General features: G+C 40.7%; 2 protein-coding genes and 1 long non-coding RNA gene across 9 annotated transcripts; 2 read left to right on the top strand and 1 right to left on the bottom strand.

The window, feature by feature from the left end:
• Positions 1-30,312: 30,312 nt before the first annotated feature.
• LOC134423817 (uncharacterized) lies at positions 30,313-55,166 on the top strand. The gene is made up of 3 exons (XR_010029199.1): positions 30,313-30,527; positions 53,014-53,082; positions 54,889-55,166. It is a non-coding gene; the product is annotated as an uncharacterized LOC134423817 (long non-coding RNA).
• A 3,060-nt stretch (positions 55,167-58,226) lies between these two features.
• ATP11B (ATPase phospholipid transporting 11B (putative)) lies at positions 58,227-124,266 on the top strand. Of its 7 annotated transcripts, XR_010029198.1 has the most exons (32): positions 58,227-58,320; positions 73,192-73,308; positions 74,124-74,213; positions 77,156-77,236; positions 81,392-81,499; positions 81,646-81,774; positions 81,899-82,002; positions 83,221-83,268; positions 85,957-86,021; positions 86,576-86,657; positions 87,546-87,696; positions 89,713-89,910; positions 90,181-90,339; positions 90,649-90,821; positions 91,188-91,256; positions 92,191-92,264; positions 92,350-92,453; positions 92,610-92,791; positions 93,511-93,714; positions 93,984-94,137; positions 96,777-96,879; positions 97,117-97,262; positions 98,055-98,114; positions 98,392-98,519; positions 99,358-99,496; positions 102,718-102,783; positions 103,063-103,166; positions 103,805-103,970; positions 107,799-107,884; positions 115,245-115,378; positions 121,673-121,746; positions 123,496-124,266. XR_010029198.1 is itself a non-coding variant. In XM_063167232.1 (31 exons), exons 1-30 carry the CDS (start codon positions 58,294-58,296, stop codon positions 121,704-121,706), a joined length of 3,399 nt encoding a protein of 1,132 aa, XP_063023302.1. In that variant the 5' UTR covers positions 58,227-58,293; the 3' UTR covers positions 121,707-121,746; positions 123,496-124,266. The 7 variants fall into 7 exon arrangements, 6 of the variants coding, with proteins under 6 accessions (XP_063023302.1, XP_063023300.1, XP_063023298.1 ...); XM_063167232.1 differs by lacking the exon at positions 107,799-107,884; XM_063167230.1 differs by lacking the exon at positions 123,496-124,266 and having other exon boundaries at positions 121,673-123,031.
• A 1,122-nt stretch (positions 124,267-125,388) lies between these two features.
• On the bottom strand, positions 125,389-143,445 carry DCUN1D1 (defective in cullin neddylation 1 domain containing 1). Its single transcript, XM_063167233.1, has 7 exons — positions 143,341-143,445; positions 135,542-135,758; positions 134,115-134,283; positions 133,490-133,620; positions 129,399-129,481; positions 129,066-129,162; positions 125,389-128,137 (listed from the first exon to the last, which is right to left on the bottom strand). Exons 1-7 carry the CDS (start codon positions 143,341-143,343, stop codon positions 128,058-128,060), a joined length of 780 nt encoding a protein of 259 aa, XP_063023303.1. The 5' UTR covers positions 143,344-143,445; the 3' UTR covers positions 125,389-128,057.
• Positions 143,446-144,179: the final 734 nt, after the last annotated feature.

Genomic DNA, 144,179 nt, shown 5'->3' with positions numbered 1-144,179 from the left:
TGGCTTGAGCAGACATGGTCAGTTGGATCTGAGAGGCTTCAACATGATTTTCAAATGCTCAGTATTTATGAAGGGAGGGAGCAGAAGGGAAATAGGGTTTGTCCCCTGGAGCAGGTGTCCTCCCAGAGGGCAGCTTCCTGCCAGGTGCTGGGCAGCACCACTGTCCTTGCTGGCACATCCCCAGTGGGCAGCCCCTGTCACAGGGCACCGATTAACCAGCAAGGAGAATGCCAGCCTAAAACTGCCCCAAGCTCCACCAGCTTCTTCCCGTGCCTGCATCCCAGGCTGTGTGGGACTGTGTTCTCCAGTCAGGCCCCACAGTGATCACAGCACACCCAAGAGTCTTTTGGCTTTGTCCAGAGCTCTGGGGGACACTGCCATCTGCATCTTGCAGGCGCCTCTTTCTGCCTGACCCAAAGTATAGCACAAGGCAGTAAAGTCCCTGCTGCAGACCACAGCATTTTATGGCAAGAACTGTCTCCTTTTGCCCAGTATCTCTGGCTGCTGTACTCCTCACTTTTCTTGGCATATCCAGAAATGGTCACTTTTACCTTTATTGGTAAATTGGAGATTATTGACCAACAACTGAGACTGAAAACAAGAGGACAGAAATGAAAATATTTATTAGTCAGATACTAGGGTAGTGTTGATGATCTTAAGAGGTGGATAATTTTCTGGATTTCTTGTTTTTTCACTCCTCTAATTTTTTCTGGAGTAAGAAGATGGCTTGTAAATGTGAATGTCCTGTTTAGTTCTTCTTCCCAAGGGGCAGTCTTGGGTTCTTAACGAGCATTTCCTTCTCTTGTTTTGTACTTAATTGGCTGGACATGGAGGAGAGGCAGTGCATAAACTCAGCAAATATTATTTATGTTCTTCCTGTAGCTGCTCTTTGGACACCTAGAGGTCATTAATTCCTTTGTTTCCAGTCAACCTGCCAGGAGCAGCTCTCCTGCCCAGTATGAGCTGCTCCCTCCCTGGGGGCTGAGCCATTCCCACTGAGCTGTGCTACCAGACATGTTCAGGAGGGATCAGGACTCCTGGGACATTGCTAGCCTTCTGCTGAGACTACAAGAGATACAGGGGATATGGCAGTAATAGATACCCAGAACTCCGTTTTTTCAACCTACCCCCCATATACTGACAGGGTTATCTAAAATAGTGATATTATTAATTTTGTAGGGACATCAGGCCCTGTTAGCCTTGGTGGATGCTGCTGCTGAACAGGGAGTAAGAGCTATGCTGGGAGTACAGATCTATCATGAAAAAGCCCAGAGCTGTTACTGCACCCTCCGAAACATCCTCTGGTGATGGAAAGAAAATCAGCATCATCCTATGACACTGCTGTTCCTGTAGGTTGTGAATTTAAAAGAAGGCAGGCTGCGGAAGGGAGTTTGGAAATCCCTGCTCATCAGGAGTGAGACTATTTTTCTCCTTTAAGAACATTTGCTCAGCTTTTAAATTTCCAGTGTTTCCAGTTGCCATATCAACCTGAGAAATTTGCCTGGCAATTGATGGAATATTTTTCAATGGATGATTAAAAAACTTAGTTGCATCAAGTTCAGCATTTGTTTGCTAGGATTTCACTTTATGCCATTTTACTCCATTCCCAGTATTTTCTTTCCAGGCCATGTTAGCAGATGACCAAGGATTCCCACCCTTCCCCTGCCCAGGCACATCTCAAGTTCAGGAGTCCATGTGCAGAAGTCTGGAGCCAGGTCAAAATACAGCCAACATCAGTAGCTGGGAGAAAGCCTGTGGAACACTTCCTACAGGCTGGGAAAGCATCAACAGAAACACTCTGGCTGAAGGCAAGAGGCAGTTTCAGCTTTTTTGTTGCTCTGGAGAGCAGTTGCAGGAGGCAGAGTGGAGGAAAGGGAGGCTGCCTCTGGCTTTGCAGTTGGACGGTGTATTGGTGTTCTGAGAAGCTGCTTCTGCTTCCAGCAGCACCAAGGTGGGGAAGGAGCCTGCACCCAGTCCCAATGGTACCCAAAAATCCCTGTGTCCCCCTGTCTGTTCACCCATGTCCTCTCTCCAGCCCATCCCAGGCCATGCATGGCTCACTGGTGCTAACGGGGACAAATCTGCCCCAGCACAGATGAATCTGCAGGGACTTTTCTGTGGTGAATATATTGTTTGGTTTGTTTTGGGGCTTGTGGTGGTTTTTTGTTTTTTTTTTATTTAAAGGGAATAAGAATGAAAAACAAGAAAGTCAAAAAGCCCTGAATTTTTACCTTTTTAAAGTGGAGACACTGCCACAGCAGGACATAATGGCTCGCTGGGGTGGTGGTGGTTTGCCTGAGAGCCTGGAGATTTATGTAATGAGAAACACAATTCCTGCAAAGAACATTGTTAAATCTTTTCAAAATTTCAGCTATAAGCCATTTTATTGCTAATAATATGGCTAGATTCTTCTTTTGAAGAATCTGGGAATGTTTGACAAGTGGGGAAAATGGAGAGGACTTGAGGCACCATAATCTGTATTTTCCATTTACCTTGCTTGAAGCTTGAACAACACATGTGCCACAAATGATTTGTTTATTCCTAAGCGCTCCCAAGGAGCCCAGTCTCCATTCTCAGGCATATAATGGCTATTCAAATGAAAGCTTTAATAGGTTGTTGCAGATCTGATACCAATGCAGTGAGAGAAAGAGATATGCAAATATTCAAAATTAAACAAACTAGCTCCTGCCCTTTGCCTTCGGAGGTTCAGCCTCAGATCTGGACAGTGTCACCAGTGCAATGAGCCTGCTAGACTCAGCTCTCTGGAGAATGAGTTCATTTTTTTCCTTTCCCATCCCCCCATTTTGCCTTACAAAGCTTTCACTTGAAAGTGAAAGTTATCTTGCTTTTTCTGTCTGTAGCATTCATGGGGAAGAAGAGCCCCAATGAGGGCTGAAATACACAATATGTTCAGATTTGAGCCTGAGGCAGAATTCTGGGAGAAGATCCTCTGTGCTGGTTTGTTCCACATCTTAAAACAAGGCCTTTAACCTCAATGCCTTCTCCTGAGCATTTCTTCATGCTGTAGAAACAATTTTGGAAGAGTGTTACAAACAAAAGTCCAATTAGGGGTTGCAGTCTAAATAAAATCTGTTTCTGCCCACACCATAAGACAAATCAGGGGCTTCACTGGTTCGTAACACCAGTTCTTCTGTTTCTTTTTTGCTCCATGTCTTGTGTGTATGAGTCAGGCCCCAAAGCCACTTCAAAAATTTAAAAATAACATGTCATCCACCTAACCATTGAAACTGTGCCAGCAGCTAGTGTGTGCACTGAACAGCAGTGAAAAATAATAATTTTACATTAAGAACACCATAAAGGTTTTTCAGTGCCTTCCAGGTTCTTGTAAAACTACTGTTATCTTGTCCAACCCTCAAGGCTTTTTGCACAATTATCAATTAGTTCTGTGGTTGGTTTTCAAAAAGGCAGTGCTGGAAACAGAGCAGCAAATCCCAGAGATGGAGGTGGAAGCACAGCTGTGCCTCCCCCACAGGATGTCCATGCACACCTCGATTCTGCTCCTGGGGCACAATCCCTGGAGCAGCCCTGCCTTGCCTCCCATCTTCTGTGCTCTGATCACAAAAGCTTTGAAGCAAAACTTGCCTCTTGTTCCATCATTATTGCTGGCGTACCAAACTTTGTCAGCAGTAAAATATCTCAGGAGATCTGCAAACATCTGGAAAACCCCTGAGCTACAGGGTTTCAGCTGAAACTACAGCTTCAGACATGAAGAGAGAGCTCAGCAGAAACATGAGGGGGATCTTGCTTTGGTGGGGTGTTTGGACAGTTCTGGCTGTAACAGGTACCAGAGTGTGTTGGAAGCAGTGTAGGACGTGGGCTTGCACCTCAGAGATTTGAAGCTCTGCCTCACTGAAGTTAACCAAGGTTGGACACCTCAGGGTTTCAGGGGGGAGGATCTGATGAGGGCAGATGAGGAAAAGGACTTCAGAAAATAAATGTCCAACGTTAATTTAGCTAGTCTTTTCCTTCAGAACCCAGAAGGGGTTCAATTTGGCCCAATAGCCAAAATGATAGGGGAAAGAAGATCTTCCTTTGCAAGTGTGAGCAATACCATACAGAAATGTTCCCCAAATCTGTGTTTTGTGAGACTGATTGGAGCTGTAGCCGAAACCTATATTTGAATGTGGCTAGACAGTGGAATTAAAGGTGATCTCTGGCCATGTTTAAACATGAACTGTGCCATAAGCTACTTAGAGGCTGTGGTTACAAAAGAATAGAAAGGGCTGACTCACAGTGGGAGAGAGAGCACGATTCTGGTGGGTTCCCATGCCATCCTCCCTGTGCTCTGCTCCTGGGGATCCTGAGCACCCCTGCTCCCCAGACACCTCCCTTAACACTGGCAGGTCGTTGGTATTTCTGAAAGCCTGACTTAAAGGCTGAAGATGAGAAGTGTTTCTTTTGGCTGTCAGCAGCACAAGTGAGAAGAAAGAATGGAATTCTCCAAAGTTTTTCCAGAATGTGTGCCCAATTCAAACAGACTCATCCGGCTTCCTTGCAAGTGTGATTCCCAGATCACAGCTAAGTCAAGCACAGACTTCCTTAACACCATCTCCAGTGGCGTTAGTGTGCTGAAGCAGATTTGTATTTTTCCAATTAAAAAATATTAATTAAAAGCTGATACATCTCATGGGAAGCTCCTGATTTTGGCCCACCTAATTTTCAGTTTTATACATTTTTACTTGGCCAGCATTTCATAATGAAATATATTCTGTTACAAAGAGGAGCACATGATTCTATAGGGGAAAATATATTAAGGATAAAATAATATTTAAGCATGAAACAAATCAGCATCTAACCAGTTTTTGTTTCTTTCAGACAGCCAGTTTTCAAAAATTGAGATTACCAATTTTGGTGCTGTTTAAGACTGGGGAGAAAATGCAAAATTCTAAAATGTCTGCAAGGTTGGAGAGCAGTTTTCCACTGAGCTCTCCTCAGATGAGATTGCAGAAATTCTTCTGTTTTCTCCTTCCTCCCTGGCTCTGCCACCAGGCAATTCTGTTCACACTGTTCTCCAAGACAAAATCTGAGCCAGGTTGAGATTTGTGCTGATGGTGAGTGCCTGCCTTTCTTTCTATTTTTCTTTCTTTAAATAAAACAATTTCCTAAGGCTTTGAAATGGGGCTGATAAAAAGCACCTTTTAAAATGCATTTTAGTAAATAGTTTGAAACCAGACCATAAAGTCTCATAACTGTAGGTTTGCCCTTAATTATACCTCACTGACAGCCCATTTTCCTTCTCCTCTGCAACCAGTCTCCTTTTTCTTTAAGAGCAAAATATATTGTATGCTACTTTTGAAAGATTTGTGGAGTTTCACACAAATTCGACAAGATCTGTAGGTAAACAGTGTCACCTAGTGGATAACCGGCATCGATTTTCCCAAACTGGGGAAGAAGTTCAGCTGTGTGGTTTTCCATTTTGTCCTAGAAAAAATATTACCTCAAATTGGAAAGACCCCTGTACTGGGAAATTGGATCACTGCCAAATGGCTGCAAATCCAAAGTGGCAAGATTTGATGGCCAGCACCGAGTGGGACATTTGTCATGGGCATGGGCACAGATCCTGTCCCATCACCTATATCAGGTGTAAAGAGGAAGAACCAAATCTCCAGCTCAGTGCCTGTAGAGCAAAAGGTTATAGCAGCACATCCTGAAATATTTATTTCCTGCATGTAAAGGTGTACTGGACTCCACATCATCTCCTGCACCATCAGCTGTCCCTCTCCAGGAATAGAAAACAAAAGGATATCAAGAAGAGTCTGCCATGTGATCAGCTGAGGCATCTGAGCAGTGAAAGTTAAAAAACCCCAAAAGGGCAAAGTCCTTGGGGTGGGAGATTTGGCAGAGTATTGGAAAGCAGGAGAAAGAGTACAAGCTCCATGGAGAAATCTCTCACCCTGAGAGAGTGGGATGATAACTTGGGGGTGTGGTGGCAGGTATCTTTGAGAAAAGCTTCCTAGAGAAAGCAAGAGATAAGATAAGCCTTGGAGAGCCTTCTGAGTTAGAAGTAACAGATTAGAAAATTGGGACACAAGAGCCTGAAACAAGAGTAAAGTTCTCTGGAAGGAAGGATATGCTACTGAAAATTACACTGAGGCCGGATGTCCTGAAGACCACTTGCAGCACTTAGGTTTCTGCTTTCTAACTAACTTTGCTGTCAGGATCCCTTGGAGTCAAGATGGATTGGAACCAGAGCACTGCAGGAAGAAATAAATACAAACAGAATTGAGACAAAAATGGGAAAGAGCGCTTCAGAATTAGGGAAACTCCTGAGGGAAAGGAAAAGATAAATTCAAGTAGCAAAGGTAAGAACTCAGGTAACTTGGTTTCTAAACAAATCAAAGACTGGCATTCAGCTGGCTTTGTGCAGGCTGGGTGGGAAGTGGAGGGTTTATGTTCCACTCTCACTACCCATCCCTGTTCTTCCTCCCCCTGTAAGGTCATCACTGCAGTTTGTTACAATTACATTTGGGTTTTTTTCTGAAAATCCCACTGATACCCTACTCTTTTCCTCACATTGGACAAGAATATGAAGGAGAGCAAAAGCATGGTCCTAGAGATGGCTCTTCCATGTCCAAGAGGCAGCAGGTGGGAAAACCCAGGTGAAAATTCAGGATATTATCAGCATCTTCTTAAAATAGACACAAGTCATGGAGAGGAGCAGGATTTCACTGGACTCCAGCAGGCTGCCTGTGAGTGTCCTCAGACTGAACATTTATAGCCAGGTCTTACATTGATGTGGCTTTGGTCAAAAGCAATAAGCCAGAGCATCCTGAAGAATGTGTGGATATATGTTGGAATTATATAGTATATATTATATAGATATATGTACTTAAAATTATAAATATCCTATTTTGATAAGTCAGGAAGCTCTAGCACTTTGTTATCTTCCAAAGAAGAGGAAAATAGTAATTGATTCTTAGGGCAGATTGTTCTGCTAAGTTTGTGTTTGGCCTCTGGTTCTTCATTTTTGTCGTGTGTCAAATGGATGGTCTGGCATTGTTCTCCAAAGGTGCACACTCTTGCACACCCGCTCACACTCTTGCACACTGGGTAGCAGGGTAGGAAATTAATGGGGCAGCCAGGAGGAGGTGGCGCCACTTCTGTATGTGTACAACTTCAGCCTACAATGGTTTCATTCCAACACCTTTCCCTCCAGGAAATGCAGCAAATATTCTGATTCCTGCTCTAAAAGCAGCACTAAATGGGATGGCTGAAGCTGAGAATATTTTCTCATCTCCTGGAAAGGGTTAGACACACAGCCCTGAGGTTGGTGAAGTGTGTGATTGCCATCAGACTGAGCAGCCGTGTTCATCTTGTCTTGGATTTCTTTATATGAGACAAGGGATGATTCATAAAAGCAAATGCTGAGGCCACACAGTTTGTCAAGGCTCTAGTCTAACTAGGTGTAATGATTGAGGTTTTGCAGAGGAGGTACAGTTAAGGCAAAAAAATAACAGATCATGGGTCAAATCCATCCCTGAGGCAACTCCACCATCATCAGTAGGAGTTACCCACGTGTGAATCTGGCCCCACGTTCCTCACTCATACAATAGAGCAAGATCCCTCCTGCAGCAGAATCAATTGGAAAAAGGAGACAGGAAAAATGCTTCCTTTTTGACCACTTTTTTTGTTGCACAATGGGGCAGAGAAAACCAGTCCTGGAAACCAGAGTACAATTTCCTCAGCATGTCATGGGGAAGGGAGAAAGGGGAGAAATTGGCATAACCAAGATGTTTCTTTCATCTCTGTTCAGTTCTAAATGATGCAGGGAACAGGGGAAAGCACCTAGATATCTGTATATCTGTATCTGTCTATATCTATGTAAATACCTAGATGATCTCTTCCCTTTATCTGTATCTATAATCTATACATAATATTTGGATATCTATAGATAACTAGTTCGTTTCCACAAACACAGAGTGATTTAGAAAAAAAAAAAAGGACTATATTCCTTCTGTTGATTCGACTGGATGTTTAAAAATAGTGAAATAAAAAAGATTAAATATGACGTTTGGTGTCTCAGCTTTTCCTTCCCATTTGGCAGGTTAGGTGTATTTGTGAGGTCTGTGGGAATGTAGAAAAGTCATCTGAGGGAGAAAATTGTTATTCACTAAAAATTACTAATCATTCTTTCACACTAAACAAACACCACTGAGAGATTTTTTGGCTATATAAAGGTGGATTTTTTGTTCTTTCCCCTTTTCCCTCTCTTCTCCAGCTAATGATACAGATGTGCAAAATACAGGGTATGACATCCTACTAAGCATTAGGTGCAGCATTTTGCAGGTGACAGGATCCAGGTCTGAATCCAAAATAAAAGCACAATAGCGTGAAAATCATCTACTGCACACTGCTAGCACTTCACAACCTAAATGGCAGGAAGAGCAATTTTTACAGTCATGGAATAATCTTTCCAGCAAAATTTGTATTCCAGCAGCAGTGAGGTCCCCTCTGAGACTGTGGTCCTGGTGCAACTGCCTACTAGAAGAGCACACAAATTAATCACATGAGACATAAAGGTGGAAGAAAAAGATACCATTCGATCTGGAATTCTTACACCTAGGAAACTCAGAGTGCTTGAGACAACTCTAGTGGAAGAAGAGACTAGACCCACTCCTGCACCCCAGAATCCCAGCCGGAGGAGTCTGACGCTTCCCATCTCCCCTCTCCCAGCACTACTCCTCTCAGAAGGCCTTTGCTGACACATCCAGGGAGTGCAGAGCTGTTCTTCTACCCATTGTACTTCAACAAACCCATTCACACCTAAACCTGCTCCTTTGTCCTTGGCACAGCAGCAGCAGCAGCAGAGCACAGCAGAGTGAGGGGCTCCAGGGGCTGGTGTTCAGCTCTTTCTGCAGGAGGACACCCCACTCCTGCAGCCCTCTGCTCCAGCCTCCTCCATGCCGTGTGTCCCACCAAGGGGAATAAACAGGAATTGTGGCAGCTGACAGCAGTGTTTTCTGGGGAGTTACCAGAGAAGTAGCCCTGCATTCCTCACTGGGTACTTGTCTGAAAAGGAGGACAAGGAATTCTTTGTAAAGAAAAATATTAATGGCAGTCCTGCTGCATTTATGCCATTAAGTGTATATTTTTTTTAAATAAAAATCAGGATGATTACCTCTGCTGACTCTATTTCACTTTGGGTCTTAAAGCACAGGTGACAACCATCTGCTGACAGGGGGTGGTATATTTGTCATTGCTTTAGCTGGAGATTTCCTATCCCATATGGGGTGGCTGGGCTTTCCTCAGGCTCAGCTGCTAAGCCACTGCCCTTCAGGAGTCAACTCCCAGTGCTGCAGCATTCCTGTTTTCTTCCTTTGAGAGGTAAGAAAATTAAGGTGACAAATTAACCTTATTTTGAGCCCATGGCCAACAATTTTCTTGTGACATGGCTATGGATCCTCCACATCTGAAGAGGGCCCGTTTAATTTATTTTAACACGTTGGGGTTTAATTCTCTGGACGGAATTTAGACCCTCTTTGCAACAAATCTTTTTTTCTGTCCTGTTGCCCTCTGTTTTTTTCTTGTGTCAGTGAGCAGACATCAGCTAAAGCAAACAGAAGCCAAATGTAGTTTTTATAATTGCTCTAGTAATAAAGTAACTAGTCTGAAATTAATCTTTTTGGGTCACCTGTGCTCATTCGCATTGCAAAACACAAGAGCGTCTCCAGAGCATTTTTACTACACTCATAAAGAAATAATGGAAAACCAAGAATGGTTCCTAGAGAAAAGACAGCACAAAGCGTGAGCAAAGTCTGTCTACAGTTCCACTCCTGATCTCTTCTCGTGACAGAACAAAGTAGGACAGTGCACTTAAAGTACATCTATTTTACAATGAGACTAATAGCTGCTTAGCTGCTGTGATATTAAAATTCTGTCCCTAAGCTTTAGGATTAACACCCTGTTGGAAGCACCTTGAGGAGCTCACACTGCCTGCCTCTACAGCTGCCACGGGAGCACTGCCCACACCAGGACTGCAAACTGCTGTGGCTGGTGGTTTCTACAGCACTGAGTGTTTTGCCTTGAAATATTTTGCCTCTAGAGAAGACACGCTAGAATTTTCTGAAGCAGAACATGGCATTACATAAATCTGATGTTTTGACATATGGATATTTTTAGGTTTGTGTAATTCACTGAATTCCACCCAAGTGTTTCATTTCAATACCTCAGAATTATCATTTGTCGGTCAGTTTTAGGCTTCTTCAGAAAGATTTTTTTTTCCCATTGCTTCATTCCCCAGGAGTCCCAATGGAGTTTCCATGGAAGATCCTTAGCATGAGGGGCTGGTGATGACATGGCTTTTGTCAAAAGTGATTATAAGGATCATGCTGTAAAGTTGCTGTTTTGTGGCCAAAACATGCCCTTGCAATTATCCACCAGCAACAGCTCCTGGCATCTGTGGGAGAGCACAGCCTTGCAATGAGGTGGGTTAGTACTAATTACAAGATGTTTATTCAGTGCAAGTAAAATACACTGTATTTTACTCATTAGCACCCAAAATGGCACATGCAATTGGAGCAACATACTAATCCAAATAGGGGATTACAGCTAAGCAGGGTGCTGAACTGTCTGCAGATAATTTATAGCTAACCAAGATGCTCATTTACCCTGGTAAGAGCATGCACCCACTCCGCAGTGCTGGGAGAGAGGGATCTCATCACACTTTAGAGAAGTATCTTTTCCTGCAGCAAACACATCAATGCCAATAAAGTCAGATGACATAGGAGAAGACCCAGCCTCTTTAAGGTCATTAATGTGTTTGCTATAGGAAGAGATACTTTGTTCACTTAAGGATACAAGGGCCTTTCATCAAGCTTTTCTTCAGCTGATCCCCTAATAACTAAAGCACAGTAAAAATATAGTCTGTTTTCTCATGTCTTGTGTTTGCTGAATCTTTCCCATGTCCATAATCAGGGCCGATGCTCAACTGGTTTATAAGAGATATATTATGAGATCATAGGCGGGTTCCATAAAATTCACACCCAAGTGAATGGATGTTTTTATGACTGATGAAGCTTTAAATGATTAGGAAACAGTCTCAGCTCAACCTGAAATGGTTATTATAATCCACGATTAAAATGTTTTCTCAGCAGTTTGTGCTATTGAAGTTCACGTGTACATTATTTGCCAACCCCTTACTGTGCATTTCACCAAGCTCCCTGCAAATCAGATGGAGAGCACTCTGAGTTCTCTGAGCCTTCTAATTGCTCTGTTGAAAATGACTGAGGAAGAAGCAGACCAATAGAAAAAGAGGGTGCTGGGCTTATTAACTCACAGGTGGGATCACTTTCTGTGTATCAAGATGGAGGAGAGGCTATAAAAGGAGGAATGGAAGGCATTTTTGTCAGAAATGATCATGAGTAATTTGGGACAAAAAAAAAAGAAATTGAGCATTGAAATTCTTAAAAAGGTAAGAGTTGCTGAATGGGATGCATTCATTCACTTGGTTTACAGTTTAAAAAAATAGTAGCTATTTGAATTTTAATCAGTTCTTCCTTTTTTTTTATGACAATAGTTTTACTTCTCTTGGTCTAAGACATATTTTTGGAGTAAATCTCATTTTCTAGGGAGCTCTGGAGATTTGTTTTGCATTTTAGTGTTTAGGGCCCCATGCTGTTTTGGTGGAATGACCTGAGCTTTCTGCTAGATGCCTACCAAGTTGCTCTCTTGCTCCTCTACTCAATGGAGCAGGGGAAGAAAAAATGTAAAAAAAGCTTATAGGTGAAGATAAAGATGAGGGGATTATTTGCCAATCAGCATCACCAACAAAACAGAAAGAATTCATCTTTGGGGAAAATAATTTAATCTATTTTCAATTTAAAAACAGAGAAAGAAAGTAGGAAATAAAAACACCCTCTCCACCTCACCTGTGCTCCCCAGACTCAACCTCACTCCTTCATTCCCAGTTCTTCCACCCCCTCCCCGTATTTGGCACAGGCAGATGGGAGGGGGGAAGTTGTGGTCAGTTCACAACACTTTGTCCTTGCCACTCTTGCACTGCCCCAGCAGGGCTCCCTCCCATGGCAGGCAGAAACTGCTCCCCTGTGGCACCAGCTCTTCAAGAGCAGCCCCAGCATGGGCTGTAGCTCCCCCCAGGGCACAGCCCCTGCTGCAGGGTGGCTGCCTGCTCCCATGTTGGCCTTTCTGGGCTGCAGGGAACAACCTACTTGGACACAGCCCTCTCCATGGGCCTCCATGCCTGCAGGGCTGTTTCTTCTGCACTTTTTTCTCACTCCTGTCTCTTGTAGCTGTTGGGCAGTGTTTGTTTCTCTCTAGATGTGCTTTCACAGAGGTGCCACCAGCATTACTGCTGGACTCAGTTTTGGCTGTGTCCTTTTTGGAGCTGGCTCTGTCTGGTATTGGGGCAGCTCCTGGCCTCTTGTCCCAGGGGTCACCCCTGCAGACCACACTGTGCCACATAAACCAAATGTCCTGATTCACTCACTATGGTTTTGTGATTGAGGAGGGGAGAGGAAATCCTGAAATCGTGCACATATCTGTTCTGTGTTTATGCTTCACTACATTTAGTCTCTTGACTAAACACATGTTCTTGTGCACGCTCTGCAAGCTCGTTTTATCAGCTGTTTCTTCCTATTAGGTGTTCATACTAGCAGGTATTGCTATGCAGTGAAATCTCATAGTGTTCTGGGCTTTTTATGTGGCTGGTCACTGTGCCCTAACCCTAGATGTATGCACTGAATAACCACATTGTTCATTTATAATGTCCTTGGCTTTTCTATAGCCTTGTCCCTATGATGTTACTTGTGGACACAGTGGGCTGGATTGAAGACAGTGAAGTTAAAAGTGGTGATGTATGCAGCTATGTAACTGTGAGAAGAAATGTATTGATTCTCCATACCTCCTTTTCTGACCTGCTGTAAGGTGTTTCATCATGTAGGACATCATGGAGATCTTATATTTGTTACTTAACATACATTGAAAGGTCTGACTTCTCTTCCTTGCTGGCTCTCTGAATGGGAAAAGCTGTTGTTAACATGTCTTGTGTGTCAGAGATCAGGCTGCTCATGACAGCTCATGAAGCTTTGAATGTATATAGTAATAGAGAGGAATGGCAAACTGTTATATTAATGTAGCTGAAGCACAAAAAGTGAAACTATTGACCTTGCCAGCTCTGCATTTGGGGCAAATGTTACTGCAGTGAACAGAGTAACTTTAGCTGATGTTAAACAGAAGTTGATTTGTATTTTGGCTTGTGTATTTATCTCTGGTATAGATAAATGTGAATGCCTTAGAAGGGCTGAGCAAATTGTAAAGATAGTTGCAATTTTGCATATGTCAATTTTTCTTTTTTTTTGTGAAGACTTTACTTGTAGACAAAGAGGCCAGTAATGAAATAGAAGAAAATTTTTTTTCCGTGTGTTCCTAAGTCACTGAAAAAGTGTTTGCTAATCAACTTCCTTTTCTGAAATAATGCTCTTTTAAATCAACAAAACAAAAAGGCCTTTGCTATTGCTCTTGCCTGGCATGGAATTGGTATTCCCCAAATGGAACCAGCAGGTATCCAGTGGGTCATTCAGCACAGCTCCTGACCTCCCTCTGAGAAAAGATCCTAAGACTTACAGTGGCTGCTACCTGGAGTATGTAAATGACACTGCAAAAATATGTCAAGAGATATTAATAAGGCTGTGTTGGGAGGTGTGTATGAGCTACAGGGAGAAGCAAAGTGTTAGCTGCTTTCCATTCCTTCCACCCAAATCCAGTATCAAAATCAGCCTTGTAGGGGAAGATATAGCTTATCAATAGGCTGCTTCCCAGAGGTGCCTGCCCAAGGCCTCTGCTTCATGGAAGCACCTCCTGCCCCATAGTTGATGTACATGGCCTCTCTCTATGTGCAGCATCACATTTCCTGAAGCAGCTGCTTCCCTAGCAGGGGATGAAGATATTGGGGGGCAGAGGTGCCCAGACCCCACACTTGGCCAGCCAGCTGTGGGTTTGTGTGGCTTGCACTGCTTGGGGCAGCCCAGAAACACTGTCCCTGCCTCTTCCACAAGGCAAAGCCTATGCAGCTGAGCCCTGTGCTGCTCCCCAGTCCCAGGCCAGGAGTCTCCAGCAGTCTCCAGCCAGCCCTGGCACACGGCTCCTCAGGCGCAGGGAGCGTTCTGGGGAAGCCCGAGCTGGGGCCATTAGTGCTGTGCTGGCAGCAGCTCTGTGGATAACGAGAAGCCCTTCTGCCTCACTGCTATTAAACTGCTGCCTTTTCACGAGAGGAATCCTGAATCTTTCCTCAAACCTAAACAAAAAAGTCAGTCTTTTATTCGTTTCATCATTATCTAGGGCTGCCACATTCAAATGATGCTCCAGCAGTCCCTTCATTTCCGAGTGCACACGTCGAGAAGGGATTGGAAGCCTTTTGATTAAGAATAAGAGGTGATGACACTACAACCAGTGCAGGGTTGTCATCATTACCATGTACCTGCACTTCCACAGAGCTCTCGCTCTGGGTTGCCTCTGATATAAAGCTGCTGTACTCTGTGCCCTAATTGAATGGAACTATTTTATAAACACGCATTCCCTGAATCCCAGAAAAGATCCTTTTAGAGGGGAAGATATGGGGAGGGTGGTGGGGAGGTGAGGAGCTAGATGGGCTCAGTTCCTGGCAGACCAATTTTGTCTGTGAGAGAGATTTCTTTGTTCTCTACAAAACTGCTTGTCGTCTACGAGCAGATATCGTGGGGTTTTATTCCCCTGCAAGTCAAATGAATGATCTGACCACCCACTTTTAATCCTGTGATTTTCTGCTTTTGGCCTGGATTACAAGTCACCTATGGCCACCTTTAGAGCATAACAGGCTCTAAGTTTACACAAGGCACCTAAGGGAAAAACATCCCTTCCTCCCTGGCCCTGTTTAACTGTTCACATCTGATAATTTAACTGAATGGCTTGGTCACAGTAATGACCTTTTGGTAGCAGCACAGGGAGGAAACCTGCTGTCTACCCACCAGGATGCTCTCATGTGTCTCGTGAGGTTGTATTCTTGTTGCATCCTAAACCCACACTGCTGACCATGGGAGTGACACTCTGCAGAGACTTGTTAGGCAGTGTCCCTCTTTTCAAGCACTCTGTGCTCACACTCTGGAATACCCACTGGTGATTTACTGTTTTCCAGGTTAACTTTCAAGTGCTGATTTTGACCCATATTCCTGTCCTGGCTATTTCTCTGTTCCTGTGTGACACAACTGCAGCTGTAGCAGGTACAAGTGCTGTACCTGAGCCTCGAAGGATGCTGGGCCAGTGCCTTGGTGCAAACTTGTCCCCCAGTTGCAGTTCAATAGTTAAACTAATTCTCTGATATCTGTGTGTTTAAAGGTGAAAGGCTTTTATTGTTAAACAAGCTTTCCCTGGAGCCTACGTTTTAGTAAGAATACTCTAAAACTGCTGTATGAAATTATATTAATAGACAACAAAATTACAGCCAATTTCTGGTACTATTTCAATAGCTGTGTATGAAATTTACTGCACAAGGGATGTTGAGTTAAAAGTGGTCAGAGGAGCTACTTTTATCTTGGCTTACATATAGCATTACATTTACACCTGAACACAGGGTGAATTATCATCCAGAGGAGTTGAGAAGGAATCTCTTTTCTCTGGGAATGGCAATTATATTTGATTAGGTACATGGGAGCTTTTTCCTCTCCTGGCCAAGGAGCTGAGGGCAGTGCTTTGAAGACACCCAGCCTCATGATCAAGGTGTAAAGCATAATGACAAATGTGAAGTTCCTGCAGGGTCAGAGTCAGCTACAATAGTTCAGGGGAGAGGGCATCGGACTGGGACTTAAGAGGCTTGACTCGACTGCCCTGTTCTTCCACTGGGCTGCAGGACAAATCACTTCCTTTCTGTGCCACAGTTTCCTTATCTGTGAAATGGTGGTAATGAGCCTTTCTTCTTCATTTCTCTTTGTAATCGCTCCAAGAGCTGCAGGTAAAACATGCTATACAAGCACTTGGTATTACCGTGTTTGATTTGTGGGATTTTTTCTGTGTGATATCCTAACGCAAGCAGTTGTTCCAGATTTGCACACATGAGCTCAAGGACTGTGGTGTTTGTCATCCTGCTGTTAACAGCTCTTCCCTGAAATCATTTGGATGTAAAGGTAGTACCCTGGGTTTGTTTTTGTTAGGATATCTGCAGCCTGCAATCTTAGTGCAACAGGATTTGTTAGTGAAGCATAACCCTTGAACAAAAGCACCCAGAGGATGTGCCTTGTCAGATGCTCTCCTTTGCACAAGGAATCCTCAGGTCCTTTTGCCTCTGGTATCTGCTAGTCCCCTGTTGAGAGCCCTCCATGCCTGTGGTCATCAACAGTTTGCCAACATGAGGAGGGGGAAGAAAAAAATTCCCTTGACATGTGTAGTAACCTAAGCCTCATTCCAAATGTGTTTGCTCAAGCATTGCTAAGGTTTCCCTTCTTCCCGTCCCCATCACTTCTCCCCTCAACCTGCCTTTGTTTCAAGATGGGAGGAGGCTGCTGGAGGGGTGGGGGATTTCTGTGGCAGTGCCTGCTGTGATCGGGGCACTCTTTGTTTGACAACGTGTGCAGAGTCCTGGCAGCCTCTTGCTAATGAAATGCCTCGAGAGACAGAGTCCTAATTGTGAGGTGATACCCCAGCGAGTGTCAGAGCAGGCAGGGTGTGCATGATGCTCTTTAGTTTGGGTCATTGGAAGTGAGAGATGCAGGAGGATGGTAGATTAGTTCCTGCTGAAACCTGAGACGCTGCCTGTGTTGGTGAATGTCACCCAGAGCTCTGCAAATGCATTCAGACAAAATCGCTGAAATCTTGGGTTTCAGGCCTAAGTGACCACAACAGGCACTCGTAGTTCCTGCCTGTGGAATAAACATTTGCTGGGCACATTTCAGCTTAACAATACTTTGTGCAGCAAGCAGTCTCTCAGCACCCTCTGTCTCTTCTCAGTGTTGTGACAATCCAAAAGCTACTCAGAACACAACTATGTCAATAGCTCCTAGAATTGTTTCATTCATAGATTGCTTAACTTCCCTTGACCAGATGTCAGGGTGCCATATTTCCTTATTGAATGTATTTTTATTTAAAATGCTGGATTTCCCCTGTCTGTCTTGTGGAGCTGGACAGTAGGGCAATAATGGGAGATGCAGGACATGCAGCCTTTCCACTGTTGTAATATACAGAGAGTGCTTGGTGCTATTGGTGACCTGAAATATAAAAAAAATTTTCCAAGGAGACATTTCCTCTCCTCCATGTGTTGAGCTCATCTGCTGAACACCATTTTGGAGCAGAAGCTCTACAACATTGACCAGTGCTGTGGGTAAAAGATCTCACTCTGATACAATGAGATTTTTTTTAGGGGTGAATAGATTCTCAGGATTTCCAACAGAAAACCCTGCTTGCAGGTTGAGGTCTGAGCCAAGTCTCTTAACTCCTAGTCCAATATGTCACCTGCAATGGGATCTTGTTCCAGGGTTGGAGCTCCAGGATGCTGCTATGCTTCTATGCCAGAGGACTGCTTGGAGCAAGGGATGTGTTTTGTGGAAATGAAACTGTGACTGTAAAACACTCATAACAAAGTGAGGACAATGGGCAATACTATGGCTCCAAGGTTATGAATACTATGAAGAAGTGCTTCTCTTGCATTTTTAAGGCCTTTCTGCAGAATTTAACCCTCGAATCAAATTTCTCCTCCTGTTTCCAAAATTTATAGAGCCAACCATGAAATTAGGGATGTGTCAACTGGAAATAAGGAAGCATTTGACTTTGACACTAAAATTAATTAAACTGTTATTACATTGATCTCTGCAGCATCTGTTCCACTTGTATGCAGAAATGCTGGTGTGCGCTACGGGGCCATTTCATACTGGTGGAATTGGATGCTGTGATCAGCCATATGCTGATAAAATTATTCTTTTGTCAGCATGTCTGCCTGGAATTGCTTCAGGAGCTGGAAACATTCAAAGCAACAATGCTCAGTGCTGAGTGCTTAAGATTGCTGATGTGAAAGGGACTTTTGGTGTAGTTCCACGCTCCACATACACTTCATACCTCACAGGTTGGCAAGCCTGTTCCTGTGTAAGCAGCTAAAAACTGACTTTTAAGGCACTTCAGTTTTGATATTAAACTTTGTTTACTGCATGGGTTATAACTTATGTTTACAAAGATGCATTCAACTCTAGTCCAGTTAAATCTGGTTCTGTTGCCACTTTAGGGGAGGTTGGGTCAGATCCCAGAGAAGTTGGGGTAGAAGAAAGCTGATGTAAAAACTCTGCTGACTGTGTCAGGTGGAAGGTATCAGTAATTAGGTTTATTTGTTGGATGATCCTTTGTGACCTCTGTTTTCTTTGTGTAGCTTATACAGAGATCAATCCCAGGCACCAAAATCCATCAGAATATAAAAGGTTTGTGAGGTAAACAGAGCCACATTCACACTTTCCTCTATGGTTTGCATCCAGAATTTGCAATGAGTCTCCATTTCTCAGTGCAGAAAGAATATGAGATTTATCAGAAGCAGGGAGGGGAACTGGAAAGAAGATAATTGAACCAGCCACTGCACTGGTTTGTAGAGTAATGATAGAGGAACTGGCTCAGTCCTGAGGTCATCTGCATTCCTCCCAGTGTAGCCAGCATGGCATGTGGAGCCTTGTTGTGATTTTTTAAAAAAAATTATGTGGGCTAATTCCATCCGTGGGTCAAGACACCCTGATGATGAGCAGAGCCTCATCTGATTATCTGGGTACTGTCCATGTCAGTAATTATTCCCTGAATATGCACCTGAAACACAGCTGTTGCTTGCTTTTTTTTTTAAGGAAAAGTGGCCATTTAAAAATGGGTATTGTGCTGGAGAATTTTCATAGTTTCTGTTTACAGTTGAAAGCAATTCTCTTCAAGCCTTGAAAAGGATGTAATTATTTGCTTTTACAATTAAAGCCATACAAGCAGTGAGCTATTGTTGCATGGTCCTTGAAAACATGCTCTTGCTTTCGATGACTGTCATATCTTTAATCAGTTAATTATCATCACTGGTTTAGGATAAAAATGCCCAAGTAAACAGAAATGCCTGCTCTTTAAGGAATTCATCTGAATAGTTTTTGCGCTGTTGGGGCTGTGCAGAAGCACCAGGTCTGGCTCAGCCTCAGCCCCAAGCCCTGAAAGGTTGGTGCTTTGTAGGGACTCCATCAGATGTCAGCACAAGGCATTTGTCTGTCGCCAGCTGAGTGATTAGCTGACACAGCTCCTCACTCTATGGGTCACTGGCAAAACAGACAGGCTCAAAAATGTAAGACATTTGTTCCAACTCCTCCTGCATGTCTTGCCTTCTTCATTCAGCTATCAGCTCACTTGGCTGGTGCAGGCAAAATAACACATGTTGACACTTAAAACAAGCTGCTCAAAAATAGCCACTTAGCTCGTTGTGGGCAGAAATACTGACTTTTTTTGGAGGGGATTTTTTTTTGGTCTTTTTTGCTGTGTCTGGTAGAAAGGAATGGAGAGGGAGCTCCATCTTGCATTGTGAGGGCTGTGTGTGCCCTCACTTGCACCTGGGTTACTCAATAACTACACTGAGTTCCTGGCCTCAATTTTGTGTCCTGGTTTCACAGTGGTAGGAAAACCCACATTAGCCCACAAAGCTGGTTTTAAGAGACAGGTATAGCTTTTTTTCTTCAGAAGTGCAGCTTTCTGATGCCACACTGAAATGAGAAATTTGATTTTATCAAATTGCATTTCAGGCTTGTCCCTCCCACCTCTTTTACTCAAGCAGAACCTGTGTGAACTATAACAAAGGGATAATTTGGTGGTTTAAAAAAATTATAATGGTAATGTTGTAGTCCTGTAGATAAGAGGTATAAATGAGTGTTATTATTATGACCTGTAACTAGCCATAAAATACTAATGCCCAAAGACAGTAATAGAAAATACCAAAGATCTGCAGTGGAGCTGATGGCTTAAGAAAGAGACAGTCCTTTCTTGTTACACACAAAGAAAAAAAATGATCTGCTTTGCTTAATTAAAGTTGCATTTGGCACTTAGGAGGGTTAAAAGTTGCTTTCCATTTAGCATTCAATTTCTTTGAGAATTGCCTCCATGATGCTACATGGCATTTCAGGGCCAGTTTTCTTGTATTGCCACCCCTCCACTCAGGGCATGTGACTCTCTCTTGAAGTGTTTATGGCTGGTGATGAAAGCTAAAGGTGGGCTCAAGGTTATCCTGCTAGCCAAAAACTTGCCTACATGGAGACAGGTAAAGAGCAGTTTTCATGAAATATAAAGGAGGCAAGCCTGATTGAAAGTTGGGGGATATATTTAGATAGAACAGGATCGTGTCCTGTGTCTAGTTTCCATGGTGTCAAAGTCTTAGCTAAATCCTCATATCATAAAAATAAAAGTAGACAGAAATGCACTGTTTTAATGTGTCAGAGGGGCAGTAGGATTTGAAGATCTTGTCAACAGAAAAAACAGACCAGTATTATTCTTTTGTAGGAATCAGCACACAAAAGCTACTACTCAGTTGACCACAAATACAAATGTTGAGAGACACAAGTCAAAGAATGTTTTGTGCCGTGTGTGTAAAGGATTTTATGTAACATACACTGGGCTTAAAGCACCCTGAGAAAGGCCCACATTCTCCTAATATTAAGGGTTTAACTTCAGGCTGAGAGGGAGCAAAGTTGTTCAGATCCTTAAAGCAAATGTTCTGCTGTATTGGTTGTGAGAAAAAGACATGCAGCATCCCAGGGAGAAGCAAGGCAAAGGAAAATACATCCCACTCCTCCATGCAGGCCCCCAGTCAATTTACCACTCTTTTTTTCATAAATCTTAGCAAATATCAGTGGCTGAATTTCAACATACCCCTCTGGTGTTTTTCTTCTTTCCCCAGAAGATGTGAATACTATGAAATGCACGAATACTTTATTCCTCCTCTTTTAAACCTGAAGAAGAGGAGAAAATTGATCAGAGGACACATTACTGCTTACTTGCATGTGTCTGTGAGCAGGGTTGAAAGTAAAGATGGCCTTATTTTGATGAAACCCTTGTGTGCACACTGCAGTATTTCAGCAGTCCTGTCCTCAAGACTACTGAAGTTACACAAGTCTGGGGCTGCCAGGGACTCTGCAGTAACAAGCTGTGGCTTTGCACTCGGGCTAATTACTGCTGAAGTCCAAGGGAGCTGGATTATTTCCTGCCAGAAAGTGCTTGCGCTGCAGCAGAATGAATTCTGTGTGCAAAACCATTTGTGTGGGTTTTACTGTTTTCCATCCTGAACCCTGAAACTGAGGCAGAGCAGAATTAGGCAATTTGCCAGAGGCTGAAGAGAGGCACAGACTACAAGGGGAGAGGGGTGGGGCTGGTGACTCCCAAGACACATTCATCCCTTGGCAGATTGTGCTGTCCTACCAGCATGCATTGCAAGGAAAATTAACTACCTAAATGAGATGATTTTGAAAGGACTTTTTTTAGCATCTCCCTCTGCTGTTTTTTTGGTAGATGAAAATATGGGAAGTTAGCCAAAACTGTGTTCCTGTAATGGCCAAATGCTATTCAAGCACCATGACTAATGAGAGCAGGATTTGGCCCTCTGTTTGCCCTGTGCTCTTCTCTCTGCTCTATAATACATGATGGTGGATCAGGTGTTACTCACCACTGCTCAGAAAACAGGAGAGGCATATTCACAAGAGAAGGTCTAAAATTCATTGAATTCACTGCTAATTAGGGAGAGGAGAGAGCCCTGTGCCTAACACTTTTGCTGAATTCTTGCAAGAAAAAGTCCAGCTTCAAGTGTATTTAAATTTTCACTGCCAAGTTAAACCCTTGCACCAAAAAAAAAAAAAAAATCTTACAATAGAAATGCTGACAGGTCCTTAACTATAGTAGCAGTAGCAGTCTCTGCTATAATAAAGATGTTGCATGTTATCAATAATCCTCTTTTTGCCTGAATCCCTGTCTTTCTAAAGAGAAAGGGCTTACTGACTGGGCAAATCTATTTATAAATTTTGTCTTGGCACAAGAGGAGCATATCGACAATGCAGTGGAGATCTGGGGAGGCAGCTGGCCTGACTGCACGCAAGCAGCAAGCTGAGTGTCAAAGCAGAGCACTTAAATTTTCTCTCATTCCTCTAAAAGAGGGAGTGGGAGGAATTAGGAAGGAAAAAAAAAGCTTTCCTTTGAACGAGGCAGGGTCAGAGGAGCTACAAAAGATTGAGTAAACTGTCACCCTTGGCTCAGTGAAGAGCTTTGAAGGGCTTTCACAAGCTGCTCACCAGTGGACGGAGTCATCTGAACTGGGAGCCAGGGTGTGCATGCATTGACAGCCCGTGCTGAGGCACGTGTGCCATGGCAGCCTGGCTGATAAGGACAGTTCTTCCTGCAGCTTGCTTTGCATAAAGCTATGGAGGGGTAAAGCTGGAAGGGAAAGAGATAAGATCTCAAGAACAACACTTTTTTTCCCCTCTCTGTGTCATTTTAAAAGGGTGTTTTAATTTGGATATTCTATGGTGGGTTTCACATCTCTTCACTCCCACACAAAGTCCTGCAGAGAAGATGATGGACATATTTAATCAATAGCACAAACTAGCAAAAAAATGTTGAAGTCCTTTATCCTTTTTCAGATTAGTAATAGTCTAATAAAACTGGACTTTTTCCCTTCAAACGGTAAGAAATAGAGATGGCAATACTCCTTAATGTTCCTGTATACCTGCAACACCAAATAATTGTCTAATTTTCCCAGGACTTAGGCCCATTCCTGTGTGATAGAGAATAAAGCCACCTAGATGTTTACTGAAGTGGCTGTATTCCTGTGAGAATCAAAGCTTTGTGAGTTTATTCTTTCTCCTTTCTGCAGTTATGAATGGTTTTGAAAATCCCACTCTGAATGTATATGGCTGTCCTCTATTACATGGATGTCAAATTTCCCTCTTCTTATACCCAAAGGCTAAAGTTTACTCAAAGCAAAGAACAGCAAGGATCACATTGCTCTCTCCAAAATAGCTTACAACATGCAACCAATAAGTAGGTCACTTATCTGAATGGGATACTGTATAAGTAGCATGTTTGCCACAAGAGACTTATGAGGCAGTCCCCTATGGTGCACATATAATAGTGTGTCAGTCTGATTCAATTCCCACTGATGTTTTAGCCAGACCTTGGTTTAAATGGGGCTGGATCAAGGGGTGTGCACACGTATGAACTGTGGATGGGCCTTTTTCCACAAGGGCTTACTGAAGTGGCTGGGGATGTCACAAAAGGCCAAAATTGATTGTATAACTTTTTTTCAATCTTCACAAACTACTTGAATGATCCAGACATATTCCTGCAGAAAATGCAGTGGAGGAGAATAATGCACATGGCAGTGTTAGCTTGGGGCATCGATGAACTGTTCAAATCTTGCAGATGACCTTACTCTGACCCTTTTAGCAACTAAAGAATTTCTTTTAGGTTTGTCTTCATTCTCTGCTGGCTTTGGAAGGATTGCTCAAAGTTGGGAGGAAAATGATAGAGACAAAATTCCCAACTAAAGCAAAGGAATTCTGAAAGTCTTGCAGTAGAAGCTGTCATTTGGGGAATTGTCTGCTGGTTGCTTTTGCAAATGGAGCACATTATATCCAACAGCAATAGTTTGGGAAAGGAGTTGTGATTCCAGGCTTGGAGGTGCTGAAATTCTCTTCCAGTGCTGTGTGTTTCAGCAGCACTGGAGGAAAATCTCTCTCCCTTTGCAGTGAAATTCCATGTAGGGAAGAGCATGACCCAATGTGTTTAAGTTTAAATTTTGACATGGCTTAGGTGGGAGATAACCTTTGACTGCAAGGGCTCAGGAAAGCTCTCGCTGCAGGAATCATCCAGCTGAAATCTCAGTGATGGGGTTGCTTCCCTCTGAGTTTTGAAGACTGTGACTATAATTAGGAGGTGCCTCTGATGGATTCCACCAACACCTCTTCTCCCAAAGGACAGAAGTCAGACTTGTGTGGCGAGTGGGAGATCAAATGTGAAAGCCAAGACTCGCAACTCTATTGCACTGGAAAACCACTAACAGGGGGTCAGCATCATTACTAATTTCAAACTATTTTATCTCCTGATAACAAGACATAAAGAATTGGCACTGGCAAAAGATTGTTCTTCAAAGACAAATTAGTTATTCTGAAGTTTTCATTTCAGGAATTGCCTTGCTTTAGGGAACTGTTCTTCAGTGGAGGAGTAAAACATTTTTGAGTGATTTAAAAAAACATGACATCAGAAAAAAACCCAGCTCTCTTGGCCCTTTGCATAACTGCATATGTTTAAAGTCTGGTGGGTCAGTCTAGAGTAGAAGAGTTGAGCACTGAACAGAAGAGAACAAGAGCAGATTGCTGGACTGGACACTCTATAACCACCTGTTGTTTGGTAAGGGAGAGGAGATGCCTCTGGATTTATTCCCTGGACATAATATCTGGAGTTATCTGATTTCAAGGAACTTAGAAAGGAAGAAAAAAGTTGTGGCTTATTAGATGCTCCATAAGCACCTTCCTCGTTCCACCCTCACCTTGGTGTTGCTTGCCCTACAGGCAGCACAGGTTTTACACCAGTCTACCTTTTGCCCTTGGTCTCTGAACAAAATTTCAGTGCTGAAAAATACATTTAAACCAAGTGTTGTGGTTAAGGTGTAAAATTAACTGCAATCATTGCTCAGGTCTGAACCAAGATTTCTCATGTCAAGGACCACACTTTAAATCTGTGTACAGCAACCCCAGGTGCCACAAATTTTGTGTATGTAGTGTGTCATATGTGGTATGACATGAGAAGGAGCATGTGTCCAGGACCTTCATTAGATGGCAGATTTCCACATTAAAATGAACATTACCAATTTCAGCCTCAAAACCACTTCTTCTGAAAACAGCTAAAAGGCACTGAGAGCAATAAAGTGTTAATCATTAGTAAGAAGGTAAAATTATTTCCTGAGGGGCATCTTGTGGTACTACAGCTTTGCACAGTTTCCTATCTCACACTTCCTTCCTCATTAGGTTGGCATTGGGATAAAAGAGCAGAATGGGTCAGGAGGTCCCGTTCCAAGTAATTAGAGAGTTGCTTCTTTTATCTAAGTGTACCTTGTTAAAGTATATCAGTGTCAGCCAGGTTAATTGGAACTTTAATACATAATTGATGCTAATTTATGGTCCTTTTTGTTCCAGGATGCTGATGCAGACCCCAAAGTCAGGATACAGTTTTCTCGTTATTAATTATATACTGAAAACCAATATCCCATTGGAAGGACACCTACAACTTATAATATTCTATAGATTTTCTGCCCCAAAACCCCTTGGTTCACTTGTTCCATGTTTGTTTTTAAAAGCTACTATTTAGCCTCAGGGAAAAAAAGTTTATTTCTGTTTTCAGCCATTTCCATACTCAATGGAAATGTTCAACTGTGCTGCTGTGAGGAGGGCAGGACTCCAACTCTGCAGCTGAGCTACCAATCCCAAAAAATGCTTTTCCTCCTCTAATTGACAAAATACCCATGAAGAAAGAAGTAAATGCTATTGCTGCATTTTAATCAGTTTTAAAAGTGAAGTCAGAGCTGTGCATTAGTGGGTCTATGAGAAGGAAACACCTAGAAAAGGCAAATGAGAGTCAAGTGCCCTCAGTCATTGCAGCACATGGATTTCTTTGTCTGAGGCTTGGACTGCCCATGGGATGGGGGTGGCAGCTTTCCCAGCACAGCATTATTTACTATGGCTGGGGAACTGAGATTTTCATGGGCATGTTTCATCTGAACCACCTGGGATCCTTTGTCCCTCATCACTGCAGTGACCAGGAGATACAACACAGGGGCTGTGGGTCAGTCTGCAGATCCCATGTAAGATAAGAAAATCACAGGAGGTGTAGGATGGCCAGATCATTCATTTCCTCATAGTCTGCACATCTCAGAATCAATGTTCACAGGTTTTCAGTATTTGTACAGGCAAAATATGAGGGATGCTCATCTCTCTTGTCAGTTTAGCTGAGATTAAAATTTAGTCAGATTTTCTCTAAAGAGGTTTCTCGTAGCACCTAAGTACAGCAGGGATTGCACAGATAATATGCTGTTATCAGATGTCCCTGCTTAGAAATATCCAAAACCAATTTTGTTTCTGGGGTTAACGATGGTCCTACAAGTACACTGGAAGTTCACCTGCTCCTGTAGGTTGCCAGATACTTGAACTGGTTAGATCTGATATGTGTGCAACTGGTTCCTCCTTTAATTTGCTCCTCAGCTGATTTTGTTCTCTGGAAACCAGATGTGGCATAACATGATAAAATACCTGTAGTGGGTTATGCTGGAACATGACACAACATGTGTCAAGTTTCTTTTGAACCTTTCTGAGATCAGGTATCAGTCAAAAGGAGGTCATTTTAATTACCAATGATTAATTAATTAGATGATTGTTGGACAGATGAATCCAAAGATTATATAGCACTCCTAATCAGTGTCTGTAACCTAGAAGAAAAATGAAGATTTTTTTTTAATGAAAGAATGGAGAGATTGCTGCTCAAAATGTCAGTTACTTGTGTGATGTTTGTGTAGCATTTTAAAAGTGACAAAGTGAAATAGCATCTCTCAGTACAACCTCATGAACAGTAGCAAATAATTAGGAATCACTCTGCATTTCAGAAACTACCTCTTGATTTAAATATATTCCTACCCCATTTTGGTTTTTAAATGTCCACACTCAACTATTTTTATTCATGCTGCTATTTAGGGATTTGAGTGCTGTGCAGAGCTGGGCTGTGCCAGCAGTCCTTGCCCAGTTATTCCATATGGATCCTGCTGCTGCTGGGATGGCTGGGGACCTGCAGGATAAAGTGATCCTGACCAAATCAAAGGAGCACTGATCACAGTGAGGTGAGGTGCAGACATTGGAATGGGGATGGTTTCACAGCAGAAAAATCCTTTTGGTGAGATCTGCTGTTTTCAAGGATGCCTTGTGTGTTCCACAGCTCTGTAAATGCTGGGCCCTGAGGGCACTGGTGCTCCTTGCAGGCCCTGAGCAGAACAGTGGCCAGCCCAGCCCAACCATGTGCACAGCTCAAGCACTCCTGTGCCCAGTGCTGTACGCACCCCAAGGTGTGGCCAGGCTTTGGAACCAGAGCAGTGCCCTGATGGAACAGGCTTTTGGAGACCAGTTTACTCAGGGAGAAGTCAAGGGGACTTTAGCGCTTTGTTTCTTTCTATATTTCACTGATGTAGCATTTGCTTTTGCCACATGTGAAATGTCCACATTAGATAAAGGTCCACCACTGCCCCAGTCGTGCTGCAATTCACAATGTGAGAGAGCAAGAGGAAAGTCTAGAGGCCAGTCCATGTTTCCCATCAGCTACAGGAAAATGCAGGGGCACCACTGAGCTCCAGCTGCTGTAAACCAATGAGTTTGGACCTTTCAGTAGCAAAACTACATTTGTGAGTGCCCAGTCACAGAAATTGTGGCAAAGACAGAAGAGGGTTTGGCAATTTGATCAGGCTCAGTGTTGCCTGGATGGCTCCATAGACCAGTGTTTAACATGCCAATTTCCATGTGTCTATAACCACTCAAATTTCTTTGTACTCAATGCTCTTTGTGTGCCAGGCTGTACAAGGTAAATCTGTCTCTTCACAAAGTTTTGGGATCTCAAGTGGTTCTGGTAACTCACATGCTCTTGCACTGTAATTTGCTGTTGGTACTTCAAATGTGGCACAGACTGGGTGGTCTTGGCAAATTAAAAGTGCAGTTCAGTATTTGGGGGTTTTTATTTAAGGAGTAATTTGAGTATCTAGCAGCATACTTTCCAAAGATGGTGAAACTGAGACAAACACCATTAAAAACCGAGCAATCTTGAGGCTATAAGGATTGCATGAAAATCTCCCTTGGCTTTTTATCTTCTTATTCTTTCCTGTCCGAGGATTTCACAAGAGAGGACTGAGTGGAATCGATTAACCTCACAGAAACTCCAGCAAGACTTTATATTCTCAAAGGGAGGTCACCAGGTTCCAGTTTGTGCCAGCACTCACTGTCCCGAGGTATTGAAGGCTGGGGAGCTGGAAGTGAACCCTGGGCTCCAGCAAAAGAACTGGAGAAATGTGCCAAGTGATTTGAATAGAAATTGATGTGGCAGTAATTTTTCTTCCTTTTTTTCTTTTCTTTTCTTTTTTAAAATTTTGGAAGTTGCTCCTGTTTTCAGGACTGTGCTCACCTCAGAAAGGAGGCTGGGGAATAAGGGAATAGTGCTTCACATGGCTGATTGTCATTGCTTTGGTGGCACAAAATAAACAGAATGGGGAAGGCAGCAAGTGCATGAGGGCAGGGGAAATAAGGAAGCATTTCTAACCTCTCACAGCAATAGGCAGCAGGGCACATAATGAGCTCTGCTGCACTTGTGTGAACTAAGGGAGGCTGTTCTTTCCCACCTCCCTCCTGATGGCACATCTACTCTGCCCTGTGGAGAGCAGTCAGCCAGGGTTAGCAGCAGATAACCCTTTCTTATTAAGTGCAGGGTCTGATTTTAGGTGTGTTTTTTTTTTTTTTTTTTTTATTGCGTCTGATTTGAGGATTTATTGTCCCTAATGGTTGGCTAAGTAATGTTCAGGACATCAACTTGGAGTAGGCTGGGATCTTCCCAGAGTTGGGATAGAATCTGTCCCTGATCCTCATTTTAGCTGCAGCTGGCTCAGGTGAGGAGCCAGAGCTGGAGTATATAGCCCTCAAGGAAAACAATCCCCCTTTTTTCCTGTAAATGCTGGCAGTAATTATAAACAAGTGAATCATGAGCTGTCTGAATACCCATGGCTTTGCATCTGTACAGGCACAGGCTTGGCATGGCAGATAGGCTAGTGGTGGGAATTTCCTTCCTCTCAGACATTTCTCAGCTCTTTCTACGACTGCCTGCCTGCCTCTGCTGCTTTCTGCACCATATGTACTGCTTTGGATTAACTGAATAATGATAATTAATATATTATTAGTAATATATTAATAGAATTGTGAGTCACTTTAAGATAAATAACATGCAGAAAGTACCTCAAGGTCAACTGTTTCCAGTTGTCCATGGATTTGTATTTTTATTTTTTTATAGGAAGAGACAGTAGAAAACAAAGTATTTCACTTCTTCATAAACAGTTAACTCCAGCAGTGACTGAACAAAACTGGCTAATCAGAGCTCCCTCAGGAGGGCCAGCAAAATTGGGAAAGGTACCACTGCTCATACCAGAAGAGTAGCTTTTATAGCTTCATCACCTGCTAGAAACACTTAAAGTGAAAAATATTCTCCTGCCTGGTCCCCAGCCCCACGAGCAGCCCTTGCCAACCATCCCTGCCTTCGGAGGTGCTTGCAGGTTTTGATTTCTTTGCCTCAGCGCCACTTGAATTGGAGGCTGTGCTTGCCACGCAGCAGATGATGTTCCCTGGGAGGTTTTGCTGCTTGGCGTTTAAATCCCACTGCCATTGCAACACAATTAGGTCTTTTTTTTTTTTTTTTTGGTGGTATTTTCCTGGTCTCAGGAGTCAAGGGGTGTTTCTGCTGAACTGCTCTGCTTACCTGTTGCAATGTTTTGGGCACTGATTGCACTGACGATGCTGCAGGAATCCAAAGCTGCCGTGTGTTTTTCTGTGAAAGGGTGATGTGTGCCTCCCTGCCTTTGTGACTGAAATATTCTGGTGTTATACAGCCCCCCTTCAAAGCCAGTCACATGAAATCAGTGGAGGCACTTTATTTCAGAAGTGTGTTTCTGTTGCAAGCTGTATGTGATGGGTAGCTACGTTTTTAAAATCTTAGCCTTCAAAAATTGATGGGGTCTTATTGAGCCTCTCTTTGCAAGCTTAGGCTGTGAGTACTTTTTACACCAATTACAGAATTCGGCTCAAAAATACAATATATCTTGAAGACATTCCCAGGAAATACCCAGTGAAATGGTGCATATCTCAGTTTACTCTCAGTGTGCCCAGCTCCCCAAAGAGTTTGTAGCTGCTGTGTTGCAAACCTGCAATGAAGGAGCAGATTTACATTTCGCTAACGAGCCTGTAAATGCCGCATTAATTCCATGTACCTGGTTCGTGGAGGAGGGAAGAGAGGGGGTTTGGTGACACTTGGAACGGGAGGCAGAGCCGAGCTCCGAGCCTGGAGCTCCCTTTAGCGACGGCGGCGGGCACTGCACGGCTCCCTCATCAGGTCCGGCTCCCTCATCGGGTCCGGCTCCCTCATCGAGCCCCGCTCCTTCGTGGGACCCGGCTCCCGCATCCATCCCGGCTCCCGCATCGAGCCCCGCTCCCGCATCGGGCCCGGCTCCCGCACCCATCCCGGCTCCCGTACCCGGCCCCGCTGTAGCCCAAGAGCCGAGCTGCCCTCAGAAACCCTGGCCCCAGTCTTCAAAGGGATCTCACTTGGAGACGGGGAGAGCTGCCCGCGTTCCCAGTTCCCACCTGGTAACAAAGAGCAGCCAGTCCTTCATTTAAAATGCTCTGGCGAGGCACAAGGCCGGACTCCTTCAGAGGATGCAAGTCTGGACTTGAGCCCCCCAGCTGAGCTGGTCCTGCTTGATTTGGAAGGTGAGTGCCTCTTTATTGCCACGCTCTTAGAGCTGGGACTGGTGGGACTTGAGTTAACTTTTTCCTTCTTTGGTCAAATGGGTTACAAAAACAAGTGTGCTGGTGTTAACTGTGGGCTCCAGCCAAGGGCAATGGAAAACCTCAGGACCCAAGAATTTATCTGTGGAGAGTAAAAGAGGGCAAATGACCTCTTTTGCCCATCAAAAGCAAAAGATGGGTGACAGGGAAGGAATAGACGCCTCTCTCCACAGAGTGTGGCCTGTCACTACAAGGACGCCCTGTGGGACTCTCACATCTCAAGTGCTCAGTGTGTCACTTGCTGGTTCCACCTTCCCTCTCCCCCCTGGCTGAGGTGGCTGCCCCTTGGCCATATGGAACACTGTGTCCTATGGTCTCTTTCCCTCTTTTGACCCCACAGGCAGACTGTGCTGGCTTCTCTGGAAAAGCAGCTTATGGTGGTTCTCCCTGGCCTGTGAGCTCTGCCCAGAGCCCCTGCTTTGGCAGTGGGTGCTGCAAGCCTCTCCTGTACCCACGCCTGTCAGTGTGGTGAGACAGGGCAGATACTGTACTGTATCTGTACACTGTACTCCAGCCTGTTCCCAAAATCCTGTGTACATTGTCCTCACATCCTTGATGATGTAAGGTCCTTTTGTTGTAGCGCTACAATCTATGGCATCATGGATTTTCAAGGAAGTAATCTATAGCTCTGATAATAAATATTCAGAGGGCACTGATAAGTTTCTTCCTTGGAAATACATATTTATAAGGAGACTCTAAGTCCAGTCTTTATATCCATTCAGTACAGATAAATGAAAACCAGAGCTCTGCATTGCTGATGGCCTGGAAGTAAAAGGATTGATTTCAGTATCAACTGGTTGTCTGGGCTGCAAAAGATTTTCTTTGCCATCCTTCACAGCGATGTGATGGAAAAATCCTGATAACATGCAGAGATATTAGAGTAAAATGCAAATTTTACCCCCTATCTCATAGGATTTGGTGTGTTTCAGAAGAAGATAAAGAATGAATGGCTTCCTCAGGAGCAGGAGGCAGTGTCCAGCTTTGGAGCAGAATCTGAATCTAAGTTAGATCTTGTGTTGCTCAGCTTCCAGCACCCTTCATGATAGACAAGTTGCTTGGGGAGCACATTCAACAGATGGGCAGAAATCAGCAGCAGGTGTAATTGGTGACTTTGAAAGATGGGGAGCTGGCAGGAGAGAGTGAGGGATAAGATCCTGATAACATTGCAACTTTCTGTAAACTTGTTTTGTTTAATTCCATTATTTTGAACATATGGTCCCTCAACTTCTCACAAGCCTTTAAATTTCATTTCCTAGTGTGACTGAGGGATCGTTATTAATGCAGGATGGAGGGAGGTGTGTTCAAAAATCCGTTTATCAGATAATGGGATTAACATGAATACCTCCCTAGTCCTGCTTTAGAAACTTACTTCTAAATCTACATATTCAGTGACTACAGCAGCCACATTACAGCACAACAAATGAAAATGCTGGACAAGCATTTTAAGCCCTTCTCTCACAGTTCTGATAATAAAGTTGGGGCCCAAGAGAGGGACAAACTCTCTTCTCACTAAGTGTTGGAGGATGGGAGCTCCTCTGCTACTGATAAAGTGAAACAAATGCAGAGGAGATGGCAGCTGCATTTGAAGCAGAAAAGAGCAGCACCCAAACACTGAAGAACACTGTCCTGGCTGTACCTGTATCTCCTTTGCTTTTTATTTCAGTAGGAGACATAATGGACACAGACAGAGAAGAGGAAAGATGCAAATGATTTAAGGATAAGACCAGACCTAAGCTGTCCTGTATGAGTCTGGCCATGCCACAGCTGTCTGTTTGCAGGCACTGGCATTCTAAGACTTTTTGTGGTTTCATATCTTATCCCACACAAATTCTAGGCTTTGGTTTTTTCCTACTTTCTCCCATATTCTTGACAGTTAACTGCATTTTTAATACATAAATTGGAGTTTGAGGTGTTTCTTCTCTGCAGAAAAGTCTCATCTCTAGAAACAGTTCTTTGAGTTTAGAACACGATCAACCACTGCATTTTTACTATTGCAAGCATTTTACTTTCATTTAAAATAAAAGGACGGGAAAAGGCATCAGAGGTTCTCTATGTGAATAAGCAGAACAATGTTCTTTTCTACAGGGAGAAGGATCTTACTTAGAGTGAATTTCTGTTTTGCACTTGGCCTGCCAACAAAGCTTCTAAAAATTATTTCCATGTGCATATAGAGTTTAATTCAAACATTACCATTTTCTCTCTTTTAAAAAATCCTTGAATGGAAAAATACTATGGTGGGGTTTGTCTCAGGAAAGGGATGACAAGTTTCTCTTTTTTATGTTTGAGCAAAACTAAAGCTGACACTGTGAACCTGTAAGTGTTGTCAACACAACCTGTAGCTTTGTAGCACTGGCCTTTACAGTTCTCTCTCTGCTTGTTTCACTTTCACAGAGCAGAGATGAAGGAGCAGTTTCAACAAGCAGAGAGCATTCACCATTTGCAGAATGAGGTGGTTTCTAAGAGATGCTGGTTTCTGCATATGTATCATCCTGGTTTTGGTAGGAAAGCCCTCCCCTGTGCACCCTGCTGCATTATCCTTGTGCCCCTGCTGCAATTCCTGCCCTGCCCTGAGGTGCTGATGGTGCTGGTGGGGTGGGCATGGGTGGAGGAGACTTTTCTTACCCTGACTTTGCAGCTGAAGGCAGCATATCCAGCATCCCCCAAGTGCAATGCTCCCACAGTGCTTGTGTTTGTGTCCACCTACTGAAGAACATGCACAAATTTAAAAGATTAGCAGTAACACAGAAAAGTACATTGTGAGATAGGATATGGAGTTTTATGGAGGAAAAGGATTAGTAGATAGTGCAAAAAGCTTCTGCAGTAAAAGAAGTGCTGAAATTTTAATAACCTAAGGTATTAAGTTTTTATCTCCATTTTTCTAAAGCTCTGCATCAAGGTTTTTTGGAGGCATAGGGAGGATTTACACACATGCATCATCTATTAATGGAACCCTGAAGTCAAGCAAAAACTGCAGACATCTTGAGACAAGCCAGGCTCAAACTTAGCAGTTCTTCCCATCATATGAGTCCAGCATGCAGGCACAGGGTCACTGTTCTGTTTTGGCTCCTTCAAATGACAAGGTCAGCTGGATCTGTGTGAGTCCAGGACAACCATTTCTCCCTTTGTAGAAGTAGAACATTGGAGCTGTTTACTCTTCTTACTCGTAGAAGTAACACTGGGTCACTGCATGTGAAGGGGGCTTTTCTGCCCTCTTCTACTGCAGGGCCATGGAGACAAATGAATAAAAACTTTTCCTTAACTCTCCCTGCTCACACTGGCATGGTCAGCCTGTGCCAGCCAGCACAGGGTCTCTGACAGGGGATGGCTGTAAACATCCCCCTTGATCTAAACATCCATATCCCTCTCTGACAGGGAGCTCAAGGTGGATACAGCAGGAGCAGGGGAGAGTAAAATATATGTGCAGGATGCCTAAATCCTCAAGTCTTAGTAGGTAGACAGAGGTTTTCTCATTTTTTCCTAGCCTTATTTTCTCACTATGATTACACCCTAACTTCCTTTGAAAGGGAAAAGAGACCATTCCCTCCCAGGGAATTGAGTCCATACCTCGATTTTTTTTTTTTTTTTTTTTTTTATTTCGTGCATATCACTGCCAACAACCATGTGTCCAAATCTGACCTTACAGAGATTTATTTTCCACTAGATGGAGCTTGAGTATTTCCTCACCACACATCCCTGCAGCTCCCTGCATCCATGCTCTGCTCAGGAGCAGCAGCATCCAGCAGTGCAGTTATGGCTCTTGGCCTGCTCTATTGGTATCATTCTTGCCAGACCATATCATTAATAATATATTTATTTTCCTCTGCTGAAAACCACAAATTATTTCTTAGTGGAAAGCCAGATACCCCACAAGCAAATTCCTTGTGGGAGGATTCCTGAAGTCACACACTTGTTTGCAGAGTAGTGAAGTCCTACAGATCATCTGAGTGCCTTTTTTTTTTTTTTTTTTTTTTTTTTGTAGTCTTCATTGTAGCTGTGTTTCATTATAAGCTTTGGGTTTTATGGTTTGGGAAAGTAACTTCCAAAATCTGGCTGGACTCTGTTCTAGTTCAGTGCCATTTGATGGCAGAATTGTCTGAATCCACAGAGCTGTGGTGATGATGGTGTGGGCTGGTCAGGCTGTGCTGTACATTGGCTCTGAAGGTCAGTCACATTAGGGTTCATGTCACTACTAAAATTTATTGCAAAGGGTTCTAGACAGATATGAAAGCTGTTCTGTGAGGGGCTCTGTGATGACCACATAATCATTGGTATTTTGTTGAAGCCTGATAGGAATGAGAAGTTTAATAGTGTTTCCTGAAAAAAAATCTTATTTCCTGGTCTACAAAGAAAAATAAAAACCCATTCCTTTCCTTGTATCTTCTGAAAATCAGCAGTGAGCCTACTGGGTAATTTTCTGAGGTTTTAATACTGTGTATGTGCCCTTGTCAACCCACGCATATGCTAATTTCCACTGCTTTTATACTGTGTATTCCACAAGCAAAGTCTTTGAGCTCTTTGAATAGGAAAGGAGTTTCTGTTATTGAGGGAGGAGGAAATTACCAGCTGCAGAAGGAATTCAGGGCTAAGGAAAGTAAAGCTTAAGGTGAAGTCTCAGACCTGAGACTCTACATCTCTGAGGGGATGATATAAATCAATCTTTTAAACCAGCTTACATAGGTGAAAAATGGTCCTCTCCTAAGTATTGCTTCCCCAGACAGTTAGGAAATACTTATTAATCTGTATCTGTATTAAATCTGTGACATAAAACTGAGGGCAAGAGATGCATCTGTAATTTTCAACAATACTGACTGAACCCCTGGAGCTGGACTGACATCACCCTGGTGGTTCATGTGAGGCTGTACAGAAATGCAGTATGAATAGACTGAAATGTCTTGGAAATCACAGCAATACCAATAGGAAGTGGCACAAACATGGGGTGCACTGAGCAAGCAGGATTCCTCAGGCAAACATCACATAGCAATATTATTTCCAGGCTATTTTGTTTAAATTGAGACTTTAGCTGCCAGACAATTTATCAACTGAAAAAATCAAGATGTTCTTTAAACTCAAATTTGCTGATCATCATTAAACTCTGGTGAAGAGCTGTTTTCCCTTCTGAACAGGAAAGTTGGACTTGCTCTTTACATAGCAGTTATTCTGCTACAAGTGAAGATTTTGGCCAAAATTACACCAGTCATCCTGGAAAGCCCAGGCAGGTCTGGGGCCTGACAAGGTGCTCAGCTCTGAGCCTTCCCTAGGCACTGGGACAGCTCAGGGTGGGTGTCAGTTTTCTGACTTCCCTTGCAAAGTGGTTATTCTGCTCCAGCCCCCAGTGATCAGTCAATTGTGCACTGTCTGCCTCAGCAAAGGGTGTCCCTGTGAATGGCTCCTGCTGCACTAGCTCCCCCAAAATACTGATTACAGGGATAAACAGTGTATGCTGGGAACTACCCAAAGTGATGGGTGAGCTTTTTGGAGCCTGCCTCTGTTGCATGATTCAGTAACAAAAGGCATTGCCTTTTTTTCTCCTCTTGTTCTCTGGCTATTTTGAAAGTGTGTTTGGTTTCCAGAGCTAATGGTGACATTGTTTGCTTGCCAGTCCTCTGATTGGCCATTGTACTTTTAAATCAGAGGGATTAAAACTACTGCTCTCTAACTGTTCTGGAAAAAATGTAACTTTACAACTGGATTCAGTGGCAGAGAGCAATGCTACTCACTACTGCAGGAGGGCTGCTTGCAAAATGGTCTGTGGCTGCAGTGGGGGAAGGTGTTGCCTGGCAGCTGGTAATGTAATGATCCAGCTGATATGTGGATGATGCTGTTATAGCTGGTTTGTCAAGGGCACCTGAAGAGTCAGCTATTGCACTGGGAAAGCAATGGAAAAGTTACCATGAGAGCTCTCAGAAATGAATATATCACCACTTCAGGGTCATCCCTGCAATGTTGTTTCACATTTCCAAGACTCATTTCTGAAGGGAAAAGCACTTGGATGATATTGCTGGACTTTGGAGTTCCCAAAGGCATCTCAGTGGGTTGGTGCCAGGTCAAGACGAGGCTGGCTGAATGATTTAAGCTTCTGTAAGTCCTGTCTGAAAGTTGGGGAGACAAGCACATTTAGGCTGAAATCAGAAACAGTCAGAGATGTGCTCAAAGGGAGGTAAGAAGTCTGTCACATACCCAGAACACATCCTCCCCACGGAGTGCAGGAGCTGTCAGACACACATCTCCCATCTGGCTATTTACAGCATTCTCACACTCCAGGCTTTTTGATTTGTATTCATGGAGAGGGACAGAGAAGGGTGCTTCTGCTTCCAAATGAGGTTAGAGCAGAAGAGTGTTCCTAGTGCTCCTTTTTATCTGCCATCTTTCCACCTGCCTGCCTGCAGTAATGATAATGCCCACGGGATTTGCACTTCAGCTGGAGCAGGAGAAGTTCTCAGAGCCCAGGGAAGAGGGGGAGGCTCGCTGTGTCAGAAAACACCAGAAATAAAACTGCCAGGCTCAGGGCAGCCCAGATCAGGGACACAGATTGGAAGAGTTAGGAGGGGAGTGATTTACCTGAGGGGATTAAGGATCCAGCTGCAGGGCAACAGCAGAGCCAGGGATGAATGTGGAAGTCAGAGAGAGTAGCCAAAGCCTCATAGCAGCTTCTTGGGTGCCAGGCTGTGTTCCTTCAAAGGCTGCATCTCCTCCGGAGGGAGCACTTCATCTCGCAGTCCGTGCGTTCGTTTGTCAGCTGCCTTCACACCCAGCCCTCCCACACTCTGCAGTGACTTTCTGAACCCTCTGATGCTCCTGTGCTCAAATGTATTTCCTTATTACTTTCCCCTGAGATTAATCTCTCTTGTCACCGCACTTCAGGCTATGCTCTAAGTTGTTTTTTTGTTCTGTTACTCTCCGTAAGTGCTGGTGTATAACTGAGCTGTCGCAAGAACAAATCAGCAAAATAATTGCCTCTGACGGGGTGTTCACATCATGTAACTGCCAGTGTCTGGCACAGATATTCAAACTAGCCAGAGAAACTTCTCTGAACCACAGAAAGGCTTTGGTCTGAATGTGCTGTAGGTCTGAGTGTTAACTGCCCATCTTGTCTCACCCTCAAGGTCCCACTCCTAGCCCGCCCCAACCCCCAGTTTGGAGGCATTGCCATCATGTCCAACCTGGAATATGAACTGATCTGTGAAAGATTGAGAAAAAAACCACAGCTGCCTCAAAACAAGCCTCCCCATGCTCACTACCCACAGCCCAACTTAGTGGCTCCAATTAACACTCAGGGATGGAGTTAAGGATCTGATTTAGGGGTGGGGCTGGTGGGGTTACTGCTGGTGCCTGTCCATCCTCTCATGCTCCCTGGAAGCTGGGCTCATTGTGCCTGAGCTCCAGCTCATCTTCAGTCTCCAGCTCAGCACTGCAAAGCCAGGCAGAACTTATAATACCAGGGAAGAGATGAGAAACTGCACTTCTCACATGGGCATCTTACTTAGGTGCACACAAACAGGCTGCTTACATGCTGGGTTGTAATTTATCCTGTTCTCCCTTCATTTTGATCTTAGAAGGAACAAAGACTAAATTTTATGAAGTGTGTTCAAGTGTTTAATGATGCAATTAGGAAATGCATTTCAAAGTCAGACTAATTGCCTGCCTACACCATCAGCCATTTAAATAGTTTTAAAAAATCTATCCCTTCAGTACTTGCCCCTTTTTCATAGAGAAATTCCTTCTACTTGGGCACCCAGCCCTGGTTGCAAAGGCAGGTGAGTGACACGGTGCAGGGGAATCTGCCTTCAAGGAAAGGAGTCTCTCCTGCAGCCTTGGGGTTTCTTCCTCCTCCCATTTCATGTGCATCCTCACTCCTCCCCTGGCGGACAGAGTGACACTAGCCATGAGCACAGGAAATACCTGGCAGTGAAACAGGGAGGCCAGCTGCACTGCAAGTGGTGGTGCAGAAATTCAGGAAATTGAAAGCCCTGAGGTTGCTTTGACTCCCACATAGCCAAGATCATTTTCAAAATCACTGAGCCACAGAATACTGACAACTACAATGTCCAAATATACTGCCTGAAACCAACACCAGAGTACAAGGAGGGCTCCCTGAATGTGTCCCTCATTCTTGTCTCTTTCTCTAATCTGCTACTGACTGTTTTGGAAGACTGATTCAGGCCAGCTGTTCATATGTATGTATTTATACACAGAAATATTTTCATCTGTTACTGCTTTATGGCTATCAACTTCAGAAAATATTTATTAAAGATTTTAAATTAGCAATCTGGTTTAAATTACATAAATTTTGTTAATAGTATATATTGATGAGGAGAGAATTGCACCCAAGAGCCATGTATGAAGACATGTAATTTCAGAGTAGCTCAAAATTTTCTTCTTAATACCATATACAGAGATATGTTAGGATTTTTTGTGTTTATTGCTAGACTAGTACTGGAAAACTGCAAGCTACTGGCTAATTATCACTGTTATTAAATGTCTATCTTAGTGCAGAATACAGCTTATGAGCTTTAAAGCTTACACTAATCAAGAAGCATGATCAACTGGTGATGTAGGTCACTTACAGCTCAGCTGATATGTAGCTGCCCTGCACTGATGTCATTGCTAAACTGATGAAATAAAAAGTTATAGTTCCATGACATTAAGTAAGGAAATAATTACATTTTGATTATTAGGGAGTCAGTCACCAGTCCCATTTGCACAAGCACTCGAGCTGATAAAAGAGCAGAAAACTAAATGGATTCAGTAATACAACATCTGAATTTTATCAGCTGTAAAAAGCATTGGATAAAATGTAAGTCTTCATTGCTGTAATATTGTTATTTTAACCACAATTATAGTTAAACATTGCAGAGGTACTGAGAGGCATGTGGTCATTGGGCTGTGGGCTATTGAGAGGGAATCTGTCTAAATCTCTCTTTTGTTTGTGTAATGCAGAGATGGCCCAACATGTTTTTTGAAAACAGATGTGAACACACATCTCAAGTGCATGTCCTGACCACAATGTGATGTAAACCAATAATTACTTTCTTCATTCCCTGCAAAACTGTTTCAGTTGACAGGCTGCATCCCACAGGACATTGTTGATAGTCAGAGCTTTCTCCTAGAAGAGAAGTGATGCAGATTTGCATCTGCATTTCACTCCTGGCTTGGGTTGCTCTCTTTACTTGGTTGCAAAGTGCCTTAACATGCTTAGAAGAAACTCCTTGTATTGATGCTTGGAAATGACTAAGAAAGAAATCAGTGTATGTCAGCAACTCTAGAATAACTCTGCATCCTGTCAACTACTGAGCTACTAATTCCTACTTCCACTGATTTCCGGGGAACATAACCTCAGTATTTTTACATACTCATCATACTATAAGAACTTTTGCCTTAGAAGTTTAGAAACCTCTGTGCACGTTAAGCTGTCATGCTGGTACTTATGGCTTGGTTTTCCTTTCATTGACACTGGTGTAACTGAGGAGTGGTTTGGTGAGAGGGGATGGAGATCAGCACAGCACTGCTGATTCATAGCTGTGGTTCATAGTTCATGGTAACTGCAGCCCTTGGCCGGCAGAGTTACACCAAGGTAAGGCACTGCAACTCAGTCCTTGAATTCAATGCCATAGCTGACATCTAAATGCTTACAATTGGAGGCAAGTAGTTCATGGCTGTGAGGTCTAGGACTGCTTAGCACAGGTATAGAAGGAGAATATTCAGGAAGAATTTAAAAGGTTGAGAGTTTATTAAAGCTTAGGAAGTAATTCACAATCTTTCCTTGGATTACTTGGATATGCATTTTAATATTGTCTCCTTTCTAGTTTAAGTAACATTGAGGTCAAAAAACCAAAGTAGTAAAACCAAAACAGTTCACAGTTCATGGTGACAGTTGTCCTTAACTCAACCAGAACAGGAAAGGAGCCTTTATGATACAGCAGAGGACTCTAAGGACACAGCAGCAAACTGAACTCATGTTTTGCCTCTGGCAGTGTACAGTACAAGTGTAAAATAACTTAAATAACTTGGTTTCAGTTGACAAACAGAATGCCTGAAATGGGCTGCTAGGGATACAGCCAGCTTCTATCCTTCTTCACTTCACTAAGTTCTTCACTTAGTGGTGCTATTCTGGACTTGCATTTATGAAGTAACTTGCCCAGGGATAAAGAATCTTGTGAAGGCTTGGTTTGCCATTCTTTGTGCTTACCGGAGGATGATTTTCCATGGAGTGCAGTGAATACTGGGTTAGACCCAAAACTAATTAATTTTCCAATGGCTTTTTCTAGAAGTTATTTTTAGTTTATCCTGACCTAGCTGCATTGTCATTTGTTAAGAGCACGTTGGTAATGTAATTCAATCGGATGTACTACTACACAAGAGAATCCATAAAGCAACATCTTGTGTAACAAGAGAGATGTAACAGGAGTTATCAGGTAGGAGTTAACATTTCCATCAGCTCATGGTAGGAGATTCTGTGCAACATTAAACAATCATGGTTTACAAGTTGAAACAGTCCATCAATGTGAAACTAAACACCAATGATGGTAAACCTTAACTCTTGCTTTTAGCTATCTCTGGTATAAGAGTACATCTCTGTCTAGGTGAACACTGTTCCATTTTCCAAGCCTCTGCACCAGGAGATTTGCAAAGCAGTGGCTGCCTGAACTTCTTACCATGAGGCAAACAGCCTTCTCTTTTTCCCAACTCCATTCTTGTAATTGGCTGCTGTTTTTTAGAGATAGCTCTTTTTCCCCCCTCCTCACAGAACTTGGCCTGTTGCTGATCCCAGTCCAAAAAGTCACAGCAAAAATTTCAGAGTGGAAAATTTGGCCTCACTTCTTCAAACAATTTGTTAAGCCACAATTTTCAAATCTGACTTCTAGACACAGCTCTCTAACATGTGTCCTTTGAAGCCACCAGCAAGGATTTAAGAAGCAATTGCCTATGTGTTGATGTGGCCTTTCTGACAGCATTCACCACATGCCAAGGAGGGAATGAGCCCCCAGTTCAGACACTCCAGTTCTTCCTGTCATACCAACATAGGTAATCTAAATTGATGATTTCTTTAGGATCAGCAGTGGGAACAACAGAGCTTGAAGTTAAGCATCTACTTGAATTTGTGTGTAATGCCAAACTGGCATCTTAAATCTGCACTCAGGCCTCTTAACATAAAGCTGAGTGTCTTGGCAAGCTTAAGTCCACATTAATTATAAATCCTGGTGACACAACCCATTTAAGAAGAACAGTAAGAGCAGAAGCTTCCTTAAGTGGAAGCAATCTGCTTTGTTGTGTTTCAGTGTAGCCAGAATACTCGGAAGATCTTTTTTATTTTATTCTGTTCTCTCTCTCATTATCAGAGTTTCCAAAAGCAGTATGGTTCAGTCAATACTGTTTTAACTAGCTTGTTCCTTTATCTGGTTAGTCATTTTAAGAGCTATCTACTTGCTTAGGGAAGTCTGTATGTTTTGATTTTATTTTTATTCTGAATGACTGCAGTCATCCGGCTGTTTACGTGAATGATGAAAGTCTTTAAAAGCTCTGATTGATTTTTTACTCTCTTGGTCCTGTTACATTCCAGATTTCTGCAAATGCAGAAGTATGTATGTCATTCTATAAAGCAAAGGCTGTTAACAAACAGTAAATAAACTAACCTGGACTTCTATTGTAATGGCAGACTAATGAGCCAAGTAATTTGAGTGGTATAAATAAGGAATGGCCAGGAGCGAGGGAGGCTGTAAGAGAGTCCATTGTAAGAGGAGACTGGATTTACTAAAGCCTTTCAGCAGAGTGATTATTTAATAAAGAGCCTTATAAGCAAAGGTCCTGGGCTGGAGCCTGCTCTGTATTGCTGATAACAGGGTAACAGTGTTAGCAGGATCTGGTTCTCTTGAGTTCCAGTAGAACTGGAGGGGAATCTGAATTGATGATCCAATATGATGCATTTGATATGTGTACATACAACAGATTTTGAAGCATCACAGTATAGGAAATATACAGGCATAGGCCCTGGAAATAACACTAAGGTGCAATAACAGATGAGCAGGAGACTTTAGAGATTATCACCAATTATTTCAAGAAAATGAGTGGATCTCATTCCACAGTGCCAAGTCCTTTACAGACATATTGCTGGACAGAGAAGTGTTTCTATTGCCTCAGCTTTCAGAACTGGTTTATGGATATCTTTAAGAGAGTTTCTTCCTTGCACAAATCCTGCCAAGGTGTGGATATATCCAGAACATTTATTTTTATAGGGTGAGCTGAAGATGTATTGGTAAAGAGAAATCCTTGCTATCCCCATGTGAGATCTTCCTTAGCCAATATTAAACATTTTCCCAGTGTATTGGCTGCCAGCAAGTGGCACAGGATACTGTAACTACATTTCTGTCTCGGTTTCCTATAAATTTTGACTCTGCTTACTTATGGCTATGTTGAAAGAAGATGGTATAAATCTGAGAGTTTTAGCTATTCCATCCTTCTGTTCAGTATTGAGGTTTCAAAATGATTATAAGCTCATGCCTATAAAAATGTCCTTGTTTCCATCACCTGTGTATGGCTTCCAGGCTACATACTGGAATTTATAGATATTGTGCAGCTTACAAATGCTCTATGGAGATTTTTGAGGAACTGTGTTCTCCTCAGGCTTTGAAACTGAGATCATATTTGAGAGAAAATAGTGTTTAGGGAACAGAGAAAAAGAACAGCCTGAGCAAATGTAATTTCTTATGAGTATAATGGGTGGAAGTTTAAAGCCATTCAGAAGTGGCTGGAAGAGACTCTTGAGTTATTTCAGGCCCTGCAGAGTAAATGTTCAGCCCCATTTGTACAGTCTATGGTGATAAGAACAGAGATTCATCACCTCAGTTCCATGGTACTGGTTGATGCCAGTAAGATTCAATTCATGCCAGGAATCATTCAGTGCTAGTGAGAATGGTCCTCAGAGAAGGACCACTGCATGGCAAACTCACAGCCAGTGTCTCTGGGTTTTTCATTCCCCCAGACCTGAATGTTGTGTCATCCTCTTCTATTTAGATGCCAAATGGCACTAAGCAATGGTCTCTGCAGCGTGCAGGGAGTGGTTTGTCCTTCCACAGCATTTCTGAGTTCTCAGAAATTCCCAGAGAGCTCTGGGAACCTCGTTGGGCCAAGCAGACAGACATCAGTGCTTTTACAAAAATACATATGACTGGCACTGTGCTTTAAACTGAAGAAAAGGTCTTGTAATATCCTTCAGATATTTGTAGCACGGATCTGAAACTGTAGCTTGAGAAATGCTGACAAAGCTGATTAGACCAGTTTAAAATACAGAAATATTTGTGCTTTACAAATACTGACCACTCTTCTCTGGACTGGTTCAGCTTGTTTTTGATTATATTTTGAATTTGTGTCATGTTGAGTTTTTCCCTGTAGCAGGTGCAGATGAGCATGAAAACTGAAGCAGAGAGCAGCAGTGTGCTGCTTGGGGAAATGGCAAGTGACTCTATAATTTACTCAGTGGTGTGTTTCTCCTTATAATTATTGCTAATTCAAAAAAAATCACTTTGAATTGCATGGCAGCATTGTGTAAGATGAGTGTAGAGATAAAACATGAATACAACCTGTGCCTTGTAGGCTGACAAATGAAGTGTAAGGTGCTATTGTTTGTTTACTGACTGCCTAAGCATGAGATGAACGATTATCTCTGCCTGGAGAGGCAGCCCAAGGTTTCCAGTGGTATCAATCTTCCTGTTTGTGATTCATTTGTGCAAACACTAGAGAGCTGAGCATGTAACTGAAGGCAATTACCCAATTACTTCTCTGCCCCTTAAAATGGTTTCTCTATTCCTTTTTGAAACTCAAGATTGCAGTGGAGCAAGACTGGGATGGTGAGCCCTGCTCCTGGACATGACAAGGCAGGTCCAGGCTCACAGTCCTGCCTGCAGAACTCCTCCCTGGGAATTGCTCCTGCCCAGCAGCAAGATGTTTCCAATGAGCTCACAGGGAGTGGGAGGAGGAGCTGCATTCACCCAGGAGCATCCAGGGCAGCCGAGATGTGGGAGCAGCCTCTTGCCCTGCCCTGGAGAAGGCTGCACCTCTGTCAGTGTCAGGAGACTGCGGGACAGGGCTGGTTTTAGGGTGTGACATCTTTTTTGTGGTGCCTGTGCAAAGGTGTGAGGAAGCAGCAGGGGGAGGGCTCCCCAGCTGGCTGAGAGCAGGATGTGAAATAGGTGGAGCCCTGGGCCTGCTCTGTGCTCTCCATGGCTCAGCTAACAGCAAACTCAATGGGGAAGCTGGTCTGGGCAGTAAAAACCAGATTAATTAGTTAGGTGTGAGCCTGATGAGTGAGTCGTCTTCCAACCCCAGTCTTGCCAGGACAGGTAATGCTGTTTTCCCACACCAAGCATTTGAGAGTTTGGCCTTTACTGGTGCTGCTTTCTTTCTGGTTTTGATCTGTAATACTTCATTCATTCCACTTTTGGCCATCTGATTCCCCACAAAGCACTGCTTGTCTGCAAATCAGCGGGAGGAGTAAACTGGGAAATGAACCAGCTCCCAGTCACAATTGTAGAAAGCTTACCCTGTTTAGTGGATTAACAGAAAAGTGAAGTGGTGACTAGACAGTGGTTTGTAAATATTTACATAACTAAGATATCTGAGAGTATTGGACTCTGAAATCCAGTGGACACCTTAGATTAGGGATAAAGGCTTGCCTCCATTTGGGATTGAACACTGTAACAGCTTAATAAGGGAGGGCTAGGCTGCTTTGCATTTGAAATCATTATGTAAATAATTGTTAGTTTGGTTTTTTTTTAAATTAAGGACTAAAAATACCTGGTTTCACTAAAAAGTAAAGTCTGCATATGGGACATACCAAGTAAAACTCCCTGGCCTGTAGCAGGAGAAAGTTTAGACTAATAGCCTGTGAAACTACACTACCATTAACCACTAGAATCAATGTTTTAAAATTAACTTGGCAGTTCACCAGCAGCTCTTGAAGAGAGCACTACAAAGTGAATTTTGGAAATGTAATGAAAGCAACACCATAACAAGACTCAGAGTCTTAATCTCCCAACACACCAGGCCATTGAGGACCCTGGAGAGAAACCAGAATCACCTCTTGGTCTGTGAGAAGTACCTCAGACGGGCATTTCTGTGTAGCAGATGTGCTCGCTGGAGCACATAGAACACCAGTGACTTAAAAATATATTCTGCATTGTCTATGTCAAGTGTTGTTAACATTTTTCAGACCTTTCCCGTAAGGCAGCGTTGGAAGGATGGGGAATAATTGTCCCTCAGGAAATGCACTGTTGGCACAGCCAGCTCACAGCCCTATGGACTAATTAGGAACAGAATCTGCAAACAAACACAAATCATTATTTGACCATACTAGCTTTCTTCTGGAACTCAGTTTAGGTGCTAAAATAATGTGCACCCCATTAGCTTCAGTCCTGAATGTTCCTGGTTTGCCCAAACCTTGTTTGTGTAGCTGAGTGCCTGCAGAAGCATTACTGGAACCTGATGATGATGAAAGAGGTTCATTCCCATGGATCTGTTGGAACTGATCTCCCAGGTGATTGACTCTCCCTATCCACACATCATTTCCTGTCTTTCTTTGCTCCAATTCACCGTTGTTCAGCTTTTGTCAAAACAGAAAAAAAAAAAAAAAAAAAAAAAAAAAAGAGAAAATTTTCTGCAGGAAATAGGGATCTCCTGAGGGAGATTTTTTTTTCTTTTTAACTCCTAACCCCTAGGAGCATCACTGCATTGCTATCAGAGTGGAAATGTATACGGCACAGGCTGCAGCCTCAGCTATCTGATCTTCTATAGCACAGTCTACCCGTGTACCAATTTGTAACACGTCCAAAGCCTTGTGAAAGCATCCCCATGAGTAGAATTACATGTGTCATATTTATTTAATGATAGATTTGCTAATACAGCACCTGCTCAACAGAATTGCAGACTACATTGAAATCAATCACTGTATGCAAACTGCTTCTAGCAAATGGGGCTAGAACTGAACTGTGCAGATCTCTGTGTGGTTGCTCATCTTTTTAAACACAGCTATTAATCTGGAGTGTCAGACTTTTCAGACATATATTAGATGGTTTTCTGTTACTATTGTGTTTAACTAAATGAAAACTGGTGCCCTCTTTAGACTTGGAACCAAACTGCTGGAAGTCAGTGGGTGTCAGGAGTCAGGGCCTCTGTGTAATTAGGGAGAAAATTCAGTTTCCAGTCTAGAGCTCTCTCTAAAGCTTGAGTTTCTTCTTTGTGTGCATGTCCTGGGAGATGCATTTAGAGATGTTTGAGCCTGAAAAGGCCATATTTGGGTTACCACTTTTTGGAGATGCTTCTCTGGGATGCATCTTTTTTGTGGCTGCAGTGAAGTCCTCTTGGGCTCTGACCTGCTTCACAGTGGGTCTATTCTGCTCACCCTCCACATCAGATATGCCTGAGAGAGGGAAAATCCCTTTCCACTGCGGTATGCTGACCTAAAAGAGCCTCTGGGGAGAGAAAAAGGAACGAGAGCCAAAGGGTCTCATTCCCATCCCATTTACATCCCCATTGTAATTCCACTGGCTTATCTAGACTCCTTCCTGGAGGACTAGCACTCCTAAATGCCCCCAAAATACAAAAATAAACATTTGTCTCTTTACATTTCAACAGAGTTTCAATGCTTTGGGAAACGGTTTTATTTAATTTGTGTTTTTCATACTCACTTGGAAGCTGGAAGTACTTGAGCTATAAAAGGAGTTTTGTGCACTGGATGCAGCTGACTTGATTTCCATAATGAAAAATACATGAATCATCAGCTGCAGGAGTATGTCCTGAATGTTTCTGAAAGTGTTCCCCAGAAAGATGGTCTAAACGTTGAGGCAAACAAAAGAAATCTAGTTAGTTTGTATGTGGGTTTTTTAAGGCACTGGTATTAATGATAATGTGAATATTAAATAAATGTTGCATTAATGATAACTAGTTAATGTTTAATTATTAGTTCAGTAAATAAGGTAATTATTCCATATTCTATCAAAGTTATGGGGTTAATTCTGGTCATCACTGGAAGGAGAGCCAGAATCCTTCCATGAATAATGTTAATGTCTTTTATTCATGGTCCTAGATGAAGAATTAGGTGGGTATAAAAACTGACAGTGTTTCTTTAGCTTCAGAGGCAAGTTTCATATTGGTGTTACAGGCCCTCACTGTCATAAATCAAACAAGATTGTTCATCAGCTCCTTTCCATATTCACTTCTCTTTTTGGTTAATAGACTATTTTTCAGACCTGCCACCACAGCAAGCTTTACCCACTCAACTATGGGAGAGCTTTTCTATAGCAGGAGATACCAACAGTAAAATTGTTGCTCAGCTGTAAGTGTGCCATCATTGTCACTCTAAAGGGCACTGGCAAATGAAAAATATCTGACAAATTGACAACTTGACAGCGACCCGAGATGGTGAATTAATCCACCTTGGCAGAAGGCTGTTGATGAATATTTAAATAGGTTAATAGTCAACATCAGAACCCTGAAACCAAATACAGGCTGGCAGCAGTAAGGAACAGGTAAATCTGATATCTAAATTATACTGTTACTAGTGTGCTTCAATCTCAGAATGGAAATCAGATCCTCAAATCTGAAATAAAAAAGTTAATAATCTTCCCTTACAGACAGTTCTTTGAGCAACAGCCTTTTCTATCAAAAGAAGGTACTTGTTTCTTTAATTTGTGTGTGCCCTTACACAGGCAAATCCCCAGTTCCTTATTCAGCTCAAAGACACACACATTCAAATAAGAAGATGAGTAAGTTCACAAAAGAGAAATATATTAAAAATAAGTGAATCCCATCTGAATTGGTATTGATAAATTTTGAATATATCCACGAGTCTCTCAATTTCTCTGTTCTTTCTCCCACAACACAATGAGAAATACTCCTTGTTCCAACCATGTATGACAGATAGACAGGAACACGGCTCTTTGGGGTGGCTTTCATGGTGTTCTCACAGCCAAGATCTGCTCTCCTGAGGATGTCATCAGCCCAGCCCCAGAGCTGGAGCTGCAGAAAGTGAGAAGTGAGAAAGGAGCACAAGGATGTGTAGCAGTGGTGTAGATGATCCAACCTCAGCTCTTCACTGCGGTACTTTCTGGGTCACCTGCAGTATCTTTTTGGCAAAATGCACAAGGGCAAGCTCAGCTGGCACCACACACATTTACCTTGCAGAGTTGCATTAAAAATGTACAAGTTGGACAATGCACTTTGTCCGTATCACTTTCAGGTACTTTCAGGTGGCATTCCTCCAAAGGGCTGATGCAGTTCAATAACAGTGGGTTTAGCCATCTGTGGGCTCCCTAATGAATTCTTTGACTAACCCAGAATCCTGTTTGGCTCAAGAAAGGCTCCATAGCAGCCAGGCAAGTTGGGTGCACTGGAGTCTATCTATTGTCTAAGGATAACTCAATTCCATGTTAATAATAAGAGCTTGTGGTGGTCAAATCCATTCTCATTGTGTAAATCAAAGAGTTGTTCTTATGAGAGTCTGTTCTTGGTCCAATACTAATCAGTATTTTCATTAAGAATTGGGATTTGGGCATACTGTGTTATTATATTTGCAGATGATACCAAGATGGGAGGCACTTTGCAGGAGAAAAGGTAAATTCAAATAAATTTTGGTAAAGTAGATAAATAGTCTGGATGGTGCTAAAATAAAAATGGTAATTTAAAAAAATTAGGAATTATTTAAGAATAATGAATTGCACAAGCACTAGATATAAAGTGACCAATTTGGCCTGCCAGGAAAAAAGTTTCAAATATTAAAGAGCATACATTTGCAAGTAGTCAAAAGCATAATAGCTGTAAGGGAAAAAACAAGCATATCTTGTTATGGGTTATACAAATACATGTGAGATAAGTGAAATTATTTTTCCATTGCGTGCAGCACAGATAAGCCCTCAGTATAAAATACCAGCTCCATTTGGTACTTGTAGATTTGGAAAAGAAGTGGCCAGGATAATGTCCAGATGACAGAAAAAAAAAAAAAATAACCACCAACAGATTTTATCAGAAAACTTAAAGAAACTGGGTGATCTTCAGGTTAAAGAAGTAGGATTATTTTCATATAGTACACAGGCATTTCTCAGTATTAGACTTTATATTTGGGCCAGGAGAAGAAGCAAAAACTGTACCTATTGGTGAAGAATATCTAGGTTAGAGGTTCAAAAAAATTTAACATTTTGGGGGATATTGAGCTTTTATGATTGATTTTTAGGAGCAGCTGGGTGACCAAATTTGGCTGGTGCAGCAGGCCTTGGGCAGGAGTGTGGGACTGGAAAACTGCTGTCCATTTTATTTTCTAGAAAACAATTGCTTAAGTCCTGAAATATATGAATATATTTTTTGTGGAACAAGCAAAACTGAGATAAGCAGAAGAGAAGGAAATACAGTAACTTTAAAAACATGGAAGACTATTTTGTTTGCTATGGCTCATCAGCTAATGTTTCTTACAGATCTATTTTAACAAATAGATTCATAGGTAGTATGATATTAAGAAAATAAAATCAAAGAATATTTGTGTCTCATTTGCCAATTTATAAATGTGAATTTTCTCTGCTTAAGAATAATTTTTATTCTAGGAAGCAAGAAGTAGAAGGAATAGTATGTCAGATGTGTACTTGCAAAGAATAACATCAGTTAGGTCTACACAGGATAAACCTCCTGTGGCCCTGCATTGTTCCCACTCAAGGCAATGAAAAGGCTGCTATTTTTTTCAGCTGGACAATCTCAGAGTTATTTTAGCAATTAGGTTCACATAATGAATTAATTACATAAAATTATAAGCAATTTGTAGACAAATACAAAGAAATTAAATTAACTGGATAAATTATATGCTGTGAACCACTCATCTGTAGTACTTATCATTTGCTATTTTGTACCCTTAGAAATATTCCAAATAAGAAATACAGTCTAATAAAAGTGATTTAAAGCATATAATTTTTACAAGATTGTTTAATTGATATGTGGATTATTTAATAATTTTTTGTGAAATTATTAAATAAATTCCAAAATATCTTGTGGAAATATATCACAAAACACAATCACTAGTACATTCTCTCTTGTTTTTCTGAGTCCAGCATTTAAAGCTGCACTGGAGCCTGTCCCTCCTGGCTGTTTTTCATTGAGCCAGTGAAATAATTTCAGATTATAGCAGTGGCACAAATCCTAGGGTAAAATCAGAAACAGGGTCAGGTTGCTCACAGGGAATTCAGTGTTCCAATGCTAGAACTGATTTATTATCAACTAGTTTGTTTATAGCTATCTTTGATATCTTCTGGCTACTTTGAATTATGCATTGTTGACATAACCTCAGCCAACCTCTACTGATATTAATAAAACATTGAAAACAACAGATATTCAACTAAGGACAGAGTAAAAAATGTTTGAAGACCTCTAGATTTGTTTCAACAGGGTGAGGCTTAACATCTTATAGCAATAACATCAATACTGTACATTTGCTGTGATCAAACCTACAGTACCGAAAGAAAACTGGCAGAAGGCTAAAAACCAAACTTTTCATTCCATCAGAACCATTAGCAACTAAAATTGTCTCCTTTCAGAAAGGCAGGAAATTGGGAAACAAAAATAAAAATATGTGAGGAAATTACAAAATATGGGAGATTTATAGATTTACAGCTGCAGCAGGCCTAGATGGAGAAAGTGAGACAGCAGAAAAGGGATTAGGATTAGGATTACTTATGCACTTATATAACATTTGTTCTAAATTTGATTACAGTACTCAGTAAAATGAGAACTCAGTATTCATCATGCACAGCAAAAAAACTTGATGTCAGCATCTTCATTTACATTTGCAAAAATAATTAGGAATCATTTGTAAAATGCTTTAATTATGTTAATCAGCCAATGTTTTGCTACACTTTGAAGACATAAAGGATTGTAGGAACTTCAGACAGAGCAACCATATGTTTGTTTGCCTCATATGGCTGTAGGAACATCATCTGTCATGTTCATAGCTTTTTTTTTTTTTTGTCTGCAGAGTCCCCAGTTATCCCTGCACGGTAGATTATTGCACCATACTTCTAGAATACTAGGCCATGAGGGGATTTTTAAAAAATAATAAATATATGCACACACCCTCTCCAGTTTTGAGTATCCAGCTTCAGCTTTATAAAGCTTAAGTGCTAAACACTTCCTATGTGTTTATTTATTCTGCAGCTGTTTCAGAAACTTGACTGAAATGGTAGACAGGTTTTTGAACTCTGAGCCTATATGACTTTTCTTAAAGCTTAGCTGGAAATGAGATGTGAAGGTGTTGTGGAATCAGTGATGCCATGACCTCTCCTCAGACTTTACATACGCTTTTCCTGTATGATACAAAACTTGACTTGAAAGTGATATCCAACCTAAAGGCCAGAAAAGTCTCATTCCCCAAGAGCAGCATTAATTAACCCATTTTACTATATTTCTGCCAAAATAAAGGAGGGGAGGGGAAAAAACCAACCAAAAGCCTTTTTTGTGATTGCTGTGAACCAAACAACAATGTGCTGTGTCTGTGTGAGGGAAGCCTGGCCCGGGACAGGGCTGTGGTGGGAAGGGAGGTCAGCAGCAGTTGGGAGCCAGCCTGGCATTCCTGATGTGGAGATCTGCCCAGAGGCATGCAGGGTGTTATTAGCACAACGTGAACACACTTGGTTCGGGTGGGAAGGATGGTGGTGAAAGGAAAGCTGGTGGAAAGACAGGTCCAATCATAAATACCAGCTGGAGATGTGATTAATTTACAATTTCTGAAGAGCCAAAAACTTTATTGTAAACATTGTGTTGGAAGGAAGAGTTGTTTTTGCCAGCTTATTCTGTTTGGTAGATGCTTTTGTAAAACCCTTTTGCTATATGACATGCATCTCTGTTAGCAAAAATTGCTTTCACAGTTGCACTAATGAACAGCCTCTCCAGTGCTGAGCAAGTACAAGATTTTAGCTTCATCTGTGAGACCCTCTCCTACCCACTGATATATCTGAAACCTGTGTTCATGACCAACCTTGGCAGATCTCTTCTGTTCTGTCCTTTGCCACCCAAGGTGTCTGTATCAGTTTCAGATGAGGCACTGAAATTTTCTTCATCTCCCAAGGTGTCTGTCTTGCCTCTCCAAGCCTCCTTGCCTTGTTCCCTGAGGCATTTGTGTAACCCAGCCAGGCTGGAGCCCCGGGCTTTGTCATGGACATGCCTGTGCAAGGGAGTGACCACTACTCTTTAAGGTACCTGAACAAAGCAGGGATGGGGGCATGAATTTAATCTCTCACCCTTGAGAAAGGGAGGAATAGTCACCAATATCACAAATATTGGCTAATATCCTGCCACTTACCATTGAGGCACAGGCTTAAATAAACGGGAATTGGTGGAGAGCACTGAATTAAAAGGCTCTGGTAAATTGTTTTCCCTTTTCCCTTAGGTGAGTTGAGAGAAAGGAAGACTCTGGAAAAGGAACTTGTATAATCACAGCTTGTTGCTGCTGGGACAGGTAAGATCCACAGGCATTCAAGCTGGGTTTTCAGCATTCAAGCTGGCCACAATCCAGCCAAGAGCACAGCTGGAGGAACACCTTCAGAAATATCTATTTCATCATTTGAGTGCACTATAGGAACATGTTAGCTGGCATTATATGAGCTAACTCAAATACTAAAAAACTGAATCCTGAAGACAAAAAATATGTTAGTTATGACAACTTACTGCATATCTAAATCCCACAGAGATTTATGCAACTTGTAAAGTCTGAACCAGAAGGTGCTCTCAGAAAACCTCTATCCAATTCAGCAGTTTGCCCTCCAAGGCATGGGAAGCTGAAGTTCTACATGAGGGTGCTTGAAATCCTACTTCCCACTACCTGGAGAGCATTTCATATATTAGATGTTACACTATTTTGAAGCAAGCTATTGAACTAAGAGAGAGTGTACAACCATGTCCAGAATCCCCATGTTCCTTTCCCACAAAGATCTCAAACTCCTCTTCAAGGTAGCATCCCTAGGTGTGGAACTGTTTGTATCACAGTTGTCACGGTAATGTCCCAGGGGACTGGTGTCAAGGGAGCTGGAAACCAGGCCCTGTGTTTATTCTCCAGAGTTCAATCTTTCTTTATCCACTCAATGATCTTAACTGAAGCACTGCAAAGTAGAAGAAAAAAAAATTCCCTGTAGAATATCATGAGTTCTTTATTGAGATGCATCATTTTCTGCCTGGCAATTTTTTACAAAGGTTAACCAAGAGGTGATGTATGAATGCCAACAATCATTAGGGCTTATAAATTAGAAAAGGAAATTGTTATTAAAAGATGAGGATAAGAATGAATAAGTTGGAAAAGTGTATATTTATAAATCATTAAATAAAGAGTCTGGAGAAAAATTCATATTTTATAAGGTTATCCTTGTTTATAATATAGAATTGCAAAATTATGTCACTCCAAGGATATATTAGAAATCAACTAACTTTCCTGAACACATTTTCTAACAAAACCATTGTTTTGCAAGATTATGAGTCCTCCACTTTCCATCAAGACAGGGCCATTGGAGATGTTCCAAACTTATGAGCCATGGGTTGAAAAATTGTATTTCTTCCCTAAAAAAAATAAAAAAGCATGAACAATTTGCATTTTATACTTCATCCTGGTCATGGTCAGCTTCATGAAGATAAGGGATGGCTTTCCAGGATTTCCTATTTCTTCTCATCTTGGATTGCTTCCCTGGGGAAAAAGAAAACAAAACAACTTTAGAGAAAGCATGAGATGAACCTTGCAGCCTACAGGCAACATGTAATTAAAAAGTTAACAGTGAGGCTAAAAGGGAAGATGAATTTTAATGTTTTCCACAGCTTCCTGTTATCCTGGGGCCTTGCAAACTGAGTAGCACTGATTGTAAACTCTCTTGACTTGTATTTAGCAGGCCAGGCCATTCCACAGAGCCAGGGATGAGGTAAGTGCAGAGCATCTTCTGGTGAAGTGTGGTGCAGTGCAAAGTTCTCTGTGCCTGCAGGGCACTGACAGGTTTGACCTTCTGTGTGTCACATGGAGCCCCTCACCTGACATTTGAGATCCAGATCTCTTGAGCTTCATGTGTTCAGTAGAAGTTGAAGTTCTACACTCAACAAAGCTCTCAAGTGAAAAGAAGAAACAGCAGTGGAAAGGTGAGGTGTGACATCAAGATCCAGGTTTTAACAACTGAGAGAAAGGATAAGAAGAAATAAAAAAATACTGCATTATTGTGGAGATCCAGTAAGTGTCTTGGAAATGTCACCTTGTGCATCCTGTCATTTAATCTGATTTTATTTCTTTCAGGGCACAAAAAGGGAGTGACAAACTGCTCGCAAGGTTTCCCTTTAAAAAGTTCAGTTTGTTTTTTAACTCTTACTTTTTCCCTGAAGACTGGTTGCTCTAGGTAAGAATACACATGTGTCTTTAGATGAAAAGCCTTGTGACTGAAAATCAGCCACTGATTATCTCTATATAATTGATGCTTCAGTCAGTAAGTGAATGCTTGAGGAATAAGGATGCCTTGAAGAAGCCCTGTGTCTCTCAGGCAGCCCTTAACCTCAATGGATTAGAAACAAAACAGATATTTTTATAGTGTGCATTTTTAATTAGCACTGTAAATTTAGAGAAATTACAAAATATTTCAATAAAACCAAAGGATTTTTCCACCAGGAAAATGATACTGTAAGGAGTATTACTGGTTTTTGCTACAGAAACCTACATCCCTACTCTGAACTTCCATCTCTACTCTGCACCTCTTTGTCTTTTCTGTTTTTTTGTCTCAAAGGACAGAGGTGTTTTCTAGATGCAACACAACAGCTGGGCTGCCCCAAAGTCAGTGCAGCAGATGAGCTCACCCCCTTTGCAGCACCCCGGGAGCCTGGGATGGGGCTGGTGCATCCAGGCATGGGCAGGTGACAGGGCTCAGCTGTCAGAGTTTTCCAAGGCAGGAATGCTGCAGGCAGCTCACCCTCTGGCATCAGTGCTGCACTTCCATCTCCTCTCATCATGCACTGGTTGTGGCCATACAGCCTGGCAGCATCTCACCAGTTCCTGCTGGAAAAAGCACCATTTGCTGGTCCCAAAACACCATTCAAAACTAATGGCAATACGTGAGTGTCTCCCACAGGAACAAATTCAGAGAGAAGCATCAGCAGCCCCAATGACAATTTGATGGTTGCATGTTCAGGCAATGATTCTGTAGTTACCAATGTTTAATTTTATAAACCTAAAAGTAGCACCATTGATTATATAAGAATTACTCATGCATGCATAAATAAAAGCTTGCTGGACCTAACATTCAAGTAGGTATTTTTATGTTTATATAAATATTTCTTTATCAGACAGCATTTGCATCCTGATCTTGTTAAACAAACATTTGAAATCATTTCTCCCATAGAACCGTAAGTGGAAAGCTTGGAGTCTAATCAAGAGAGCCTGGGCAATGGGTTAGACCTGTTCTTCAGAAGGTGACTTTTTTCTTCAGCAGCTGCTTTTTTTTCTGTATAAACCTGCTGTGTGAATTCAGATGACTCCATGGCACTATTTTAAAGTAGGGTCTCTGATGTGGGAATCTTATTCTTAATACAGTTGACCTCTGGTTTGAGAAGTGCTGGAGTGTTACTGGCTAATCAATATCTGGCTTGGCTGCTCTGCTTCAATTTTCTCTTCTGAAAACTATTTATCTCTCAAGGGTGAGATGAAACTTCATAAGTGTCTGGTGTGGGCTTTTGAGCAATTTAAAAGGTGCAAAGTTTTACTAGGCAGGATGCTAGGAAAGGATGTTTTTTTAGTGAAATTTTTCTGTATATTTGAAAAGGTGCCTTTGCTGCACAGAGCAAAAAAATTCCATCCTATCAATATAGTTTCATCCACTAAAATACAAACATCTTAGAGTGAAAAATACAAACTGCAGGGCTCAAATCACTTGCAAATTGCTTCCAAGTTTTGTCTGGTGAAACAGTATCATTACAGCAAATGTGGAACAGACAGCGCCAAGCAGCTTTATGTAACACAACTGCAAGCCACGGAAACAGAGGCTTGCAGAAAGTGCAACTCATACTGGAATTTGGCAGAGAGAGACTGACAAATATTCTTGCACTTCAGAGCAATGGCATATGAACTTTAGTGTGTAGTGGTCAGGACCCTGTTCTACATCTGATGATAAAAGAGGAGCACAAATATTGAGTGTATCAGTTCAGCTTCTGGCTTAAGGCCACTCTCCAGGCAACGTGCCACAGCTATGAAATCACTCTGTTATTTTCGACTTCTCATTAGATGAATAGGGTAGTGCAAGCTGTTTGAAACTCTGCTTTGATGTATTTAAATGTTTTGAAATAATGCCTAGCATTTAATACCAAGTTTTGCTAACATGAGCTTTCCTAAGTGCCTGATAAAAATAGTTTTATTCCCTGCTGTTTAAACGTTATTTTTCTAATTAAATGCAGATGCTTAAACCACCACAAGATTTCATTGCTCAGACATTAGATCATCCATCTTAAATCCTGAATTGTTCTAAATTTCTATATGAACACTAAATACTACAGCAGATACGATTATGATTTGTTGCTAAAAGTCCTAATTCCCTGGGAACAAATGGGAGCGGCAGGAATAGTGCTCTTCACTCACAGAAACACTTCTCTTTAATTCAGTGTCAGAATTGTCACTGACTTCAGGGACAACTGTATTTGGTCACAAACGCCCTGGTCTTTACTGCTTAAAATAATCTCCTTTAGTTCTTAGTCACAAAGGCACAGAAGCTGCAGACTTGTATAGGTGTGTCCAATGTTTGGCGCTGAACACTGTTTTGTTTTGATAAGCAACAGCTGTTTTCAGAGCAAAATCACAGATTTGCCGAGGTTGGGAGGGACCTCTGGAGATCACCCAGCCCAACTCCCTGCCAGGGCAGGGTCACCCAGAGCAGGTGACGCCGGAACGCGTCCGGGAGGGAAGATTTCAGAGAGATCACTGCCTGACAGCAGCACGTTTCTACACCCGGTTTGAACAAACAGCGGTTCCAGACAATGCTGTCGGCAGCAGGGCCCCAGATCCTCCAGCACCTGTTCCCTGCTTCGGGAGACCCACACACCGTGCGGGTCTTGGGTTTTAATTTTAAGTCAGCAGTGATTATCTGCTCTCTTTTCAAAGGCTTTATTCCAACATGTGTACGCTTTGCACATTTTGCAGAGAAAAGAAAGATAAAACAGTCAAGTTGTGAAGTAGCTTCCCTTGGGTAGAACAGGGGTCCCTCATGGGGCTGAGGGCGCTGAGCCCTGACAGGCTGCGGCCGGAGCCCGTGCGGGGAGCTGGAGTTTTGCCCGAGGATGACACGAGCGCACGGACGGCTCCTATACCGGAGAAGCCGCACCTCAGGCCGGCGCAGCAGCCGGACCACGGCAGCCCCGGCTGGGGCAGGTCACGGCGGCTCCCCCCTCACGGCTCCATCGCTCACACCAGCCCCTCTCCCCGCCCCGCCACGTCACTTCCCGGAGCGGCCGCAGCCGCCGAGTGTCAGCGGCCGTGCTGTGATGGCGGCGGCAGCCGCGGCTCGGGGCGCCGGCGGGGCTGTGCCGCTCCTGACTCGGCGTGGGCCCCGCGCCATGGGGTGCAGCCGCGGCGGGCGGCTCGCCTGAGGCGGCGGCGACAGCGGAGGGAGGGCGCGGCACTGCCGAGGGAGCCCCGCCGCGGGGGCCGCGACCCGCGCCGCCGGGGATGCTGCGCTGGGTCCGGCAGCAGCTGGTAGGTGCCTCCCTGCACCCTCCGCGCCACGGGCCGGGCGCGCCCTCGGCTCGGCCCCGTCCCGACGGCGCCGCCCGGGCCGCGGGTCCGCGGAGGGAGCGGGGGACAGGGCCGGGGTGCGGGAGAGAGGAGAGTCCTGCCCCCCGCAGGGCTGGGGAAACCCGCGAGCTGCGCTTGGATCGTTGTTGAAGGGTTTTTAAATTTTATTTTTAACCCGTATGCGAGGGTTTGGGGTGTTCCGATCTTTTGGCCTTTGGTTGTTTTTTTTTGTGGGTTTATTTTTTTCCTCGAAACCCCCTTGGCACAGAGGACAGCCCGTTCCCTTTCGTGTGGCCCCGTTGGGAAGAGCTCCCCAAACTTCCCGGAGAAATGGTGGTGCCTTTTTCCCTGGACCGACACTTCAGAGATTCGCAGCTTCTTCCTCCTTCCCGTTGCGAAATGTTTTAAGGCTTTTTCACCCGACGTGCCTCTCTCAAATATTTCCCCGTACCTGAGCGCTTTGCAGCCGCTGCGTGCTGAGGATTTGAAAGTGAATGAAATTGAAGGAAAACATCCGTGAAATGCTTTTGGCGGGGGAAACCCCTTGGAAAAGGCAGCAGTGAGGGTGCCTGTCCCCGCACACGGCGCTGCTGGCTCTGCTGGCTTAGAACGAGCAGGGGAATCCAGGCGGCCGTGGCTGTCACGTCTGTGATACTGTAGCAGGGAAGTACATCGAGATTTACTGTTTTGATTTGAAGTATTGGCCGGCTTCCTGCCCCGACCAGCATTATCCTGCTTGCGTTTTTTCTAAGGGAGAAATTCTCTCTGAATGATGTATTTGTAAAATAACTTCTTGCATTCTTTGGAGTTACTTTGCATCACAGATGTTGTCCAGGTTAGTGCAAGAGCTTACATTAGTTAGGTTTTCAGATTTTGATTTGTTAAAGCTTCTGTCTCACTAATGATTTGTTCAATTTTTTGCATCACTTTTTACCCAAAAAAAGGATAAAAAATTTTCTGTTTTCTTTTTTCCACCTGTTTTTCCCTGACCTGGTTTCCCATGGCCCATAGATTTTCCCAGTTCTGTGTCCGAGGCAGAGAGCTTGTGGTCATGGTCTCATTGCCAGCTTGACAGTGCTCAGTAGTTTGGTCTGACACCAAGAGTTACTGACCTGGAAATTAATTGCTCTGTTTGAGCTCTGACCGCACTCTTCTGTTCTGTTACAGTCTTACACACCTTTTTTTATGAAAAAAACCAAAACTGATATAACATAGCTGTCTTTTTTTCCACTTGAAGGTGGCTTGAGGTTTGTATGTGTGGTTTTTAAAGCAGCTTTATGCTGTCTTCCATAGAGTTTAGAGTAGGACTGTATCAGTGCTAGCAATTCATGTATCAGACATGGTTGCTTTTTTCACTGCAAGTACTACACTGACCAGCTTCCCAGAAATCTGTTTGCCCTTAATAGAAAGTAAAACATTAGTGTAACAGGATGAGCAATAAACTTGGCACTAGGAGGTTTTAGTGCTTCTTAAAGGAAAATGGTGGAACATAACTGTTTAAAACTTGCACTAGTTTTGACAGGGAAGAAACAAATCAGTGTAGTAGAGAAGCAGGACAATAAAAATTCAAGATTCTTGGCAGACATCTAAATATAATACTGATGAGAAAAAATTATTGCAATGGTACGTGTTTTGTGGGTTTTTTCCTATAGACGTCACAGATGTTAATGGCTTGGTTGTTTCACTGCTCATAAAGATGCAAAATGGCCTAAGATAGGTATCACACTGCGTGTTTCTTCCTGAAGACACTCAGACAACTCATCCCTGTGTGTAATTGCTGGTTTAGCATAGATCCCACCATATGTTTGCTTCTGCACATGGCTGTGATGTTTAGGTTCTGAAAGAATGTCAGAGGGCTAAAAACATGGGGAAGGATGCTGACAAAATAACCAGAATGAGTGGGAAGAATGGGGTGACAGAAATAATCGAATCAAAAGGTGCCAAAATCTGTGTCTGAGAGGAGAAGAGAGGAATGTGTGGGTTTGGATGCCTTTGGAGCGTGCGTTTGTACCTGTGCTTGATGTGGCAATGGGTTTTATAAAAGGGTCCTCATCCTTACAGGAGGGTTGGAGTCAGGCAGATGTGTGGGAGTGATGGAAGTGGGATGTTGTAGTAATACAAAAGAAAAACGTTGGTGTGCAGAAATGCTGGAAAAGTAGTAAGGGATTGGGGAAAGAGGGAGGGACTGGTACTTAGCTGAAGGTGCTTTGAGGTAGTTTTTAAGTACTCTCTGTATGAAACCAATGAATTGTTTTGCAATTTCTTGTTTGCTTAAGAGAACAGTATTTCATGTACTGAGTTCTCAGGAGTGGGTATGGTTTTGAGAACTTGAATTATTAAGATGGGGGGAGAATGAAGCAGGTGAACTTAAAGTAATGAGAGGACCTGGTATAGAATTCAGATTATTTTAGCTATTTTTTGAAAGTAGTGACTTTGCTGTGCTTTCTCTGTCAAGTCCAGTGCATGCCTGTAGAGCTACAGAAAGGGATAGAAAGGCATGAACAGTCATCTGAAGAGACATGCTGAGAATGTAAGGCTTCATTCATCCTTATTGTTGTGTTACAAGTCTGTAACAGGTTTTTAACCGAGGTATTAGATGTTTTTAGTGATTTGTTTTATCTAAGAAATGGGTGACAGTAGTACAGCCTTCAGTGCCTGTATAGCACAAAGCATCATGTTGTTTGTTATCTTGGCCTTAAGTCTGGTTTTCTTGCTCTGCTACAATTCATACCACCCTAGCAGAGACAGTTTATCAGTTTTTCTCCATCTAATGCTGCCTCATGCTAAATAAGCTGCATAGTAAGTCAATAACATCCTAGTTAATGTGATGTTATAGAATGTAGTTAATACTTGGAAGTACTTAGGTTTTAGTAATGAAAAAATATAGAGCCAAATGGACTTACAGTTCATGGCTTTGGGTAAAATGCCATGATAAAGACAAGCTTTGGGCAGGAGAGATGTCTGGGTTTCAGCTCTGTTACCTTGGCATCTCAGAGAGCAGTAGGCATGTGGATTTGGAGGGTTGCATAACGCCACAGGCACAGCCAAGTCCGCTTGAAAAAAGCAACCGGATAAACAACAGTTGATAGGAAGCATCATTAATATTCAGGAATAGCATTGTATGTTTTATTTGCATTTCCAGATATGATGGGTTAGACCTCATGGCAAATCTGTGTACCAAGTGCTGTCACATGTGGCCCCCACGGTCGGGTTTGTGCAGTACCAACACAAAAGGAGAGTACAGTGACATTTGTAACACCCAGGGACTTTCTGTTCCACTTCTCCTGTGGTGGGTTTGTGGCAGCATTTGGGCTGTGCTGCTCTCTGATGGTGCACATGCAGTGCAGGAGCTGTTGCAGTGCTATTAACAGAACGTACTGACACCTTCAGTTCTCTGGCAAGGAGGTCTCTGACAATTGTGGTAGAATTCCCTTGTATGTATGATTTTAGCTGCATAATTTTAAACTATTAGTCCTGTCAATTGGAGAAGGGACTCAGGATTTCTCTTCTATTGCTGTGGTAAGGAGTTTGAGCCTTTTGAGCTGTTGTCTAACAGCTCAGTAAAGTACAAAGGATTCCATATGGACAAAACCTAAGAGTTGCCTGCCTGGCCCCTCATATCAATGATAACTCAAGACAAGTGTTGTGCTGGATTTGGCCAATTATCTTTGCAGTTTAAGGACCTGAATGCTGTAGTGCACAACAGCTTTAATGCTGTGGAGAGCTGGGTTTGGACAAATGCAGTTTTCTTATTTTACTGTAAATCAAAGATAAAATCCATAGATTAACTGTAAAACCTAGTTACCAGGCTATTTTATTTATTTCCTGGTTATAAGAAGGTTCAGACTGGGAGGGATGTCAGGAGTTTATTAATTCAGAAGTTCTCCATAGGCTGCATTGAGGGGTGATCACAGGGAATGTTTTTGACTGTTCTGTGTAGGTACTGCCTGTCACACCTCACACCCTCCACAGCCAGCACAGTATCTGTAGGAGTGTTCATCTTCTAGATGTGTTCTAATGAAAAATTTTTACTAATAAGGGAATGTCCTCAAATAGATTAGCACTAGAGGATTGGATGTCAGGGATGGGGTTTTTTTTTTCCTTTCAGATGCTGGTTACTGTTAAGATGTTCTGAGAGGACAGATGGTATTTTGTAATACCTTGCAGTTACTGACATTCTTTACAAGATGGACAGCATTTACTTCATTGTTTGCACTGACAAGTGTGTATTATTTTCTCTTAATCATTTTACTGAATACAGTTACTTCCCTCCCCCCTCCAAAATTCCTTCTGTTTTCTGAATGCCTGAAGTACTTTAAACTAATCCAATGATTGAGAATCTAGCAATCACCTTGCTATTCTGGAGTACAATTCCCCCCCCTCTTATTTGTCAATGAAGCCTCTTCCCCTTTCTGGCTAAAACTAACTAACTACTTGTTATTTTATGCTAGAAAATAAATACATATTTGTTCAGAAGAGTTCTTGGGGTTCAGACTGCATGGCTGATACCTTCTGAATAATCACTGAGGGATCAGCAAGGTGTGTGTTGGAACAGCCCAAAGGTTGCATTGCTTTGCTGGAGTGGTTTGAGAGCCTGAGGTCAAGGACTCCCCTCCCCTAACTTAGCAGAGAAGCAAATTGGCCTTCTTTTTTTTTGCCAGAGCTATTCTTTGATCTCTGGACTAGTGCTCCCACGTGTTAGGGTCTTTTAACCTTATTTTCCCTTTGTGTTCTGTGGCTGCTGAGGGCTGATACATTTGCAGCACAATGTGTTCCAAAGCGTGCAGAACCTGGCCCTGCCTTCAGCCAGCTGTCTGCTCCAAATGGAGACATCCCTTGTGTCCTGTGTGTAATTCGTGAGCCTTACCTCATGAAAATTAAACTCTAAATCTAAGAATTGCATACCAAAACATAATCAAACCAGTCCTGACACTGATTCTTTCTAAAAGTGTTTTAGAAATGGGAAGATTGCTGTTGTCTGATGTGCTGCCTTGCTGTGAGACTTGGGTATTTGACCTGTATCTTGTCCCATCCTCTTTTCTTTTTTCTCCTATCCATGAGCTTTTAAAACAGCAAATTTTTGTTGTGCCAAATTTCCACTCATCACTCAATAATAGGACTATTTAATTGACTGTATGATATTCCTGCACTAATGGGGTCCTGCTCCCTTAATAGCTTCTGTCTGTTTATGATTTTTATGTGACTAAGGGGGAAGAGAGAGAAAAATAGAATTTTGTTAACAATGAGCAAAAACTATTTGTGTTTGGTCAGTAGGGAGTATCTGGTGGGATGGGTGAAAGGCTCTGTTTACTGCTCAGAGATTGGTTCTGCACTCAGTGGAAGGTAAAATTTGTAATCTAAGGCAAGTTGATCTGTGCTGGATTTAGTAACATTCAACATGTGTTTTGAATATCATTGGTATTTGTTTTTCTAGTTTTAAATGGTTTGGCTGACTTCATTAAAGCTGACATTTGCTTTCCTCTGGGATGGAGAGACAGAAGTTATAAAAGAAAAATATAACATTGTGTTTAAATTTCATTAAAAGCATCATGACTTTCACTGGCGGTCTGTTCTTGTTTTTTCTTGACTATATTATGACGTGCTCAGTAGTTATGACTGTTTTTGTAATTATGTCACCAGGAAAAAGTTTACCTCTCAAAAAAATCCTTCAATTTCTAGCACAAAATCAGTTTGTTAAGCAAGCAGGTAAGAACTACAGCAAAATAGATGTGACAAAGTGTCTCTGTAAATGCAAGGTCATATCTTCTAGCAAAACACAGGTGACATATTTGCAGCTAGACTTTTTTCAACCTCTTTTCACCTGCTGTTGAGAAACCACTTAGCATTAGTACAGACCACGGGTAGGAAAGGTAGAAAGTGGGGCTGAGAACTACACTGTGATTTAAAAAACAAACGCCTGCAATTCCTTGGCCTCCCACATGCAGTGACTTAAGAGGATTTTTTTTCCTTGTTTACTTTGAGTAAAAATAAGTCTGGGAAAGGAGAACTTTCCTGTAAATGGGAAGGAGAGGTAATAATGCAGACAAAAGGCAAACTGTTTGTTTTTATCCTGCAATGTTTTACTAGAGGAAGAGGTTTTAAATGGTTTATCCCTCAAAATACATGTTGTCATCTGTTGTTGCATTTTGGTTTTGTGCTACTTTGTGTGGCTGTGCACATTTTTGTGGATATTTACATTTCTCTTTGGAAAGAGAATTGCAAGAAAATGGAAAGGAAGCTTAAGATTTAGCAAGCTTTAAGGATAGACTAGTCTGTACACATGTCTGAAAGCAGGGCATTAAACTACACTTAAATCATAAATCATGTTCAAAATGGAATAAGAACTAAAAATGCTATTGGGTGGATGCAGTAGACTCAAAACTGTAATGTTTTACAGAGCAGGCTTTTTCAAAGCATGTTAAAAGAAGAGCCAGACAGTTCCAGCAATGAACTAAATTCTCTTCCTGTGAAATTTGTTGAGCAGCCATTGTCAGCAATTGTCAGTATAATTTTGGCACACGTTTTGAAAAAGCCTTAAGATTTATTATTTAATGGTGATTTGAGGGGGAAGATACTTTTGGAAAGGGTTTGTTGTTTTTTGTTCCATGCTGAAAGAAAATATGAATTAGACTCTCAGTGCAGAACTGATTGGCATAAATAGCTGTTGCCTACTAGAACAAATCCAAATATTGAAAACAAGGGTTTTCAATAATGGCTGTATGAGTAGTCCAGAACAGGAGCCCTTCATGGTTGTATAAAATACTTTTATAAATGATTCTTCAAAGCAGAGGGTAAACAGCATTTCATTTTAAGATAATAGTGTATTTAGTATGCCAATATGTGAAGGAATGTATGATTGCTCTGTATTTTTCCTGTCATGGACTTGAGAAATGTAATTTTTTTATGGTGAAATTGCTATCTACAAAATTTGAGCTGCTTTCTAGCCTTAAGGGAAAGTTCATAGCCTGTCACAGATTTGAATGCTTTATTTCATTTTGAAAATCTGCTATAAACCTAGTTAACAAATGCAGGGAATGTACAGAAATTATGCACTTGGGAGATTCTTTTTCTGAGATCCATCCTATGGTCATTAGATGTATGTGGAAGGATTTGTGAGTTAAATGTTTCATTTCTTGCATTGGTTGTGTATTTCTTAGTGTGGCCTGTTTAGTAGCTGCTATTTCTGTGGTTGAATATTGCAGGATTGTAGCACTTTCCATGTTCAATGTAGTTTATATAGTTTGAGAAGTCTTCTGAAAAAGTGGCTTGTGATTTTTGAGCTCTCATTTCTTATTTTATGAAGTGTGGTGCCCTGTAGTTGTCTCCTGATGGGTGTCTGAAGTCACCCTTCAGCTTTAAAAATCTTGCCTACTCTCCTTTTGTACATGCCTGACAGAAAGATGATCTTGCAGATAAAGAAAACTAATTGCTGGAGCCCACAGAGGAAAACTTTTAGTTCTGAAATTAGAACTGTGTAGTTGGAACTCAAAGGCGTCTTCATTTCCATGGTAGAGCAGTGGGCTGCTTTGGGAGCATGTGGCAAAAGACCAACCACATTTGACATTTTGGACTACAGACACTGTCAAGCCTCGGTGTCTCTTCAGCTTCTTGGACTTTACATGAAGCACTTTTTTTCAAAGAAAAAAAAATGAGAGCACATTGACAGGCCTTGAAATGTAACTTGGGAGCCACTAGCCCTGCCTTTGGGATTGAGGCTTGCTTCTTAAAACCTGAATGGTAACGAAGCTTCTTCCTTCATTGGAGCTGAAGACAATTTATTGTGCAGTCTCTTTTCTTCCAAAAAGCATCTGAGCAAAAGTTATTGACGATCTGTGTGTCTGACAGGGAGCACCCTAAAATAAAGCAATGGACAAGGAATGTATCAGAGGCATTTGGCTGGTTAAGCACATTGAGGCCAGAGGATAAGCCCCATCCAACCTGGCCTTGAACACTTCCAGGAATGGAGCAGCCAGGGCCTCTGCACCCTCACAAGGAAGAATTTCTTCCTTGGATCTAATCCAAATCTGCCTTCTCTCAGTTTAAAGCCATTCCCCTTTGTAATATCACTACAAGAACTTATGAACAGTCCCTCCCTGGCTTTTGTGTAGGCCCTCTTTGGTTACTGGATTAATCAAGTGAATATTGGCATTCTGTTGAAGACAGTCATGAAAGAGCATCTATTACAAGGTCTTAGGTTTGTATTATCATATGAAGTCCAAAATGGATTATGTTTTATAAATACTGTGATTTGGATTTTAGGAGAGGATAAGAAAGTCATTTCCTTCATTGATGCAAGTTGGAGTGTTACTGAATTAAACAATTTACCTGAATCTCTGTTCAAATCCTTTGCTGCTAACAGGAACTGGACATGCCATAGCAGCCTTTGAGAGTGCTGTGTTAGAAATATTAACTTGCCTGTTCAGCTCATTTTCCTTTCTGATTTTATTGATGTTACAGGACCAGTCTGTTTGGCATCGGTGACCTGAGCAGGGAAACTGGCACTGGGCAGTATGTTAGCAGTGAATGAGGCCAGCTTACCTTGCTTGTTGTGTTTGTAGATAAATAAAGAGAAAATGGATGATTTTTAAAATTTTTAAGTAGGAATTTTTCCAAATTATTTTTGGTGGGCATCTTGGCAAAATAGTACGTAAAGTAAGAACAACTTGAGCTCTGTGTGAGCAGGACTTTGTGGCTAGCACCAGTACAACTTTTCTTACTACAGTATTAAGCGTGTTTTAACTTTGTGAAAGGAAGGGTTATTGCCTCATGATTTCACAGGCCTTGTTACCTAGAGGGTGTGTTTTCACAAAAGAATGTAATCTGGTTATAGGTCTTTTAGGAGGTTACAACATGATTTATTATCAGATATTTTGAACAGCTGTAGATACAGTAAGAGGGAAGAGGAAGTTGCACAAATAGTGCATGACTTTAAGTAGTTTTATTTCTTTACTGCAGTGGTATTTAAAAGGGGAGATACAAATTGCATGGCACTGTGTACACATCAGGTGCTTCAGCTGATTCACTATTTTAGTTGTTAGAGCAGTGTTTAAAATTGCTGTGAGAGGCTGTTTCTTCCTTCATGCTAACCTTTGATAAGGCAAATTCAGTTTGACTGCTGCCCAGTTACATGACTGAAAGAATTATTGGCTGACTGTATGGAGTACAAATTTACACAGACTTCTGAAAATGGGCATGGAGTGTGAATAGATCATCTTATCTGACAGAGGGAAAAGTATTCTATGTATATCCAGAAGAAAATCCAAAGCAAGAAAATCCGTTTCCTCAAAACACCTTTAATCAAAATATATCTTGACAGCAGTGTAATAGCAGACTTTTGGGCTGCCTGCCAGGAAATGTGGTGTTCTGCTTCTGCAGCCATGATCAGTCAAGTCACTTCCCTAGGAGAAAACTTGGTCTCAGAAAGCCTTTCTTCTGTTTATTAGCTTTATTAAGTAGTATGTGATATTCAGAAAGGTTTTAGGGAAGCTGCTGCTTTTGTCTGTTGTGTTCAGTGTGGGTTTTAACAGAGGAAGAGGCTCTGAATGGGACTTCCTTCTTTCAAACCCCTTTCACTTTTCAGTGGTCACATAGCAGAAGTTCTTTTGGCAGATAAAAATTTGGTTTTTCTTTGCCCTCTGTAAAAGCTGCGAGTAATGAATGAGAAACCCTGGATGATGGTATTAAAGTATACTAAGTTTATGCAAGTCATAAACAAAAACTACCTGGCAGATGATTTGTGAATATCAATGCACGTATTGCAAAGCCTGATAATGAAATGGCCGTGTTGCTTGCCAGTCTCATGTCAGTAATCCTTGCTGAAGGATCTGTGGGTTTCTGCTGTCTCACCTCACAGTGCTGTGGAGTGTGTGGGGAGGGCGTTGGTGCACACTGCCATACCTTAATAGTGGTATTGAAGTGTTAAGTCTTGCATAGATGTTACAGCCGCAGGTTGAATACAAAAGCCTTTTTTTCTTTTCCTCCTTTGCACTTGCAGGTGTTGGGAGGGTCTTTTTTGTAGTGCTGATCCTCATTTGCTTCCTGTGCGGTTGCCTGGTTTGTTATGTGTGTTCACACACTTCCTCAGCAGCAGTGTAAAACTCTTCTTTCACGGGGAAGCTTTTTATTATATGACCAGACAACTGGCATGACATATTTAAAAAGAGGAAAAAACCCCCCAAGACAAAACCAAAACTGCAAACCAAAATGGATGGATCAGTTTTCCTTACCTGATGGCCAATGGGCATTTCTCCAAGTACAGTGGTTGAGATGCAGACAAAATGTAGGAAAGAGTTGTTTGGGGGTGGCTGTTGAATCTCATGGCTTTCATGAAATAAATTGCATAAAATTGCAGTCAAATATTTCTCCTCAGTTCCCTGGGATATGTTTTCTGTGCTGTTTTAAAGGGGCCTAATTTACTGCACAGAGAATATCTTTGTCTAACTTTTAGAACAGTAATGAAATCATTCTAAAGAAGTTCAATGAAAATTACTCAGACTTTGCTTACAGTCATTCAAATTTATAAAAAATTAAAACTATGAATCACTTCTTTCTTTTCCTATTTTTAAAGGTTATTTTCATTTGTGCTTTATAAATCAGCTTAACTCAAGTATCTCTGTACTGTATATAAGAGGCATGCTTTAGGCTGTTTTCAAAACCAAAGTATTGAGTTCATCTGGGTGCAAAACTGCTGGGGAAGTGTGTAGCAAAGATTAAATGAGAGCTGTATTCCAAGGGTAGATAACACCTGGTTTGTGTTGGTAAATCATCTGAAGAACTGAACTTTAGCCAATAAATCTAGATTTAATTTGCAGCATGAAGGGGAGAAAAATCAGGTCACTTCATCATATGGTCAAATTTTATTTAAAGGGGATTCATGTAATACATATTCCTGTAATTTACCTGGTCAAGAAGCCTTAAATACCAGGTCTTGTCATATATTCAGCATTATTTGTTATGAAATCAGTGATCTGTGCACTTGGGTAGAAATCATTTCACTAGATAACTGCAGGAAAGCTAACTTTTTTTGGAAAGAGATTGGTGACAACTTAATCATTTTGCAAGACTCTAATTTAGGGTTTCTCTGCGCATGCTGTTTAGCTGCAGAAATCCTTTGACAAGGGCATGTTACCCTACTTTTGCAGCTGAGTTGGAGAATGACGTTAGAAAGAGAGAACTGTCTATTAAGTGAAATTAGGAAACTGTGTGCTTTTTGCACTGCTTTGCTGGCTGCACAGAGTCACTGTGGAAAATCCCTTGCTGGGCACAAATTTGGTCTACAAATCAGTTTAGTGTCGGGAACAGGCTCTGTGACCAGCCCCATAGTTAGAGAAAAGTTAAAGACATTTCAGCTCTTGAACAATGAAGATCAATACCTGTGCAGAATTTTCCTTGGAGAGATGTATAATTAAAATTTCTCTGGAAGATCTGCTTAGTTGTGGTCTCATCTAATTGTTGTTGGCAGGGTTGTTGGCTAATTTCAAGTGATTTTTAGTAGTCATAGTCATAAAACTTAGGAAATCTGGGTTTTGTTCCCAGCTCTGACACTCACTTCCTGCTGTGACTACAGCCAAGTCACTGAGCTTGTCAGGGATGTGTCCTTTCCAGCCACAGCTCTGACAACTGAGGGGGTTTTGTCCCCGGCCTGCCTTGTGTGTGCACTGTGATCTGCTGACTGCACAGCTTCTGTGCCTTCTCTGTGGCAAATGTCAACAAAACAGAATTAAATCTCTATGGACTGCAAATTTAAGCTGTTTTAGCTCCACAACTGCACCTGTAAATTTCTGTGGCCTGAGATTCTGATTTATTTGGAAAGTTCTTGCTTTGAATCATCTGAGCCTGCTTCAGCAGTGGTATTCATTCTGATAGAAGTGCTGTGCAGTCAGACTGGAGTTGTTCAGAGGTCTTCACTCTTCATCATAAAATGTCATCATACTCATCAACCTTCAGGTGCTCAGATAGTGGCCTAAAAAGGGCATATAAAAAATTCAGTGATATCCTAGTCAGTCAGTAATCTTTGATTTATCTTTTAATAGCGTTCAGCAAGTGGCATGCAGGTTAGCATTTATCACTGTCAGAAAGAAGACTGCAACTTGTTTTCTCTGCTCTTTGTGGGTTTTTTTCTTGCTTTACATCTGTTTGATTTAGAGTGGAATTTTTTCATGCTGTAGAGTCTGACTTTCCAAAGTGAGGATGTCTGGCATTTTGTGAGTGCCAGACATTTTCTGAGATGTAGAAGAGAGCTGTGCATGAAGTCTTACTAATTAGGTACCTTTTTTCTTGCTTGAAAAACACTTTTATTTGTGGCATCTTGTGGATTGATTTAGAAATACTGTGTCACTAATGTCAGATATCCAAAATGCTTCTGCTACAAACACTCTTCTCTTTAAATTTTGTGTCAGCAGTTAACAGGTACATTTTTTTTCATCTTCCTTTCATACTTGTATTTCTTTTCTTAAAGCTGTGAACAGTTCCTTGCATTTTGCTTTTGGTATCCTGTGTATTTTATTCCATCCTTTCCCCTATCTACTTTTTGTCTCCCTGCTCCACTCTTATCTTTAAACAAGTTTTCACCCTAGAGCATGTGACTAGACCAGCCTTCCACTGCTTGTCATCTAAAGTTTATTCTCCTTCAAATCTCTTTGAAAAATCCCCCTTCCTTTCTTTCTTGCTTCATTATTCTGGACCTCTTTCTTTCTCTAGCAGCATGTTTCTGTAGTAATGATGCCAAACACAAATATTTGTATGTTTGAGAGGATTCTTTAATTATTCCTTTACTTTAAAATGACACCATCCTGAATGTGAACATAGCTAATGACCTGCGTTAGAGATATTCATGGATTAAAAAGAAATTAATTTTTGGTTGCATCAATCATTTTTTATGTCAGTCATTGTGCTCACTGTTCATCTTCTGTAGTTAACTGGTACAGAGGTATCTTCTTCTGGAGTTCTGTGAAGTGTCACTTTTTCACATGGATAAAGCTCTGAGCCTCATTCACAAGTGGAGCAAAACAACTGCAAATGCAGTTTCCTCACCTGCAGTGGTGGAATTGATAATGCCCTCTCTAGCAAAGGACACCACCAATTGTCCTTGCACTTGGCATCAAAGAATAAGGAGATTGTGTAAACTCTGCAAGTTGGTTCTAAGATTAGGAATGTGTGTGATTTTGATGCGGGAATTAACCACTTTGCAGACAGTCATTGACTCCCAATCAAACAACAGTTCCAAATTTAATTTCACTAGTTTATTTAATGCCTAAAAGCTTTTTGCTTTTTTCTTTAGTAGTTTTCTTGGCCTGTTATCTGAATTATTACTGTGTGGTTGTCTTCTGCCATCACCTGCTTCTCCGGGTCAGAACATTATTGCTAGGAAGGGTTCTGGTGAGTCATGTAGCCCCAGGAAAGGCTCAATTAAACGTAGACTTGAATGACCTAGATATAAGCCCTTGTGTTACAGACATTGCAACCTTTCCTCATGACTTATTTTGCTATTTAATTATTCCTTTCCACAACAAAGGGATTTGTTTGCTTTCCAATACCCAGACTGAAATTTTGTCACCTGCAATTTAAGCCTGTTTAATTCTGTTCTTCTTTGGCCTTCAAAGCCCCCATTTTCTCAATGGAACAGTCTTCTGTGTATCAGGAGATTTACTGGGATATCCTGAGTTTCCTCTCCTCCAGGCTAAATGACTCTAATTTGTTTGCTCTTTAGATTGTTCAGCCTTGCATTATATGTCATGTTTTCAGGATCTCTTGGGCTCATGTTGCACTCCTCTGGGTGCTGTCCAGTTGGTTCACTGTGCTTCAGCTGTGGCTCCCACTCCTCCTGCAGCCTCCTCTGCACTGAAGGCCTTTTTCTCAGTGGGGTGACGTGGATGACTCATGTCTAGCCTGTGATCTATTATAGCCTTTGACATTTTTCTTTAAAATTCCTTTACAGGCTTTTATTCTCTTTTTCTGGATGCACTTTCTTTGTGCAGGATCTTTGTGTTCTGTGCATCTGGCTGGTCAAGAATTTTCTCTTACTTGGTGTTCTTGCAGTCCCAGGGTGATATCATCTGCAGGGTTAACACTTGTGTTCCACTTCCCTTGAAGAAGCAGATGATGAAAACACTGACCATTAGACCTGCAACAGGGCTTTGATTCCCAGGGACCTCACTCAGATCATCTGTTTTGGCAGGAAATTATTGATAAGTATTGCTGAGTATGCTTTTTCTTTTTTTTTCCCCATGGGTTTGTTTTCACTGTTGCACCATTCAGGTATGAATTGGTGGTACTGGCAGGAAATCACATTTGAAATGAGACAAAATGTTAGTTCTTGGAGATAGAACTTGTTTGGAAAAATACTGCTGTCTGGTCATATGCATATGCTTTTGGCTTTTCACTGTGAGAATCTTTTCAAAATCCAGTTACCACAGCATAGTAGTATAGCTTGTATGTTTTGACCTTTTATTTTTCTCAATAAACTGTTTTATTAAGGTTATCATGAGCACGGCTGTGAAGTTTTGTAAATTATTTCTGTTTCTTCCTTTTTAAGTTTTGCAGGGCTTCAAGTTTGCATGGTAGCAAGTGTTTTCTAGTCTTGAGACAGGGTTTTTTCCTTTCATTTTTTCAGAATGAGTACACAACCTCAAAAGTAAGATTTTGGGGTTTTTTCCCCACAGTTTTTGAAAATAGTCTGGACACAGCAGACTTCAGTTTTGTGCAGTAATTTTCTTTACTCTTTGAAAATGGCTGCTTGGTATCTTTTCCACAGAATGTCCTTTTCTGCAGAATTTTACAAAACAGCAGTTAATAAAATCAACTTTCTTGATTACCTCTTTTTTTATGTTCTAGGGTTTTGACCCACCGCATCAAAGCGACACAAGAACTATTTATATAGCAAACCGTTTTCCCCAGCATGGCCATTATGTTCCTCAGAAGTTTGCAGACAACAGAATCATATCATCCAAGGTAAGGAATCAATTTTTCATGGCAAAACCACTTGATGTGTTGCTTAAGAAGTTGGGTGGCAGATGTGCATGTCTGTATTATTTCTAGTGGTGCATATACAATATTCAAAGTGAAACAAACTCTGAGCTGTTTTGAGAGAAAAGCTGGGTTGATTCTTGTGTAGTTTGTCTCATTCTCACCCTTCTTTCCTCAAAACTCAAGTACAGAGCAATTAAGCAAGTTGGTCAGGCTTTCTGAAGAAAAGTAGTTTTTCATCCAGTGTTACCAAAACTACTTAAAAGGCAGGATGAAGCTGGTTATGAGGATTTTTAAAATAGTCAAATTGAAAGCCAGTACTCTGCATAAAATAAATCAGCAGTGGACTGCAGTTGCGGATTCCCTCCCGGTGTGTCCTTGGATTGAAATCAATAGAGCTGATGGTGGGGATGTGCCTTCTTGCTGTAGTGTTGGAGGGAATGTTACAGCTGCAGGAATTAATTTCTTTCCTCCTACCCAGGACACAAGCAGCCAAATGACTCCAGATACCCCTGTCCCAGTTGGAGGAAAACATTTTAAACATTTTAAACTTTAAACATTTTAAACTTAAACTGTAGAGGAAATACAGTTGCTATCACTGCTTCCCTGCTAGCTGTACTTAAAACAGAAGGAATAAAAAAAAGAACAAAAATTGGATACAGCAGCAATGTCTGGGGGAGGGGACCTGGGGAATGAGAACATTTGGGTTCGGAGAGTTCAATGGGAGCAGAACTGAATTGCACTGAAAAATTGTGCATTGTGTTGTAATTATTCATCTCTCTCCTTTTTTTCCCCTTCAGTATACAGTGTGGAATTTTGTTCCAAAAAACTTATTTGAGCAGTTCAGAAGAGTAGCCAACTTTTATTTTCTCATTATATTTTTGGTTCAGGTAAGTTGAATAATACTCAAGAAATTGCAATTTATGTTGTAAATTTTGCCACTGATTTTTGTTTTATGAATTTAACTTCTCTACTTATATATTCTGTCTATAAAAAGAATACATTTCCAGTTTCTCCAGGAAAAGAACATGAACATAACTTTAAAAATAATTATGTCCAAATTTAAGTATTATCCTTACATTTTATCTTCATGAATGCTAATGCATTTTTAAGTGTGTAGCTTCAAAGTCCATTGCACAGTCAGCACAGGGATTCACTTGTCTGCTTCCAATACATCTTTAAAGCTCTTAAGGGAGTAATGAAATTCCAGATTTGCTTCTTGACTTTGTGGGCATTGGTGGTGTTTGAATGTTTGTATATTTCCACTGTAGGTGGTTGTCATCAACAGACTATTGTTCTAAGGCTATAGTTCTAAGATCCTCAAATTCAATTTGTTCAGATAAAATGAACACACAGATATTACAGTAAAATCAATAGTTTGCCAGTTTTGAAGACCTCAGTTAGTGCTGTTACTGTTACAGTTTATGTCAGAAATACTGGTGTGGCTTTGGTAGCTGATTGTATTTCTTTTAATTATGAACACCCACGAGTAGATTAGGACAATCTGTACATTTCCTATGATCATTGCCTCTCCAGCTCTGTAATGTATCTGAATTCTTTGGAGCTGTTGTAGGCTTAGTAGGTGATGGATAGATGGGAGAAGGATTCAGAGGAGAGATAGTAACTTTTGAAATACTAATTAGTATTTGAGGCAGAGACAAGATTTTGGGGTACACAAACTTTCTTTCATTATAAAATAGAATTATTTGAACATGTACAGCCCTCCACAGTGATTAACCAACATTTAGTGTGTGCATATGAAAAAATATGGCACCCCATTTGACAAAGAATGGGGATAGTGAAGAGTTCATAAAACTTGTCTGTGGTTGTGTAAGGTGTCAGTATCAGGGTCAGCCAATCCATTGGCTCCTTGATCTTGTTCTTTCACTTTTAAAAAGAAGAACATTCCTAGGCTGAAAATTCCTGTGCTTGACTAAAGTCATACGGTTCTAACTTAGGCTGACAAAATGTGCTGTCTGTCACATCTTCCTGTTAAGAATAATGACTGTATCATTCCTGTTGTAATGTTTCATGCTGTTTAACATACTGTAGCATGAGGAAGATGGGAATGTGCTGAAGATGGAACATAAGTGTTATTAAAGTAATCACAGACAGCATGGCTTTTACTTCTTTTTAATGCAGATTTATCTCTTCAGTTCAATGTTGTGTCATAGTTCTTTCAAACTATTGCCTTTCAGTAGTATCTAAATAAGGATCTAAGGCAGAAATTCTGTTCTTAGTGTCCTCTCAGTTTGTATCAAGTGGATGCCCTCACGTGTATGGCAAATGTCTTCGTGTCTGCCTGTCTGCGTTCTTGGAAACAGAGCAGCAGGAAAAGTTGAAGTCATTTTAGTTCATTTGTTAGAATGGAATTCTGTTTTTATTCAAATCCCTTTTGGAAGTTCATTAATATCTAATATTTTTATTTTTATGAGGCTAAGCTGCCTTTTAAAGCTGACCACCATGGTATCTTCCCGGTCCTGTGAATCTCGTGTGGCCAAGATGCAGTGTTTGTCATTACCACCTTTTCCACTGGGGATGGCAGAGCTGGGGCAGGGTCTCATTGTGTGATTTCAACTTGCAGCACAGTCCAGTTGTTCACATTGTTCACCACACATGTGCATGCCCAAACCAAGGTGACAGACTGCATTTTGGTGACACGAGGTGTGTCATGGCTGTGTGTCCAGCTGCGTGGCAGGCAGAGGACCATGGTGTCCTGGTGAAACATGACAATTCCACCAGCACAAAACCTGCTTTATTTTCATATATGAGCTCTCTTGAGAAAGGATGAGAGAGTACAGACAGCAGAAATGCCATGGTTAACCATATCCAGCCGAAAATCAGATGCTTTTGGAGCATTTTTCTTGGTCGGTATGCTGCCAAGCTGAAATTGTAGTGCTACCATTAAAGAACAGACAGTACTGCAGGCTAGGTCTCATTTTTGTTGTGTTCTATAAAGTGTCTGTTTCAGTGAAAAAAACCAACCAAAAACCTTATGTGTGCATTGGAAATGGCATGATCTGTTTTCTCTGTGAGGTTCTTCCCCAGTGATAGAGTAAACTTCATGTATGACTTTTTTTCTTCTTTAATGATTCCCAAAGCAATGCCATAAGTCTCAGGTAAAGTGGATCAAATCAATGTCTGTGGTTTTGAGTAGTTCTTGTGTATATCTCCTTTACAGCACTTGACCATGTTGATTTTTTCCTGCAGCAGAAGAGAGCCACTAACATCCCCCCACATACAGAACCTTAGTGTGTACACTGCACTTTTGGCATGCCAGCAATAATTGCACAAATTGTAAAAACCGCATGTTAACTTGGGGCAACCAGAAAGGTGCAGTCTTAAAAAAGTGTTCTCTAATATTTAAACCATTGCAAATTACTGATCTTAACTTTATTTTCACTTCTAAAGTGGATGATGTTATACTCTACATTGCTGGTAAGCAGTAGATCATATAGTGTTGAAACAGCTTCATGAAATGTAGGTTTCCTTCCTTTGTAATATTCTTTTGAGTTCATTTTTCTAGGATGAAATTAATACCTTCTTTTTGGTAAGGACCTTTAAAATTGTCACATCCTATATGAATGAGACTAAGGCTTCTCTGTGCCCTAAAACATTTGTTTGCATCGTTACTGACGTATTATTTAGTTGTCAGAAACTGAGTTTTGCCTGAGAAACTCTGCAGGACATGCAGTAAAAATACTCACAGGTTATAATAAAGAGTTTGGAAAATAGTAGTCTTGCTTCTGTTTTTTTTTTTGGTTTTTTTTTTTTGAAAGTACAAATGTAAAAATGACATTTGGACTAATTTTCGTATCTTCTTTTCTTTTAGCTCATGATAGATACCCCTACCAGTCCTATTACCAGTGGATTGCCATTATTCTTTGTCATAACTGTGACAGCCATAAAACAGGTAAAGGAGAACAATCTGGCAGCATGAAGTCCTACTGAAGTAAAGTTACTTAACAGAGTCTGGCCAGGATAGTGCTTGGATACTAAAAAAACATTAAAATGGTGTAATTTTTAGAAACTATTTTAGGTTTAATGCTTCTAGTTAGATGCTTGAGCTTCAGCATTTGGTTGGTTGTCAAGCCCTCAGTGACTCACTGCAGTACCCTAAAATGGACAGTGGATGACTGTCAGGCAGCATTTTTGTCTAAACATTACATGTCACTTGTTATCAGAGCTTTTCTGAAAGCTCCTCACTTATTCCTTTGGCACACCTCACTGCCTGTTAGAACCAGTTCCTCCCACATTGCACCCTGAGAAAGGAGCTTGGGCAGATGAAACAGTGATGCAAGGTGTGTTTGTCAGTAGTTAAAAGGCAAATTTTGCCCCAAGGGGTAAGTTTTATGGTGGAAAACGTGTATCAACTATGATTGTGTACCAGGTAAAAGCCCCTGGTCTTCTTCGGTTGCATAAAACATTTTGGAATGTTTCATAGCACTTAAAATAAGAAAAATTGTCTGAGTTTAATAAAAATCTTGTTCTAGCACGATATTACATTCTACTGAGACCTAGAGTCTCTGGAATCAGAATGTGGAAATAAAAGAAAAGAAAAAGAAAGAAAAAAAGATCATCTGTTTTCTTTATGTCCTTAAAGCAAGAGGAGAAAGAAACAAGCTCATAAATAAAGAAGTGATGTGGATAAAAATTATAATCTCTTCTGCAGGGAGGTAATTTTCAGGAACTGTCCTCTTCAAGGGATTTGACAGTGCTGTCGGGAATAGATGCAGCCTCACAACTGAAAAATAAGCAGGAGACTGTTTCAGAGCTGTAACCAGAATTTCAATTTGCCTTCTGTGCCAGAAAGACCCAAAGCCACCCAGAAATAGGGCAAAAGTAAAAATAGTTCTAGCTTTCAAGCAGATAGAAAGGTGTTTGGGACAGAGTGGTTCTTAAAGCTGGAGTAATATTTGGACTAAAATTTCATCTTGTTGCTGTGCAATTTGTGTATGTAGAATGCCCTAATCCTATTCAATTGTTACCATCACCCCCAAAAAAATCACATATTCAAAAGCTATAATCATATGTAAGCAATGGATAATGAAACTGTGTGGACTAAAAGAGATTATGAAACAGAGTTATAAATATTAGATCATTTTTTCCAGAAAGAAGTTGGACTTGTGTAAGTCTAAAAAAGTCCAAAATAATCTTAACACCACCTTGCTTCTAGATGTCCAATCTTGTATTGGGAAATTTAACTCCCTTATCATCAATTTTGAAGAACAGAGATTCTGTCATTCCTCCTGGAAGCTTCGAATCATTCATGACTTACCAGGCATCAAGAGATTTTCTTGCTGTCTCAATATCTCTGCAAGGACTATTGGAACCACCTAAATTGCTCTAATGGACTCTCATGTTTCTCCTACCTGCTGCAAAGGAAGCAAGCAATATTCACATGCTGTTATCTTCAAGGGACAATGAATTGTGCTACTTCCAACAGGCTGCCCTCAGATAAGGGATAAAGATAAATCTGTTGGAGTGCAGAGGGAAAATCCCCAGAATTGCCTCAAAATCAGTTCCCATTTTCTCTAAACCAGAAGTGTAATAGGAGCAGATCTTAAGGAAAGAACCCCTTTTTGAAAGCTGTGGGGCCCTGGTTCTATACAAATTTGCTTCAGGATGAATGTTAAATTATAATTTTGTATACTCTCAAAAGATGAAGGGGAAAAATAGAAGCATTAATCATATGAAGGTTTGAGAAGCTTAGCAGTGGATGGAAAAAGTCCTCTGCCTTCCAGAAGACTGGCGAATGTGGCACCTCTTGCAAACCTCAGAACTCAGCCTTGTTTTAATCTCAGCCAAGGAGACAGAACTTTTTTCTACTTGGAAGTGTAATTGCACCTAGGTCAGAAGAAGGACGTACCAAACTGCAAAGTGATGCAGCTCATGCTGTGTCATTTTGTCTGTCTTGTTAGCCAGAGCACTTTCCTCCTTCTGCCTCTGAAGATCTTTATGCAGTCCTCCAAGGAGTTCAAAGTTAGCAAATAAATAAAAACAAAACAAAAAAATTTAAAAAACAAACAAAAATACGATAACATAAAGGTATTTCCCAAGGAACTTTAGGAAACAGTGCATTTTAATAAGTTCAAATGTATTTAGCTGAAGGAACACAGATGTTACTTGACTACCAGGTGAATTATAAAACAACTACTTTGCAGGTTTTGATTAACTATAGACCTAAACTGAAAATGAAAAGCCTGGTAGTATAAAATGCAGATCTTTTCTTAATTACATTGATGCAGTTATTTAAGCAGGACTTAAGAATGTAATTTAATTGAGGGATTTTAATCTTTATTTTTTGGCAAGTAGGCAACCTTCCCTGTATTCCTCTTGCATTTCTCTTTCTCACTGTATTTTTCCAATGTTTTCAAGTGAGGACAAGGACCTCTCAAAAATGCCGCAGTAGGTAAATCTGGGAGGAATTTGAACTGACCGCACAAAGTTGGCTCTTGAAAATTCCCTGGTGTGAGGTGTCACCCTTGTGTTGGAGGCAGGAGGTGTCAGATGGAGAAAGAGCTGAAATCTGTACTTTCTAAAGAAGGTAAATTTCAGTTCTTTGCCAAATGCCCACATTGCTCAGCTGTTCAGGTCTGTGAGACAAATGCCCCAAGGTGACTGGATGTTAGTTAAATCCTTGTTTTCTTCTGTCAGTCACCTTTAACAAGGAGCTGTAGGTACTGACTTTTGCTTTTTCATACTCCTTAGAAAGGATTCAACAGTTGTACTTAGGGACTTCAGGATTCTGATGTCCCAGTATCTCTCTGTATGGCTGCTATTACTGCACACTTCTTAATTATTGATTTTGAACTATTTGATATATAAAGCTCTTTTCTTTTTCCCTCTCCTTCATCTTTCTTTTCAAACACAGATAGTGCTGTCCTTACTCATTTGTGCAAGTAAGAGTGGAGATGTGTGAAGGTAGAACAACAACACTATTTTTAACATGCAAAATTCATCATATAACTTCTCCTACAAACTCCAGAACTCTAAATTGCATCTGCATTAGTACTTCTTGTACAATGACATTAATATAATGTTTGTAGGAAGAGTTGGGATTATCCCAGCTGTTTCTCACAGCTGCTTTCTTCTGTCTTCAGACTTCCAAGGAAATGTTTTTAACTCTTTCACAGTCCTTATACCTACAGAAAAGCATTTTAGGAAGTCTCTCTTATTGCAGATTAGTTGCAGGAGTCTTGCCATGTTGTAAGGGACATTTGAACTTCCTGCATGATTGATCCATTTCCTGTGCTTGCTTGTGGGACTTTCCAAACAGTACCTAGACTTGGGGATCAGAGATTAATATGCTATTATGATCTAATGCTGTTAGCAGTGATTCATACTTTAGAAAAGTAGGAGGTGAATAGTATACTTGGATTCACAGTCTTGAATGTTTGCACATGTGTACGTGGGATAAAGGTGCCTAAACAGGTGTGAAGTATCAAGTAAAGAAAAGCTGTTTAGTTTGTCATTTAAAAGCTCAGTTGCTGCAGACTGTTCCATTAGGACTCAAAAAGAACAAAAATCTTCTCAGTCATCTTCTCTTGCTGGACAGAGCTGATATGTCAACAGCATGTCACACAGAGTTAAGTCTTGAGGTTTCATGCCTGGGCTATGGCAGTAACTATAAGAAATGCTATATGGTATGACTTGAGAAAGTAATTTTAATCTGTTACTTCTGAAAAACAAGGAACCCACAAAGGAGCCTGAGGACTGACTGTTCCTGGTTTTGTGGTGTATTAATCCATATAGATCAAAGATTTATTGAGTGCTTGGTCATCAATCCACAGAAAATGTCACTGCCTGTTTGTTTTAAGAGAACATGGGACTGTTAAGTTTCTTCACTGCTTCTGCTACTTTATTTGCCTTTACATGTTTGTGTAGAGTGACAAAATTAAGAGGTTCACAGCTTCTTGAGTAACAGCTGGAGCAGAAACTCAAGAGAAGTTAGTAACTACTCAGACAATACAGGAAGTAGTTTGAAGACATTTGCTTAGTAAATAAAATTTAGTCTGTTTTTTTAGTTTTCTTGCTTAAAAAGTAGCTTTTTATGTGTTTTCCACAGGGCTATGAGGACTGGCTGCGACATAAAGCAGACAATGAAGTCAACGGTGCTCCAGTTTATGTTGTTCGAAGTGGTGGCCTTGTGAAAACCAGATCTAAAAACATTCGGGTAAAGGACAAATTGAGCATTTTGTTTTTATTATACAGCCAGAACTCTTATTTTATTGCTAATCATTGTGGTTTGGTAACAATGCTGAAAGAAATTCTGCCCTTTAAACCTCTTTGTATCTTTCTGATCTCTGTCCACTTTGTTAGGTGGGGGACATTGTCAGAGTAGCCAAAGATGAGACTTTCCCTGTTGATCTGGTGCTCCTGTCGTCTGACCGAGTGGATGGTTCATGCCACGTTACCACTGCAAGTTTGGATGGAGAGACCAATCTTAAGGTCTGGGTTATTCGTGTGAAAGAGAATGTAGTTAGTTTGTGGTGCCATTTTTCCTTCAGCCTGTTGAAATAGCTGCCCTGCTGCCTGGTAGTCCTGTAGTAACCCAATGGTCGCTGTTTTACAGACACATGTTGCAGTCCCAGAAACAGCAGTGCTGCAGTCTGTTGCCAACCTGGACAAACTGGTAGCTGTTATAGAATGTCAGCAGCCAGAAGCAGATCTGTACAGGTATCACTTTATTATTAAATATTTTGAAATTGAATCAAAATGAAGTGTTTAATACTCAGAATGTTACATGTCTTGCTAGGGTTAAAATAGCTTCAGACATCTGCTTGAATTCCAGGTTTTAATAATCAACTTGTGTTTATACATATGTACTTACTGAAAGTTGCAAGTAACAAGTTAAACTTGGGTACTTGAGTAGTAAACCAGATGTTATAATATTTATCTTTTTTATTTTAATTATGTACATTTCAGTTCTAATCAGTAAATGTGTTTCAAGATTTTAAAGAATTAAATGACCAACAGTGTGATCAGGTTGAAGAAAGTTCTTAAGGTTCTGCTGGAGATTTCAATATTATATAGGATATGTTAAAGTGAAATTGACTCAAGTCTAATTCTAAGGATATGTGATGCTCATATTTATTTCACATATGCTTCAGGGAAGATTTGAACTCCATTTTTCAGCAGCAAAACCTTACATTTAAAAGGGGATATCCAAGCGTGCTTTAACATCAGCAAGCAAGGTCATAGGCTCTGTAAAGCAGCATCATGGGTAGCAAAAGTTATGTTCCCATCCAAGTTTCTTCTGAATTGTGTAATGGAAAATGATAGCTATGAAGTAGCAGTTTTTAAAATCCAAGTATATTATCACAGCTGTTCTTAGGTAAGCTTGGAGATCTTTGAGAAATATTAGGTATTTTAAAACTAAGATACTCAGTTTGAACAGATGTTCAAATATTTGATATTTAGCAAATTAAGGTACAATCACTATAGAAGTTTGTGTCCCTTTTTGTAGCTGGAGTCATGCTAAATATGTGCATGTCAAATTTTTAAATGTGTAGTAGATTGGCTTTATTAAATGAAAAGTTTCTTTTTCGGATGGATAATGTGCAAACTTAGATTTGTTGAGGAATTATTTCTTACTGAATCATCAAGAAGTCACAATCTGTTTAAATTAATAGAAATATAATCTTTTGTGGCAATTAATCAGAGTTAATAAGCTTTCTCAGATGCCTGTTCCTAGGAGGGATAAATGTTTCTGTTGCTAAATGTCTCTTGTAAAATTACTGCCAGTTTCGCCATATTGGTTTAGTTTGATTGTTAATAAAAGTTGATTTATTTTTTACTTGTGAACTATTAATGACTATTTTATAAACGTAGAGAAGGTTTTTATGTTTTTGAGTCTTTATGTAGATACTTCTAAGGCATATCTATCTTTCATAGATTTGTTGGAAGAATAACTGTAAGTCAACAAGCTGAAGAAATAGTACGGTGAGTAAATTGTATAAGATAATTATTTAGAACATGTGGAGGTGGTTAAAATCTTAACCATCACAAGAGTTACTGTTGAATATATGAAAAGGGGAGGTATTTTTACTAAAAGTATCAACTGCAGCTGCATACCTCAGATGGAGATGAGAAAAGTGAAAAAAGTACATTACTACCCAGTTTTGCAGATTTAATACAAGAGTTCTGGAAAGCTTGGCTGTTGTGAGGCAGGTAATTTTTTGGCATTGGTAATCAGCTGGTAACTGTGTTTTTATTTTTTAATTAAAGCATTTATTGATCTGAAACAATTTCCACTGACATAGTATCTACACTACAAGAGATCCCCTGTCATCAGAGGCACTGAGAAGGAGTTTTTGCTGTTCAAATCCCTAGAAATTCCTGGTTTAACAAAGACTCTGCTTTGTAATTTTTAGTATCTGTTTCAAACTACAGCTAGACTGTGCAGATAAGTGCTTACATCTGTTATGTGCAACACAGCTGTGTGCCCATAATCATGGGCTCACCACCTTTCCTTGTGCAGTCACAGCAAGCAACAAACACCCTTGCAATTACAGAAATAAAGATATGAAGCCAATTACAGACTTCCATCTCGACTTCCTGGAAAGATTTCTAATTGCTGTGGGTTGGTCTCAACTACCACTGGGGCATCCAAACAGCTGATCATTCAATTCCCACCACCACAACAGGATAGGAGAGAAAACAGGAAGGACAGGAGTTAGAAGAATAATGGTTTGAAATAAAGACAGAAATCACTCACAAGAAATTGCTAAATTTTCAGAAATATTTAGCATTCAGGTTTAGTTATTTTATCTTGAAAGTTGTTAATTTTCCAGCTTTCAAAAAACTTTATCACCTCTTCTGAAAAGGTGAAGTGCTGTGTGCAAATTTGTCACAGAAGCAGGTAAATCTGCTATGGTTCTTTCACTCCTCTAATGTCCAAAATGTTATCCTTTACACTTTTTTTAGCGAAATTTCTTGTTGAATTTTAAAAGACTACTGTTTTCCTTGTAATATCTGCCTTCAGTCTGAGGAGCTGAATGTCTCTCAGTCTGATGCTGGCAAACATCTGTCAACTTTGGATGGGAGTGACATGGAGTTCAGAGTGAATCAAGGAGTTTTGCCAGAAATATGGAAGGGTAGCAGCCAGGTCACTTGGCCTCAAGTTCAGTGGCTTAGTCACCCTCACCAAAAAGCCTCACCCATGCCACCCCCCAAAACCCACTCAGCTGTTCTCTAAGGTCATTTTTGTTACTTCATTGAGAGTTTTTCAGAATTCATTCAATTTATCAAAATAATTCTGTTGACAATGTGAAACAGCTGGTTTAAATGGAGGTGAAAAAAATAATTGCAAGTTCTGACTACTAGTGGAGCTGTATCTTCTGTCTAAGATAAACTTGTCTGATCTGTGTTGCACTGATTCAGGTTTGGTATTTTGAGTCAGGCTGATTTTATGAAATTGAATCTAGAAATATAAATTATGTTTCTTATATGAAAATTTTAAATGCTCAAGCATTTAGTCGCTTTTAGTTCAAATTTTCACTTAAAGTCTGAGTCTAGCCTAAAATATTAACATATGTATGTTTAATTTAAAGAATCCATGATAATCTGTGTGTATAATTGGTACACATGGTATTTGTGATGGTAACTGTTACATTTGCAGTAACATTTAAGTTAATTTTTTGACTGTGGGAGGTGGGTTGTGGATTTGATTTTGGCTCTTTTGAGTAACTTCAGATTATACTTTCAAAGGGACTTCAAATTTAAGAGCTTTGTTCATCTACTAGTGATCATGGCCTGCATGTGGCACAGCTAAAGGAAAAATAGGGTAAACCCAAGGGCTTGCATGCCAAAGCACTTAGCATCTGAACTTCTAATTCTTTTATTTCTACCTAATGTGTCAGTCTGGCCACTGCAGTTGTTAAATTTCTGCTTTCATTTGAAATAATGGAAAAAATACTTCTTTTAAAATTTCTAACCAACCCTGCTGGCAGTTTCTAAAGATGGTACAGCTGCTGCAGTAGAACATATGGTTCTAACCTTATAGTAACCTTGTTTCTAACTAGACCTTTATTTTCACAGCGCTGCTTGTGATGAACTTTGTCAAAGAAATTAATGTGTTATTGTATTGTAATAGATGTGAGGAAAAAACATCTATTTTACCTCCTGAAATTTGATCTCTGTGTTAGGAAAAAAAAATTGGCATTGCTGCCATGGTATCCATCTAATTGTTTGTTTCTTTGGTATGAATAGCTTTTGAATTTTCTAGATCATTTCAGTATGACAGAGGGGTAGAGGATTGGTAAATTAGCCAAACCTAAACCAGCACTTTGGGTGCACTGTGAGCTCCACTGGTTTCTTGCCTGCTTCCTTCCCAAGCACCTTGTGGGTCTGTCTGAAGCAGCCATTTGGAATATTTAGCTCAGTCAGTATTATGGGATATGGAACAGTGGTGGGGGCATGTGGCAGTGACCAAAGGAGACATGAAAGGAAACAGAGAGCTCTGTGGAGATGTGGGAGGTGTGGTGAAAGGGGTAAGATCACTGATTGAGTTGCTGCACTGGGAATTTGTAGGGGATATAGGACAGCTTTGCATAGGAAACTGGATTTCAGTACTTCTCCAGAATACAGAACAGCTGATGTTCACATGCTGATATGTCTGTTTCTTTTTAGACCTCTTGGGCCTGAAAGCCTCTTACTTCGTGGAGCAAGATTAAAAAACACTAAAGAAATATTTGGTTTGTAGACATCTAAATATTTAAAGAGTATTCTCTTCTTAAAGCATGTTGATGAACTGTGTTTTAATTCTACTTGCACTGAAGAAATTGTAATAATCTTGCTGACTGTTACCTGAGGGGATATGATTATAGATGAAAGTAGTGATATTATGCTGAAGAACCTCTAAGGATATAAAGTTCCAGCTCTGCTCTGTGAAAATATTTGAAGTGGTTTGATAAAGGAATAACTTAACTTCAATGGATAAATGACTGTTCTTACTGTTACCTATTGTTGAAGGCTTTCTCCTGAGATTTACCATGCTGATTTCCATAAAATACATATTGAAGAGCAGTACAGTCATAATAATGAAGAGTGTTAAAGTAGGTGTTAAAATTACTTCAGTAATACTCTTTTACTACAGAAGAGTCTTGCAAATAGTACAAAATACTGTCTCATAGTAAACACAGAAGTAGTACCACCTTTTGCTTTTATCCTGTATCTCTCAAAATGAAAAATTCTGCAGATTGTATTTATGCAGAAAATGAAGTCTGACTCTTCCCTCTTTCCTTCCCAGGTGTTGCTGTGTATACAGGTATGGAGACAAAGATGGCATTAAATTACAAGAGTAAATCTCAGAAACGGTCAGCAGTAGAAAAGTATGTTTATTTTCTAATATCTCTCTTATTTGTAGAGCTTTAACTTAGTTTTTCCTGTGTAGCCTTAAAACCCTGGTGGTCTCATCATTGAATTATAGGCAAAGAGAAGAGAGTATTTATTGCCTTGCCTTCAGTAGGAAGCTATAAAGATAAAATCTATTTTTTGATATTACATCCTTTAGTAGTGTACAAAGTGGAAATATCCAAGCTTGCTCCTGGTTGCAGGATAGTTATTACTAGGATAGATATTTATATTGAGTCTCATGATTTATTTTAAAAGGAAAAGGAGTTCTGATATGTTGCCTTTATTCCAGTTACTAAAAATCTGAGAGAGCCCCCTGGCATTCTTGTGCAAATATATAGCTACATACATGTGTAGCACAAGACAAGTTCAGTCATCAAAGCATGGGCAGGAAGGATGGTCTGGCTGGTTACAGAACAAGAAGCAGGTGTGACTATCCTGCTGTAGCCTGGCCTGGGTTAAATGCTCAGCTGCACATGGCAGTGCTCTTCTAACTGAGGAAAAAGTGCAGCCATGGGGTTCTGCTGTGCTTGTTTGTACTGCCTGCACAGCCTTGCAAGCTCCTTGGGGAAAAAGAGGAGCAGTGTGGGACTGTAGGTGTGACACAAGTCAGCTGTTGGGGTGTTCCTGCTTCTTAATCTAGTCTTCATATTGCTATGTAGAGAGTTTAGCTTAGTCAGATGTAGAATTTCTTCCCCATTCTGTTGCCTGCTTGTTGCGTAGAAACTTTATATCTGTATCAAGCACAGGCTACACTTTGTAAAAAAGGTCCAGCAAGTTTTTGATCAATTCATGTAACCACACTGTGTCAACAGATGAAGTAAAATAAACTAAAATGTCTTGCTTTGTTTTTTGCCTCTTTATAGGTCCATGAATTCCTTTTTGATTATTTATCTAATAATCCTCCTCTTTGAAGCCATTCTGAGCACTATTTTAAAGTATGCATGGCAAGCTGAAGAGAAATGGGATGAGCCTTGGTATAATGAAAAAACAGAGCATGAAAGAAACAGCAGTAAGGTAAAGTAGTTCTGCCTGGGTGCATATCTGAGGAACACTCAACCAATATGCATCAATGTCATATATATTATGTCTCTATTCTATGTGTAACCACCACATGATCCCCTTGCAAGTCTCTGTGATGTTGTCTCAGTGATTTTTGAGTTAGTCCCATGTAGCCTCACCATTGTGTAGAAATATTTCTACCTCTGTTACTATTTGGACCTTTCCTTCCTTTATGAAAAGACCAGACTTTTTGAAAGCTTTTGAAAAGGCTGTTAGAACATATTTCTGATGGTCCATGTTCTAATTATTGTTCTTTAGGATGTCTTTTGTCATTCCATAAAGGAAAAGAGGACAAGGATGGCTGTTCTTGTGTATGTTCTATTGCAGTGATTTCACAGTTCGGGAATTTTGTACATTCTGTGATGTTGAGATGATTTGGGCAATTTTGTATGGCTGTAATTTTGCTCAAGCTCCTGCTTGCCTGCTCGGTTCTCTTTAGAGATTGAAGGGATACTTTAAAGTGTCCCTGAAATCTGTGGCTCTGAAAAGTATCTCTTTTTTCAATTAGTCTGTATTTTTCTGTGTTCTCTTTAATTTTTGATTTCTGTATGAGTCTGCCTTTGTCCAAAGCAGTTCAGGAGCTTAATCTGAAATAATTGCTATGCAAGTTAGTCTAGCCTGTGGAGCCTTTCAGTTCTGAATAGGGCAGGGATAAGTATTCCCTCAATCTTTCCATTCCTTTGCCATCAGGAGTGTAGAGAGCCATGTGTGTTTCTGCAGCGTCATTCTCCTTCTGTCATGTCTTTGTTTTTCTGTCTCCCATGTTGACTTCTACAATCTGCTTTTCATTTCTCAGCATGCTGACATCCTTACTCAGAGTTCTTTCCCTGTCCATCTCCTCCTGTGTATGCAGATGGTTTTTTCATTGCCATTGCTTGAAGAAGCTCTCTAACTTAAGTAGTTGTCACTACCTCTCTTAGATGAATTACTGCTCTCACTTTCTGTCTGTCTTTTCTGGTTTAGTTTGGAAGATCTCTTTAGGCACAGAACTTGCTGAGTTTTTGTCAGCTATTTTAATTATTTATTAAATACTTACAGCAATGCTCCCTAAAGAGGAAGAATAGACATTATTTAACTTTGCAAATTGTTGACTACTTTTATGCTTCCTTTATTTAAAATGTTCTCCTGCACCAATATCTGGTGGAGTTAAAAGAGGTGGCCTGGTTTTTGTCATCTCTAGTCTCCCTTACTCAATATTCAAGTGTTGGTAAGAGTCTTTCCAAGGTACAGTGTAGATACTGAGCTTGTTGTGCAGATGAAAAAGAGACTCTAGTGTTGCATTTCAGGGTTTGTTAAAATTATCATACCTAGTAAAAAGAAGTTTCTCTCCTGTCACATTGGTGTTTGCCTGAAATGTGTGTGTGGAACACAATGATTTGAAGAGGCATAAAAGAAATGCACGTGGTCCCTTTCTTTTTGTGTGATCTGGATCACCCAAATCACTTGGGAATACCAGCAGACAGGAACCCTCTTGACACTTTGCTGTCCTGAAACAACAGAGTGCTTCCAGATTCCTCTGACAGTCTGGAAAATCACTTGTTTGGTTTCACAGTTTAGGATTCCTTAGAAAAGCTTCCATGAATGATGCTGTTTGATGGAATGGGGAATACATATGATTTCTCAGACCAAACTCATTCAGAGATGGAAAACAGAATCACCATGACAGTTAATATTAATTGGCAGCCCTCCTGACAGATTCAACAGAGAGACAAAAATTAATGAACTTGTGAATTGAAACCTGCAGTCAGAGCTTAAGGCAGACTTTTTGCATCAGTGTGGAGGTGTGTTACTGGGGCAACCTGCAAATGCCTGTGTTGTCACTGGAGTGTTGTCTCTCTCGTGTTTGTGGGGGACTTGGGCTTCTCTGGCTCTCCCAGTTTGTCATTTTTCATGCATATTGAAGCATAATATGTCATCAGGTTTCACCTGATCACTGTGGTAATCTTCACTTTTTCTTTTTTTCTCTTGTAGATCCTGAGATTTATTTCAGATTTTCTTGCTTTTCTGGTACTTTACAATTTTATCATACCCATTTCACTCTATGTGACTGTTGAGATGCAGAAATTTCTTGGGTCTTTTTTTATTGGCTGGGATCTTGACCTCTATCATGAAGAAACAAACCAGAGAGCACAAGTAAATACTTCAGACCTCAATGAAGAATTGGGGCAGGTAAAAAATATGTTGTCTGTTGGGTTTTTTTCATCTATTTTCTACTTAGTTTTTAATATTAAATTTTGTTACTGTGGGATTTTTATTTCTTGTGATATGATTTCTGATTAATTTTAAAATAAGGTATAAAGATGTGATAGCAGAAGTTAAAATTCTTATATGGTTAAAAAAATGTGTGTAAAAGAAAGTGTGAGTGATGATTGTATCTTTTTTCTTTTAACAAGTACACGCAATTCCAAAGGTTTTTTTTTTTGTTTTATTTCACAAAAGGTAGAGTATGTGTTTACAGACAAAACCGGCACATTAACTGAAAATGAGATGCAGTTTCGGGAGTGCTCTATTAATGGCATAAAGTACCAAGAGGTCAATGGTAAACTAACTCCAGAGGGATTTTCTGAAGATTCTCCAGATGGAAATAGGCATGGTTTGGTAAGGCCCTTTGGTTTTCCCACCATTAGTCATTCTAGTTTGAAAGTGTTTTATTTCAGAGATATATTCTTGTACCATTAGCATTAAAAAAAAACCCAACCCAAACATAAATCAGAATTTCTGAATAGTTTGAAGCTTTCAAGTATCACTGAACAAAAAATATTTATTAAACATGTTGAGATGTGATTATTTAACATGAAATGCTTGGCAGATTTGTAAGTAAAACCACTTCTCCCTTAAATGTGTTCAAAACTGGGTTGATATGTAAATGTTACAAATGTTACAAATCAAGTTTTTTCTTTCTTCTAGGTGAAAGAGGAAGAGCTCTTCTTGAAAGCAGTTTGTCTGTGCCATACAGTGCAGATCAATGCAGATCAGACAGATGGTGCTGATGGTCCCTGGCATGCCAATGGAATAACATCCCCCCTGGAATATTATGCTTCTTCCCCAGATGAGAAGGCTTTGGTGGAAGCTGCGAGCCGGTGAGCAGCACTGCCAGGGCTGTCTGACACAGCAATTGCCTGCAAGGCAACCTTAGAATGGTGAAGAGCAGGGCATGGCACTGTCACCTTACTGGGAAAACATTCAAATGTATAATCTTCAACCCCCTAGGTGTATTATAAAGTGATGTTTTGAAATACTTATGAAAATACTTGAGAAATTACAGTGGTCAGGGTATAATGTGAATAAAATACTGCAGAAATGGGCATTCTTAGTTTTTCCTAGAAGCAGGGTACAGTAATGGGGTGTAAGAGTCTGTCCTTTTCTTCCCTGCCATCTTCCCCTCCCTCCATTAATAGGCATTTTGTCTAAAGACATAATTAAGTGTATATTTTCTTTACTTTTAGGGTTGGAGTAGTATTTACTGGAATTAGTGGAGACAGTATGGAAGTAAAAAGTCTTGGAAAACCAGAGAGGTATTTGTTTTTTTTTCCTTGATTATTTTGAAGGCTAGAACAGTAGTGAAGATTAATGTAATGTTCTCCTCTTAATCCTCTTTGTTCATAAGCAAACCTTGCCTTTCCACAGCGTGCTCTGTTTAATGCTTTTCCCTTGATGTCTTCAAGACAGCTTGCATCTTATTCCTTACCAATTGTAGCTGAGATGCAAGAATTTTGTGTGAGTTACTCTGTGTAGGTGTGTGTTGTAACAGTTTGTATCTTTGCCCGTTCCTCAAAGGTTGGGACTGTAGCAGAGTTGGAAAACTGAATTGCTTATTCAAGTCTTGTTTCAGCTCTCGAAATTCCCAGAATCAGTCTCGTCTGTGCATAATCTAATCAGATATTTTAAACTTTCCTAAAATGAGTACAAATTATTAATATATGTGCAGTATTCCATAACTCCTTTTACTCATTTGATCTGTGTCAGCTAGTTGGCAGTATTTTGAATTTAAATGTCTAAAATTAATTTGCTAAGCTAGTGGTAATATAACAAAAATTAATCCACTTACCAGGGCACACACACTTTTTTAACAGTCTAGATTTTTTACAGATTTGTCAGAAACAAAATGTAGTTTTCAAAGTTATACTTGAAATAATGACACAAGGATGAAGAAATAGATAGGAGCTGCTTGTAATGGCCAAATGTGAAGTTAGTACCCAGAAAGCTATTCCTGTTGGTAGAAGAACCTTTTATTCTTACATAATGGAATTAAGCATATATAAATACATAAAAAGCAATGAACAATGATTTTTGTTCAGCAGTGATAGCATTGCTTTCAGAGTTGTATACAAAAATAACACTTTGAGGAAAGGTCTGTGGTGTAAGAGTCTATTTATAAGTAATTGTCTTTGGAAGTTTATTTCTAAAAATGTTTTCTTCCTGTTCCCTCTTTTAAAATACAAAATGCAGGTATAAATTGCTTCATGTTTTGGAGTTTGATCCAAATCGCAGACGAATGAGTGTCATTGTAGAGAGTCCCTCAGGTACGTGATCAGAAATTGCACAAGCAGCACTTGAGAACTTCTTAAACAACATTATTTTTAATTTCAGTTCTATTTGACTTTCTAGGGGAGAAGCTTTTATTCACAAAGGGAGCAGAATCTTCCATTCTTCCTCGCAGCAAGAGTGGAGAAATAGATAAAACAAGGATACATGTGGATGAATTTGCTTTGGTAAGGGTGTAGGCTTGCCCAACTCCCAGCCTCAGCTGAACAGAAGAAAATTCGTGCAGGATAAATTGTGACTTGAAGTGAAAAAATTGCTGGTGACACCTTCTTGTTAGATCAGAAACTTGTCTACTCTGAATGTAGTCTTTTATTTTCTTGCAGAAAGGCCTAAGAACTTTGTGTGTGGCCTACAGAAGATTCACACCTGAGGAGTACCAAGAAATTGGCAAACGCCTTCATGAGGCCAGGACTGCCTTACAGCAGCGGGAAGAGAAATTAGCAGATGTGTTCAACTTCATAGAAAGGGATCTGGAGTTGCTTGGGGCTACAGGAGTAGAAGACAAGTATGCCGTGGAGTTATTGCTATCTGCACTCAAACCCAGCGAGTTTAGGATTTATACTTGAAATATGAAGTGTGAAAAACACTCACACTGTGACCAAAAGTTCTGTGCTATTCTTCTTTAGTATATTTACCTTTGGACTGAGGCAGATTCAAAACAAAACTTGTACCAACTGATTCTGTCTTAATAATGGTGACGTACAGTGTGTTTCATCAGGAGAGATGTCATGTATGTGAAATGGAATAATTGCAGCAAATATTTAGTGTAATAGCAAATTTGTTAGGAAAGCTTCTACATATAGTTCCTTTGCAAAGCATTCTGCTTGTGCTCTGTATGTCACACGGTGTGTTGTACACTGAAGTGAGCACATGGGGCTTGAGAAGCTTTTCATGCACCACAGTAGCCAGGAATTATTGTGGACTGTTTTAAAGCTTCTGAAATGCAGTGGCAGTGCCTAGTTTAAATCAAGACGTGCTTAGTACAATTTTTTGATCCCTTAGAAGGATTGAAGCTTAGTTTTTGTTTCATCAAAGCCTTTGTTTTGTTGCTGGTAACAGAATATCATTCTCCAGACTATGATTCTCTGAAAATACATGTAACATTGGAAAGGCAGACTTAACTCACCATGACAGTGGGATTACAGTGGTAGCATGGAGTTACAGTATGAGCTATTTTGTTTGTAAAGTGTTCAGTTGGTTATTTAAGATTTTTCTTGTTTCTAGACTGCAGGAGAAAGTCCAAGAAACTATAGAAGCCCTCAGGCTGGCTGGTATCAAAGTGTGGGTGCTCACTGGAGACAAGCACGAAACAGCTGTTAGTGTCAGTTTATCCTGTGGACACTTTCACAGAACCATGAACATCCTTGAGCTTGTGCAGCACAAGTCAGACAGCACCTGTGCAGAACAGCTGAGGCAGCTAGCCAAGAGGTAAAATACCTGAGAAGTCACTATCTCAGTGATGATCTCAGCTTGGGTTGCTTTCATTCTTAAATTTTATGGCAGTCTCTTTGATGCATGTGCCAAACAGAAAAATTGTCTTTAAAAAAATTATATATTAATATCATTACAGACTGGAAAAAGTAGTCTGTCTGACAGATTAACTCCTTTGCTTATTGTCTGGCCAACAACATAGTTTATAGCAAAATTGGGATTTTACTGTTAACACTGTAACATTTAACATTTTTGTCCCCAAATAGAATAAAGGAAGATCATGTTATCCAGCATGGACTGGTTGTGGATGGGACCAGCCTCTCTCTTGCACTCAGGGAACATGAAAAACTGTTCATGGAAGTTTGCAAAAACTGTTCTGCAGTGTTGTGCTGTCGCATGGCACCCCTTCAGAAAGCAAAGGTAAGTGAGAATATGGTCAGGATTGCCTTTGAATTATTTTTGTCATGCTTTGAGAAGGCAGGTGTCTGACACTGCTTTGTTTGTTTGTCTGACCCTTTTTGTGACCTCTGAATCATTGTTAAATTCAGATCTAGAGTAGATTGCTCAGAAGTTTCTACATTTGTGTTTGAAAATTTGCAAGTAGATGGAGAAATCAAAATACTGCCACCAAGCTCATCTTTATTCTGCCTCTTGAGTGTTCAGTAAGGCAGCAGTTCTCCCAGTCTCCTACATGGGTTTGCCTTAGCTGCTCCACCACTTCTCCAAACCAAAAAAACTAAATTGAAAATTCGTGAACCTGTAAGGAGAATACTGTGCTTCTCTAAATACTTTAAAAATACCCCAAGTTTGAGGAAGAAGTAGAAAGGAAGACAAGGCCTAGTCTCCAGGAAAGGTTTGCCTTAATGCTCTCTTTTAATATCATTTTTCGTTCACATATACTGAATTTTACTCAAATATGTGTTGGATAAGATTCAAAATCAGATTTTGTGATTTATTTTTTTTTAACTCCAGAATGCTAAGCTTTGGAGGACTATAATATTTTTTTTTCCTTTTGAAAATTTCTCTTAATGAAAAGACATCTCTTTACCCTAAAGCACTAGGAAACCCTTCTGTGAGGTATTAGGTGTTCAACAGGCAGGCTGTTCTGCTGTAATAGGAGTGACCTGTTTGGAGGTCACTCTTCCTTCCAGAGTTCTCATGCAGTCTTTAGAATCACTTCAGTATAGAACTGTTCACCTGGTATAGTATTAGTTTCAGTGAAATGTTGAAAGATAGTGTTGCTACACTGAATAAACCAATCTGTTGGATGTGTCAGCTCTGTACATTCTTTTGGCTGAAATTTTTGCCATCCTGTCTCTTGAAGGTGCAGTTATTTGTCACTGTCATGTCCTTGTTCTTATTTTGTCATTTAGCTTGATTTATAATGTTTTGTACTGCTTTTCTTAATTCTTCTCCTCACCAGCAGATAATGGAGATTATTTCCTGTCTTGAGTCATGAAGTACAGCAAAATGTAATTTTAATTGCAGTGAATTTTTAATTTCAAATATTGGAGTATATAAATCACCAAGACAAATGCCATACAACTTGAGGGATAGGGAAGGAAGTGCAGGGCAGTTTAGTCTAGTCTTGCACATTATTTTTTGCAGTAGGTTTATTCCAAGATTAAGCTGGAACTCGGCTTAATATTTCCTGCATCTTTAATTATAATGCATGTTAATGTTTGGTTAGTGGTCTCACTACTAATTTTGATATGTTTTATGACTCAAAGCCTTGTTTAAACATCATCATTTCAGTCATTTGGAGCTGCTGCTGACTGCTGCTGTTAAAATTTGCTAAAGGCTTTGTCTTGACCTTTTCACATAGATGTTTTTCTGTCCAAATTACCCAGGCCTTGGGGATCTCAAGAGGACTGATCTGGGTGATGTGCTGCAGCCTTGTTACCTCTCTAAGGCTGCTTCCTGGGATCTAATACTAAATGTGTTTGAAATAATTACCCTTTAGGAATGGGGAACCTTTAAACTTGAGTATTAATACCTGCAATTAGGGAATGTATTCCCACAATCAGGTGGATTTGTCTGAGCTGTGGACTTTGTTTAATCACTGTTGTGTTCTTTGTGTGAAGTGAATTCCCACTGCTGTGAATCAGTGCCCTGACACTGCCAGCCACAACTCTATTACTCCAATACAGTTTTTTGTGTCTACTTAACTTCATGCAGTTGCTCCATTGATATTTCCACTTTGGAGTTTCTGTAACTTGAGGGGGAAAATGTTTTTTCATACATATTTATTTCTTGATTTTGGAAAACCTCTTGATCTGCATTCGTGTCTTACCTGCAGCCCACTTACAACTGAATTAGTGAAGCTTCTACCTTAAGCTAGGGCTCTGTGGGAGGTTAATGAATCACTAATTCTCCTTAACCAAAAGCTTCATCTAACTAACTCCTTTGTATTTAGAATATTATTGACGCTTACATTGAAGATCTGTTATCACTGCTTCTCTTCTGAGTATTTTAGGGCCTTGCATGTCAACAGGTTTTTCCCTCATTCTGTCATATCTTCTGTTTCTTTGTCAGTTGAGGATACCTCTTGATGATAATGAAGTTGCTTTAGAAAGAAACTATTTTCCTTAATAATGGCATATTGATATTTTAGCTAATACATTTGCTTTTTCAAATTCTTCTTTCACCTGGATGAGTTCCATTAATTATAAATATGAAGAATCTGGGTTTATTAAAGGGCATTAAATCTGTATTTGTCTGTAAGTGAATTTTCAGTTCTCAATTTTACTTGACTTGGTTTGTGTGATAAAGCACCAAACTAAGAGTTGTAACAGAACATTGAAATAAGAACAGGAAAATAGGCTCAAGGCAGATATAATATTTAAATCAGGCTTGTGCTCCAAAACAGGCAGCTTTTCTAAAGAAGGAATTAATGTATGCATGTGATATGCTGAAGATATTTTTTACCCAAACATGCATGTTCATAAAACATATTAATTATATCTACAGATAGGCAATTAACTGAGATACTTGGGAATTGATGACATGGTTTGTAGGTAGACTGTCTGATCTGAAAGTGTTTCATTTTCTTTTTCCAGGTGGTTCGACTGTTAAAAACCTCTCCGGAGAAGCCCATAACGTTGGCGATCGGGGATGGTGCTAATGATGTGAGCATGATCCAGGAGGCACATGTTGGCATAGGTAACTTCCTTCTGTCTCCACCACCTGGGGCTTCTTTATTTGAATCTGCATCAGATGAGCAGCTTCCTTTAGTTTTAAGTGTGAGGAATATCTTCCTTTGCAACGCTGCTGAAGTCCTTACGGTGTTGAAGTGAAGGAAAACAGAACTGTAGCTTGAGATGTATGGTGTTGGGTTTTTTAAACTTCAGTTTTTGTTACACTTGACCTGTTTTGTGTTTTGTTTTCCAAACATTACAGGAATCATGGGCAAGGAAGGAAGGCAAGCTGTAAGAAACAGTGACTATGCAATAGCACGATTTAAATTCCTCTCCAAGTTGCTTTTTGTTCATGGGCACTTTTACTATATTAGAATAGCGACCCTTGTACAGTACTTTTTTTATAAGGTGAGTTTTTTTATTTCAGATCTGAGACTTTTGTTAGGATCAGGTTAAATATCTCTGTTTAAACATGTCTTCTGAGCTTTTTTATTTTATCTTTTACAACAAAATGCATTAGTTTAACTGTGAAATTGTTTAGTCTTTCCACCTAGAAAGAGGCTTTAAATACTGCAGTGAGTTTATCTTGGCCGAGAGGCAAATGTGTTTGTTTTCTTAAGGTAGGGATTTTGTTTGGTTGGTTGGGGTGCTTTTGGTTTTTTTCACTTGCTCATCAGTTTTCAAACAAGTCAAAACTCACTATCTTTATTGAATTTTATCTGGGATTTCAGCTTTGGCTCCCAAGTCCCTTTTGAAGTTGATTTCCTTCATTTAATGGCAATAGCATGGTGTTATATTTTGGTTTCTTCTTTGTTTGCTTCTGTGCAACAGATTCACATGAGCACGTCACAGCTTTATTGAATAAAATGTGGAAACTATTCTGCAAAGAAATTCTTAAAAATAAGCTGAAGGGGAAAATGAAGGGATTTCTTCTACTTAATTACTACTTAGACTCCTGTAGTGAGATGTGCTCATCAAGCACATACAGTTAAGCTCATACTTTTCAGATTCATTGTCCCAAAGGATAAACAAAATATTCTCTCAAGAAAAGCAACTTGCTTTACTTTGCTAAGTAAAATGCTGAAAGGCTTTGTGTTCTCCCTGTGTATTTTTAGCAGCTTCTAAGAGTTAGCAATTTCTTTTAGGGCCGTGAGGCATGTACTAAGGATTAACTATTTCCTTAATTTCTGTTTATTTCAGAATGTGTGCTTTATTACACCACAATTTTTATATCAGTTCTTCTGTTTGTTTTCACAACAAGTAAGTATGGAATGCCTATCGCCTTGTCTGTGAAGCACTTGAGATCCATAATCAAGAAAATAGGAGGGTGACACAAGGAGCAGTAGAGATATTACACTTAGCAAATACCCAGCTTCATTTTCTGTAATTGATAGCTGATGTTATTAGATTGTTATGTGAGTGCAGCTGTTTTCCTAACTAGCAAATTAATGTAACCGATCAATCAATGCTGCTATAAGTGTGCTAATAAATCTTTATCAATTCCAAGGCATAAAATGCTTTTTGCTTTCCTTTGCAGACGCTCTATGACAGTGTATACCTGACTTTGTACAATATTTGTTTCACTTCCCTGCCTGTCCTCATCTACAGTCTTTTTGAGCAGCATGTGCACCCGCATGTATTGCAGAGTAAACCTGTGCTCTACAGGTATGTATGTCCTGCATCTGTTCCCACAGGGACACATCCTCTGCAGCAGCAGTGGCATCTGCACAGCTCTGAACTTGCTACAATAATTATCTGTAATTTAGGCATTTTTAGTAACTATCTTGATGAGGAAGAATTGAAGCTACGTAGTTCTCATCCTAAAAGTTAATTAAAGGAATATTTTAAGAGATGTGTCTTTTTATGTCAACCATGTTACGAGTGAAGAGCACTGAGCACTTGGTCAGCTTACATGATTGGCAGCGTTCTCCTCCATTACATGTAGGAGATGAAAATCACTTAGACAAGGAGAATGAAAAACTAGGACACCATGATTAGGGGGAATCACCACAAAAAGTCCTTTACTAAGAGGAGGAGTGATTTCCTGCAGAATTAGATGTCCTCCCAGTGGTAGCATGTTGCACTGCATACTTTTTGGAGTAAAAAATAGATAGTTTTGTAAAAAAGAGATGTCTCCTCTCAGATGTTTCTCTTTTTGTAAAGGTCTTTTGAGCAGAGCAAGGGGTAAGTATCAGGAGATCTGGCTTTTTCTTCCTCTTTCAGTTCCACCTCCAGGGACAAGAATTCTAGTTTATGCTATTCTGAATTTGACCATTAGAGACCCTGGCCGTTGGTGACCTCCCCTTAAAGCAGAGCCAAATCTTGAGAGCTCAGAGGTTTTTTTTTTTCCCATGATTTATGTATTTTTTTCATATGTCAGCATTTGTTTAATGTGTCTTGGTACGGTTGAAAGTTATATTTATTCAAAGCAGTAACAGTCATGCAGTGTGGATAGCTGATGGTTATGGACAGTATGAAATCCAAATCTGTTTTATTTCTGCAGAGACATCAGTAAAAATGCCCATCTGGGGTTTAAACCATTTCTTTACTGGACCATCTTGGGCTTCTTTCATGCATTTGTTTTCTTTTATGGCTCGTATCTTCTAATGGGAGAAGACACTTCTCTGCTGGGAAATGGCCAGGTACAATATCATAAGTGTTATTCTACCACTGTGTTTTTGTTGGTATTTCTTAGTGCTTTTTTGAAAAATCCTCCTGTGTCCAAAAAATTTTGTTTTTATGAATTACAGTTATCAAAGATTCTTTGTCAGTATTTGTGTGTGCTCTCAAAAGTAACATTTCTTAGCATGGAAACTGTAAGGTGTTGTCAGAAAGCATATGTCCCTGAAGAACATATCTTTCATAATAATAGATGTATCGTGGTTGTCTTAAACTTTGTTGTATTTCATAAACTGTTTTGTCAAAATCCTATTTCATAATGTCAGCAAATTAGAATTTATATTTATTCATTCAAAACTCATTTTGAATTGAACTTAATTGCAATGTCAAGCAAGAGAAGCAATGGCTTCTCTTCAGTAACTGTTATAAAGTTAGGCTGAAAGTTGACAAAAGTCTTAAAGCTTCTCCTGAAAATGTTATTTTATTTACTCTGAATTTTTCTAAATTTAGTGCAAGCTACTTTAAATTATGCTGTTTATTCAATAAGTGTTTTTAAGGCCATACATAATGAAATCATCATACACTAATTTGACACTTTTTATTTTAAAGATGTTAAAATTCACAGGAAGTATCATTTACAAAAAACTCTAAAGCTTGAACAAAACCATTAAAAGTCTGTTTCCTTATTTCCCTTGGTTCTGACTTACTTAACTCAATTTAAAACAATTAGATACTGATTTTTCCCTTGTTAAACATGGGTAGTAATGGAAAAATACATTTCCTTCTCATTATGCCATACTTAATACTGGCATGAAGAACTTGCCAATTCTCATAATGCTTGGCAGAGATGCAAGTTAGGGCACAAGGGAGAAAAGCAGCATCCTGCTGAATTCCCAGTGTCACCTGGTGCCAGGGAGTGGGTGTGAGCTCAGGAAGTTTAGTCAGAAATGCAGTGATGTTCAGGCAGGGAACAGAATGGTCCTGAGGGGCTGCAGGCAGAGGGAGGAGCAGTGAAGGGAGAGCAGTGCAGCCACCTGGAGCAGCCATTCCATCATCAGATGATTGATAAGAATATTAAAATAATTGTGCTTTAGACTAAAATGTCTCTTCCCAGCTGAGGCATGAGTGTGTCCTCTCTTGTCATTTGTTACAAGCTGTGGGATTTGAAATTCTTTTGAGCTGGTAAAGGTCCTTCAGGACTCTTGTAATGAGGTAATTTTAGACTATGAATCAGTGTGTGTGGTGCATCCATCTTCAGTTGTCAAAGCACCTTACTTCAGAATTGCTTAGTAAATATCCACGGGGCAGGAAGAGACTTCTCCCATTGTATTTAGTAACAACTGTTTGGTTTGGGGAATTGGCAGCTGCCCTTTAGCTTCTTATGTGATATGACTTCAAATGAATTCTAAGATTTTTCTGGGTTTTACTTACTCTGTGTTTGCTAAAAGATGTTGATTAGAACTGGTAGAACTGTGTTGCAGTGAAATATCTGCATTTCATAGTTTCTTGCAAATTTAATGTGTGCCTGGAAAGGCCAAAATTAAGGGCAAGAGGATTTTGTGTGCTGCTCAAGTGCTTTCTTAAGTCCTCAAGAAGTGATCTCCTGTACAGATGTGTGGTACAGGGTAGTGTTAGTGCAAGGCCTCAGGTTTCCATTCCAAGTTCTCAGTTCAGAGCACAGCAGAATAGAAGAGACTGTAAATACTTTGTTAATGCTGGTGCTTTAGGCTTACCTCAACACATTGTGCAACAACTTGATCTTTTAGTTCTTTTTTCTCCCCCCTTTTTCATGCTGTGCATGTCGTCAGATATTGAAACCTAACAGGCAAATGGTAAGAGTTTAGAAGAGGAGAAGATACAAGATATTGTATCTGTTACTTCATAGGATTAAAGGATGCAGCATCCACAGTGTAAATGTGTTCAAAAATAAAATGGTGGCAAGAACCTGTGTGTGTTTTGCATTCTAACTCTGTGACCATTGAGAGCAGTGTTAGCAAAGACACTTTCTTTCACAGGTCACTCAGGAGAAGTTTAATTTTACTTTTAAGGTGAATATTGCAGCAGTTAACAACAAGCACATTACTTGTTAACCATTACTGTTGGTGGGACAAGTAAATTCAAGGCTTCAAAAAGGCATGTTATCACAAAGATCTTTAAAATGATCAGTAAATCCAGACTCATGGCTGCCTCTGTTTTGTACCTTATGTATAGATGAGAGAAGCAGTTGTGAGATCTCTCCTCAGGCTGTTGGGATTTTTTGTCAGAGCTCTGCAACAAGAACTACAACTGTGTGAATCCCAGTTCCGTGCCCCTGTGCTGTACTGACACATCAGCTCTAGGATGACCCTGGTTGCCTGTCTGCATGTGGTACCTCTCTCCTTGCTTGCTTAGTCTGCTGCCAGTAATCACAGAGTTGAGGATTTGGTCATTGTTCAGTTTGTCAGTGGCAAAACCAGCTGTGAAACAGCAAAAACTTCCCCATGATCCCCCAGCCAGTTCCAGGCTGGACCTGGTATAGAATGGCAGCCCTGAGTAGCATGTGTGTAGATAGATACAATCTCAGCATCCCTGCTTGGTTGTCAGAGCTGAGATTTTATTGTTGTAGACCTTGTTCAGAGTTTTGATAGTTTAATTTATGAGCACAAGAGAATAGAAAAGTGACAGATTTCAGTGTTTCAGAATTAGAGCTTAATTTTGTGTGTTATTAGCCTTGAAACAAAGTGTCTTTTCCTTAGAATTTTCTTAGTAAAATACAATGGCACCATTATTTTTGAATTGTATAATCGTGCTTGGGGTTAAAAGTGAACCTTCATTTGATGCTGCATGTTTAAAATTATCTGGAAGTGTTTAAACTGAAAAGTGTTTTGCACTTAAAGTGAATACCTTCCACCCAATATTTCCTTTCTATTGGACACTAATAATGAATTGATCAAATTGGTGTCTTCATTTCCCTATCATTTCATATTCCTTTTTTGGCCTTTTTTTTTCCGTATTTCATGTAGCCTTTGTGATGATTTGTTTTGAACTAAGAAGAAAGAGGGTTGTTATTTATGCTCTTATCATAACCTGTATTTTTTCTGGTAGTTTGTGTTGTATCCTCCTTGCTTTTTTCATGATGATTACTTGTCACAAGCTTATGTCTTATTTCTTTAGTGTAGCTGACTTGAGAAAAATTTAACTCACTGTCAATGCCCTTAACTGATGTTTTTTTTCTTCCATGATTTTTGCCTTGCCGTTTTCTTAGATGTTTGGGAACTGGACATTTGGTACTTTGGTCTTCACCGTTATGGTTATAACTGTTACGATGAAGGTATGATATCACACTGCTCTTTGGGCTTGGATATCTAGGCAAATGTGTAATAAAGCAGTAATTTAAAATAGATTCCAAAGTTACTGATTCTTGAGGTTTCCAGATGAGTGATTTTTATGTTTAGTTTAAACAGTGGTTGAAATTTTTCTTCAATTTTTGTGTGTTACAACAATATTTAGTGTTTGGGCTGGAAGTTCATAAGTGTGTTCTGACTGGTATTTATAATTTTTTGTGAAGTGGGTGGAAAACAGAAGCTCACTGAAGTTATCTCTGTTTTAGATGGCACTAGAAACTCACTTCTGGACATGGATAAACCATTTTGTTACTTGGGGATCCATTGTATTTTATTTCATATTCTCCTTGTTTTATGGGGGAATTATCTGGTAAGTGATTTGCCCCCATCCTTTTTATCACGTGTAATATCAATGAAGCTAAAAAACACTGAAATATTATGTTCTACCATCTTGCTCTGAATTTTGTGACAGGTTTGTGGTAAAAAGATCTAGACTGGCCACTTAAATCTAGACTGGCCACTTGTTTTTTGTGATTGTTTGAAAAATGTAAGAAGTGTTGCTGTGCTGTCCTGTGCTCAAGGACACACAGTATGTGTCTCTGACAGCCTGTAACTATAAAGGCATTTTTAAGTAAATAGGTTCCCAAGGTGCTATGTAATAGGTGAATAATTGCAACAGAAATAAAGATGCTGTAGTTTGAATCAGTAAAGTGAAGTATTTTTGCTTGTAATTTGGAGTCTGGAGAGATAGAGTGGTGATTGATTCTCTGCAGCACAATTTAAAATTAAATCAGAACCTTTTCCTCCAAAGTTCAGTACCCCCATTCCCTGGAGCTCATTTGCAGGTCAGGTCCAACAAGTTCCTGGACTTCACGTGGGCATGGTGCAGTTGTGACTCTGCATCCTGAGTCTCTCTGCTTGATGTAAAATAAGATACACTTGAGACAGCCTGTGCTGTATTTTGTTCCTAGAAGTTTTTAGTAATTGCCACTTCTTTTAACTTTTCAGGCCATTTTTACATACCCAGGACATGTACTTTGTATTTGTTCAACTGTTGTCAAGTGGTTCTGCTTGGTTTGCCATAATCCTCATAGTAGTTGCTTGTTTGTTTATTGATGTTGTGAAGAAAGTGCTGTACAGACATCTGCAACCAACAAGTACTGAAAAAGCTCAGGTAATGTTATGCTTTTGTATCCAACTTGACCAATAGTTACCCTCTTACACTGCTGTCATGTTTAGTGCAGAGAAGTGTTCTCATTTCAAAATATACTTGTTAATTTCAAATTACAAAAGTGAGGACACCATTTTACAAGGCAGTAATGTTTATGTTTAGTAATTGGTAATAAAAAGAATAGAATTATATGAAGGGATCAGTCTTTTGCATCTCAGCTTGCAGCTGTATGAAAGGATCATACTGCACATTTTTATAGTGCTTTATAGATGGTAACTTACTTTTTGCTTAGGTATTAGAAGTATTAGAAGCTACTGCTCTAATTAGCACTGAATGGTTCTTAAAATGTGATGGAAACAATAATTGTAAAAATTACTTTAGGAAAACCTGTTTTAATTAGTGTTTCTTAAATCTCAATCATTTCATATACTATACATTTGATTGTTGATTTTGTAATTAAAACTAATTACCCATGTGACAGTTTCACAGATTCATAGACAAGGTCTAAAGTTATGCTGTAGTAATGGAATCTCCCTTCTGCCTGACACAGCCTACAAAAAATAATTCAAAACATTCTGGTGAGATTAGACTGTCTTTTAGGTAAATATCTTTGAGTGTTTTCTTCTTTCTAGAGACAATTATGGAGAAGTCATCCTGGCCTACTGTTCTAATAGTAACTGCCTCTCTGGTTTCAGTTTTCAACATTTCATCTTTTTATACTTCTTCTGCTAAACTGAGAAGGTGTCTATTACAGTTTTTGTTTTATTCACAGTTAGCTTTGTGATCAAGCTAATTTTAGCACTGATAGGTAGATTGGACTTGCATCTTCAGTCAAAATGGTTGTTTTAGAGTCTTCTCATCATTCTTGTGTTTCTCCTGTAATTTTCACCCTTCTTCAACCTCATTTTGAATTTTGGATTTAACCAATGGACCCAATATTCCAGTACAGCAGACATCAGTGCCAAGTACAGAAATAATGAGTGCCCAGCTACATTCAGATTACAGAATAACATACATCAATAACCTGTTGCCTTCTGCATCTTCTAGACATCTGCAGGTGGTGATGTTGGTTTCTTTCAGGGCATTGCTGACAGGTCAATTAGCATAGGGCCAAAAATAGTGAAAGTGTATGAAGAACCCAGCTGACAGAGATATCCCATGCACAGTTATGGTCTGAAAGCTCTCAGCAGCTTTCTGTCCACCTGTGTGCCAGATGGATTTTGTGGTGTCCTAATTGCTTAATGCAAGTGGCACTGAGCTCTGTGCCATGCAGAACTGCTGCTGCCCTGCATCAGTGCTGCAATCTTTAGCATCTAACCTTGTAATTACTATGATGTAACTGCACATTGATTTAATTAAATTATATTACCCTTCTAATGTATGTGTTAAAAAAAAAAAAAAAACCAAACATGTGAGACCTTCTCTTCATTTGCTTAGGATCAACATCATGTTGATAAGCCTACTGCTAGTCAAAATATCCCACTGGTCCCTTTCAAATATTGGAATATTGGCTGCTTTTTCCTGTCCTGGAATTTAGTAGCTAAAAGCCAAAGTAAATAACCACTGGCTTTCATAAGACTGTTCAGATGGACCTGGTAAGGCTCTGGATTGCACATTACTGCACTTCTTGGGTTAGAGTGTCTGTAGGTAATGATATTTACCTTTTTTATCTCTTCAAAAACTAGTGGTAGTATTTATCAAACACTCTCTTTCCTTCCTTGTTGTACATCACCTCTTGCTGTCTGGCATGGTATTGGTGTGGTTCTTGAGGTTTTTCATGTTCTTGAAGTGCTTGAATTAAAACCTTAAAAGCCACATGGATTTTCCCGCCTTTATCCATGTGTTTCCTGCTACATTCTCTTGCTTTAGGACTCCTTTCTAAAGATTTTTTGGGTGCAGTTTAATGCCATTACAGCTGTGCAGTCAAAGATACAAAAACACTTTTTATTTTTAAGAAGGAATCTTGATGAATATCTAACTCCTGTCCTGTGTCTATAGCTTGATTCCTGGCCGTGGGGATTTTGCTTTGTGCATCTCTATTAGTTATTTTTTTTCTTATTTGCTTTCTGCTTTGCATTTGACAGAGTCAGCACTGAGGCCTTTGTTTACCAAAATACTGTCTTTTCTCTGAAAATTCTTAATTCCTGATGCTGCAAAGTCAAGGTATCTGAAATGGGATTCGACCAGAAGTTCTTCAGCATCCATCCAGTGGTTTTTCTTTGTGTGTCTGATAGTGAAATTATAGCTACAAATGTATTTGCAAAAAGAAGGCACCTCTTTGTTCCTTTCTTGAGGTTTAATCTGTTGAGATTTTCCTACTCTTGCTTTGATGGGACAGTGAGATCCACTGGATTCCATTCACTGTTCTTGCAGTGGGGAAGTGGATGTAACTGAAGAGGAGCAGATGATCAGCTTAGCACATTTGTTGTCAGGAAGTGACACAATGTTTCTTTTATCATCATACCTCATAATTTTTGTTTAAAATTCCTAGTAAATATTTTTCTTTCCATTTCCAAGCAAAGGAAGAGACTGACTTTCAGATAGAAAGGGTTTGGAGAATATCTTTGTCCTAAATGCTAAGGGTGATGACTGATGCTAATGAATTCTGTGGAAGTCATTGAAGGAATAAATATGGAACTTTGTGTATTGTCCTTTAAAATTATTTTTCACTGTGTAGGTGCACCTTCTGTGTTACTGAACATGTTTAATTATTCATTTTTAATTTTAGGACTACATTGGTATATTTTTATATTGAGGGAAAGAACAAGCTTGGTTTATAGTTACTGTGTTTTTATTATGGCAAGATAAATTCTTACATGCCCTAGTTCCTTGTTTTTAAATTGCAGCTTTTTAGGTTATTTGTTTCTGTCTGCCATCATTTAAATTCTAAACTAATCCCAGGAGCAATGAGCCAAACACACATTTCTCAGCTGAAAATGCTTGCCCCTAGTGTTTTCATTTTTCAGACCTTTCTTGTGTGTGAATTACCTTAGTGCTCTGAATTCACTATATCTGTAGGAATCTGCCTTATCTTGATTTTATATCATTTTGTTAGTATAAGGTGATAGCATCAAGTGTGAGTTTGCCTCTGATCTGTTATATGTTACATGTAGCTAAGTTTTTCATAAGGGAACAGAGAAATTTAACTGATACAAGAGAAAAATTTGATAGGCTTTTAAGTGTAAATATTGTTCTTTAACAGCAACTTAAGTCTGAGTCATTCATTTTAGGAAACTAAAAATTAAAAATTTGACAGGCAAGCATGAGTTGACTTTTATAGACGATGAGCTTGGTTAACTTTATGTTCTTTAATGCACTTAAGGTGAATGTGTGTTACTGTATTTTATTTTAGTTTTGTTGTGTTTTAAGGGTTTTCTGCTGGCCTAAAGAAAAGCCATCTTATGTTTCACTGAGGTCAGTTACCCTGAAGTAGCTTGTGGGCAATTTCTCAATATAGGTCTGTTACAGAATCATACAGGAGGAATTGGACAGTAAGGTAAAAGTGAATCAAAATATAAATCTTTGAGTAAAGATAAATCACAGCACTGTTGGAGGGCGAAAGCAATACAGAATAAAGGTGTTTGTAAAGCACAGATGTAAAAGTGTGTAGGCCTTTTCTCTCAGCATGGAAGCAAAGGTACTTTAAGAATGGTCCTGCCAGTGACTGGCTGTGATGGTCCCAGGAGCTGTCTTGAAGGTACCAGGCTTGTGTTCTGTATATGATGTGTATTCCACTTAAATAACAATGTGTTGTCCTGTGTCTTTCTCTTAGAAAATTACTGCTGCTACTTACTGACATGTATGTTCCATCCCTTCTCTGTCCAATTGTAGATGTACTCCAACAGAGTTGCTTTAAGTGACGAGTTCATCGCACTGCAGCCATTGTCCAGGGCCAGGAATCAGCTGAGCAAAATTAGGTAGAGTAGGAGGGACAGTTCCTCATCAACTCTTATGCATGCTCAAGGTGAACTAACCAGTGCTGAGAGAGATGGGAAGAGGCATGAATATATTTTAGTGGGGTGAGAGGGCAATACATGTAGTGCAGAAACATTCAGTTTGGTGATTTCTTGGCTTTGCTCTGTGTTTCTGAGCCAAATGCTTCTCCTAAGTAGCATGTGTTGGACGTGCTTTTTTTTTTTTTTCTTTTTTAAAGGAAAAAACATCCCTAGCATGATGTTCAACTTCCAGAATAAAGATCAGCTGTTCTTGCATCCATTTTTAAATAATCATAGTTTCTAGCATGGTTATAATGCTTTTGGTTTCTTTATGATAAAAATTAACAGTGCATTTTGCATGCTGGATAATTTCAGCTTTATAAGGCTGTGACAGGAAGATCCATGTACTTTAGGCAGCAATTTCTTGCAAGTTATTTGCCCATTTTAATTTGCTTTAAATTGTGTCAAAAGAGCAGATAATGTTTGAAGCTTGGGTGCGTCCATACCCTTGTGCAGCTGAGGCTTTTTGTGTCTGTTTTGTGCAGCTATAAAGTGAGTGTTGTTTGTTTTCAATGTGTGTAGATACATATTCCTAAAGGCATTTGGCTGCAAAGTCCCAGAAAATTATTCAAAACAAGATCAAAGCATACATATGTCTGTGTCGGTAAAACATGATTCTGCAACTCTTCAAATGCACTGAGTTCGGCACATGAAACGCTGTCAAATGCTGATTCTCTTTTGTAAGACTTAAGCATACATCAGCAATGTCTTAGTCTGTTTAATTCCACATCCTACAGCAAGAATTAATGCAAAGATCTGATTCCTTTTAAATATTTTTCAAGGTGACTTTGTTAAAAATGTGCAAATAGGTGCCTAGGAGAACCAACTAACCTACATTTTAGGGACTTAATTGCTGTTTGTTAAACCAAAGGAGAAAAGTTTTGTATTTCCTCTGAGAGTGCCCTACAACTTTACAAGGCAAAACTTGAAATGGCCATTGTGTTGTGGTGTTAGTGACCCCAGTGTGAAACACAACACCTTGGATTTCCAAACACCCACGGGGATAGTGGTGGGCTGATTTTATTTTCTTTTGTTTTGAGTACAGCACTTAATAGCTTTAAAACAGGCTAGCTGTATAGCTTTTGAAAGCTGTTAAACTTAGCAATATATTGAGGAGGTTCCTCTGCAAAAGCCTTTACAAGTTAGCTTTTCAAATTCTTCGTTTATCAGATATCTTGGTTTATCAAGTTACCTTTTAAAAACTGTGGATAAGTGTATGTAAGTTGCTTTCTCAATTAATTATTAAAGTGAATTACGTCACACATCATAGCTATACCAAAGGCTTTAGAACAGATAATTCTGCTAAAATTTCAAAAACTAAACACATCTTAATGGTTATACAGCTGGATAGTCAAAGAAAAATAAAGCTGTCTAGGAATGCAGCACTGTAGCCATTAAAATGCTAAAATCAGGAGAATCTTTGCTAATGTGAGGCAATTTTCTTCATATTAAACTTAGGGAAGAGTTGAAAAAAGGGGAAATCTGTTTTGTCCATAAGTAACAAATGATTATGCAAATCCAATTCTCTTGTAAGTCAGAACTTTTGCACTTGGGTATCTGATAGTACCTGAAGTTCAAGCACTGGCTGCTTTCTAATATGCAGTTGAGCTTGTAAAGTGCAACAAAAAGGAAAGATTTGGGTTTCTCTAGTTCTTTATTCTGTCTTTGAACAAAGTTCAGAAGTTATCTTGTGGATTCTTGCCTAAAACAGTGAAAAGGAAAATCAATTGATAGACAGAAACTAGTCACTTCACTATACTAAATGAAATCTAATTTGGAGTGAAGAGCATGAGTTGGTTTCTGTGGTTTTCCCAAAGCAACAGGACAAAGAAGGCAAGGAAAATTGTGGGAGCATAAAACTGAACAGCTGCCTGGTGAATATGTAGCTGTAAAGCAGCTAATCTGTCACACCTCATTTGTACATGCCCACCCAGGGATTGCATCCTTTGTGACTGCAGAATGCATGGAGGTTGATGAACAGACTTTGGCAGGTTTTTGTTGTTTGTAAATATGTATTAAGAGTCTCAAAAGGAGCATAACTCCAGGTTAAACTGAGTTATGCCTTGTTCTGCAAAACGCTTACTCTTCTCTTGAGATCAAAAGAAGACTTCTTTTATGAATGCAAATTTAAAAAAGTATGATGTTACAATAATTTTTTGTTTCTGTAGGCTTCACAGTGTGCAAAAAATGTTCAAGTTTATATTGAGTATATTGGTGATGTGCAGTTAGGATCTTTGAGGGGATCATCTAAGTGTCCAGGTGATTCCTGTAAGTCAGAATTGCAGTCTTTTGTGCCTGTTAAAGTCTTGCCTCTGAACTTTACTGTCCCTTTTGGAACGTGGGATGAAGAGGAAATGAGGCAGCACAGGCAGGTGCAGGTGTTGTGCTTCACTGGAGTCTGGCAGAGCACTGCTTTCCTTCACAGCTGCCTCTTCTGTTCTTGGAATGTGTGAAATATGTACCTTAGGGTACTAACTGGGTCCCACTGTATCTCATTCCATGTTTTTATCTGTAAAGAAAGTGTTCTGTGTCCGTCTGTGTCTACATGTCCTGTCCTTTGTAAGAACTGTCAGAAATCTTAAGCCACATTTGAGATGTGTTGCTTGGACAGATGTTTTAATTCTACTTACTGATGGGATTAACTGTGTTTACAGAGTTTCTACCTTTGGACAGTGTGTATGAACTGTACCCAGAACTGGGGAAATGTAAGACACCAGGAAGGATTTTATTTACAGACAAGGCTGTCAGTGCACAGCGTTATATCCGGGGCTCTGGAGCATTTACCTCGTCACAGCCAAACCCTGTTCTTTCCCCATCTCCAGCCTCATGAGTCAGTTGTTGCCTGGTTTTCCCTTCATCTCAGTCCAGATCTGCTCCAGGCCCTGGCTTTAAGGCCTTCATTCCTTGCCTATATTTTTAACTCCAGCTCCTGTTCCATGGGATTCCCCCCTGCAGCTTTCAGGTCTGACCCAGCCCAGCTGTGTTGAGTTGAGAGCAGAGAGGTCTGTGTTCCTTTTACAGCTTGTGTTTTCTGTAAGGAAAATGCAATTTCCCAGAAAAATTTTCCACTGGAAGCATGTATTCCCACTAGTGAGGTGTGCCACAACACCCTGATGTGCTGCACTTAGATCAAGGGTGATCTCCTCCTTTACAGACCTGTTCATTGTGTTAGCATAGCTTGGTGTTGATCTGTTGGCTAATCCACAGAATCTATCACAGGAAGATGAGGAAATGAGGGAAGAATGCACCATTTTGGATTTGACTTCAGTCACAAAAGTGCACATACTACTTACCTGGAGAAACCTTGGTCTAATGACTTTGAAATAATGAAATAATTTGGCCCTTGTAGGTTCATTTGATACAAAGAGTAGAAAAATAAGTGATAAAAATATCATGGCGGTGAAGTTGTTAGACTTCAACATTCCTATATATTTTCTTTAAAAATTTTAAATCGAATTGTTTGGGATTTTTTTATACAGTATATTAAGGGTTAAAGATGATAAGATTTACAGTAGGGAGCAAGTTTTAATTTAATTGTAAAATAGTAATAACCATCTCATATCAATCTTCTAAAACATCCATGTGGCATCAGAATGTTGGCAGCTGGGACCTGGGCTCAGGAGAATACCCTGCAGTGCCCTTAGCTTGGTGGACAGGATTAAACACATTCCCCATTCCTCAAAGTCCCAACTTTCCAATGTGACTTTTCATTTCAATCTTGGGTTGAAATGTCTGTCTTGTGGCATATGGAATAACCTGCAGTAAGAAAACAAAACTGAAATGATCCTTTCTGTTAGAAGGTGGAAAACAAATAAAACTCCAAAATCCCTAAGAATTTTAGATAGATTCCAAATTTGTTGTGTTTCCTTGTAGTCTGTAGAACACTAAAAGGCCAAACACTTTTAACACTTGGGTGCTGAGAAACTGCATTTGATCCACCAAAAATAAAAATTGCCTCTTGACTTTGTAAATTGCCTTGTTCTCTCAAGACCAGACCTGTGAAAGTTCTTGTAACAATGGTGACTGTTTTAAAGCAATGCAAGCATGGTGCTTTATAAGATCTGTTGCTTTTCTGTCCTTCCAGATGGAAGAAGATAAGGGTTCAGTCAGCTCAGCATGTGACTTTGCTGAAAGCAGGCACAGAGGGGAGGACAGTAGGCAGCTGCTAGACCCATCTTGCCTGCCCGACAGTTCTTACCTCCACTAGGTAGTACTCCCACTGTACCCTAATGTCTGTGTATTTATTTACATATTTGCATTTATTTGCATACAGAGACAGTCATTGAGCCATCTCCAAAGTACCCATATTTTTGATATCTGCAAGAAAAATTGCATCATAGAATGTTGGTTTGAGTTTTTTTCCTTTATCAAGCTGAATCATTCTTTAATTCTGCACTTCAGTTGCTTTTTGATTTATTACATCCAATGGGCCATTCTCATATGAAGTATTCTGTTTATTGAGATTCCAGATCTCACCTTATGAACATACTTTGTTTGCCACCCAGTATTAATATTATCTGATATTTCTTTACACTCATTAATTTTTTAAACATTGTCTCTCCTGTCTTATGTTTCCTGAGGGTTTGTTTCAGGTCTCCAGGGAACATTTTGCCTTCCTGCCTTGCCATGCCAGGCTTTACTTTTGTATAAAATTATGACCATAACTGTCCTCCACAGAGAGAAAATGAGAAAAGAGACTTTCTAGCATATGTATTTTCCTTCCAGGTAGTGGATGTAAATAGAAAAATCCATGTTCACCAGGGAATGATAAACAGTATATCTACATATAAAATTTAGTTAGGTTTTTTTTGTCCTTTATGTTCTCACAGCATTTATTTACACTTAACTGTGAATTTGACAGAAAAGAATTGTTGTTTCCAGACTTATGTAAGGTCTCATTTGCTATTTTTTAAAAAAGTGATATTAACTATTCCAGAGGTATTGGTTAAAGCATGATCCTTGCTTTTTGTATCTAACTTGTGAAGAACAAAGGAGATTCTCAGAAAAAGAGACACTAGACCTCCAAAATCCAGAGTTGAGGGTTTGCTCCTTGGAAGCTTGTTTGGGTTACTCTTGGTTCCTCTTTCTGGCAGTCTTTGGATAATATCCAGGATTCCTGGCTCTCAGGGTAGCAGATTCTAAGGAAAAAAATGCTCTGGTTCATTTGATCCAGCATACAGACAGTAATGCGACTTTCTGCAGTAAGTTTGAAGGTCTGCTTGAGCATAATGGATGAACTAAATACTCTGTTTGTTTGAAATCCTGAGTGTAGCAGTGTTACAGTTTTGTATTGCTGTGGCCACAGCTGTGAAGGTCTCTCCATCTGCAGCAGGGGGTTTCCCTGCTGACCTCCAAATGGGAATTCCTTCTGCTCTCTGTAATATCTTGTGTCACAACTCTGGAGCACAGCTCTGAAGGTCATATTTGCTGGTACTGCAGTGCTGCAAAGTGTGCAGTTCCTGATTCTGGTATCTTCTGTGGCACTGCAGTTTGGACCAGTCACGGTGATCATCACATGAGGGTGTTCAGGGGCTCAGGCTCTGTTGAGATGTGTTTTGTTTTGTTTGTCTTTTGACCAGAACCCCTTTCAGACCTGTCACTTGCAAATCTTCTGCTCCTGCCTCTCAGGTACAGAAGTTCATTGTCTCAGTAAGTGTTCCTTCTGTGTCCCAAAGACCCCCCAGATGAGTGTGTGAGTCAGAGTGTGTTCTGCCTGTACTCAGCCGCAGCCTCTGAGCTGCAGCATCCACAGCATCAGGGGGCTCAGTTCGTGGAGAATCCTCCATCAGCTGCTGAGTGAAAGTTCTGTGAACATCACAATGAGTGGTGTGATGGGAAGGTCTGGAGGGGCTGTGGGGAGTGTGGCACAGGGCTGAGAAAGGGGCAGGCACAGGAAAAAGGGCTGGAAACAAACACCTGTTCTGTGTGTGTTCCTTCTTGTCCTACCAGCTGAGATTTTTCTCTTGTATTTCCAAAAGCCTCTTGTTTCTGTTAGCTGCCTCTTCTTTGTTGTGCAGGCTGTTCTTCTGTTGTGAAGCTGTAAATGTGTCCAGCTGCTTGTTTGCGGGGATCAGGAAAAAGAGTGTCTCCACTCATAGTAAACCATTCCCATACGGAACTCTTGAGGTTCTTTGCTTTCCTTGCAGTTTTTGGCAACTGTGGGTGGCGTGGAATAAATTCAGGCTCAAAAATAGAATCTTCAGACAACAGTCAGTGACCTTTAGTGTCACAGTGAAAAGTTGTGGGAAGGTCTTAAGTGTGAACTGTGTCCTGTCATGGACTAAGATGCCTCCTCCCAGAATTCTTCTTTCTTCTGGTGTGAGGAGAGTATAAAATTCAGCTTCTGTGTTTAGTATTTGTTTGACAGGATGCTCTCATGGAGAGTTTAAAATTAAATTAAAAAACATCCCCACACTTCACATTTTTATTTCTCTTTAGAATGGTACTGAAGTCAGTTTAGGATATTCTCTCTGCAGAAGCAGGAGATTCCAGTTATGCTGCAGTTGGTGCAGCAGTGCTGTAGAGGAGCACACTGGTAGGTGGCACTTACACCCATACATCTGTTGCTGCTTCCTTTTCATTCTATTTCTTTTATTCCTTTTTTTCCTCACCTACAAAACATGAGCTTTGAAAGAGTTTATTATGCTAATGCTGAATTTTTCTCCATGCTGGCATGAACATGATTGAACCTTTCTGACATCAGCCTTGTTTGCTTTTGGATAAACCATGTTCACACAATCAGGAATGTGCTTTTGTTCTGTACCAAGCCAAGGGTAGCTGTGGTAGTGATATAATGTCAGTTATTCTAGGAAGTTGCATTGTGTGCTTGAGGAAGAATTACTTGGGACCAAATTGCTGTGTTGTGTTCTGCAGCCTGAAGCTTTGTCTTGGTAAATTTCCCTTAAAATAGGGCTGAGCTGATATAAATTTTTGCAGGTAAATCAAGGCATCCCAGCTGGAAGTGCATGTGCTCTGCTGTGGGGTTTGGTGGAGTGAATTTCCAGGGTTAGGCAGATGCAGTGCCAGACTATTTCCATGCACTTAACAAGGCTGCAACAAACCTTGGGAAGAATAAATGTTAGTGTATGTAGACCTTAGGGACTGGTAATATTGTTATTGTACTTCTCCTATAAAATTGAAAAATATTCAACACTCTAGCTAAGAAAACCTGCTTTTCCTAAGTGTTTTTGGTAACATCTTCATTGCTAGAATTTGTGAGTACTGATTTTTCTTTTTTCTTTTTTTCTTTTTTTCCTTTTTTTTTTTTTTTTTTTCTTTCCAGCTTACTGAGGCAGGTTCAGGTATCAACTGCTTGGACTCCATGTGCTGCTTCTCAGATGGGGAAACAGCATGCACATCTGTTAGAAGAATGCTGGAACGACTAATGGGAAGGTGTAGCCCAGCGCGGGTCAGCAGGTGTGGCATTTCTCTCAATAGCCTTTGCTGCAGACGATTCTCCTATAAACTGGAACCCGATGAGCCTGCAGCCATAGATGTCTAGAAACCAGCTGCAGGTTTTGCTTATCTAAGTAGAAAATGCAACTCTTTATTGTACTTTTTTCATCCTAAAAGATTAGCTTCTTGTTTCTTTTTGAGTGGTTTCTTTTGGGATGTGGAGGGGAAAAACAGTTTTTGAAAGATTTCTGTTGAAGTGTTTAGTTTGGCTTTACAAGCTCTTGTGTTGTATCTATCATAATTTCTCTTGATTTGTACATTCTTCTCTTTAGAAAATCAAGCCTTGCTCCTGTTTTTGTTCTCCTTTTTATGATTACTTTTTTGCCTTCACAAATCAGGAGTTGTTTGTAAAGTCGAAAGACTTTTCCCTTTGGTTCTTGATGTACAACCTCCAAATATTTACCTTGGAGCTTGCATTACTCCTGAAGGTATACAAAAGGCTCACATTCCCCCCCTTATATCTAACTTCATTGTTAGGAGCAGAGCCTTTAAATCTTTCAGCCATTGATTGATATGAAGATGAAATATTTTTGTAGTATAACTTTTATAATCTATTTCTAAAATCAGAGTGATTGACAGAACAGAGTCTTCAGGTTCTAAGAATTTTCAATGTTTTTTGGGTTCCAGAAGGTATATTGTCAAAATCATGTGTGCCATTCCAAAGTATGTGCTAAATAAATCTTTCCTTCACAAATCACATGTGAAACAAATGTCAGTGGGGTAAAAGCATGTTGAGTAATTGAACATGTCTGCAGAGCAACTCTGCTCTTGCAGTCAGCCCAGCTGGGAGAGGAGCTCTGCTGAATCCTCTCATGTGCCATCTCCCCATTTCCAAACAAAGAGGGATAGCAAACAAATATGGAAATATTTGGGGGTAGAAATAAAAATAGTCTTTTGTACATCGTAATCTCTGTCCCTGAATGATATCATGGTCCTTCATTGGTCAAAAGGCAAACCTGAAAACACTGAATTTCACACATTTTCAAGGAAACTCATTTTGTATTTGAACAACTTTTCTCTTTCAGTTAAAGGTTGTGATATCATTCACTGGGTATCAAATCTCGTGTGGGTAATTTACCCTGACAGCTTTGTCAGCTCTGATTCTGCCTTTAGGTATTGCCTGGTCTGTAGCTCATCTCTGTTGGAACTCTTGTGTTGAACACAGTGTCTGTGCTTTCAGTCAGTCTCTCTCTTCTGGCTTGCTTGTGAAATTTATTCAATGTTTCAACAAATCTAGGGTATGAGTATGCAAGAAGTTTCATTCCATATGAAAAATGAACTGTTACTATTAAATACATTTTTAATTCAACCTTGCTGTGTAGAAAGCGGGCATGATGTGTAAAATAAACAGTTTAATAGAATTTTTAATCTACAAGGTGAGCATTTAATTGGTCTAAAAATCAACATTTTGGTAGCAGTTGCTTTAACTTTTCTGGGGTTTTTTTCACTTCTCTGTAAAACTGTGCTTTCCAAATGAGGAATTTCTCATGCTAGTTTGTTTCACTTATTGTTATCTAATTAGGGCAGATTGTTAGTTAACAATTGCCTTAGTAACCTGTAGTCTTCTTATAAGGTAGGTATTCTGTGTTTTGTTTTCTGCAATATATTTGCAGTTTTACAGTTTTCTCTTTGTTCCACTCAAATTTTCTTTCCTTAAGAACTTAAAAATATTTACTGAAGCTAACTCATATTTGACAGAATATTAAACAGTTTTTTCCAGACTGCTTTTTGTTAGATTTCTTTTCTGCTTACCTCATGTAGTTTTCAGATGAAGTTCCATCTAGCCAAATTATTTTAGAGTTCTTAGAACATAGACATAAGGATTAATTTCAAGGAATATGCAAAACTATCTTGGTGCTACACTAAGGGCTTGAAGTTCTGTGGATTTTGCATCTGCTTCTGGTTGAAATTGCTCTGAACAATCTTCTAGTTTCACTTAAATATATGTACAGTACAAATAGAAGAGAGATTTTTTAAAGTCAGTCATATTTATTTTCTCCAATGATTTCAGCTCCTTCCACTCAGTATTGACAACCTGGTCTAAAAGTCAAGGGACCATTTTCTCCCTTAAACATTTTTGCTAATATGAGAAAGTCTTTATTAATTTTTTTAAATTACTAATTGCTTAAATCACGTGAAGTAGTTACAAGTTGTGAAATGCCAAAGGTACAACTAAGAAAACTATTGGGTGATTTTAAAATTGTTCAGGCTTTGTTCATGAGCTTGAGCTGCTGTGTTTTTTACCTAAATCTCCAGAAGATTGTGCAGTCCCCAACAGGATGGTCTTTTGAGTACTTGTACTCTATAAAACAGCTAAATATTCAACCAGGAAGTAGCTGCAAATTATTTTTGTTGATTGAAGTGATGCCGACGAATATGTTGTTTGTGCAAGTGCTGTAGAATGAAGAGCAGTATTTTAAATAACACTGCTGTAGGCAGCTTGTGTTGTATTCTCTGCTCCTGATATTCTGTCAAATATGATAACATGAAATCAAACCTTGTATCAAATTTTGATAAAAACTTTGATGAATCAAAGTGATACAAATGCTTGGAGTAGTGGGCCACAGGAATATAGTCTCTTGTGCTTAATTTACTGCTTGTAAAATGTATTTGAGAAGTATTTTCTATAACTTCATTAGCCAGTTAGAATATAAAATGTGTGGTGTGGTATGTTAAAATGCATTTTGTCTGTCTGTTCCATTAAATTGTCTGTCGACTTGTCAGTCACTAAAATATTAAGAATGCTGGATCACATACATCACTTGTACAGTAGGAATCATTGCTGAATTGTTGGGTCTCCCATTAGTGGTTCTTGTGTCAAGGCACTGGATGGAACAGTTCTAAAGAAACAGCAGATTTCTGACAGAGCCTAATTTGGAGGATAAGCTCATTGTGTTTTTATTTCCTGCCTCCCAAACTTCTCAGCTTTTCCCATACAGTCCTAGAATGCTGTGCAGCCAAGAACAGGATTTCTTCCCAAGCAGTAATCAAGAGAAAGACATTGAGAGACCCCTCTGAGTCAGCAGCTGTGACAGCAGGGTGGTTCCCTGATGTTTTGAAGTGTAAGAGGAGGGGATGGAACAGGTTCCTGGCTGTAGATAAGTTTTGCCTCCCCCAGGCTCAGGCAGTGTGGAGGTTTCCTGCTGGGACACGGCTCTGCTGGGTTCCCAGGCTGGCTGTGTGCTCCACAGGGCTCTGCTGGAGCAGCCTCACGGTGCCTCTGTACACAGGCAGCATTCCCAGCCTCCCGAGGCACAGCACTGAAACTTCAGCTGCAAAATAGGCATAGAAACCTCTGGTTGTTTTAATTTATAGTGATGGAAATAGCTGTAGCTGTGTGCTGATTACACAGCAGGCATGAATTGGCCTCTGTTTCCAAAGGTCTGAATGAACTGCAGGTACCTACATGGAATTAGTGCATTAATCCTTTACAGAGGTAAATCTGCCTGCTCTTGCAACACTTCTGTCTTTTGCTCTCATAGACTTTTCTCCTCACCTCCCAGTACAAATACAAGTTCCCAGTCAGCCAAACTTTTTTTTTATTGTTACTTTAGATCATGGAGTTCAACGGATCCCTTCTGTGCCACCGACAGGAGCATCTTGACTCTCTCCACAATGGACTCATCCACTTGCTGACAGGGACATTTTTGAATGCCTTGTGGAAGCCCTGTGGAGCTCACACACCTGTAGCAGGTGCTGAGGCGAGCTCAGTGTCCGGCGCTGCCCTAGGAAAGCCCAGAGGACTCCTGAGTGCAGCCAGGGCTTGTCTGACCTGGCAAAATCTGCACTGCAATTGCTTCCAGGAATTTTTCTAATTATATCTACAAATTGCTAAATAAGTTTTTGGTTTTTTGGGTTTTTTTTAAGGAATGCTTTTACCTCAGACCATTTGATCCTTTTTGTTGCTGTATGAGCAGATTGGAATCCTACATTTAATACTGGAGATGTCCCTGTAGGGCAATGACAGAAATCTTTCTCCTCCCAAATTTGAGTGATCCAATTTGAATCAATTTGAATCTGCACAATTAAACTTTTAAAAGTTGTGTTTTTAATGATGACCCTTCCTTTTAAACACACATTCATTTTGAGCTGTCTTGCAGATGCTGTTTTAGCAGTTTGTTACTTTTGTGGACAGTTACTGTATTCTATAAGCAATCAGTTTAGTAATTTTTGAGAGTTAAATGCAATTCAAATATTTATGCTGGTGTATGAGTGGCTAATATATTAGTCATTGCTTTGAAAAACACTTAACTGTGACAAATCAGTAATTTGGAATAATAAGGGATATAGCAGCTCAGTGTTCTCCTAAAGTCCAATTCAGAAACCAGTCATCTTTTATTATGCCCTGTATGTTTTGTTAACAATTCTGGATCCTGACATGGAAAAATTTATTAAGAATTGGCGGATTGAGCAGAAGTCTCACTAGCATAAATTTTTGAATTATTAATCCTTTTAAAGTTGGGGAATTTTTGCATGTTTTGTTCTTTTTCATGTATTTATATTCGGTCACGTTGTACTTTGAAGATATAATTAATGCCTAATTATCTTCGTCTATCGGAAGGATCCGAGACCTTGATGGCAATGTTTTGATACCTAAGTATGCCAATAAAAACCAATTGCACAGTTGGAGCTCCGGGTGGTGCATCCTGCAGGTGCCTCCCTGTCCCAGTACAGACCTGTCTGCATGCTGGGGCTGGGGAGCAGCAGCGTTTCCCTGTTCCCTCAGCCAGGGAGGCTGAACCCACTGCATGTCCTGGGATGTGGGAGATGAAGTGGAGGTGCCTTAGAACAGAGCTGTTCATGGCTGGGGACTGGGAAAAGTGCTGCTGCTCCAGGACACCCCCTTTTGTCACCTCTGACAGTGACATCCCATCAATAACTGGAATACTTGTCCTTTCAGACACTTGAAAGTGTAAAGATCCATCTTAAAGTTAGCTCTGGGTAAAAACTGCAAATCTGGGCCACTGCAAACCTGGCTGACTGTAACTGGGCTGCTGCCAGGGCAGTGCATCCCTCCTGTCATCCCCAGTTCTCCCAAGTTCAGTGAGCAAAGTCCTGCTTTCCAGGGATCACATCCTTCAGATGTTCCTGACCTACAAACAGCTCTGCTGCTCATTTTCCTGCCCATGACTTTAACTGAGATTATTTCAGCTCTCCTCTTGGAGCTTTGTTTTTGCATTGGTGCCTGGCAGCTTCTCTCAGACATGAAGGCTGCAGGTACCATGGAGTTTACAAGATCTCAGTGCTCAAGGCAACATCTGCGTGGGAAAGAAATGGTCATTGCAACTTCATGGTTAAATTTCTAGTGACTTGAACTTGCACACAAGGGATTTTCCCCACTGTTACAGGTAAAGATCAGTTCAGAAATTAAAAAGCTTTAAAAATAAATTACGAGACAAGAAGAAGGAACAAAATACATTGAACTTTCCTTTTAAATAAGTGTTTAATTCAGCGTTCATAGTGCATTTTTGTATCATGTCTTCAGATGCCTGAGTGCAGTGAAGCTTGAGGCTGAAAATGTCAGTGTGCACTAGAACCCCCCAGCGAGTGCCCAGGGGATGAAGAAACACTAACATTGAGCCTTGTCTTCTCATGCAGCAGGTATGAACATGTGACTAACCCCCACTGCATGGGGCTGACAACCTGGATCCAGCTGGAGAGGCAATAATCCATCCAGTCCCCTCCAGATCTGCAAGTAGTAGCAAAATACAGTTTTCACCAACTCCTCTAACTTCCTTTATATTTCATATCTATCTTAAACCTGGGTTTAAAATAGTAATTTTCTTCCTAGTAGTTTCTCTTCCTAGGAGTCTTCATGCTGCCATGGATACCTAGGAAATACAGAATTATTTACTACTCTAATCAGATATCTGCTGTTTGGCTGTATTTTACACTTCAGCCAGAGTGTTTCACCTTTCAGCAGTGCTTGTTTGTCCATGTCAGGCCCAGCATTGTCCTGTCAGTGTGTGTGACCGTGTGCCCTCATCCCTCCATCCGTGTGGTTCGTGTGTCCTGCCCTGAGCCTGTTCCTTGTGTGAGGGGAGCAGAGGCTTTGCCCAAAACCCCACTCCAAGCATTTCCACTGGCCCAGCTCTGTAGGTGATGTATTTTGGCTTTTACCACACCAGTGTGTTGAGTAGATTTGCACAAAAGCAGCACAGTCGTGTATTTGAAGAATAATTTGCACTCATGATGTGTTTCTTTAAAACCTTCCATCTCCTCTCCTCCCTTTCCCCCTGCTTTCCCTTTTCCCAGTGTTTGTAAGGTTACCGAAGAAACTTGCATTTAAACAATTCAGGAAGGACTTAAGAATCCATCCCTCGGCCAAGGTATATTTTTCTATTTGCAGTAAATCTAAGTCAGTAATGTCTCACTGAGTAAGAGCATAGATGTGGTTTGCTTGAGGACAGACATTTTGGTGTGACAAATATTTTGTGTGGAAGTCACCGGGGTTTTGTGTTGATATCACAAATCTTTTAAAAATGCTCCTATTCAAGGAAGAAAGACTTTGTGTATTTCTTTGATAGCTGAAGTGTAGGAGCCAGTTCAGTGTGCCCTGGGCACAGTGCAGAATCCTTCATGAGGGAAACTGAACAATCCAGTTTAAAATTCAGTGTAATGCTGGCATTTACCTCCCACTGCAAACGTGAACGAGTGGGGGAGGCTTTGCTATGGGGAGGAAAAGTTTTATTATTTACCTTTTAGCCTTGAAATCCATAAAAGCCTGTAGCAGATGTTTGTAGTTCAAAGCAAGAGTAGTGTGCACTCACTTTAATATGCAGTGTCCACGAGGAAACACCTTCTCCATGGGATCACGTTCTCTGCAGGTCAGTTCTGCCTCTGGGAAAAACAGTGTTTGGTTTTGTTACTTAGGAAAATTTTAGTTGCCAAACTCAGGCTTTTAAGAGGATGCAGTGGAAAAAAACCTGAGATGTTCTGAATTGGTTCAAAAACTAAAATGTAAATATTCTGTTTAAAAATACTCTGTATTTTTTAAGATTACAGCAGGGAAGGGGGAACAGAAGCTTCAAAGGAAGGAATGCTGAAAACTTTGGTTTTTCATTTTCAGAAATATTTGAGAAAAGCTTATGCAACTTAGAATGCATATTAAGCACCTATAATTTCTTATAGAAATAAAATATAATTTTCTAGTGCTAGAAGTGTCTCAAAGCTGCAGCCTAAATTATTTTTCACGGTTCTATCTGCTATTGCTGTACTTATAAATATGTGATTTTGGTGAAATTCAGTCTTCCTAAGTGCTCAAGCAAAATGTGCTTTTGAACTACTTATTTTGAGGGTTTTTTTTTTGGTGTAGAATCCCTAATACCTCACCATTGTCACTGCCCTCACCACTGCTTTTTTACACAGATTGTTACACAGATGTCACTGCTTAAAGGAGCCGTTCCTAGAGCTGGGCAAACCTTTCACCAGGGCCTCATTTTAGCCTTTATCCCGTTCCTAAATTATTTCCCAGCCAGACTCTCTGCTTTGCTGCTCCGGGCTGGGGTTTTTTTTTCTGCAAATGTTTTTATTGTTGGTTGTTTCGCACCTTCCCTGCTTCTGTTGTTTGTTCCCCGTGGCTCGGTTTGGTTTCTGCTCTGCTTTGGAGCAGGGCGGGGGTGCGGGGATGCTCTGGCAGCTCCTGCCGGGGCTGTGCCAGGGGATGTGCCAGGGATGTGCCAGGGGCTGTGCCAGGGGATGTGCCAGGGGATGTGCCGGGGATGTGCCAGGGGATGTGCGAGAGATGTGCCAGGGGATGTGCCAGGGGTGTGTGAGGGATGTGCCAGGGGTGTGCTGGGGATGTGCCAGGGGATGTGCCAGGGGTGTGCTGGGGATGTGCCAGGGATGTTGTGCCAGGGCTGTGCCGGGGATGTGCCAGGGATGTTGTGCCAGGGATGTTGTGCCAGGGATGTTGTGCCGGGGTTGTGCCGGGGATGTGCCGGGGCTGTGCCGGGGCTGTGCCAGGGCTGTGCCAGGGCTGTGCCGGGGATGTGCCAGGGCTGTGCCAGGGGATGTGCTGGGGCTGTGCCGGGGATGTGCCAGGCTTCTGCTTCCTATAGGTTTCTCTCTCCCTTCAGCTCAGTGCTGCTCCCAAGGCGTCAGGACTGGCTCAGAGCCCTCCGAGCCGCCTGTGCTGCTGCTCCTTCGGGGACCGTGGTGCTGCTGCTGTCGCCGCCCGGCTCCGGCTGAGCCGCTCCGTGTCCCCGCGGGGGGAACAGCTCCGGGACACGAACGCGCAGAGCGACGCTGCAAGAGACCCCGGCAGCACCGCCGAGGCCTGGGGCTTTATTCATCTCTCCTCAGCAGTTTTCAAGGAAATTACTTCAAACTGCAGCAGGTTCTCACCCTTTTTACGTTTTGACAACAGGATAAAAGACGATCTATGGGGCATGCAGTTGAAAAGGGTTAAAAATGAGGCGCACCTTGCTCCAGGAGGATCTTAATTTGTATCTCAAAGAATATATTTTTACAGTTCCTAGTTGCAGTCCTCATGACAGATTTCAGGTTTTATGCATACAAAAATAACAAATCATCATCTAGACTCCTGTTTTTTCACTAAAGAGGAATTGAGCTTGCTTCTTTGAAGGAAAAAACAAATGGTTTCATCTCTGCAAGTACCTTTTAAAAGCTGTTGATCCTTAATTTTAGGCAGATTAGGGGTGTTGCCTACTGGAAATGAGCAATAAGTAATACAAAGAATTTTGGACCTCTGACACTGTGGCTGCCTCATGTTATTTTTGCTCCTTTGACAGCGAGGCTGTGTGCTTGCTCCTTGTACAGCTTGGTCAGTAGTTGTTTTGAAAATGGTTTATGAAAATTATATTTATTAAATAAAATTTTCACTTCTAGTTGAGTCATTGTTTTAATTATGTAACTGGTAAAGATGGCAGAGCAAAACCAGGCTGGCTGCACCCTGGCCCAAGAACAGGGCTGGAGAGAAGTCACCAGCAAGAAAAAGAAGATAACAAACCTGGGCTCCTCCCCACACAATTCTTACAGCCCCCTCATCTCACCCTCCCAGGTTCCTTGCCATAATTTGATTTATCCCTCAGACTCATGCCAGTTGTCCTCTGAACACTGAAAAAGGCTTGAAATTGTATATTCTACAAACACAGAGTTGAGTTTAGAAAAGACACGGCTGCAGTTTCATGCTAAACATTCGAATTGCATTTAGGCAGCTTTTGCTGACAATTCCAGAAGCTGGGTGTTGAGTTTTCTGCCAGTTTAAATGGTCAGACTTGGGCCTGAGGTACAGGTGCCTATTCAGGAGCAAAACTCGTGGTGTTTATTTTCTGCAGACACTTCTGCTTTAGTAAACATTGGTACTAAACCAGCTTCATGTTTACAAATCTAAGGCCTATTTTTGATAGATGAAATTATAATTACAGCAAGTATTTAATGGTGTGGGCAACTGCTGGAGAGCTCAGAGGCCTGCAGGGCATCACTGGTATTTGTTTAAAAGCCAACCCAGACAATTTACCATCCTCAAATAAAATCTACAGAGACTTCCGGCAACATTATTTAAATAAAAGTGTGAATGACAAAAGTTTATTAAACGCATTCTTAAAAAAAATTATATCTTTCTTAAATAAGGATGTCTCAGGAGGGATTTCACTGTAAAACAGTTCTGAGGCAAGTCATAAGTTACCTATTAACAGGTGATCAATAAGGAGTGGCTGCACTGCTGTTCTTGAGGCAGAGCTGAGCCACTGCAGTGTGTGGTGTCTCCCTCCACAAGCTGGGAGAATCTGCTCCAGGTGGGACTTGTAAACATTGGGAACAAGCAACAGGCAAGGTGGAGGAGCAGCTTTTAGATTTTTTTTCCCCACCCAGAAGAAAGACTTGCCCTGAACCGTACTTTATGCAGAACACATGTATTCCATGCTTCCCCCCCCCCCCCCAAAAGCATATTCCAGAAATAAACTTTACAAATAATACACTGAAACAATGCAGTACAAACCTCAGTCATGGCAATTTCACTGGAGCTTTATTGCCTCTGTTGGTAATGAGAGGGATTGTAAGAAGTTACATTTTGAACTTACAGAGATATGTAAATGATGGGTTTTTACTAAATATAATCTCAAGATTAAGTGTTTTATATCAGGGCACTTCTAATTTTGTACATATTTTAATGTATAAAAACAGTTTACAAACTTGATGTTTGCCTTTTTTTTTTCCTTGACATTTGGCAAAATTAAATCAATCCATTTGCGGGGAGATCATCAAATTGAAGACATAAGCACTTACGAATTAAAGCAATCCAAGTAAGCAACTGGCTGCATTCTTAAAAAAAACAAAAAAAACCAAAAAAACAAAAAACAACCCCACACATATATAAAGGAAAAAAACCACATGGCCACATCTGAGCACGTTTCAGTACAAAATATTCCCTGTAACCAGGCATTTTGTCCTTAGAACAACACCCTGTTAAATCAATGTTTCTTTCAACTTCAGTCATTTTGAAAAACTTTTAAGATGCCATGATAGCACAAATAACCCTTTTCTGCAACATAATTAGTCAAAGTTTTTATGTATTTCTTTATAATTACACAGTAATTATAAGCATGTAGTACCAAACTGATGACAACACTATTTTGTTGGAAAGATCTTGCATTCAAAAGGAAGAGTCTCTAAAACACCACGGCATTTTGCCATTGCCCAAGCCCAGACTTTTTTGAGGAGCAAGTCTGCATTGGGAAGAAAAGCAAGTCAGTTCTCCTCTCCAAGCACAGCATACCTGAACTAATCAATCTGAAACAGTACCAAAACCCTCAAGACAGAAAACAGCACGCAGAGATAACCTTGTCGAGCTTTTTTTTTTCCACCCCACCCACCCTATAATTTCAAGTCCCCCATTTTTATTTACACAAAACTGAGAAAGGAAATACTGAAAGCAGCAAAACACACAGTTTTTGGCATAGCCAATTCCAGTAGCTGGATAAAGTCTGCAATGTTTTTGAGGAACTGTATTTTTGGAATAAATGCACAACTGGATTTGCCAAAAGGGCACTGCTGTAAGGGGAGCCAGCCTTAAGGTCAACTGCAGAGTACAAATAAAAATTTTAGCTGTTTAATAGTCAATTTTTCTTTAAAATACTTTTAGCATCTGCATAAAATCGTGCTGCAGTCTAGTGCAAGTACCAATGACTCATCTCAAGAATAATTCTTGCCTTATCAGGGCACTATTTAGAGCATGGACTTCAACCCCCTCTTCTCACTTGTAAGTATGGTCTGTCTCCTGTCCTGGAGCTCGTTCTTTCCAGCTTGTTTTCCAGAGCGGGATTTATCACATCTCTTCCCAAGTAACTCAGTGAGGAGTAAAAGACCATAAAAGCAGCTCAAGAGCTCTTGTATTATTAAAGAATTGCATCTGATAAAACCTGCTTTGATCCAAATGAAGCCATTTAGTCAAATGCAGCAAGACAGAAGTAGTGATGATCAACAAAATAATTTAAACAAAGCCAGTGTAGTAGTTTGTATCTGATCTGTGCTTGTTTGGGAAAGCTTTACACTGAATTTCTGTATTTGGCAACCACAGTGATACGTCAATTTAAGGAAAACTCTGCAAAATAATTTAAAAAAGGGTGTCATCCATAATGGCAGTACCTCTATGTTATGAAGATTTAACTTACCAGGATAACGGTTTCAAAACCCAGTTCACATCAACCTCACCAGCTTCTTGTACAACAGGGCCATTTGCTTTGTCACACCTCAGCCATAAAAGTCACGTCTCAATTTAAAATACTGTATTGTGTAGCAAACAGTTAAGACACAAATTCAGTATATTCAAGTGTTTGATTTCCACAGAAATGAAAAACCTTTCTTTGACAGACAGATAAGCATTTCCAAACTGTAATGAAATCTGATTTCTTAGAGAGTAACCTAGAGAACGCTGGCTTCTGTGGGGACACAGCTCGGCCCAGTGCGGGCTCTGCCGTGGCCCACGGGGGAAGTGCTCGAGTTGTGTCGTCCCCAAGCTGTCCCCAGAGCAGCTGAGCCACCAGCCAACCTCAGCCAGGCACCAGAGACCTCCAATCAACAGCCCTGGGGCTCCTGGGTCACTCCTGCCACTGCTGTGACCGGAGACTCAAACTCAGACGACACCAGCACTTTTCCAGAAAAGAAAAAACTCGGACCCAGTACACTCAAATATATCACTCTTGCAGGAAGTGCTATCAGTACAGTCTTTGCAACTAGCCCCAAGTGTGTATTTAAGGGTTCTTTTAAAAATTGTTTTGATGTTGATCTGTATAATTCAGATGCCATACAACAGTTGTCTGATGATGACCAGCGTTGTGCTTTATGTGAAATCAGAAACCTCAAAATAATAATAAAGCTTCTAGGATTTATGGGAGATGAAACTAGGGTGATCCACCAACAAAAAATAAATCCATGATGAAATCCACAGTGTTGGAATTTTAACGGGCAAGAGTGGTCCAGACTAGAAGAAAAGCCCAAACCACCAGTAGAAGAATGAAATATGATATGGTCCAAGATGTATCCTTAAAGGTTTGTCTCAACCCTCAGCCATATTGTGAGGATTGATCTTCAGTTCAGTCCAGCCAGCAGAAATTGACTGTGCAATTTTCCATTTCAGGTATTGTACAGACTATGTACACTCTAGAAGGGTCCTTTAGTGCTACACTGTCGTGCTTTTTGTCCCAGCAATTTGAGGGCGTGCAAATTCCACAAAGTCATCAATAAGAACTGGCCATGCCCCTAAAAGAGGAAAACATCAGGATGTAAGAATTGGTTCAACAAGGCATTCTTTCACAAGCTTCATATACAAGATACTTGCTTTCCAGTATTAAGAACTGATTAAATATTTCTGCTTCCTTTAAAGCCAGTTAATACACATCACTTTCAAGGGTTATCTTCCAGACAAAAACAAAAAATGGACCAAAATCCTAACTCAACACTGACAAGGGAATGAGGACAGTCCATAATTACTAAATAAAGTTGGAGCAGTTTGCTGCCCTCTGCTCTGGAGGCATCCCAAGTTGAGATCCCCCCCCTCACTGAACTGATGTGCTGCCAAGGGCTGAGGGCAATCAGCTGTTCTTGGCTGCACATGGGCTGAAGAGGAAAGATCCATACAGAAGTTTACAAAAAACACATTTGGTAGGAAGTGAGTTCTGTTCAGCAGCCCCTGTGTGCTGCCAGCTTCACTTCTATGTCAAAACATGACCAAGGCTCACATAAACTGAAGCAACCAGAGTTAAAAACATCCTCAGCTACAAAATGCAGTGACCAGAGGACCCTACACAGAGCTGCACAAACCACGGATCAGTCACTTGGATGAAGATGCCAAGAACTGCACCAACACAGAATCTGTGGGTTTGAAATGGACATATAGCAGGGTTTGTCTCAATAAAAAAGAATTTGAGGTTGTCTCAGTAAGAAAGAATTTGTGGCTGAGCTTAGAACAAAGAAAGAAAATGGATTCCGTGAAAGCGCCAGCATTTCTTTTTAAAACATTAATAACAGATATGATTACAACATGCATTAAAGCAGCCCTAACTGGACTTCAGATCACCAGAAATACTCTAATGGAGCTGCTTTTGAGGTTGTGCCAAAGCAGATGCACAGTAATAAATGTAACATAAAACACAGTTAGAAGTTAATGAGAGAAAATGGCAATGTTTACCTTCCTCATCATAGTTAGACATGTCATCTGCTATCATTGTACTAAAGTCTAGAAGAAGGTTCCAGGTATCCTTAGGAATTGATCTTTTATGATGCTCCTGTTTGGAGAGGTGGAAAATTTATATTTAAAAAAATAAATTAAAACCCTATTAGACATTCATTTTTACTGTCTCAAACACATCCACATCCCCAAAACATATTTCTATTGTAGACACTGTGAATATCTGGGATTTAGGTCAAGACAGTCTATTTCATCTACTCAATAACTTACACATGTTTATCTTCCAAGTTCTGAAAATACTGCAGTCCAGATTAGGTAAAGGTATAAACTTACCAACAAAAATTTGTTCCACAAGTCTAGAAATTTAAATCTTCCATTAAGTACTAAATTCCAGTAGGCAATGGCCATTTCTAAATCTGTAATAATAAAATAATGACTTTTAGAGATGTACATATCAAATATATAATCTCCACAAGTATCTAACACCAGCATGAACCATGTATCCATAAATGTGAAAAGATTAAACTCATGCAAATATACTCATGGATCCTTTACAAAAAGGCAACCATAAATAAAGTGTTACACACATATTTTATATTTTACAGAACTGAAGACTGCCCATATTAATATCTAACATATCCAAAACCCCCCAGGACATTGCATATGCCTTTTGCTATCTAACAATACTTTAGTTAAAAGTCAGCAAAATATTTTCAGTTAAAGATGCTATTGGCTTGAAAAGAAAATTTGTAGTATTTTGTACTGAGACTTTCTTTTTTTTAATGTACAAAATACAATTTAAATAAAACCAACTTTTAATGATTTCATTTTCATTTTTTAATGATTTCATTCATAAGGCAACCCTATTATAAGTGCTGCCTTTGTAATGAGACTTTTGTCAAATGCTCATTTCTGTAGCCAAGATTTCCTTTTGAAAGAGACTCTTTGGGTAGTGTCCTTGAGCAGACAGAAGACAGTTGATTTATTTGTTGGTGGTGTTGTTTTGGTTGAGTTTTTCCTTTTGTTTGGGTTTTTTTTGTTGGTGGTTTGGGGTAGTTTTTGGCCATTTGGTTTGGGATTTTTTTCCTTTTGTTTGTTGGGTGTTTGTTTGTTTGTTTGTTTGTTGGGTGGTGGGTTGGCTTTTTTTGTTCTTCTTTCCAAGCCTCCTGTTGAATTCCTGCTTGTTAGGAATGAGTGAAGCCTGGCCTGGCAGATTTGAGAGCAGCAGCAGCTCCCAAAAGCCCCGGCTGCTCTGGCTGGGACAGAGCCAGGTGTCCCCTCCCTGGGGGCCAGCAGGGGCAGGCAGGAGCCTGGGAGCACATCAAGGGATTTGGAACCCACAGCTGTGCCCAGGGGCAGCTGCACTTCCAGGAATTACCTGGGGATTGCTGCAGCACCAAACCGCCCTCACTGTGAATTACCAAATTCAGTATCCTCAGGCACAGGATGTCACACAGTGACCCCCAAAGGCTGCCCAGCTAAGTGGCCTCTTCTAAAAAAAAGCTCTTATGGCAGACTAGCAAATTTCTTCTATAAACAATCCCCTTGTGGAAGCAGGGGGAGAAGGCACAGGATCAACAGCACACCTAGGAAAAGAAAAAAAAATCTACACCAATAAACCAAGAGCTCCACTCCCTTCCTTCCCTCAGGATGCCCAAATATTTAAAAGAACCCAGGGAGGTGGATCTTGGAGGTGAAATCAACACAAACAAAACAAAGTATGAAATCTGCATTGCTGGAGGGAAAATAGGAGCTGATGAGGAGTTGCAGAATTGTTTAGCATCTGATATTAAAAGTCCTCAAACAGCAGAGTCACATTATAATATCTCCTGACCAAAGTACAGAATAAAATTTGTGAAGGATTTTCTGCTGTAAAGCTGCAAAGAGGTTTGATTTCAGACAAAGTGCAAGAAGCAGAGACAAATTACACAGAAGTCACTACTCCTCAGTAAATAAAGCTGTATCTGAAAATGGCAACTCATTCAAGACTGTAGAAGCTCCAAGTCTCTCTTTAACAGCAGATTCAGGTACAAAAAAAAATGCATTTTAGCTTTCAACTAAAACTACTGTCTTTCTAAAAATTAATAGATACAAACTTCAGAGGAAGCTGATCAGTTCCTCAAGGAAAAAGATTAAAAACTAAGTTTTATTTACTTGTGCTGCATTAATGGTGTGCATACAAAAAGGCAAGGTGATCAAATCACTGCATTTTGCACTGGTTTGTAAACAATCACTATAAACAAACTGTGCATTCTGAAATTTTCATACAATTTTGAGGTAATTCTTGTGGGTAAGCAAAGGCTGTTACAATCCAAATCTCAGGGTGCTGCAACCTTGCAACCTCAAACTTGCTGCATGAGGCCAAACATGTAAAGCATGATGACATACCACCTTGGGACAAACTACATTTTTAAAAATAAATTATATTAAATAGCAAACTGGAAGGTAAAGATATAATTTTAGATTTCTATAAGTGTGAAAATGCTCAGTGAAATCCTCCTGGATCAAAGATAAGAGTCTCAAAATTCCTCAATTTTGAATTTTATCCAGAGAGATGCAGGAGAAGCAAACAAAGTTTGAGATGAACAGCAGCTACAGGGTATTCTCCAATGAGATGCAAATAGCACAAGAACTTTTCAGACACCCTCCTACTTACCCAGTAGTAAGGAATTATGCAGAGGAAATATATTTCCAGAACTGTGCCTGAACTACTGCACAATGTTTGCAAGATTAGAGGCCAATATACATTAAAATCAATTTGGCAAGTTCCTACAAGCAGTTATTTAGACACACCAAAATTAATTGCCTAACTAGCAGCACTTACTTTGCAGCTCTGTACTTCTCCCAGTATTGTTTTGCTCCAGGGTTTCCAGAATTATTCTGCCCTGTTGTAAATTCATGCCTAGAACTGTGCATTTATGAGCACCAAAATGGCTGGTAAGCATCCAGACTTTAGGCTCAGACTTCCAGACCCAGATTTTAAAACAAAAACAATTTAAAAACCTATCTTACACTATGTATATGCCATATGGATCTCAGAAAACTATACCTGTCTGCCACTGCTAGAGCTTAACATGCAGGAAAAGCTTTATGATGAATGAGAAATAAAGCAAGTGAATGAGTTTTCCTGGGAAATTATTCCCACAATTCAGCTGCTGTCCACATTTTCCTTGTTGTAGCAGCCTAAAAAAATTATCATGATTTTCTACAAGAAATACAAATTAGCCTATTCATTTATTTGCATGATTCAGAAATGACTACAAGCATGCACAAGTATTTTCAGATGGTTTAGCAGCACTTTTAGCTCCTTTGGATACAATGAAATTCACAATCCACTGAAAACAACAAACAAGATAACAGCCAGATGTCAAAGAAGGACATAGAACTTTTGCTTATTTACTTATTTTTCAATAGTCATTTTAAGTCAAAAGTTGGTCAGTACATAAAAGCCAGTAAAACTACAGCAGAAAACTCATCTTTACACAGCCTGGGAATGCAAAGCTGTCCAGTGGCAGCCATTAGAGCATTTTCATTACTGAGAAGAACAAATTCACAAGTTGCCAAGGAAGAACCTACCAGCCTTTTCATATTTTATTATTTCTCAAAACCAGCAAAATTAACTTAAGACTTTACAGGATCACAGAAAGCTAGTTATGGCTAAGAGCCAAATCTCACTGTAGAGAAATGAATGTACATCCTGGCTGCTGAACATCACTGCTTGAAAGAAATTTTTATTCTCTCATTTTTGTTGTTTCAAATAGACAGAGCTACAGTTTGTTGCTTTAATTCCATCCAAACTGTGATGTTCTGAAATTATTTTTAATAAGTCATTTTTCCACTCCACCTGTTACATCCACTAAAGCCATACTCCATGTGTGAACTCTGAAATAATGACAAAAAAAGCCTTCAGTGAGGTAAGGGGGAAAAAAACTCTGTAGGTAGACACCAGCAGGCATCAGGCCCAGAACACAGGAATCCATTTGTACCATTCCAATTCTATACTGCTAAGACATTTGCAAGAATTTCTGGTGTTACAAGGGACTGTACAAATGTACTTACACAGAAAATGGTTTTACAGCTTCCATTTATCCTAAAAGTAAAAATTCAATTAATCTGTTCAGTGCTGCAAATTCTAAGTGGTGCAATTATGTCTTTAATATAAGAACATAATCCATTGTGCTCACTGAGAACTGCACTCACTCTGAGTGAATGAATAAACCTTCTCCCATAAAATTCTGTAGCCTTTATTAATAATCAATTTGAATACTTTAAATTGACATCCATCTTTCAAAACACAGAGATGTATTTTAACCCAAGGGTGATTATCTTTCAGATTCATTGGATCACAATAATACATTCATTTACAGCTTTAATTAGCCATTTCCAATATTTATGAAAACACGCTTATGAATTAGAATACATACCTAAACCTTTCTGTCCTGGGTTCTTTGCAAAGTTGAAAGTAAATTGATAGAAATCCTTAAATCTTCCTGGCTCTTTTAATTCTTGTTCCATTTTAGGAATCTGGGCCTTCAGTTTTTCTATGCTGTCACATCTGCATTTTAAAAAGCACATTTGTTTGTATATTTATTTATTATTCATTTTGCCATAAAAACATGAGTTAAACAAAAATCTATAAACTATTTGTAGAATACAATATGGTTATCAAAACAGAATTCAGGAAGCCTTTGATGAGTCTGCACCTCTACAAGAATTTCATTTGTTATTTCTTCATGTTGCATTCGCACATATAACTGACAGACCAGATTCCAGAATCCACAAAATTGTTAGGAAGATGTGATAAAGACTCCTGCACTGTCACAAGGCAGAGAAACCTCAGGTGTGCCCAACATCCCTGCTCTACCTGCCAGAGCAGCTCTGTGCCAGCCACACACAACCCTCACACAATCAAGGCCGGGCTGCGTTTTCCAGAGGCAGACAAGCCATGCTGGGCTCTGAAACATCTCAGAAAGGACACCAAGACTGAGAATTCCCCAAAGCAGGACCCTGGATCACACTGTGACCATCCAACACTCAGTGAGCACTTACCCCAGCTCAGTCATTCCATCCATGAACTCCAGCTTTGAGAATTCACACTGTGTGGCAGCCCGGAATTTCCACGCGATGATGAGCACGGTGATGCTGGCTGGGTCGAGGGCTAGGTCATCACAGAACTGCTGAATTCCATCTATGCCAATCTTGTTTTCATCTTGAGGATCTTGGGCACAGAAAAATAAGGATCAAGAAAAACAGATATTGGAAAAAGCTAATTTGTTCAACAAGTATATTTAGGACAAGGAAACATTTTCAAGATACCATTTTTGGGATCTGCCCTTATAAGAGAATATTTTAAAAACAAAATTAAATGAGTGCTCCCAATGGTTAAGCTTTAACAATTGAGGCAGTTACTGCAATAAAGCCTCCTATACAATGAAGATCATGTTATTTTAATTGAGAGACAAAAGCACCACAAACATTTATTTTCTGCCTAATAATGTGCAGGATCTTCTGACTCATTCATTCATTCTCTCCCCCCAGCACACTCCATTTTTGGCCTCTTTGGTCAGACTCATGAGCTGTGTTCCCACAGAAGCCATTCTGCAGTGATCATTTCCAAGTTGTACCAACATCCAAATCTGCCCATCCACAGCTCCCCCAAGAGCAGATTTAGGCATTTCCTGGCCCACAGGAGGTTTCCAGCATGCAGAGGTTGGACACAGAAACCTCCAGGGGGAAGTTATGCTGCTCCATTAGTGATTCCAAGTCAGCCAGGTCCACTCCTCTTTCCACAAAGGAATCAACATCTGGTCTGGAAGTGAGATGCTCACATTTCAACTGTGCTAACAAAGATCTACTAACACAAGCCAAGACAGACTTCACAAAAATGGTATTTGGATTATACATATAAAACATAGGAAAACTGAGAGAAAACAGAGCACTCATTTTTAGATTAAGTGCTAAAACACAGGATTTGTTCTGCTCTACTGAATCCACTTTATGTGATAGGATATCAGTTGAACACTGGCTATAAAACAGATACAGAGACTCTGTTTTCTTGTACACTCTCTTTGTAACTATCTGATAATAAAAAGCTCAATAAAAACTAAGGTAGAACCCATCCCTAGTATGCAACACCTTGTCCTTTGTTAGGATCAAGTGCTGTGTGATGTGCCTTCCTCAGGAGACTTACCTAAAATCCTCATTAACCATCACAATTACTCACTGCACACACAGCTCTAGCTCAGATCCTAATATCCTACAAATGTAGGTACATTCAGAGCACATAAAGTAACTGCATGTAATCCTTGTGAAGCAGAAATCTACCTATATTTCCCTTCTAATTTGTATTATTAGCACAGAAAAAAAAGCTGAAAGAGTCAGTTAAGATTTCCCAGCACAAGAGCACAACATCACCAATACATCGTAAATAAGAATTATACAAGTATGAAATAAGCTTTAAAATTCAGGGTACTCACCTTTGTATCTGTTATATAGTTGTTCTAACTTCTTTCTGTCCAGTGATCCTTTAACACTCTCTCGTATATAAAGTTCAGGGTTTTGGAAAAAGTTGTCTGTTGCAACATCTAACTTCCAGTCATTTTGAGACAGACAACTCACTGCTGTCTTTTCACTAGATTGTGTGAAGACCATAAACTGACGCACTTTATCCTTCTGTGATGATTTCAACTTGTTCTAGTGAAAACAGACAATACTGTAACTAGAAATGTCTACTGGACAAAAAAATCCCACCAGTAAATAAAAACCAGTCTCTTAATGCTTTTTAAATCAGTATCTTTATCCCAAGCAATCAGGATATGAGAATATCTGATCAAGTTCCTCCAGAGGTGGGGCAGAGCAGGCCACTGAGCTGTTCAGCCCCTCTGAGCAGCAGGCTGGGGTCCCTTTGGTCCCAGCTACTGCAGGACCAGGGCCACACCTGGAACGGGATCTCCTGAGGGGCCTCTTGATGGCAGCGAGGGACCAGGCTGGGACATCCATTTCAGGGAGCTACACACTGGAACACCTTAAAGACTTCTTTTCCTTTAAAGAGATTTTTCACTTTGAAGGCTCTCAGCTCCACCTACATAACTTGCAAAACATTCCAGCGAGGAGGCATTGTCTCCATTTCACAGGTGCAGAACCGAAGCTCAGGAAAAAAGAGGCAGCGGTGCCTGAGGCAGGCGGGGGAGTGAGGAGCCAAGGTGAGAGCTCGGGAATTCCAGGCCTCCTGCCCAGAGCCAGCCATCCCGCCCTGCTCCAGCCCAGAACTAAACACAGATTTGCTGCTTATCAGCACAGAGGGATTCCCAAGGATATTTCTGATGAGGAGAAGCACACTCAGGATTTCAAGGGTATGAGTTACACAAAACTAACTGCTCATCAGGAGAAAGCAATCACAGCTCCTGCGCTACACCCAAACTCATTTCCACAGCTCACTCAATACAGTCAAAGCAAACACTCCCAAGGTTACAACTTGGTACAGAAAAGTTCTGACAAAATTTTAAATCAGGATTGGATTCCTTACATGGCACAAGTATTTAATTTTTAGTTTACTTTGTATTCTAACCAAAACTTGTATATTCTGTTCATTATTGCATCTGTAATTTCAACAGCTCCTTCTCAGCGAATAAGGAGAAAAAAGGCAAAAAAAAGTCCCATGACATGATAAAATTCAGCCAGAGAATGATTTAGGAGCAGTATGTGCTCAAGCTCTTAATTCCAAAGTGTTAATTAGTGTTCAATCACATCATCATAAGAAAAAATAACTAATGCTTCAGAGCACAAATTCATCTGTCCTAAAAGTCAGGATTAGTTTTCTGTGGCTTGATGATGAGTGTGAACACTTATTTGTAAGAATAGTTAAGTCACCAGTTTCAGAGTTACAGCACGGAAAAAAAATACAAGAACATCACATTTGGAATAAACTGATACCCATATAATACACTGAACAGAACAATTCCCTGAGCTCAGCTCCTGTGACATTGACCCCATGTGTCAATGCCTGGCTCCAGAGCAGACATTCAGCACCTTGCACTACTGAGCTCACACTTCCACAAAAATCTCTTACACTGACAAGGCCACGTGGAACAACTTCCAGAAATGACTAAATAGATTTTTAGTTGCAGCTTTTTAAAATGTATTGTAAACTCAGATTATTGAAAACAAACCACTGAAAGAAATCGCAAATGAAGATGAAACAATCCCAAATTTAAATTTCTCTATCAATTACCAGCTTCCTCTAATCAGTTCCACACAGCCAGACTGCTGCATCACCACAGACTCAGCTGCACTATAGGGCAGCCATACTTAATTATTTTAGCTTTTCCTTTTTTCTTCTTTTTCTTTACAAAGCTGGTGCCTTTAATCTTTAGTATTTTGTTTTTTTTAAAACGTGTACACATAAGTATGCATAGCCCATTTAATAGTGAGTACTCTCCAAAACCCCAGGAGACTTTGTTCTTCCCTGATCCTGCAAGGCTGAGCTCTAAAAGCAGTGACATCCCACAAAAAGTCAAGGAACAGGTTTAAGTAGGCTTCACCATGGATGCCCAGGACCACAGAAGGTGGCATGTTCTGCATCTTGTCACATAAAAGAAGAGTGCAATTTGTTAGAACAAAAGCTTGCAGCTTAAATGCCTTTTATGATAAAATTTAAATTCTACTTATGTACAAGAGATTTTCCCATGCTTGGGGCTCCCTAAGTGATAGCAACAACTAAAACCTTTTTAAAAGAAGATTGAAATTGCAGAGAATCAGGCAGCTAATTACAACATTCAGTAAGGTAAAAGATGCAATAAATCACACTGTTCAGCCATAATCTTTTTCTTTAATATTCGTATTTTTCCTGGTCAAACATGAGCTTATTTTTAATGAAGTGCCAAAACCCTTTCTCTATATTTGATGAATGCTTCTGCAGAACCTTGCCAATATGGACAGGACACTCCACATCCTAAGTGACTGGGCACTCTCTGCAGGCCTACTACAGGACAGCAAGAGATGGAATTACTGCTGAGTTTTTATTATCCTATTATAGCTCTTCTTCCAGCACATTAAAAACCCACACTTCAAGCAGGAACAGGTTCCAAACCTTCTGCACTTTTGAGGGCTATTTCTAGACACTGAGCACTAATACTCTATTATTGTTTCAAGTGCAATACAGAGCAGCACATAACCTTTAATCCTGCAGTCATCAGGCAACAAATACCTGACACTGAAATTGTGCTCACTGTAATGCAACACAATCCACGTAAAACATCTCAGCTTTAACACAGGTTAAAAAGGAAGATAGAATTTTATTTAACAGATATGTGTCTTGCCTATATATACAAATGAACACCAACTGAAAGCAAATGAAACAAATCTGTACTCTTATTTCTTGCATCAAAAGGCAATGGAAAAATTCTGTTCTGCAAGACTTTGATCAAGTTTGTGTGGTATCCAAGCTACCTTTCATAATAAGGATGTCACAAGGCAGATAACCTTACTCTTAAAACACAGAATAACTTCTCCAAATGAAAAGCTACATAGTGTAGATTCATAAAACTACACTTATTCTAATTAACATCTGGTTCTATAATTTTGATTTTAAAATGAACATTTGCCTCTTACAATGAAGAATCAAATTTGAATATTCTAATTCAATATCCTTTCCTTGATCAGAAAATTCAGTGAAAAATTACAAATAAAAAATAAAATACTTGGACTTTTATTTCCCCACGTATTTTTTTCTCCTAGTCTCAGGTACAAAAAATGCTAGAACTTCTCTACCAACTCTGACTACAGCATTATTTTTCCTTATCTTCTGCACTGTTTTTAGTCACCCCAGATTCAAAGGTAAGTTCTGCACACTGGTCATCAGTATTTTGCAGACAGTTAACAGCTGAATGAGGGCTCCACTCTCCTGGATAAGGTTCATGGGAAACAGCACCAACCTTTGTCCCACACTGCCCGGACTGGAGCCTGCTCTTGGACTTGGCTCCAAGGTCCCCTGAGGCCCCAGTGAGACAAGCAGGGCTCGGTGGGTTCTGCTGCCCAAACTCCCTTGTGGCCCGCGGGGAAGGCATTCACACAGTCACTCCTCAGCGAGCGACTGCTCTGCACCTTTCCCAGCCAGATACAGACCTCCCAAACCCTGGGAGTTTCACTGCTAAGCAAAGGAATCTGAACGATGTGACATCCGCGCTTTTGTTTCAGGCAGGACTCAAAGAAAAGCCTGTTAAGTTCTCATGCATGTGACAGGTAAAAGCCTTTTCTAAAATAGTATCAACCTCCAGGAAGTCTCGGCCTTTACACGGAGGCACTCAGAGTCCAGCAGGAGCTGTGGCTGTGGAAGGTCCCCGCTCCCCCCAAGGACCCAGCCCAGTGCCACAGCTCGGGCTGCAGCCCCTCAGCACTCCTGTCCCTCGATGTGACACCGATGGCCACAGAGTGCTGCTCCTGAACCACCCCGCCTTGGACTGTACCCATGACAGGAACCACAGGCACCTAAAAACGTCTGCATTACTGCTTGTAGTCAACAAACACATGGCTAAAGCTCAAAAGGCAGAATCAGGAGTATTTTTCTTTGTTTTGTAAGAAAAACGTTAACTACAACAAAAATCTACAGACAGAACTGCATCTTAACCCACCAACAGTGATGGCACACAGGTATACTACAAAAAAAGGTAAAGACAAAAACAATGAAAGCAAATAGCCACAGTTTCTGAATATTGTAAACAAACTTGTCCTTTAACTACATTTTATTTTCCACAGCAGTTTCCCTAAGAGAGGGCACACGAAGTAAGGCAGTCAGGACATCTGTAAGCTTCTGTTTCAAACTGATGTGAAATCTACTTGGCTGCAGCGGAACAGAAAAAAAGACTTAAAAAGTGTGTTGAGACATAAAATCCAAGGCAAAAAATCACAACATAAAATTAAAATTGCTTTCCACCCTCTATAATGTTCTTTTAATGGGTAAAATAATTTCAGTATTCACATGCAGGCAGAAGATCAATTTACAGCTACCAAGAATATTTCTGTAGATATAATGGTAATTCATGCCAATCTGAGAGGTGAAGGAAACACAAAAATCAGGACTTTTCCAAACAAAAAAGGACGACATCAAGCAGCCAGTTGTTTAGCATTCTTAACTCTGGTCTGGGGCACAAGCTCTATTCATACTGTATATTTGCATTGGCACCATAAAACATGAGTAAAATATCAAGAGCTACATAATAAATTTCACACCTTGTTCTCAGAGCAGTTCATATTCTTGAATAGTTTTTTCATGGCTCTAGTTAAAAGTGATTTAAAGTATCAGTTCAAAGGGATCTCTGGTGAGCTAGGAGAGGAAACAGAATCATGCACCATCTTGTCAGCACTCTGCTCCGTCGGAAGCGCAATGCCAAGAATCTGAAGTTTCACCATGGGACAACCAAACCTCAACTATTTAATATCAACAAACTGCTTCAGACATGCATATGCACCACTGCTTACACGTATAAACAGCTGGCCTTGCAAAATAGCTCGTGGAGTTAAACACCACATAACAATGTCATGAAGTACACTAACATTACAGGAGACAGCGTCAGACATGAAATTCTTGTAATATGAAATTTTACAACTTCCTGTCAGCTGAGGTTTGCAGTAAGAAATTATGTATTTATCAGCACAGAAATATTTTTCAGAGAACACAAACTGGACAATATAACAGATAATATAAATAGAGACAAGGCTAGCACATGGCTCTGGATAAAGATGTAGATAATCACACACTTGCCTCGATTACCACACACAGTTCTAAATTCATTAAATCATTCAGAATTGTACAGGCAGTGAAGGTGGCTCAGAGTACAATGGACCAGCTCACTGCTCTGCCTTGATTCGTGGGCACACCACTGTCCTTGGGATGGGATGAAGCACTAACGCTACCAGGGAAGGTGAAGGACAGCACTTCTGCAGGGGCTGCTCAGCTCACATGAAGAGAGGGTAAGCAAGGCTGAGTGCTCCCAGCAGCCCAGGGAACACTGCCAGGCTGGTGTCCCTCCCAGATCCAGGACAAAGATGGTTCAAGGGCAGGAAACCTCTGTCCTGAAGGCACAAAGCTCTGGCCATATGGACACTGGTGAGACTAAGGCAGGGCCAGCAGTGCTCGATCTGGCAGTGCTGCATGGACAGGTGGGAGCCAGGGCCCAGCAGCAGGAGCCTGTGCCATGGCACTTGCTGTGCTGGACAAGCCACAGCCTCTGGGAGCACGAGCCAGAGCAGTTGTGTACATGGGCACAAAAATGGGACATGGAATCTCATGTTTCTGGATGGGCATCCTCAGATCTCTCTGAAGTCTCCCTACCTTTCCCCTAACCAAACAGAGGATTTTGCCATACCACAAGTAAGGGACAGAATCCTACACCCAGGCACTGGAAACCATCCATACCTGTATTTACTACTTCTAAAAGCTGCAGCCTGTCACTCAGTCCCACTCCAGTGTCATCCTTTCACCTGGGTGCTGGAGCCAACAAGCACAACCTGGAACACAGCTGTTTGCACAGCCATGAGTGGAGTATTCACACACTCCCTCCCATCTGATAAATACCAATCCACCTGCACAGAATTGCTGCACAGAATATGTCTGCTGGTTCTTCAGTTAAGTGTTTCTAAGAAGACCAAGCAGACAGAACTCTGCTGTTCCTCACAAAAAGATATTCTCTGAGTAATGGGCCTCACTATTTCTGTTATAATGTCACTTTCTACAGTATGGTTCAATTTAAATTTCTAATCTCATAGCCAGCCAATAATATATGTACATTCAAGACATTAACTGTCTATTTCATCAACTGGGTATCTGTTTTTCCTACCTACACTGGATATACTGTGAGACAGGTCTAGGTGATTTTTATGGAAAAAAGTCTTCATAAAAAGTTGTGTAACATTACTGGGTTTGCAGAATTTCAGAAAGTCCCAGACCTGCAGAATTACAGCAAGACAAGCTTACAGTCTGAACTTTATTCAGACTTCAGTCCTAAGCTCTCATAAAAAAACACAAATGAAGATCTACATCAAACTATTCAATTAAAAATTATACAAGTTACACAGTGACAAGTCTATTAGAAGTCTGCACACCACTAATTTAAATGCTGGCTAACCAAATTTTTATGCCAACATAACTCCATCAATTAAAGGTGACGTTGTAATTTTTTTAATATGTTTTTAACTCTGCTTGTCAGAATAGTATTAACAGCAAGTATAAAATATTTTTATACCAATAAGCATACACAGTAGATCTTACAATTCCCTCCTACACCCTTCCTAAGACTGCAACACTGCCACAGAAAAGTACTGCTTTAAACTGTACAGGTGTAGTAGCTAAAGCTGTTACAATATTTGAATATGGAGAAAGCCTGGAAGTACTATAAACTGTTCCCTCTGGTGCATAAGGCACTGCAAGAAACCAATGAGGGCCTCCTTAATTAAATTAAAGGAATACATTTTTCTTTTGTTTAGGCAAACAAAACCAGCAATTGCTGTTCTAAACACTGCAGTTTCCCCCTACAAGAAGCAAGGGAGAAAGTCAGTCGATTTGGGAGTCCACAGCAAATCCTCAGTTATAAGAAGAGCATTAAAGAGAAAACGCAAGATAAACCTTTACAAGACCTTTACTAGGATGACCTCTGCAAGGCCCTCCTTTACAACACTTCTATGAAAACAACCAAGACCCTAGAACAATTATCCAGAAATTCTCCTAGAGAATCCCAGCTCAAGAAGCATCAACACCCCCAAGTTTCCCTGTGAGCTGACAGCACTTAGCGGGCCCTGAGACGCCTGAAATCCTGCGGGAAACCTGCGAGCAGCCCCTGGATGCGGGCAGCCCTTTGCACTCCCTCGGTGCTGCTGCAGGCACAGCCCGCACAGAGCCGCCCGCAGCACGGCCGCTGTCTCGCACAGGCTCCTGAACCCTCACACCAGGTGCCAGCGAGCCCCTCCCGCCGTGCGGGGCCTGCCGGGGCCCCGCGGGTCGGAGCCTGGCCGGGATCCCGGCGCCCCCCGCTTAGGCCCCTGCCCGAAGCAGCCCCCGCCGCCCGCCCCGCGGCCCCGGCCCGGGCCCCGCACGCCGGCCCTGCCGTGCCCGGCAGGAGGACGAGCAGCCCCCGGGCCAGCACATCGTGCCCGGCTGCGGAGCCCCCGACACCGGCCATTCGGCCGCTCCCGGACACCCAGCGCGCCACGACCAGGCCGCGCTGCCCCTGCCCGGCCCCGAGGCGCCGCGCTGGGCCCGGAGGGGCCCCGGGCGGCCGCTCACCATGGTGGGGGCTGTGCGGGCCTCTCCCCTCCCGGCTCGGGCGGACACTGAGGGCGGCGGCGGCGGCGCTTCCTCCGGCGGCGGCGGCTCCCGGCTCCTCACGGGCCCTTCCGCCGCCTTCCCCCGCTCATGCGCAGTGCGGGGAGCCGGGAGCCCTCGCAGGGGGCGGCCCCGGCCGCGTTCCCCGGGAGCGGCGGCTGCGAGCGGCGGGCGGTCTTCGCTCGGCCCTGAGGTCGCGGCGAGCACCGGGGGGGCCTCGGCCCGAGCAGGGAGGGGAAGGGAAGGAAGGGAGGGGAAAAGTCCCCCCGAGCCTCCTGGAGGCTGTCATGGGGTGGGCTTGGGGCTCGGAGGGGATGCGGCGGGGCAGGCGGGCATGCGGGCTCCCAGCGGCTCCTCACCCCGGGACCCGCTGTTCTGTCGGGAGAACTCCCTGTGTGTTCCTATTTCGTCAAAACCAAAAGGTCAAACACTTTTTGAGTATCCAGTGTGAGCGCCAGGGTTGTGTGGCCGCCCTTCCCGGGGGCCTGAACGAGATGGGAAAATCCCCCGTGCTTTCCAGGATGGATTCGCAGAAGAGGCAGAATCGCCTGCTGAGCAGCCACGGACACCTGGGGAAGGTGAAGTGTCGGGGCAGCAGCTTTACAGAGGAGCATCTGCACGCCTGTAAGATTTCCCTGATTTCCCTGCTCCAGGCTGTGATCCCCTTTGGGGAGCTGTGGACAGGTGTAGCTCTTCCTGCAGTAGCTGTACTAGCAGAAGGGGCTGCAATGGTTAAATCACGGTTTGTACCACTATCCCAGACAGTTGTTTTTTCCCAGGAAAGCTTACTCTACCTACTG

This window comes from Melospiza melodia, chromosome 12 (genome assembly GCF_035770615.1).
Source record: "Melospiza melodia melodia isolate bMelMel2 chromosome 12, bMelMel2.pri, whole genome shotgun sequence".
Classification (NCBI taxonomy): domain Eukaryota; kingdom Metazoa; phylum Chordata; class Aves; order Passeriformes; family Passerellidae; genus Melospiza; species Melospiza melodia.
This window is presented reverse-complemented; position numbering and strand designations above follow the sequence as displayed.

Coding starts and splice junctions, on each gene's coding strand:
- ATP11B (XM_063167226.1), top strand. CDS start 58,294: ATGCTGCGCTGGGTCCGGCAGCAGCTG. Junction 81,500..81,645: donor CCAGATCTAAAAACATTCGG/GTAAAGGACAAA, acceptor CCACTTTGTTAG/GTGGGGGACATTGTCAGAGT. Junction 96,880..97,116: donor GGAGGCACATGTTGGCATAG/GTAACTTCCTTC, acceptor CAAACATTACAG/GAATCATGGGCAAGGAAGGA.
- DCUN1D1 (XM_063167233.1), bottom strand. Junction 134,284..135,541: donor ACTATATAACAGATACAAAG/GTGAGTACCCTG, acceptor TCTGTGCCCAAG/ATCCTCAAGATGAAAACAAG. Junction 133,621..134,114: donor GATGGAATGACTGAGCTGGG/GTAAGTGCTCAC, acceptor TTTAAAATGCAG/ATGTGACAGCATAGAAAAAC.